We start from the raw sequence: 122124 nt of genomic DNA on the forward strand, positions 1-122124 counted from the left end.
TTTCAATGAAAAAAGGATTTTATTTGATTTTCTCAATTATTAGGATTTTTTTTTTTTTTTAATTTTAGGGTTTTTGAAATAATTATACTCATTCCTACCATATTTGGGGAGAAGTTTTTCCAAAAGTATAACAAGTTTTCTCCTTCACAATTTTACTACAACAAAAATTTTCAATCATGTTTTTTTTTTTTGTTTTTTTTTTAATTTCTGTTTTCCATAATGCAATATCATAATTATTCTTTTTGGCAATTGACCCATATATAATAAATGCACCAATATATTATGTGTTTGCTTTAAGAAATGAAAGGAATTGTTTGGGAACACATTTTATATTAAGAAAATGATATGAGAGAAGCCATCACTTATTTATTATATATCACCCAAAGAACATACAAAAATATATCTTATAAGGCTTAAACACTTATTATTTTCGTTTTTCTACTTTAAGTTTTATATTTTTTTATCTATTTATATTTTATATTTTTAACTTTTTTTTTTAAATTAACCCTTATTCACAATAATATTAAAAGTCTATCAAAATTATAAACGCGTAACTAATAATGTAACCATTTATTTTTTTTAATGTATGTATATAACTACCATAGAGATAAAAGATGAGATATATGTATAAATATATTTTATTTAAATTACATATTAAATATTATAATTTTTTATTTCTTCTTCTCTCTCTTCTCTCCCTTTTCTCTCTCTCTCTCTCTCTCTCTCTCTCTCTATATATATATATATATATATATATCTATTTATCTATCTTTCCCATCACAACAAACATGAATATGAAGGAAGAAAATATTAACGGGTTAGTCTATTTTTTAACATACCCTATTAAGTTAAATTTCATTTCCTACGTAACAAAAATCAATATTTCTCATCATATCACCTAACTTAATCTATTGTTAACAATTTATTTTGAAGTTGATGCTACTAATACGCATAAAATCATTTACATCTATTCTCGTTTACATGCGAATAATCGGAATTTACCACCCACAACTACATGGCTCGCCATAAGCTAGCTTCTATGTTTCATAGGTTAGTGTCTTTTTTGTTTGTAAGTTAGTCTCCAATTCAACAATTTAACTAACTTTGTTAACAAATTGATTTTCAATTCACCCATTTGCAGTTTGCTTTCTTGAGAGAGTGAAAAATTAAAGACAAATAATGGCTATCATCTACAACAAGAACATGCCATGTAAGGAATATATAAGAAATAAGATAGAGACAAGAAGCCCATAAAATGAACTAGAAAACCCTATTGATATGTGAATGAAGTTGCAAGAAGCAAAAAAAAAAAAAAAATTATTAGGGATTAAGAAAATGTAGATACAAAAGATACAAAATATAAATTGAAAAATACAAAGAAATTTTAATCAAATGATGAAGTATTCGAAAGAGTAGTGTCAATAAAAAACAATAACAAAGATTCAGATCATACTAAAAAGGAGTAAATAAAACTAATGTTGAAAAATAATGACCTAGAGTAAGGTTAATATCAGAGATATAAAAAAATTATGCAATTTAAAATTTTCCACGATTAGTATAGAAAAATTTAAAAAAAATATTTTTATTAAAATATTCATATCAAATAATTGCATAATGTTGAAAAACTATTAAAAATTTGTAATTTTTGTATATTTTTTGTTATAACTGATGTGAATTCAACATACTAATCATTCTTATTATATGATCAATTAATTTTTATTTTGAATCAAATTTTAATAAATCAATAATTTAAAATTAAATTACCAGCTATTTGATTATATTAGTTGTATATTAGATTCATATATAAAATTATTATCATATATAATAAAAAAATTTAATTTAATGATTTAAAACATAAATGTCTAAAAAAGTTAAAGAAAGTAGTATTTTTGTTTAAGTAAAATGTAAAAAATAAATACAAGTACATACAGAAAGAGCTAAAACTTAAATTGAAAATTACTAATTAAATTTCACATAATCATTAGTGTATATAATGTAACGGCCCCGAAAATTTAAATGAAATGTATGTATTAAAAATCTCAAATGCGGAAGCGTAATAAAAATTTTGATTAACATCCCTTACACAATAACCAAAACGTACTCAAAACATGAAAAAACAAACTAACTAAAAGAGATACTCGAAATAAGAACTATAGATATAACTATGAAGTCTTTAGGCGTCCCCTTCCCCGTCTTCCTGCGGAACGGGCTCGGGAACAACGTATTCTTGATATGAAATGGTTAAATAAGGAATGAACTACACCAACCCAGTAAAGACATCACACTATCTCACCGCCATGAAAATAAAAGTGGGTAGAAAACAAAAATGACCAATGGAGCATAATTTATAATAAACTGGTTTATTAACATAAAAACCTTTACTGTCCACTTACCTCGGTGAGATCCATGAAAACAATATATAAAAGCAATAACATTATCATCATCATGAAATCATATAAACTTTACAACATAACACTTAACACGCCTTTGCATTTCAATCATTAAACAACATATTTTCCTCTTTTACCAGCCTACTAGTATCCATGAGGATCCATAGGGGGTCTCCGCTACCCGTGAACCATTAGCATTGCAACCTGATTCCAGGGCCGTCCCCATACCCCGTCTGGTATGGGCGCCAAAACCATGAACCTCAATACCCCGTCCGGTATGATGGTGAAACGGGCCGTCCCCATATCCCATCCGGTATGGGTGCCAAAACACATAAGGTCTCCATACCCCGTCCGGTATGAGAGACCACGTTCCCGGTAGGGTCCCCTATGGACCCGGTACGTCCACCATCTCCCAGGATATCTAGTCAGGCTGTCCACATTTTCCACTTATCAATTCATATAACTTTTTTGCCTTTTTCCTTAATCTCAATCATCCAATCATACACAATACGTAAATCAGTAATTGACACCAAACAAAACAACACAGTATCGGGTTCACCATAATACAAATCATAATAAAAGAAACCATGATTCATGCATACGAGACCATAACATAATTACATCAAACATCATGCTGCATTTAATACTGAAAATTAGATCAAACAATAACAGACTAACACTGTATCAGACTCAGGCTCCATTGGCAATATTAATCAATTATACATCTATAAAGTCACAAAGTACAGTTTAATTATTTATTTAGCTTTAATACCATGATAGGAAATAGGGTGAGAGATCCTTACTTGTTTCGGGGTCTGAAATCGACTCTACAGTGCGTTTACGGGCTGTCCCTAATTTTCCTGAATTTTTTTCCGAAAAACTGAAATGCACTACTAGTACCTGCACGTGTCCCAAAAAATCCCAAATCAGACCTAGGGCCCCTTTTGGCCAATATCGAAATTCCGGCACGGCGGCTCTGCCGTGCTCCGGCGATGGCGGCGCCGCCGCAGGCGGCGGCGATCTGCCTCGGGTTGGCCGTTTTCGGCCGAATTCGGCCAAACTTGCATCGGTCCCTGCGATAAAACAACCCTAGGGCCCTCGGTGGGCTAAAAAATTACGAAAAACTGAGACTTACTGGCGGTGGTGCTCTCGGGTGCGACGGCTCCTCCGGCGTGAGTCGCGTTTTGATGTTTGGCTCCGATTAACCTGTAGAGAAAAGAACGGTGATCACAATGGTATAAAATTTGCATCGAACGGAGGACAGAAAGGGCCTCATCGGAGGCAAAAACAGAGGGGAGTCGCGGCGGCGCCGTCAGACTTCGGCTAGGTTTTCCGGCCGTTTGGCAGGTGGTTTGGCTCCGGTTTGGCCATAGGCGGACTCAGCATCGAAAAATGAGCTAGAGAGAGAAAATTTACCTCGATCGGCAGTCGAAAACTTCTTCAGTGCGGCGGCGGGTGGCGGCGGCCGGCTCCTCCAGCATCTGGTTCTTCTTCTCCGACGAGGCACTGGCAGCTAGGGTTTTGTGGTTAGGTGTGGGTGGGGTTATTTATACCCTTTGCCTTTTAATCTCAACTGTCCATCAAGACTAAATTTGGACTGTCCGGTCGCGATTTAATTGGGATTAAATCTGGGCCGTCCATCGCGATGCAATCTGGGCCGTCCAATCGCGTGCACGCGGATCGCCCATGTGGCCCGTCCCGTGTCAGTGTTTCCTTGCCACGCGGCGTGTCCTGGTTGGCCGGGGCTGCTGACTGGGCTACTGACGTGGCTGTTGACGTGGTACAACTTTTTTAAATTACGTTTTGACCCCCAGTTTTTGATTTTCTTTTCAAAAACACCCCCAGAATTCAAATTTTCATCCATTTTTTCCAAAATCAATAAAAATTAAATCCAAATAATATTTCTACCCAATTTTATCATTATTATTATTTTTATTTTCATTAAATTAAATTAAACTAAATTAAATTAAATAAAAATCTAAAAAATTCAAATACAAAAAAAAGAAAAATAAATAAAAAAATAATAATAAGAATAAAATAATAAAAAAAATACTTGGGCGTTACAGCTCTCCCCCCTTAAAGAAATTTGGTCCCCCAAATTTGCCTCTTACTCTTGGTCGAACAAATGGGGGTACTGGGCTTTAAATTCTGATTCTAGCTCCCAAGTAGCCTCCCTGGGCGTGTGGTTCTGCCACACGACCTTTACAAATAATATTTCCCGGTTGCGGAGTATTCTGCTCTTTCGGTCCGTGATACCGACTGGTACTTCTTCATAAGAAAAGTCCTCTTGGAGTGGAAGCGGTTCATGAGCCAAGACATGAGAAGGGTCTGGGTTGTACTTACGTAGCATGGATACGTGGAACACGTTGTGGACTCTGGAGAGCTCTGAAGGCAGTGCTAGTCTGTAGGCAGCAGTACCAATCCTGTCTAAGATTTCAAATGGTCCAATATATCGGGGGTTTAATTTTTCCCTCCTGCCGAACCTACTAATTCCCTTGAAAGGAGTGACCTTAAGAAACACCCGGTCGCCTTTCTCAAACGCTAGGTCTCTCCTTCGAGTATCTGCATAACTCTTCTGCCTACTCTGAGCTGTCTGAATGTTCTTTCTGATTTTAACTATTTTGGACGTGGTCTCCTCTACCAACTCCGGGCCGAACAATCTTCTATCGCCCCTTCCTCCCAACAAATCGGTGATCTGCACGGGTGCCCATATAACGCCTCATATGGAGCCATGCCGATGCTTTCTTGGTAGCTGTTGTTATAGGCAAACTCTATCAGGGGTAGATGGTCGTCCCAATAGCCCCCAGAGTCCAGGACACAAGCTCGGAGCATATCCTCAAGCGTACGATTATCCTTTCTAATTGTCCATCAGTCTGGGGATGGAAGGCAGTACTAAGAGACAGCTTTGTTCCCATAGCTTGCTGGAAGCTACTCCAAAATCGAGAAGTAAACCTGGGATCCCTGTCGAATACTACTGTCACTGGAACCCCATGCAATCTGACTATCTCCCGGATATACATCCTTGCCAACTTGTCCAATGAATCGGTCATCCTGATGGCTAAAAAGTGGGAAGACTTGGTAACTCGGTCAAAGATTACCCATATGGCATCATGTCTTGTACGTGCCTTGGGTAACCCCGATACGAAGTCTATGGTGATATGTTCCCACTTCCACTCCGGGATCGGTAAAGGCTGGAGTAACCCACCTGGGCGCTGATGCTCTGTCTTGACCTGCTGACATACCAAGCATTTAGATACAAAGTCAGCTATGTCTCTCTTCATCCCATTCCACCAAAACTGGGGTCGCATGCTTTGGTACATTTTGGTGCGTCCTGGATGCATGACAAACTTTGAGCTATGGGACTCCGTCATGATATCTCTTTTTAACTCACTGTCATCTGGGACACACACTCTGTCTTAGAAACGAAGTAATCCATCGGCAGAGATTCAGAATTTTGAGCTCCCTCCCTGTTTTGCATCCTTTTTGTGGGCTATCAGGGCAGGGTCAACTGTTTGGGCTTCCTTTATTCTCTGGATTAACTCGGGCTGGACTGTCAGGCGGCCCAAACATATGACTCTCTTCAAATCCTGAAGTAGAACCTGTTACTTGGCCCCAATTGGTCTGTATTCTGAAACCATCAAATGGGCTAAGACACCTGCACTTTTCCTGCTCAGAGCATCTGCTATCACGTTGCCTTTACCTGGATGATATAAGATATCACAATCATAGTCCTTAAGGAGTTCCATCCACCTTCTCTGATGCATGTTAAGATCCTTCTGAATGAATATGTGTTTCAAACTCTTATGATCGGTATAGATATGAAAGATCTCTCCGTACAAATAATGGCGCCAGGTTTTGAAGGCGTGTATGATTGCGGCAAGCTCTAAGTCATGGGTGGGATAGTTCTTCTTATGATTCTTTAACTGTCTGGACCCATATACTATAACCTTTCCATGCTGCATCAGGACACAACCCAGGCTTAGATAGGAGGCATCACTATAAATTATATATCCTCCCGATCGACTCGGTAAAGCCAGCATAGGTGCAGTGGTCAGCCGCTTCTTTAATTATGAAAAACTTCTTTTGTAGTCCTCATTCCACTCAAACTTGGCATTCTTCTTTGTGAGTCGGGTTAGAGGAGTTTCTAGACTAGAGAATCCTTCAACGAACTTGCGGTAATAACCTATCATTCCCAGGAAGCTACGGATTTCCTTAACTGATGTCAGCTTCTCCCAGCCAAGTACCACTTCAACCTTTTCGAGATTCACTGATACCCCTTCCTTTAATATGATGTGTCCTAGGAAGGCAGTTTGCTCAAGCCAGAATCCATACTTACTCAACTTCGCATATAACCTCTTGTTTTTAAGGACCTACAAAACTTGGGCAAGATGGTGAGCATGTTCTTCTCTGCTTTTTGAGTAGACTAAGATATCATCGATGAACACGATAACAATTTGATCCAAGAACTCTTTGAAGACCCTGTTCATCAGATCTATAAAGATTGTCGGGGCATTGGTTAGCCCGAATGGCATGACCAAGAACTCATAGTGTCCGTACCTGGTTCGGAAGATCGTCTTGGGGATGTCTTCTGTTCTTATCTTCACTGATGGTAACCTGATCGCAGGTCTATTTTAAAGAAGACCTGTGCACCCTGTAGCTGATCGAAGAGGTCATCAATCTGGGGAAGGGGATACTTGTTCTTGATCGTGACCTTATTCAATCCTCTGAAATCAATACACAGTCTCAACATTCCATCTCCCTTCCTTACAAAAGTGACTCCAGCACCCTAAGGGGATACACTGTGTCTAATAAAACTACTGTCTTGCAATTCAATGATCTGTTTCCTCAGCTCTTCCATCTCAATGCAGCTCATGCGGTAAGGAGCAACCGAAATGGGCTGGGTACCTGGCTGTAGGTCTATAGTGAACTCGACTTCTGTGTCCATTGGCAGACCGAGCAGTTCGTCTGGAAATACATCTGGGAAGTCTCGAACTACCGGAATCTCTAGAATACAAATTTCCTTCTTGGGCATGCCTAGTCAGAGAAAACAGCAAGATTAAGGCACTAGAAGTTAAGAAAACTTGCCATCAAGGAATAAATACTAAACGATTTTATTAATTTGTAAATGGCTCCTCGTTAGGAGGATTAAATATAACTTTCTTCTTAAAATAATCTATGGTGGCGTGATACACCGCTAGCCAATCCATTCCTAAGATTACATCAAAATCCCTCGTGTCTAACCCTATCAGGTCTACACTCAGTTTCCTATTTGCTATCTCCACGACACAAGCCCTATAGATAACTTCCCATAGTAGTGTTTCACCCCCGGCAGTAGACACAAACAATAATGAATCAAGTTTATCAGGTGATACATTAATTTTGGAAGCAAAAGCATGTAAAACAAAAGAGTGCGATGCACCAGTGTCAAATAAAACATGAACAATATGGTCACAGATAGTATACATACCCTGTACCACATCCGGATCGGCGTCAGCATCCTGCTGGGTAAGGTTGTAAGCTCTGCCCTAGATAAGAGACCTTCCTTGATTCTGGTTCTTCGGGCATTCTCTTGCATAATGCTGGGCACTGCCACAAATGCGACAAGTGTTGTTGAGGCGGTAGCAGGGTCGGTCCCCGTGATCTCTGCTGCATTGCTGACAGATCTTCCCACGTGCTGCCCCTAGAGCCTGAGGAGGGGCCTGGATGGCTGGTCTGGGCCTCTTATTTGGTTGGGCAGGCGCAATAAGTGCTGGCCTGCGGAACGGGGCTGAGGGTCGGGAACTCCCTCCTGGCTGAGGATGGGTGTTGAAGCTTCTTTCCACGATCTCTACCTTTGCTAGGACTGTTGAATATGTCTTGAGCTCCAATACTAACAAGTGTTGCCTGATCTCCGGGCGGAGACCCCACTAGAATCTCCTGGCCTTTCGGCCCTCATCCATCAATGTCTCCAGGGAGTATCGGCCCAACTTTAGGAACTTACGAGCATATTATGATACTGTCATGTTTCTCTGAACCAGTTGAACAAACTTCGTTTCCTTTAGGTGTCGGATGTGCTCAGGGAGATACTCCGCATGAAAGGCCGCTAAGAACTGCTCCCAAGTAACTGGTGTAGGTAGGGTGGTCTGCTTGAGCTCCCATCAACGTCCTGCTTCCCCTACCATCATATAGGAAGCAAGGGCAACTCTTTGCTCAGGAACTACTCCCAAGGTCCCGAAAGCTCTCTCAGTCTCTGCCAGCCAGTACTGGGCCTCTTCAAAAGAGGATCCCCCTGCAAAGGTGGAGGGGTTCAGTCTCCTGTACCTCTCTATGTAGCCCGGGTCAATCAAGGAAGGAGCGGGGTCCCGTGGAAGAGGGACTGGACCTGGCTAGGGATAGACTGGGGGGTCCTGTGGTGGCACCTGCTGATATGATGGGGGCACTGGGTTGTGCTGTGGCGGTGCCAGGTAGTACCGTGGCTGGGGCACCGAGTTGTACTACGGCAGTGGTGCCGGGTGGTACTGTGGAGGAGCAGACTCGTGCCGGGGTGGCTTGGGATCAGCCTGCTGTAGCGAAGGCTCAACCTGCGGTAGTGGAGGAGGGTCGGGTAACTCCCTTCTCTCCTCTCACCCTTGTTGGGCAGCTATGAATCCTTCCATCATCTTAAATAACCTGTCTATATCCTCCCGAAGCGAATTATCTCGGGTCGCTCGGTTTAGTGGGGGTCTTCCTCTCCTCATCTCTATGCACCTACATTTCATAAGGAATGGTTGATTAACGATTTATCGGTGAGTATTTCTCTAAGCATTATTCTGTAAGGGATAGGTCCAAAGAACGCGGCTCTGATACCAACTGTAATGACCCCAAAAATTTAAATGAAATGTATGTATTAAAAATCTCAAATGCGGAAGCATAATAAAAATTTTGATTAACATCCCTTACACAATAACCAAAACGTACTCAAAACATGAAAAAACTAACTAACTAAAAGAAATACTCGAAATAAGAACTATAGATATAACTATGAAGTCTTTAGGCGTCCCCTTCGCCATCTTCCTGCGGAACGGGCTCGGGAACAACGTCTTCTTGATATGAAATGGTTAAATAAGGAATGAATTACACCAACCCAGTAAAGACATCACATTATCTCACCGCCATAGAAATAAAAGTGGGTAGAAAACAAAAATGACCAATGGAGCATAATTTATAATAAACTCGTTTATTAACATAAAAACTTTTACTGTCCACTTACCTCGGTGAGATCCATGAAAACAATATATAAAAGCAATAACATTATCATCATCATGAAATCATATAAACTTTACAACATAACACTTAACACGCCTTTGCATTTCAATCATTAAACAACATATTTTCCTCTTTTACCAGCCTACTAGTATCCATGGGGATCCATAGGGGGTTCCCGCTACCCGTGAACCATTAGCATTACAACCTGATTCCAGGGCCGTCCCCATACCCTGTCCGGTATGGGCGCCAAAACCATGAACCTCAATACCCCGTCCTGTATGAGGGTGAAACGGGCCGTCCCCATACCCCATCCGGTATGGGCGCCAAAACACATAAGATTTTCATACCTCGTCCGGTATGAGAGACCACGTTTCCGGTAGGGTCCCCTATGGACCCGGTACGTCCACCATCTCCCAGGATATCTAGTCAGGCTGTCCACATTTTTCACTTATCAATTCACATAACTTTTTTGCCTTTTTCCTTAATCTCAATCATCCAATCATACATAACACGTAAACCAGTAATTGACACCAAACAAGACAACACAGTATCGGGTTCACCATAATACAAACCATAATAAAAGAAACCATGATTCATGCATACGAGACCATAACATAATTACATCAAACATCATGCTGCATTTAATACTGAAAATTAGATCAAACAATAACAGACCAACAATGTATCAGACTCGGGCTCCATTGACAACCTTAATCAATTATACATCTATAAAGTCACAAAGTACAGTTTAATTATTTATTTAGCTTTAATACCGTGATAGGAAATAGAGTGAGAGATCCTTACTTGTTTCGGGGTCTGAAATCGACCCTACAGTGCGCCTACGGGCTGTACCTAATTTTCCTGAATTTTTTTTCGAAAAACTAAAACGCACTACCAGTACCTGCACGTGTCCCAAAAAATCCCAAATCAGACCTAGGGCCCCTTTCGACCAATATCAGAATTCCGGCACGGCGGCTCCGCCGTTCTCCGGCGGCGATCAGCCTCAGATTGGCCGTTTTCGGCCGAATTCGGCCAAACTTGCATCGGTCCCTGCGATAAAACAACCCTAGGGCCCTCGGTGGGCCAAAAAATTTCGAAAAATCGAGGCTTACTGGCGGCGGTGCTCTCAGGTGCGGCGGCTCCTCCGGCGTGAGTTGCGTTTTGATGTTTAGCTCCGATCAACCTGTAGAGAAAATAACGGTGATCACAGTGGTATAAAATTTGCATCGAACAGAGGCCGGGAAGGGCCTCATCGGAGGCAAAAATAGAGGGGAGTCGCGGCGGCGGCGCCGGACTTCGGCTGGGTTTTTCGGCCGTTTGGCCGGTGGTTTGGCTCTGGTTTGGCCATAGGCGGACTCAGCATCGAAAAACGAGATAGGGGAAGAAAATTTACCTCGATCGGAGGTCGGAAACTTCTCTGATGCTGCGGCGGGTGGCGGCGGCCGGCTCCTCCGGCGTCTGGTTCTTCTTTTCCGACGAGGCACTGGCAGCTAGGGTTTTGCGGTTAGGTGTGAGTGGAGTTATTTATACCCTTTGCCTTTTAATCTCAACCGTCCAACAAGATTAAATTTGAACCATCCGATCGCGATTTAATTGGAATTAAATCTGGACCGTCCATCGCGATGCAATCTGGGCCGTCCGTGCACGCGGGAACAGATATGGGCCGTCTCATCGCGCGCACACGCGGATCGCCTACGTGGCCCATCCCGTGTCAATGTTTTCTTGCCACGCGGCGTGTCCTGGTTGGCCGGGGCTACTGACGTGGCTGCTGACGTGGCACAACTTTTCTAAATTGCGTTTTGACAATCGGTTTTCTATTTTCTTTTCAAAAATACCCCCAGAATCTAAATTTCCACTCATTTTTCTCAAAATCAATTTCAATTAAATCCAAATAATATTTCTACCCAATTTTATCATTATTATTATTTTTATTTTTATTAAATTAAACTAAATTAAATTAAATAAAAATTTAAAAAATTTAAATATAAAAAAAAAATAATAATAAAAATAAAAATAAAATAATAAAAAAATACTTGGACGTTACATATAATATTTTGTATTACTAAATTTAAATCTACGCAAATATATTAATTGTATTTTTTATTATAATTATAATAATTATTATTTTTCTCATGAGTTTTTGTTAATTAAAAAGTAAATATAAAAAACATTTCTTCGTATTAACGGTTTCGAAATCCTCGGTTAGATTCCCTTGTCTTCGGTTTGAAGGCTGACACTGACGCTCTCTCTCTCTCCATCTTCTCTGCCAGTGAATTTTAAGCAGCGACACGTCTCCCTCTCGCCATCTTCCTTTACTATTAATTAATCACATCATTCTCACTCCTTCCTCCTTTCAGAAATGAAGAAAACATGCCAAAGAAAATCAACCAGGTACAGCTTTTTAACATCCTCTCTCAATAGCTAACACTACTATGATCTTTATTCTTTTATTTGTGTGTGTGTATATATATAGGCGTTTCTATTCGTAGGTACCTATATACTGGAAGAAGAATGTGCATCTGATTACTGGAAGAAGAATGTGCGCCTTTTAATTCTACTCTTATGAGAAGAACCAACAATGGTGGATTTGTTATTCTATTGCTGATCTCTGAACGCCGCGATGTTTCCCTCTCTTTTTACGGGTTTTATGATCCTATTTGCTTATCTTGAGAAAACAGCTACGTTTTGAACTTGCATTTCTTTCTGTCTCTTCCTGGACTTCGGTGGAATTTTCATAATCGAGTTTAGAGAACCTGAAACTGAACAACTCTGCTTCTTCGATTGGAACTGGAAGTGTGACGGAAACTTCCACTCTGATTAAGATTTCATGTTTTATTAAGATGTTAATAGTTGGTTGCTGAAGATTACGCGTTTAGTTTCGAAGGAGAAAGTACTTACCGTATGGCAATGCGTGGTCGGCATCTCGAGAAGCGTGCTTCCCCCAGGGACTATTTCAGTGCTCATGATAAAGAGGAGAATGGAGGTATGTTTTTGTTCTACGTAGCTGGATATTTTTAACTTTCTAGCAGCTACTCTAGCTTTTATTCAAGAAAGATCGTCTTATTGTTTCGTTTTGACTCCGTAAGATGACAAATTTCCTCAAAACAGAGTCCCCGAGAAATTATGTTCAATCGATCAAGCGATCTTAATAAACAAATAAAACATAAGCAGTTTATGTTAATATCAAGACGTCCAACAGTTTGACTGATTGTTTCTACAAAGTCCAACATCATCCAAGAATAAGGGTTAGCATATGTCCTGACTTAGATCTTTACTTGGTCATGCTACCTTATACCTTTCTAGTTTTGCTTAGGATCTAATATAGTATCAAAAACACTTGTGTTCCTAACTTGTAGCTTCTTTCCTGCTTGTGCCTAGCCAGTAATGTACATGTTCTGCGTGAGCAGGTTCCAGATATGTTTATTCCATTTCAACCGAGTATGAGGAATTGTAATGGTTTATATATTTGTTGTGCTTTATATATCTTTTGGGCTACTTTACTTACAACCATTTGATTTTGCATTATGTTAACTTTGTTATATGTTGGGCTAGTCTACCTATAGCAATATGATTTTGGATTAGAATCTAACTGTTTGTATGGACCATAGTGCGTTTTCCGAATGGATGGGTAAAAGACATTGGAAATCCTTCATGGAAGCGCTCCTTCCCTCATGTTATTGTGGCAACCATATCTTCGCTCTTATTTGGCTACCATCTTGGGTTTGTTCTATTGACACCCAATCTCTTCTTCTTTCTGTATATTTTCATGTTGGTAAAATGATGAAATAATCCTTTCTTCTGTCTCCTTTATTTGATTCAGAGTGGTTAATGAGACACTAGAAAGCATCTCTTCAGACCTTGGCTTTAAAGGGAATACCATGGCTGAAGGTACTTTGTCTATCCATTTCATGGTGCTTTGGCTTACATTTTAAGAATCATTCTAAGATAGTTGTTTTATGTCCAATGGAGGTCTTGTGGTTAGTATATGTTTAGGGGGAGCCTTCTTTGGATCGCTTTTTAGTGGCTGGATTGCAGATGGGGTCGGCCGACGCAGGGCATTCCAGCTCTGTGCTCTACCAATGATCACTGGGGCTTTAGCAAGGTAATTATGAACTCAACATGTGATCATCTTTCCTCATCTAAAATTCTCCAGAACTTATCGGTCTAGATTAGAATGAAAATGAACATTTGAAAAGCATTTATCTTCTTTATTACATATTTCGTACTCCTTCATCAAATGATCTTTACATCTCCTTTTTGTGAATCAGTCTTTTCTCAGAGCTCTGTCCTGCAGGCAAAAACTTCGTGGCATCAAATTGAATAACTTCTCATCTTAATTGAGCAAAGAAATTTACATGCTCCCTAGTTTAGAGTTAAAATTGTCTGTTTTTGGATATTTTCTTTTGATATTTACAAAGCTCAAGAAAATGCCAAGAAGAAAAACAAATTAAAGAACGTATCTAAGTTTTTATCCCACCAAAGATGTCCCTATATTGCACTCTAGATATCAATGAGCTTCCAAATGTGATCCTGCAGTGCATCAGCTAAAAGTCTGTGGGGTATGCTTATGGGGAGATTCCTTGTTGGAACTGGGATGGGTATTGGTCCACCTGTTACAGCACTTTATGTGTCAGAGGTATGAGAGATGTCGTGCATTCTTTGATGTCATTGGCTTTATCAGTCCAAATGGAATTTTGATTTTTCTACCCTAATCAGGTTTCACCAGCTTATGTTAGGGGCACTAATGGGAGCTGCACTCAGATTGCAACATGTCTTGGACTTTTGGGTTCTCTTTTTATTGGTCTCCCTGCCAAAGAAATTTCGGGTTGGTAAGAGACTGATACATGAGATAATAATGGTTTTAATCACTTTCCATCTGCATACATTTTATTCTCTTTCCGTTTATAGTTTTCACTTATCGTTGAAAGAATAGAGGGCTTAATTTATTATTGAATAAATGAAGAAAACTTTAGTTTGTTAACTTTGTGATATGCACAGGTGGCGTATTTGCTTTTGGGTATCCACCATTCCTGCCGCTATTCTTGCGTTGCTTATAGAGTTCTGTGCAGAGAGTCCTCACTGGCTTTTAAAGGTCATATTCAATCATTATATGCCAAATTTATTAATTTTTCATAACATGTAGAAATGTGTATTATTTCTCTACTAATGGAGTTTCCTAATTTAATAAATGTATTAATCTAATTGATCTTCACCTTAGAGAACTTGCTTCATGTTAAATTTTCTCTTTTTTAGATTTTGTAGTTGAGGGGAAAAAAGGAAAAAAAGAGGTAAACTTGAGATTTAGATACATATTTATATAATATCTATACATAATGCATGAACAAAGTGCACCTAGGAGATATATTGCATGATACCATCTGTAGAGACTTTGGTAATTGAGTCATTAAAGTTTCCACTTCATGGCATGGTTCCTGTATTATGGATGAAGGTAATTTTATCAAACCAGGTCCTTATATTCCTCATAGTTTATGTAGTATTAGCTTTCTGGTTCACTGCAGAGAGGAAGAGGAACTGAAGCTGAAAATGAACTTGAAAAGCTTCAAGGAGGTTTATTTGTCAGATCTGCTATGGGCGAATTATCAAAGTTGGTCGGAGGAGATGAAACACATTCAGTGAAGCTGTCAGAGTTGTTATGTGGTTGCTATTTTAGAGGTGCACTTGTTAGTTGGATCATACCTCAAAGTCAAGTTATTTGCATGGTTCCTTCAAAATGATTGTTTTTTAATTTCTCTATTTGCAGTGGTTTTCACTGGGTCTATCCTTTTTGCTTTACAACAGCTATCTGGCATAAACGCTGTATTCTATTTCTCATCAATTGTATTTAAAAGTGCTGGTGTGCCTTCAGATACGGCAAATATATGCGTAGGAGTTTGCAATTTATCAGGTGGATTATTGGTTAAACATTCACACTACATGGTCCATATGATGTGGCTTTTTGAAATACATCATTTGTGTTTGTCTTCAGGATCAATTATTGCGATGCTTTTGATGGACAAACTGGGAAGAAAGTCACTTCTTATTTGGAGTTTTTCAGGGATGGTAGGCAGAATAACCTTTATTCTTTAGGACCAAGTGATGATTCTTTTCCATAACAGTTCATGTAGTTTTAAGGATCTGTCTAATTATCAATTAAAATTAAAATTCAAGAGGGTTGAACAGATGAGCGCAAGTTCAATTAAAACACCTGTAAATAACAGGATGCCAAGCAGTCAAATATTTGATGAGTGACACATTCAGGGTTAGGAGTTTAAATTGTACCTAAGGTCTTTGACATTCTTCTCATCCTTCTCTTGGTTATGCTGTTTCAGGCATTGGCAATGTCCCTTCAGGCAATGGCCTCCAGTTATTTTTTCTCAGGCTCTGGCACATTATATCTATCTGTGGGAGGCATGCTGCTGTAAGTTGTTTATTGTTGGCAACTCGGATTGCAAGATGATGAAAAAAGCATACAATAACTTATGCAGCATACCGTTAATCACTTGCAAATCTTAGAAAATTTTCCTCCAAATTGATCATGAGATAATGAAATCCTAAAATCTAAATGTGGGAACTAGTCACTTGATAAGAATGAGAATACTAGGATATCCACGAAGGCATATAGAATGATATGTTGCAGATGTGGCTGTATGACTCGATAGTGAATTTCAAAAGTTCCTATTGATGAAAAATGGTACCTTTTTCTAAACCTACGTAATGATGCAGGTTTGTCTTGACATTTGCTACTGGTGCTGGTCCAGTCCCAAGTCTCCTCCTCTCAGAAACATTCCCTGGTCGAATTAGGGCTAGGGCAATGGCTATTTGCATGGCTGTGCATTGGGTAATTGCCTTCTGTAGTAGTTCTTATTATGGAATTAAAGATTGGCAACAATTTATTAGTTTATTAGTCTGCTTAAGCTTTCATCCGATTTGTTATTCAGGATTTCTAAAAAAGTATTCCTATTATATACTCTTACAGAAACAGAGAATATTTTTTGCATGCATATACATGCAGATGTCCTGATCCATTTGAAATATCTGACCTTTGTTCTAATGGAAATGGATGAGCAGGAGTTGAGCTAGCAAGCATAGATTATTTTCATTCTTATCCTGGTTGATTGTTATCTTTTACTTTCATGTACTTTTCTTAGGTCTTCTACTGATAAATTTGGGTAACTTTTACAGGTTATAAATTTCTTTATTGGTCTTTTGTTCCTGCGCTTATTGGAGCAAATAGGGCCATTGGCCCTTAATTCAATCTTTTGTTCCTTTTGTGTGGTAGCAGTAGTTTTTGTAAAGAAGAATGTAGTGGAAACCAAAGGAAAATCACTTCAGGAAATTGAGATTGCACTACTTCCCCCAGAGTAGAGGTATGCAAATTTGTAGTCACCGGCTGAACTACTCAGAACAATTTGAAGTGAAACTATGTCCAGTTAAACCCAAATTTTTTTTTTTGGTATAAAAGCTTATAATTTAGCTTTTTTCTTCTTTTGAAAGAAAATTTCTCTCTTTGTTTATGTAACAACATTTTTTCACAGCATTTTTATATTGATTTCTTGAAACTAACTTGGCTAATCACCATCAGTAGATAAGATTTAGGAATTCTAATTAGATTTGTTATTTTCAATGAGAGAAACAACTCTGTTTCGGCAAGCTTCCTCCAAGTTGTCATTATAATGGTTTCCAGGTCTATACAGGCAAGTAATGTAAAGTGTTGTATGTTGCAGGGAGGTACACAAAAATTATTTGGAGGAGAAATGTTTGTTGGAATTTTAGGTCAAAGAGAAAACATGTAAAGGATTCTATAGACGAAGAAGTGAGGCAAGATGCGTTTTCAGTAGGTTTTATCTTGGCAATCAGGAAGGCCAATGTAAATCCTCAGGAGCAGTGTCCTTATGCTGATTTCTGCTGAGGGAAATAATACAAAACGCACAAAAAGATTTGTGTTGTTAAATACAATGTTAAAATTCAAGGTAATTTATCCACCTTAACGAGTGTATACTAATCCATGCACTGTTTCCTTATGAAGTTTTATTAGGGTTTGAATGCAGATCCAGTCAGAATAAGAGAATTTTATAGCAAGTGTAGATTTTGATAGTTACAGTTCTAAGTGTAATCTTTTTACCTTTTTTTTCTTCTCATGCAATAATTTTGCAGGCTTATGAAATGGGATGGAATGGTTTAATTCAAGAATGTTGTGCATAACCTAACCTAAGTAAGTAGAGAGAGGGAAACATAGAAATCGTCCAATAGAAAACATGAACAATGGACAACTTTCCTCAAAATCCCCCAAAGGCTAGTTTGATTAAATTATTTAATCAATTTTAATTACTCTAATTAATTAACTTTTAAGATTGCTTGTGCATAACATTACTAAAATTACCCAAAGCCTACAAAAAAAAAAAAAAAAAAAAAAAAAAAGAAAATTAAATTAATGTATGACCAACTAGGTTTAACTACTGGATACTTGATCTCATTTTTAACAATATAATTAAGAAATTTTTATTTATTCATCATAGTGAATTCACACATTATTATTGACATCTAGTAATATATCATAGAAGATATCAAAACGATTTGTCAAAAGAAAAGAATTAATAGATTTTGTGTATCTACAATTTCTCATTTATTATACCCCAAAAAGATCTAATGTATGATTAGTATTAAACCTAAATAGCTAAATACTAATATTTAATAGAATCATATATATTTTTTGAATTATCTATGATGTGTAAATTATAAGATACTGTCTCTCTTATATTGAGAGTGATGAATTATTAGCTAACTATTTAAATGACTATAGAGTTTGAATTATATCTACATCAATACTATTATCCACTACACTACTCTTTCTCGTTAAAGATATATTAATAGTGCTCAAATTATATTAATTCTTTTGACTGTATAACTTTATAAACTGCATTTAAATCATTTAAAATCTCTTCATAGTCTTTTTTGTTGTTAACAGTTTACTAGATATTATCATTTAGAGGTTGCAACCAATTTACAAAGTTAATTATTTGCATTTTATCAATGAAGTAATCATTATATTATTTTTGAAAATAATTTATTACAATAATTCCCTGATGTATATGACATAATTGACCAAATTTTTTAGTCAGTGAAATTTCTTTCTCCAACACATTATTGATTTATATATTAAGATTAGGAGAAAAATTCCTATAAGTAATGTGAATTATAAACTTGCAATAAGTGCACATCTAGATTTACAAAAGTTTATATAGTGACTTTATTATCATTCTTATTTGTCCTCAAATATATACTAAAAATTATAATTTTATAAAACAAAATACATACCCAACCTAATATGGAATCCCAGATCGACAATATAATCAGAAACTCCACATATATATCAGCAAACAAAAGCTCAAAACCCTAAGTAAACTATCTCTACTTGACGTGCACTCAATAAGAGAGTAAAAACTAAGACTAGAGGAAAAAAATAAAGAATTAGAATTGAAAAGATAACACGAGATTTATCTTGATAAATGATTTCAATTCCTAATGCAACCAACCGATCGAAGACCCACTCACTCACTCTTAAAAGTTTAGAAGCTTAAAAAGCAAGAATACCCTGAATTTTATTAATACTATGAATTGTGTTTACATAAAAATGCCCATATAATTTGTCTAGAGTTTTAGTTATCCGAAAGTGCCCCATCAATCCTCTACCATGAGCCTCACGTAGCAGTAATTTTCTAAGTGAATAGTTAGACACATATAACTTATCATCCCTAAAGAAAAAACCATCATGCCTATAAAATTTATGGAATACACAATGCTTACATGTATGATAAACAGTGTAAAAATTATTGTTACTAGTATACATCTCCTTAATATGTTCAAATCCTAACAATTTAGAATTGAGTGTAGAAATTAGAGCATACCTGCAAGATAATGCATCAACAACTAAATCATCCTTACCTTGTTTATACCTGGTTACATAGGAAAAAGACTCAACGAACTCGACCCACTTACCGTGACGACGGTTAAGTTTACTTTGACCCTTTAAATGTTTTTGGAATTCATGATCGGTGTGGATCACAAGCTCTTTTAGTGTTAAGTAGTATTATCATACCTCTAATTCTCTGACCAAAGCGTGCAACTCCTTATCGTAGATTAAGTAATTCAACAGTGCATCACTATGTTTCTCACTAAAATAAGTCACAGGATGTCCTTCTTACATCAGAGCTGTTCTTATACCTATATTTGGACTGCTCCTACATCAGAACTGCTCCTATAAACAATGTAAAAAGTATTGTTACTAGCATATATCTCCTTAATATCTTTAAATCCTAACAATTTAGAATTAAGTGTAGAAATCAAAGCATACCTACGAGATAATGCATCAATAACTAAATTATCATTACTTGGTTAATACCTGGTTATATAGAAAAAAAACTCAATGAACTCGACTCACTTATCATGACGACGATTAAGTTTACCTTGGCCCTTTAAATATTTTAGGAATTAGTGGACAGTGTAGATCACGAACTCCTTCAACAATAAGTAGTGTTGTAATATCTCTAATGCTCTCACCAAGGTGTACAACTCCTTATCTAGATTGAGTGATTCAACGGTGTGCCACTAAGTTTCTCACTAAAATAAGTCACGGACTGTCATTCCTACATCAGAATTGCTCCTATACCTATACCTGAAGCATCACATTCAAGCCCAAAAGTTTTGTTAAAGTCAGGTAAAACCAAAATAGGTGCAGAACACAATTTATCTTTTAATAAAGTAAAAATATGCTCTTGTTTTTTACTCCATACAAATTTTATATTTTTCTTTACTAGCTTATTCAATAGTTCTGTAATGGAACTGAAATCATGTGATAGAAGCTTGTTAAACCATAAAAACTCTTTACTTCACTAGCTGATGTCGGGGTAGGCCATTCTCTGATTGTTTTCACTTTATTCTCATCTACCTCAATGCCTTGTGCACTAATTACAAACCCTAAAAATATCAATCTCTCATTGCAGAAAGTACACTTCTTGGAATTTTTATATAACTATTCCTTCCTAAAGACCTCAAGAATAGACCTGATATGCTGAAGGTGATCCTCTAAAGACTTGTTGTAAATTAGGATATCATTAAAGTAAACTACCATAAATTTACCTAAAAAAAGTCGTAGAACATGGTTCATAAGCCTCATAAAGGTACTAGGGGCATTTCATAACTCAAATGACATTACTAACCACTTATACAACCCATACTTGATTTTATAGGCAATTTTTCACTCATCTCTAGGTTCTATCCTAATATTGTGGTATCGATTCTTAAGATCTATCTTAATAAAAATAGTAGACCAACTCAACTCATCCAACATATCATCAATCCTAGGGATAAGGTTTTTATACCTTACCATAGTCTTATTAACGACTCGCAACCCACACAGATCCTTCAAGAACCATCATCTTAGGTACAAATAACACTGGAACAGCACAAGGGCTAAAACTCTCTCTCACATGTCCCTTACCTAACAACTCATTCACTTATTGTTGAAGTTGTCTCATCGGGATTACTTCGATAAGATGGCCGATTGGGAATCGAAGTTTCAAGGATAAAGTCAATCTGATCTTCGATCCCTTATAGTGGTGGTAGACCATATGAAATTTTCTCCAGTAACACATCTTCATGTTCCTACAAAAGAAAGAAAACAGAATTAGATAAAGAAGTATTAAGGTCAGAAAAATTTAGAAAGGCTTCCTTGTACCGAAGTATAATTAAACTTCTCTTCTCACATATCGGTCTTCTCACTTCTCTTTCCCTTTTATATAAACTTCTCTTTTTTATTTTTTTGGGCCTCTTTTGCACTCAATTAGCTTTCTTTATTATTTTTCCAGCTTTTTTTTTTCTTAGATGGGCTATTCTTTTTCTTTTCAGCCTTTTTTTAATATTTTTTTTCTTGAATATTCTTCAAAAGATTTCTTAATTTTGATCTGACCAACATTTAGGGATAGAGATGTTAAAATGTGCTTGAAACCATCTAGACATAAAGAGTATTAATTTTTAAACCCGCTGTGATATACTTGTCTATCATACTATCATGGTCATCCAAGTAGGATATGACTGGTGTGCATGGAAACGATATGACATCATACCCTATCTTTATATTTGCCTATGGACAAGGGAATCTTGACTTACTTGTTTACCCTGACTTTTCAACATTAATTGAGCCAATATAGTCTATAAGAATTAGGGTATTTAGTACATAACAATCCTAACTTGTTAATAAACAAAGCACTGGCAACATTGGCACAACTCCCCCCATCTATAATCAAACTACATATTTTTCCATTCACATGACATTTGGTATAGAAGATATTCTCTATTTGATGGTTATCTATTTTCTTAGATTGCATATTCAATGCTCTCCTAACAACTAGGATATCACCTGCACTGGGGCTGCTAAACTATCTTCAGAGTCACCTAGTGATATTTTACTATCATAATCACTATTGTATTCACTGACACTCTCTATCCCACCATCATCTTACAATAATATGATCTTTTTGTTAGGGCATTGCGAAGTGATGTGTCCAACTCTAAGGCACCTAAAACACTTAATAAATCTTTATTTTTGAGTAGTAGTAGGTGGTTTAGGGTTAACTTTAGATTCAGTAGATTTGGACTTGTCCCTCCATTCTTCAAACCTTTTCATCTCCTATTTTTTGGGTCATCTGGAACTATATTGAAGAGTAGACTAGTAATTTTCTCTAGAGAAAATCATGTTCTTCAATTGCCTCTCAATCCTCATAGTCATGTGCGCCATCTCTTCTAGATCTATATAGTGATGTAGCTCCACAGTATTGTCAATCTCTCTATTTAGGCCATTAAAAAATCTAACCATTATGGCTTTTGCTCTCTCATAAACCCTAGCCTTAACTCTAACCATTGTCATCTCCATCCCCTTGTGGTAGTCTTCTAAAGGCATGGATCCTTGGGTCAATCTTTGGAGCTTCTGGTGCAATTCTTTGGCATAATAAGATAGAATAAAATTCTTTCTCATGATGGACTTTATCTTTTTTTTAGGTGGATACAAATTGATCTTTATCTCTTTTCCTGAGGGCGGTCACTTGATCTCATCAAACAAGTGCATAATCTGTGAACTAGACTGCTGTTAGCTTTACTTTCTTATCTTCACTGTAGTTGTAGCAGTCAAAGATCAACTCCACCTTCCGTTCCCACTCGAGGTAGATTTCTGCATCATTCATGCCTTTGAACGAGGGGGTATCTGTATCTTAATGGATCTAATATCATCATCTTTCCTTCGGACTTCTCTTCTATTGACCTCACTATTTTCGCCATAGGACTCATCACCATGCTCACAGTGTTAGCATCTAGGATAGCTACATTTCCTTCCTCCATCTCTCTCATTAATTCTTGTTGCTATGCCTTTAATGGTTAAGCTCAATCTGATGTACATGTCATCCATCCTAACCTCCATGCATTCTTTTAAGGTCTTAGGTCAATTGTCTTTACTAGATTGTGACATACCTACAAAAAATGTTAATGGAAAAAGAAAAGAAATCACTCCCTCACAATCACTCGTGTTTATCTCTTTTTGTCTTCTTTCATCAAGTTGAGTGTCAGAATTAAATCTCTTGAATCAAGACAAACAAAGTTGTCTTTGAGACTCTGCAAAAAATCCTAAAATGGATCTCAATCTCCACTGCACTCAATAAGGGAGTGAAAACCAAGATTGCAGGAAAAGAACAAAGAACTAAAATTGAAAAGATGTTATGAGACTTACCTCGATAAGTGATTCTAATTCTTAGCTCAACAAACTGGTCAAAAATTCACTCACTCACTCTTAATAGCTTGGAAGTTTAAAAAGCAATAATACCCTGAATTTTATTAATACTCTGAATTGTGTTTACTTAGGGGTGGTGGCCTCTATTTATAGAGTTGACCTTCCTTATTCGACTCAAACTAGGAAATAAGAATCCTAAACATAATTCTTAATTTTAATCCGAATAAAAAATTAAGTTATCAAGACTCAAATACTTGATAATTTTTTTTTTAATAAGGTATTTTCTCCCTAGGTGGCTAAGACTCCTAACTAAACTCTTTATTTTTATTTTGTAATAGCCGTCTAGACAGATTACCCTTCCAGAATTGCGAATCATTTAAGAGTTTGGAAATTGTGTAGGACTTTTCTCCAAACTTAGCTTATCCCACTCTCATATGTTGTACGATATTGTTATTCTTCTCTTTTTGCACTTTCCTTCTTCTATTCAGCTTTGGTCAACCATGTAAAATCCTCTTTCTGTGTGGTCTCCTTCTACTACTCTTCTTCTATCTTATTGTGTAGCCATGTAGAATTCTCTTTCTATTTTATTTGTTTGCCTCTACTTGCAAGTAGTTAGAGTCCATTAAAAGTTCATTAGCACACCCCCCACCCCATCCCCCCTGCCCCCCCCCCCCCACCAAAGAGAAACAAAGTTTGGGTTGGCTAGGTGAGTGTTGTTCCCACGTGGTTGAGGGGGATGGTGCCTCCTCTTTCTTAGCCATGCTTTTCCTAAACCAGGACCAGATATGATCGAAAGCTTTCTTGTTTTCTTGAACCTGTTTTTGCTGCTTCTTGGGATTCAAATTTGATTTCCTAGGTGATCCAAGTTTCGACGAGCAAATCAAAGGCTTTTGGAGGCCTTTGGCGCGAGCTCGGATAATAGGTCCCTCCGGAACTTGAATCTTGTTTACAGCTTCTCCCCAATTATCTTCTTGATGCTTCTTGGTCTTCCGGGTTCACATCACAACCTCTTGGCCCTTTCACCATCATCTCAATTGTTGGAAGTAATACATGCTTGATATTTCCATTCATGTAAATGTCAATGAAGTGTCCTATGTTGGAAATGTTGATACTTTGTCAAGGCACTTTTGAGCCAATTCAAGTATTCTTAGAGAGAAGTAGTTACCTAAAAGTCCATTATTATAACCTTAAGAAGCATTTAAAAAGATATGCTTGAGGAATCATTTACTAATACTTCTGACGGCATTACTTATCATCTACTTAAATTACTTTGATATTTAGATTGTGATACTTCTTGGATGTTGGAAAATTAATTTGTGATGCTAATCCAGATTTCTTGGAGTTAGATCTTCAATCTATTTTTTATGAGGAAAAATAGTTTACAATCAATGTAGTAAAAGGAATATTTTTTTTATTTAAAACATTTATATTAAAAATAGATAAATATAAGTTTCCTTTATAATTTTATTTCACTTGACTAACTTTTGCTATTTAGTAGATATTTTAAATAAACTTTGTAACTCATATTTTAAATGTGCTTTTTATGTCTAAAAGTTATGAAAGAACTAAGTAATAAAATAAATTGAAATTCAAATTAGAAACGTTTGCACAATTTGTTACTGATCTCAATAAAATTACTCGGAATTAGTTTGTAAGAGATTGACAATTAAGAAAGTTATTCAAATCATGGTGGAAGAGATACCCAATTAAATTTAATTATCCAATAAATTATTATATAAACAATAAACGTGGTTTGTTTTCTCTAATTTTCTCTGTCTTTCAAAATATATTTTAATTTTTATTTATCAAGGTATAAGATATTGTAGAAACTAAATTAAAAGAGCATTACAAATTAAATTAAATTAAATTATATTATATTCATAGATGTCATTTTTTAAAATTTTTATTTTTGAATACTCTAATTCGAGTCATCCAAATGTGAAATAATTCAAATTATGTTATTTAATTAATATTAAAATCATAAATACGGAACATGTTAAAAATATAATAATTACATTGAATTTGAAAAATGGCAAAGGATGTTGGTGTATGATTTACATGTTACTTTTATTTCTCTGGTGGACATTTTGATTGCTTTCAAAGTTTTTGTAATACGTCCTTTGGAGGAATCAAATTGTATCTATTTCTTTCTACTTATAAAACTTGCAATATTATATATGTATATGTATATTTATCATGACAATGGCATGATTATTACTGCCATGACTTGGACTTGGACTTGGTCATGAGAAAGTACAATTTGCGGTTTAGAAATCACTCAAACATTATTGAAGACTTTTTTAAAATAATTTCATGTCATCATCATTTCTAATATCCAAATGCATGTCTTGTTCGAATCATCTACACCCACTTGAAGAATTTTGTTTACTCAAATTTGCAGTTATATATAAAACATATAAATACTATTTTGTCTTGTTAAATATATTAATGTCAAATCTTCAAAAATAAATTTTAATGGTTCAATTGGTTTAAGATTTATGTTGATCCAATCCAACAATTATAAAATATAAAAGAATAGTTTAACACATAATTTTTAATGAGTTTTGTCATTCAATTGATTTAATATGTTATGGGTAAGATTTACTTTTGATCAAATCTAATAATTATAAAATGTGAAATATATTTATTTAGAAGAAAGTTTATAATTTTTTTCAATTATAAAAAGAGTAATCTCAATGTGATTGAAACAAAGCAAGAACTATTACATAAAAAGAAATGACACGAGTTCCAGCTCCACAAGTAGGAGACATTCCACAACCAGGTGTACCTGTGGCTCAATTTACTCCACCGAGTAGCGTAGTTGGGATTCAGTCTACCGGAACCCCTTGGACCACGAGCTTGTTTGATTGTCATCAAAACCAAACAAATGGTATTTTTTTTTTTTTTTTGAGTTTTTTCTTTAGTTCAATACATGAATTAGTAATAAAGATAGTTGTCAAGAATATCGAGTTTTGATGATATTACGTTTTTATTGTATAAATAACTAATTATTCGAGTTTGAGTTAAGATTTTTGTTATTATGAATTTTTAATTTTAAGTCATTTTTCATCTTGTTTATTGTTTAGATGATCCCACGCGATTTCGATCAATTTAAGTGGATAAATGGCGATGATCCCCACGAAATCATGACTTCCTAAACTAAACTAGTTCTATTTATCTAGATAACTTAATTTAATTAATAGTATATTTTGTTAAATTCAACTTGTATTTATTCAAATCTAATTTATCTCTAGTCAACTATAGTTATTTGATAGATAATTAAATCAAAATTTATTTATATTTTCAATCATAACTATTCTGCATTCTCACATGTTAAGAAATTAATGATAAAAACATATAAAATTTGAATAAGACATGAAATTTACTTAGAATTACACTACCATGCTCATTCATGTTTGTATTTACTTCTCATTCTAAATTTTAAAAAAAAATTAAAATAATAAAATTTCATGTCAATAAATTAAGAAGTAAGTTATACATTTAAAAAAAAATATATATATATATTTGTTGCAATAGACATCCTAAAAAGTGTTTAATTTTGTTGAACAGCCATTATGACAGCAATTTTTCCCTGCGTGACATATGGGCAAATAGCAGAAGTGCTGGATCAAGGACAAACAAGTAAATATTTTTTTACACTATTTTGTTTATCCTCAATTTTTACTTTTTACCAAATGGTGAATTTTTTACTTGAGAATTTGTAGGTTGTGCTATGGCTTCTCTGATTTATGGAATGATGATGCCTGTTTTATTTGCTGAATGGATTTTGGGCTCAAATAATCGAACCAAGCTAAGAAGGAGTTTTAATTTGGTGGAAGCTCCATACACCGATGCAATCTCTCATATATTCTGTCCTTATTGTTCTCTTTGCCAAGAGTTTCGAGAACTCGACAATCGCGGACTTAATCCCGCTTTAGGTAAAAAAAAAAAAAAATTATTATTCTTTTTAAAATAATTATTACCTGAGTCGATAGATTTTATAAATATAAATGATTCATTTATTAAAACCTTATAGAAATAAAATTTTTATTATTTTATTATAGTACTTTATTTATGTTTTTTTTTTTTTTCCAAATTATCATTCTTATAACTTGGTACATCATACATTTACTATGATAGTATATAACTTACCGGTTAAATCTTATCCCATATTTTTTAAGTTCGTATAAAATCCGTATAGGTAAAATTAAATCATTACATTCAAATCATTTATGGTAAAAAAATATGTAAAATTAAATATATAAAATATGTTTTAACTCTTCGTGCTAATAAAGAATGAAATAAAATATTGTAAGAATGGGTCAAATTATTATTGGAGAAAAAAATTATTTGTTAAAATCTATTTAACTCGTGGGTCAATATGTAGCTCATGCCTTTTTAGTGGTGAAATTAAATTTTGCTGTATTTAAATGTTTAAATGACTTTGCAAGTTTTTGTAAAAATTGTTTTGTAGGATGGAATGGAATTCTTGCTCAAAGACAGTTTCATGATCCACCAATTAACATTCCCCCTCCAGATCAGTACATGTCACAATAAATTGTGATCTATATTGGAAACTTGTGTAGGAAGCGTTCAATTATTTCGTCAATACATACATACATATATATATATATATATGTAACTTTTCAGGGTTTGTATTATCATGGTGAATCTATCTATAAATGATACAATTGAATTAAATTTAAAATTAAAGGTTAGAACTTAGTTAATTTCTTCTCTGATGATACGTGATAAATTAAAAAATTTTAAAATTTAATTTACGTTTGATAAAATTGATAAATATAATAAAGTATATATAACATTCTGAATTAAAATAAATGAAATTTGCATTAAAATACAAGAATGAAAATTTATTCAAGCTTTGGGGCATGTTTGATAATTAAGAAAACCAAAAAGATATGGATATTAAAAGAAAAACCATAAACATAACTACAATTATTAATTTAGAACCTATATGAAAACAAAATTCAAATCAGGGGCGATTCGGTAAATAAAGTTGGACCTAAATGAAAGGATTTTGGGCGCCTAGGTGTCAGACTGAAAACGTTTAAAATGCAATGCCACATCAGCAAGCTGACTTGGCCAAGAGCCAGTCGAAAGAAGACGCGTGCTAGACACGCCAGCAGGCTGCAGGCGTGGTCAGCCACACGTGGAATACTTATGTAGATCGGACGGCTATGATTTCTAATGCCGATCGAACGGCGAAAACGAAAGATGCCGATCAAACATCAACGATCCCACTTGGCCAAGAAATCAACGGCCAATGTTTTAAAACAGAATTGATCCAACGGCGAGAAAATTAATTGTCCTGATCTTGCGGTGGAATGATCTGACGGCTCAGATTTTGCCCAATACTGAAATACCAAAAATACTCTTAATGGAGGGTAATCGGACGGTCCTCCTTTTGCCACAGAGGAAACCATTGGAACAGCCAGGAAATTTTCAGGGACGGACATAAATACCCTCCCCTCCCCTCCCCTCTGTCGAGCCAGAGTATCGCCGGAGAAGAGAGAGAGAGAGAGAGAGAGAGAGAGAGAGAGAGAGAGGGATTTTGTATTCTTTGTTTTAATCTCACGAATTTCAGTTATGCATGCAGTGTTTTAATTTTGTAATTAAACCTTTGTATGTCAATTTTGGTGATGGTTGAACACTGAGAAACCGTGAGGTGTGGGTGAAAGAGAGAGTTAAAAAGATAACGTGTATATATATATATATATATAAGCATATGCAGAATGAAATGAGATACATGTACTTATGATATATGTATAAATATGTGTGATATGTATATGTACTCAATGTGTGTGTTAATATGTGTATAAGTATATATATGTGTATGCATAACTTGTAAGGCATATAAATACTTATACGGTATAAGTAAAATATACCTATGTCTTATATATGTATAAAAATGTATGTAATATGTACAAATATATGTTGTGTGTGTTGGGTATAGAATGTAAAGAAACAAGTAACAAATTTACAGAATATTATTATCAGCAAGAGAACCACCACCACTGCAACATTGTCTTGTTGTATAACCTGTATCTGTAGCACTGCAGCACTACCTTGCTGTACCAATTGATTCCAAGCAGCACTACCTTGTTGTACTAATTGATTCCAAACACTTGTAAACATTTTATTGATTGTAAGATGCTGCAAATAAAAGGTTCCTCATCTCAGCAAAATCAGGCTGAGATCTGTGCAGCATTCTTTCTCTAATTTTATCTTGGTATCATGGCTGGTGTTGATATTGAACGCTCAGCAGCTGTTATAAACAAAAGCAGTGACAGAAACACCTCAAGAAACAAAGACAATAAAGGCAACAACTTAGTAGTGAAAGCCCTGAATATGTCAGGGAGCCTAATAGGATCTTACTCCATGGTTAAGCTGAACCATGCTAATTTTCTCCTACGGAAGAACATGGTGTTGCTAGTGATAAGAGGCAACAAGTTAGAAGGCTACATAACTGGTGCAAAAATCTGTGCACCAGAGTTCACTGAAGAAACAAAACAAAGAATTGAGTATGTTCAGGTCACAACAAACCTTGAATTTGAAGATTGGTTTGCTCAAGATCAAATGCTTTTGGGATGGATTTACAATACCATCGAACCTGTTGTTGCCTCAGAGTTGATGGGGTATGAGACATCACAGCAGCTATGGACTGCTATAAACAATTTATTTGGTGTTAAACAAGATCCAATGTTGTGTTTTACAAAAGGGAGTTTGTGAAGATGCAGAAAGGGTCTCTAAAAATGGAAGATTATCTGAAAAACATGAAGAATCTTGCAGATGACTTAGCACTGGCGGGTCATCCTGTCTCTTGACGATCTAGTCACCCATATACTTACTGAATTAGACTCGTAAGAATACAATCCTCTGGTGCGTCAAATCACAGAAAAAAAATGTATTAGCTGGGTAGAACTGCAAACTAAGCTGTTAAGCTATGAAAGGAGACTTGAACAACTCAATGCTGGAGTTGCCGCCATTAACCTTGGTCAACCAACTTCCAACCATGCAAGAACTACTAACCAGGCAAATAGATGTCAAAGTTTCATAGGAGGCAGACCTGGAGGTAACAACAGGGGAGGAAAAGCATACAGAGGAAAATGAAGCGAATCTGGAGGAAGTAACAGACCCGTATGTCTAAGTGTGTAGAAGAATAGGACACACTGCAGCTGTTTGTTATTATAGATTTGACAAGAGCTACATGGGAGCCCTCTGACTCAAACAACAAAAGCTAACATCATCACACTGTGTTTTTGGCATCAACAGACAACATAGCAGACCAAGCATGGTACATTGATAGTGGTGCAAGTAACCATGTCACCAATGATACAAGCAATATGCAACACAAACGAGAATACCATGGTAAAGAAACAATGACAGATAGAAATGGTGAGAAATTAAATATTTGTCATATTGGATTAGTAAAACTGCTTGTAAATAGTGAAAAATACTTGCTACTTAAAGATACACTACATGTGCCAAAAATTGAGAAGAATTTAGTTAGTGTATAAAAATTTGTTACTACAAACAACGTTGATGTTGCATTTAACTTATTTGGTTGTTTTGTGAAGGACAAAGCCTCGGACAAAGCTCTGTTGCAAGGGAAACATAAGGAAGACCTATATCAGATTGATCTAAATCATCAACAAAGAGCCAACGTCAAACAACACCCTCACCAAGTTCTTACTTGCAGTTTTTCAAATGAACCTGAAAAGGTCAAGTCAATGAAAATATGGCACAACCATTTAGGACATCATTCTTTTAAGGTATTAGCTAAAGTTCTTAATTCTTGTAATCAAACGTTGGCTGTGAATGAAAATGATATTTTCTGTGATGCTTGTCAACTTAGTAAATCACATCTGCTCCCTTTTGCTCATTCTTCTTCTCATACTACTCAATCCTTGGAGTTAGTTCACACTGACATATGGGGACCTTCACCTATTCTTTCAACATCCGGTTTCAAGTATTATGCTCTCTTTCTAGATGATTATAGCAAGTTCATCTAGTTATTTCCACTAAAACTAAAGTCTGAAGTAGTTCAAACCTTCATGAATTTTAAAACTCTAGTTGAAAACTTATTTGACAGGAAAATTAAATGTATCCGATCAGAAATAGGGGGAAAATATTTAGGATTGGCTAGTTTTTTACAAAAACATGGGATCAAAACACAGTACTTTTGCCCACATACTTCTTGTTCAAAATGGAAGAGCTGAGAGAAAACATAGGCATATAGTGGAAACCAGACACACATACTTACTCAATCCAAGGTTCCACAAAAATGTTGGCCTGAACCTTTTCTAACAACAGTATTCTTAATCAACAGATTACCTACTCCAATTTTAGGTGGTCAATGTCCCTTAGAGAAACTTTTTCACAAGAAACCAAATTACCAGTCATTAAGGATATTCGGTTGTGCATATTTCCATTGTCTAAGATCTTATCAAACTCACAAATTTCAATTTCACTCTACCAAGTGTGTATTTCTTGGCTATAGTAACTCCCACAAAGGTTACAAATGCCTTAGCTCTACTGCGAAGATCTACATCTCAAGACATGTCATTTTCAATGAAAGAAGTTTCCTTTTCACAACAATTCCCTGAATACAAAAACACCAGAAATTCAAACTTTGATCACTGCACCAATTTGGCTTACCACCACCACACAAACCACAAATACAACTTCAAATAAAAATACAGATCAAACTGATGTAAGCTCTTATGGTGCCTCCACTGCAGTAGAACAAACTCATAGTGTTAAGTCTGGAACTCTACAATTAGAGAGTCATGAAAGGAGGTTGTCTATTGAAGGGGGATTTAATCCCTTGCACTCTGACTTTGGTGAAGTTTCAGGTTATCTTGATGATCAAATACCAGTAGCTGAAACTTATGATCCTGAACTAAATCAGAAAAGCTCAGAATTACAACAATAGATCAATGAACATCCTGTGCTGGAAGAAGGAAGTAATTTACACCAAATGACAACAAGATCAAAAGCTGGAATTTTCAAGCCAAAACAGTGCTCTACAGACTATAAATTATTTCTCGCAAGCTGTTCACCTTCTATCCCAATAGAACCAGCTACATTTGATGAAGCATTTAAGTCAAAACACTGGAGGTTGGCCATGGAAGAAGAGTTGAAAGCCTTAAAGAAAAATAACACATGGACCCTGGTGTCTTTCTCACCCTCAATGAACATTGTAGGCAGCAAATGGGTGTTTTGAGTCAAGAAAAATGCAGATGACAGATTTCAGAGATGCAAAACAAGATTGGTAGCAAAGGGATTTCATCAAAATGCTGGAATAGATTATGGTGAGACATTCAGTCATGTTGTTAAAGCCTCAATTATTAGAATAATCCTTACTATAGCTGTCACAGAAAATTGGATGATGAGACAACTAGATATAAACAATGCATCCTTAAATGGGGATTTGCAAGAATAAATCTGTATGCAGCAACAAGAAGGTTTTGAAGAAAGAAATCAGTCCAGCTATGTCTGCAATCTCAACAAAGCATTATATGGCTTAAAACAGGCACATTGTGTAACGACCCTAGAAATACCCAAAGCAAATATATAATAACTTAAGTGCGGAAGCGAAATAAAAGGTTAAACTTTACATTCCTTACACAATAACTCAAAAGTATTAAACAGTATTACAAAATTTATTCTTTGAAAGAAACATAAGAAATAAGGAAATCAACGGAAAATAGAAAATATCTAGCATCTACTCGCAATTTTCTTATGGATCGAGCTCTGAAACTTAATTCTCTTGATCTGAAATGGTTAAATAAAATATGAGTTACACTAATCCAGTAAGGATATCACACTATATCACGGACACAAAAGTAAAGATTGGTATAAAATCGAAAACTACTAATGGAGTATTAAATTTAGCAAATTCATTTATCAATCATAAAATCATTTCTCGTTTACTTACCATCGTATAATTTATGAAAACAACCTGTAAGAACAATAATATCATACAGACCAATATCTCATACATAATCAGCCATCAGAGTACATATTATAAATCCATATCCATTATCAATAAACCAAATAATAACTGTCACTCTTTTTACTAACCTGCTGGTATCCATGGGGGTTCATAGCGATGCCCCCGCTACACGTGAACCCTTTCATTTATCATTCTCAATCATGGGCCGTTCTCATATCCCGTCCGGTATGAGTGCCAATTTACCAAACCTCGATACCGCGTCCATTATGAGGGTGAAGTGGGCCGTCCCTATACTCTGTCCGATATGAGTGCCTAATTATCAAGTCTCCATACCCCGTCCGGTATGAGACAACGTTCACAGTAAGGTTCTCTATGTACCCGGTCCATTCACCATCTCTCAGAATATTCAGTAAGGTTGTCATTTCATCTAATCATTTAATCTCATAATTTTATTACCGTTTAAACCTCATTTTTTCCGATTCAGTAGTAAACATGTAAAATAAACCATACATGCTTTCAAATCCATAAAATAAATAAATAAGATACCATCATGTAGGTAAACTGTAAAAACAATCAACAACAGCAGTAGATAATTTCCGATTTCGACTCCATTAGCAACCCATAATTGATTATGCATGTTTACTAAAATCGCACAAAATACCACATTATTATTTATTTAAACTTCAGTTCTATGATAGAGAATAGGGTGAGGGATCCTTACTTGATTTGACGCCCGAAAAGCTAAACTGTTTACTGCGTTTGCGGGCGGTCCCTACATTTCCTGAATTTTTTTTCGAAAACTGAAACGCGCTAATAGTATCTACATATATTTTAAATATATGTAGAATCAGTCCCAGGGCCCACTCGGCCAATTTCGAAAATTCGGCACGGCGGCTCCTCCGTACTTTGACGACGGCGTCGCTGTTCGCGGTGGCAGTCCACCTCAGGTTGACTGTTTTCGATCGTTTTTTGCTGAATTCAGCCAATTTTGCATCAATCTCTGTGAGAAAACACACTTAAGGGTCTCGGTTGGCCAAAAAAATATAGAAAACTGAAACTTATCGGCGGCGGGGCGCTCCAGTGCAGCGACTCCTCTGACTCATGTTGCGGTTGGGTGTTTTGCTCTGGTCAACCTATACAGAAAAGAATGGTGATCACAACGGTGGAAAAATTATGCCGAATGGGAATCGGGAAGGGCCTCATCGGAGAAGTTTTGTGAAATTTTCTGCGGCGGCGCCGCTAGGTTTCCCGGTGTTTTATGGCCAATTAGTCGGTTTTTTCACTCTAATTTGGTCATGAGTGAACTTAAAATTGAATTTCGTGTAAAATGAGAAGTTTTTACCTTTTTTGGCGGTCGGAAAGGGTTCCGGTGCGGCGGCAGGTGGCGGCGGTCGGTTTCCCGGCGGTTAGGTCGCCTTCTCCAGCGAGGGGTTCTGATGGCTAGGGTTAGGATTTGGTGTGGATGAGGGTTATTTATATCCATCCGCTTTTGATCTGACCTGTCCATCGCGTTTCATCTGGACCGTCCGATCGCGATTAAATAGGGAGTGAATCTGGACCGTTCGTCGCGATCCAATTTGGACCGTCCATCGCGATTCACTCTGTACCGTCCGATCACGTTTGAATTTGGCCATTCGATTGCGTTTAGGAGGGAGCGCATCCAGGTTGTCCGTGCGCGCGGGAACGGATCTCAGCCATTCGATCGCGAGCACGCAGATCGCCCACATGACCCTCTCGCGTCAGCGTCTTTGCCACTTGTTGTGTCCTGGTTGGTCAGGTCTATTGACCTGGCGTCTGACGTGGCAAAACTTTCCAAAATTGTGTTTTGACTCCTGTTTTCTAATTTTTCTTTAAAAAATACCTCAAGAATCTAAATTTTCACTCATTTTCCCCAAAAAAAATTTCAATTAAATCCTCCATCAATTTTATTTCATTTTTTTACTCTAAATTAAATAAAACAAAATACAAAAAAATAAAATAAAATAATAAAATTTATATTTGTTAATTATTTAATCACCACAAAACTTTGTGGGTGTTACACCTTGAGCTTGGTTTGAGAAACTGAGAAAGACTTTACTAAGCTGGGGGTTCGAGAACTCAAAGTGTGATTCCTCTCTTTTCATTATGAAAACTGAGGAGGAGATTATGTATGTGCTCATTTATGTGGATGACTTGATTGTGACATGAACTAATTCTATTTCACTTAAAAGGTTTGTGTAGGAGCTGGACAAGTTGTATGCCTTAAAGGATCTTGGTGCATTGCATCTTTTCTTTGGAATTAAAGTAACCAGAGATGATACAGGGATTTACTTAACTCAAACAAAGTATGTGAATGAATTACTCAGGAAGACTGACATGGAAAACTCAAATTCATGCTCAACACCAGCAACTCTTAATGAGTGTTGATTACACAAGAAGGTGAATTACTCAAGAATCCTATTCGGTATAGAAAAGTCATTAGGTGCTCTGCAATATATAACTCACACCAGACCTGATCTTGCTTTTATCATAAATAAGTTGAGCCAGTCCTTGCAGCAACCCGCAACCAAACCCATGACTGTAGTGAAGAGAGTATTAAGGTATCTAAAGGGAACAAAAGATTTTGGTCTTTACATTCAACCCTGTGATAGTTATACACTCATTGGTTACTTTGATGTTGACTGGGCTTGCAACAGAGATGACAGGAAATCAACAGTTGGTTATTGTGTTTATTTTGGTTCTAGTTTGGTCTATTGGAGCTCAAAGAAGCAACAAGTAGTTGCAAGATCAAGTGCTGAATCTGAATACAGGGCACTTGCTCATGTCTCTTGGAAAATAACATGGTTGGAATCATTACTCAAAGAGTTGTTTATCTCCTTGCCAGAAATTCCTGTAACTTGGTGCGATGACTTGAGTGCTAGTCAATTGTCAAGTAATCCAGTGTTTTATGTTAGAATCAAGCATATAGAGGTTGATATTCATTTCATCAGAGATTAAGTTACTGATAAAAGGATTGAAGTGAGGTATGTTCCATCTCAAGACCAACTTGCGGACTGCTTAACGAGAGCCCAAGCTAGTGCACAATTCTATCATTCCAGAAGCAAACTTGGTGTGGTCCAAAGATCTCTCCCACTCCCAAGTTTGAAGAGAGATGTTAAAAAACAAGTAACAAATTTACAGAACATTATTATCAGCAAGAGAGCCACCATCATTGGTCATGATGATTAGCAATACCCAGCTATATATTCTCTAAATTAATTGTAACAAATTTTATTTGTACTGCAACACTACCTTGTTGTACAATCTGGTATCTGCGGCACTGCAGCAATATCTTGCTGCACAACATTTGTCTGTAGCACTACAGTACCGTCTAGCTGGTACCAATTGATTTCAAGCAGCACTGCCTTGTTGTACCAATTGATTCCAAACATTTGTAATTATTTTATTGATTGTAAGATGCTATAAATAAATGGTTCCTCACCTCAGCAAAATTAAGCTAAGATTTGTCCAGCACTCTTTCTCTAATTTTATCTTAGAATGTGTATAAAAATATATATGTACAGTTCTAAATGTGTGTATATATTCTTTGTATGTATAAATAAATGTATGTGTAATATGATACATTATATATTTAGATGTCGAAAATACAAGCAATATACGCAAAGTAGATTAATTTATATATATGGGAAAGAATGAATGAATTAATTAAACACCAATAGTTTAATTGAAAATTGAGTTGTGATTTGGAATAGATAATGGGTAAAGTAATTTAAACTAATAAGAAGAAAGAATTTCGAAAATCAATTTTGATTTGTAATAAATCATAAATCAAAATACTTATACTTGAGTGTGGTATTAGAATAGAATAGTTAATTTAACCAAAGTAATGAATTAAGACCATGATTAAGGGAAGCCTTAAGAAAATAACAATTGCTTAATTAACTTATAAAAAGAATCGTAAGTAGAGGAAAGAGTAAAATAATAGAGTAATATTTGAGTGATGGGTAAAACAATATTTGATAATGATATATGAATAAAATAATCAACTAGATAAGTTAAAATAATAAATTGAAATGATAAATTAAGATTTAGAAAAGTCCATATAATTGAGAATTAAATCAATAAATAACAATAAAGTTTATGAATAACAATAATGATAATTAAGGAGATAAGGTAATAAATTAAACAAACCATTACAAGGCAGATTAAAGATAAAAAAAAAAAATGAGAATAACAGCCAATGAAAATAAAAGAACTTCTAAAAAACAAGAAACTTTGTTTGGTACATAGCATAGAGGGGTGTATATAGCCTTAGTCAAACTTAATTGAGAAGTCCCATATTAGATGTGGTTGGAAATTATTTATTGGTATCCATTACCATATATGGAATGTGGATTTGATTGATAACTGTTAAAGATGATTGATTTGTATTTAAATATCTAAAAAATATAAAAGATTCTTATTGTGTCAGTGGTACCGGTAAGAATGATATCGCGCAATTAGAGTCACGTGTAATAGCATTTTGACATTAGATTTAATTTTTGTGCAATGAATTAAGCATCTTATGCTGCCTCTTTGCCTCTGGGAAAAAACTGTCATGAGCTTGCAAAAGTGAGCCTCTGGTATCATAGTAGTGAATTTGATCTATAATGAAGCATCTCACGGCTACCTCTTTGCCTCGAAGAGAACTGTCACGTGTACCCAAAAGTGAGCCCGTGGTATTCTAGTAGTAAACGTGAAGTGCAAGACAGGCATTTCAAATCATTCTATTCGAACTCAAACATGTATTTCTATTAAAGCAAGTTGCAAGTTCTAAATCATAGTTTTTGAATTAGTTGGGCCATTTTAAGAGCTAACATGGTTGGAAAACTATTCAACTAAAGAGATTCTATTGACATTTTACTAAACGTTCTCAAATTCTTGTTTCTTCGTGATATATATTGCAGCATCACGTTCTTGTACATCGATGGAGGTTGTTAATGCTGCTTGTAAGCAAGGATCTGCTGCTTGTGATAGTATTATAATTAGGGTTGATCAGCAGAGTTACACTTAAAGTCAACTCATATCATTTGCATGGAAGATATCTAGACTTTTGTTCGACGAACTGAAAACTGTATGCTTAAATTCTATTATCCTAATTTGCAAAAGAAAAAAAATCTTGATGCTTTTTAAGTTTTTACCCCTTCATTTTAACTGTTATCACTTTCTGAAGGTATAAACATAAGAATAACCGTAGAAATTGGATAAACATTACTATTTGGTGTGATAGCTTTTATGAGTGGATGGGCACATATCATTATAGTCATAATATATAAATTCTCTCTCTCTCTCTCTCTCTCTCTCTCACGCACATAAACTGAGTAAAGTAAGACAAAATTAGTGATAATTGCCCCATGTAAGAATTTGGAAACATTTTAACATTAGGGTTTCTTACATATTATACTAGTGACTTTTAAGGTACTATATTTAAGAATTTGATTGCATCATACAATAGAATATTGAGAAAACTTTCAAAGTAGTTTATTAAATAATTGAACTCTATCTAAAAAGTGAGATTACAAAGATTTTATAATTTTTCTAAAATGACGTTCTTTAAGTAGGATTAGAGTAAGAAATACGAAACATCAAAAAGTATAAAATTATAAAGTTACTAAAATTATAATAAGAAATCCACAAATAATACAATAGTTTAACATTAAAAAAGTATAATTTCATGTCAGTTTACACAGTCTAAACTTAAGCCTTAATGAATCATTCTCCTCTGTTTGGAAAAAACTCATACATGAGTCTTGAAATAATGGAGGACGTAAAACATTGATATTTAAGGTTTTATAATTTCAAGAATAGAAGTGATGCAGAACCCAGTATCAAACAGTGTGATCAAAAGGTCCATATATAATATTAGCATGTAGAAACTTAATCCCTCAACAAACCCTCTCTATTTAATTCACATTTAATCTGTGAATGCAAATTAAGGTAACTGGGATAAATTGAATTGATTAAAATGCTGTAAGAATTATTTTGATAAGTTAAAATCAACTTAGAAAAATAGATTGATAAAACACCACAAGAGGTTAACTTGATAAGTAGAATTAATTCTTCACTCAATAAGATGGTTGAAAATAACCTCTCAAAGAGCACTCACAATAATCAAGGATAAAGCAAACTTGAACTGAATACAACTTAAGATGTGTTCTTTATATAGACTTTCACCATACTTATTCTACTAGAAAATGGAAATTGAAATCCTAATTAAACTTTTAAATATATCTTATATATAATTATATTAAAATACTAATTAATTAAGAAAACTTTAATTAAAATAGTGACTTCTCTCTCTTGGGTGGCATGATGAATCCCAACAAGGTTTATTAGAAAGAAAAGAATGAAAAAGTACAAACGTGGATAATAAGGAGTCCTCTAACCTCTCTAAAAAGAAAGGAGGATAATATCATTTGTGCATGAAAATAGAATAAACACAAACACAGTCATGTTAGAGGTCATTGATGTCTACCTTAGATAAAAAAGGGTCATATGCACGAGTTGACCATGTGTAGGCTCAAAGAGATGCTTGAAAGAGCATATGATCCTACAAATCATGAGGAGAAGAACACCTATTCTCAAAGATTGTTCAATTTCTTTCCGATCAAATTGTCCAAAATCCTACAAGAATTCCACCTCTCTAGAGTGGTTTCGTCTTTTTTTTTTTATTCATACCTCCTGAATATGATAGTAAACAAAGAATTCACCCAAAGGGGTTCAATTCAATAGATTCCAAAAAGGCCAAACAACGTTGACCTCAAACTCTATGCCATATCACAATGCCGAAAAAGGTGACCATGTGTCTCTCACTCTGTCAACACATAAAGCAAATGTTCGGAGAGATAGCTCGATTTGGTTAATTCTTTTGCAGTAAGTCATGGGTATTAAACCTACTAAGAGTTGCTACTTGTATAAGCACATTAATCTTAGAGGGAACCTTACTGTTATAGAATAAATTAACATAACGAATTTGGGGGCTAGTAGGGTGATTAGTTAGAAGTTGAACGATGGATTTACAAGTATAGAGACTATAAGGTTCAGAAGATCATCATCTATGGTTAGATATTTGTGAAGAGGTTGTCTGTAAAAAGTGAAAGCTCTAAACAACATCATTGTGGGTCACAAAAAATGAGATAATGGGTTCATGATGTCTAGTGGAGAGGTTGTATAGACGTGGAAATTGAGCATCGAAGGGGTTAGTGCCAATGCTATGGTCTTCCCAAAGAAATACTCAGTTGCCATTGCCAATGTTGTGTAAGTGTGATATAGCTTTCCAAAGGTTGTTAGATGATATAGATCTCCTTGTAAGAAATCCTGCCAATCATTAGAAGTGTCATCAATACTCTTAATCATGTAGGCTACAATTAATTAGGTTCCTGAGAAAAACTTGGATATAAGAGTTTCTCCAGGAAAATTTAATAAAATTGTGGTTGGTTATTCTCTTAGGTACCGAGAATAACAAAAAATACAATTATTTACAAGTGGAAAATCCTAGCCATAGGATGAAATCAATATATTTTCTGATTTGTGCTTCAACTTCATTCCTGAGTGGAATATCATTAGGCTCCATTATTGGCTTATGTACTTGCTTGCACTGAGTTTTCGTAGAACTTTCTTTAGGTAATGATATATCTTGAATTAACCTCAAAACTTTTTTTAAATGTAGAATGGTTTGTTCTAAATGTCTAAAGATATTAGAAAAATTACAATTCTATTAAATGTTAAATCATTATATTATTAGGAGTCTATTTTTATAGTTTTAATAACTTCAATATTTTATTGTCATTAGTATTTGGTTTTTCTATTTGCATTAGTAGTATTTCTTATTTTTATTGAGAGTAATATCTCTAATCTTACTAATTTTATATTTCTTAGTTTAATCCTATATAGTAAAGGTTACTTGAAAACATTATTAAGATACTTGTATATTCACTTATGGTGACAAATTTTAACTATTCAATAAAATACTTTAAGGGATTCTCAATTTTTTGATTTTATGATTCAATTAAACTCTTAAGTATGATGCTTAAGACTTCTTAGATGTGATATCTAAGAAATTCTATGTGTGATATTTAGGTTTTTATCCCCCAGAATCTTAAATGGATAAATCAACCCTATGTATTATAGAATAAAAAAATCTGTGACAATTCGTCTTGTTCCTCGATGTCAATGAACTTCTTCTCTTTATCCCTTTTATTGACTGTATATAGTTTTGAAAGTTTATTTACTCATTCTTATGTGGTCATAGGTTCTAAGAATACATTCTCTACGCTATCCATAAAATGCTAAGTATTGATAGTCTTGTCATGCTCAATATGTCAATCACAAAGTCAAGGTCTATTTAGAAGAATATATGCGAATATTTTAGGAACACAATGGATATGATTGAATCACTATAGGTGCCATGACGAGTGGAAAAGAAAGTTGATTGAGTTATCAAAAGACTCGTATTATTTGTTTAAGAAAGTTTGTATAGTTTTGGATGTGGTTACATTTAAAAAGATGGGGGCTTTTAACTGCAGATATTGAAATAAGGTTATAGCAAGAATCCTCATGAATGAGAAACTTCTTTTATTTTCGTAATGCATTGGGGTTGGTGAAGATTTTGGAGAAAAAATGATAATTTTATTTTCACCTATTAAATTGTTACACTTTGTGTATTTATAGTATTTCTATCCTACTGATAGAATTTTTTTTATTATAATAGATTTATAATTATATGAGATTATTATTTTTATAGAATTCTAATTACATAATATCAACTAATTAAATAATAAATTAAAATAATAAAATATGCTATTCAATACCCCTCCTCAAGTTGGTGTAGAGATATCACACATATCTAATTTGCAGACTAAGTTGTAAACTGGAACCAAATCTTTCAGGTAACAGCTCGGCTCGGTTTGACTCAAAAAAGGGCTTGGGTTCATTTCAAAATTGGCTTGGATTCGGCTCATAAAATAGCTCAAAGTTAGCTAAAAAACAATTAAAGCTCGATTCAAAACAGCTCAAACTAAGCTAAAAAATGACTCGTACTCTACTAGAGTGCCACACGAGCTCTCATTGCCTCCACACTCCACCGAACGCTTGTCACTGGACCACCACGTGCCCGCCAAAAACTGCCACACCTAACTTGCAGACCCAGTTTTAAACTGGAACCAGATCTTTCAGGTAGCAACTCGACTCAGTTTGGCTAAAAAAAAGGCTCAAAATCGATTAAAAACGGCTCAAACTCGGCTCAAAACACCTCAAACTCGGCTATAAAATGGCTTGAACTCCACTGGAGGATCACACAAGCTGTCTTGCACCTCCACGCTCTGCCGGATGCCTGTCACCGGACAACCATGCGCCGCCCACGCGCCTGTTGGAAACTGCCACATGCCGCCTCCAGAAACACCGTGCGTCTATAAGAATTAGCTAGGAATCAGCAGAGAAGCTTACGTTTGCTAAGATTTGGTATGGATCTAATGAAAATTGGCCTAAAATTGGTCGAAAACGTTGCGTATTTAGCTTCCTGCAATCCAGCTGACGGTCGTGTTGGTTCGTCTTCTCCTGTCAGATCCATTCAGATCCATGCTGTGCTTGTTCCAAACACCACTGGTCCTTTCTCGCACAACCGTGCTTCTCTTGGCATTGATATGGTGAATGGATTTTCTGGTGTCAGATTCAGCTCCTCTCCAGTCACGTAGATCACCCCGAACTGATCGTCTCTGGCCACACGCATTTGTCTTATCCGTGCGCCGATCAGATTTTCTGGTTCAAGATCTAGGAACGACCTGTCAACAGTCGTCGCCGCCCCTAGTTTCTCCTTTAGGTATCGACATGACCAATTTGATGTGGTTTTTCTCTTCCCTTTAACTTTCACTTAATAAGATTCGGCTCTCTAGAGTAGTGCTAATGATAGATTTGTATAAATGGGTACTAATCCCAATTTATTGTGCTATTTTAGGGTTTGAAGAAAATCCTAAAATTAAAACATTAAAATATCTTTATTTAGTTCTGATACCATGAAATTTTGGAGAAAAAATAATAATTTTATTTCTCACCCTTTAACTTATTATATTTAGGGTATTTATAATATTTCTATCTTAATGATATGAAAATTCTTATTTTAGGTAATTTCTGATTATATGAGATTATTATTATTATAAAATTCTAATTATATAATATCAACTAATTAAATAATAAATACTAACTAATTAAATAATAAATTAAAATAATTAAATAATAAAATATGCTACTCAAGAGTTTGAAACATTGGAGAATGCTTCCAACTTTCCTTTATTTTAACTGCTTGGCTGTACTTACCGACAACCAAGAAAGATTTCAATTCTATCATCTGTAAGGAATGACTCCTTTTCTTCCTTAATATTCCATATATTTATAAATTTCCTATAATATTATATTCTTATCCAGTATTTATAACATTTGATAATGCCATGTGAATTATTAGAACATGTGAAATATATGGATAACCCAATAACAAAAGTTTCATAGGGGGGTTGGTAGCCTTCAATTTTCTTCTTGACTATAAAACTAAAAAAAAAAGAAAACTTTTTGGGAACCATTTTGAACTATTAAAAACTGGTCTGAACGAGACTGAATTGGTTTCGGTGAACTGGTTTGGTCAAAATTGGTTTAAAAAAATAAAACTTAGAATGATTTTACAATGCCCACTTACGGGGTACAAATGCATGAACACGCCAGCTTTCGGTCATTGGATGACATCGAACTTCTATTTGTCATGTTGATTGGAGGTAGGGGTTGTAAAGCTGAGGTCAGTGTGCGATGCGACTGCAAAAGAACAAAATCAGGGAGGCAGTGATTAGGAGAACTTGCGGCAACGAGTAACAGTATCACTTATTGGGCTAGAGATTCGGGGAGTTAAGTGGTGAGACTTCATGGAGTTGCTTATTGGGATCTTTTACGACTGGAGATAAGGGTGGTGGTCAACTGGCTGACAGTTTTTAAGGTTTTATGTGTGCACTACTTTTCTGTCATTTTTTTTGCCTAGACAGATCTGTGACTGTTTGGGGCGTAGTACTTTGTGAATTTAGTATAGAGCTTTTAGTTTTATACCAACTAATATATGACAAGTTAAGGATAATTTGCCTACTTGAAGATTTGGTGATACAAACTTAGACTTTGCATATAAGAAGTCTTAAACAAGATTTGATTACATCACACAAGAAAATTAAGATCTCTCATTTTAGTTTATTGAATAGTTGAACTTTATTTAAAAATGAGATTACATAGATATTTATAATGCTTCGTATGGAACTTTTTATAAATAGGGTTAAAGTAAGAAATACTGATACTAATAAGATTTAAGTAAATAAAATAGTGATACTAAATGCTGAAAATATTAAAATTCTAAAATCACTTAAGTTATAATATATATAATTTTTTGAAATAAACTAAAATTATAATAATAGACTTATAAAGAATATAATAGTTTTACATTTAACAAAATAATAATTTCTAATATCTTTACGCAGTCTTAACTTAAGCCAATATATATTATTAATGCTCTACTAGTTTGAATAAATAATCAATACCTTTTTATGCTTACTTTTCGTATTTCAGAGTTTCGAAAGTAGCAAGCATGGTCATCCATCTGTGGCAGTTGATGGTGCCACAAAATATGGGCATCTTGGTGGAGCTCAAATAGGAATTGTGGCTAAAGCTTCAGCTGAATTTGTTGCTGGAATACTAGGGACTTGGTTTAGTGGGGGTGTTGCAGTTCCACTTGCACTCAGCTATGCAGAGGCTGAACTTTTGCATGTGATAAATGATTCTGTATGAACTGAAGAGCCTCTATTTTGCTTGTTTTTTATTATTTACTGATGTTGAAGTGCAGTTGGTAGCCAGTAATATGCTCATCTTAAATTTATGAATGGCAATGACACATCTGAAAGTATTATTTATAATAAGTAACCTTGTAAAACTTGTTATATAATCTCTAAATCCTGGGCAACCTGCTTATACTTGTATAAACCTGAATCCAGATCCCTACAAGTTTCAAACTTGCAGTCACTCTTGACGTAGTCACCTTTTGGATACCAGGATATTTGGTGGTCAGAAGATTGACAACTTGTTGTAGAAGTTGATCAAAGAAAGTGCAGTGTTTTTATTAGAAAGTGTGAGGCAAGGGAGACAATCTATATACTGGTGATTGGCTTCATCTCATGCTGTCCTGCTGAATTGTTAGAATGGAAACTTCTCTAGCTTCATCTTGGATTAATTAGAAATCCCATTTTTATTTGAGTTTAGGATGTGTCTTTGCTATTGAGTACTGAAGATTACAAGGAGACTATGCAAAGTGTTGCTGCTAAAAGTGGTGCCAAGTTTTCTCTCATTCCACATGTTCCTAGCACTTTATCACAGATGAATGTAGATGATCAGTCACAAACTTGATTTCTAAATGCATATGGGAACTTTTTGGGAAAATTTGAGAACTTAAGTAAGACTATTAGTTTATGTTACATGCATTTGCTTACATTCTGGTGAATTCATGTAAGTTTTGGTCAGTTTTTCCACTTTTAATTTTCGTCATATTAGTTTCCTATGGTTCTCATTTGTACAGATGATCTAGCATTGATTGTCTACACCAGTGGTACAACTGGTAAACCAAAAGGAGTTGTCCATACACACAAAAGCATTAGTTCTCAGGTGTGTGCTAAAACTCCTTGCACCTCATGAATGTTGGCATCCTCTCAAGAATACTCTCTCTTTTAGTATTAGTGCCTCTACCTTTGATTTAGTAGGAAAATTCTAGAATCGACGTATTTCATTATTATGAGATAATTGTATAATTATGATATTATTAATGGTATTTGCTTATTTTGGGACTACTTAAATATATGTACTATTAGTTTAGGTTTTGTGTTTCTTATTTAGTTAAAATTCTTAATTTTATTGTTTTTTTATTGAATTATTCTAGTATATTAGGTTTTGTGAGCAAAGATGCCTCTTAGAAGCTCTTAGAAAATCACATCCTTTAGGAAACAGCTTTGTGGGTCACACTTGGTCTTGTGACTCTTTGGACCAAGAAGAAGGGTAAGAGTCACAAGAGTTGTTAAATGAGTTGAGGGGGAATAGGAAAAATAGGAGTGTTGTTAAATGAGTTGAGGGGGAATAGGAAAAATAGTCTTTGGTGCTTGGTTGAGGAAAATATTCAGGTTGAGGCATCTCAACAGGTTTTGAAGAATGTTACTAGGTTTACTTGACTGTTGGAGTCTAGTTTTGAAGGGTTTAAGGAATCAGTTGTTAATTTGTTTCAGGCTCTAAAAGGTAGTAAAGGAGGAAAGGGCATCTAAAACTCCAAAAGCCCAATAAAATTGTGTCTAAAGTGTGACCCTCCTCAACCAAGCACCCAAGAGTCACTTGGTCTTGAGTTATTTTCTCCTCTTTTTAGTTGTTTGTTTCTTGAATGAACTCTTCTTCTTTTGGCTAGAAATCTCCCATAGAAAGTAGGAGTTCTTCTTTTTTTTGGACTTGTAATGGATGTAGGAAAGGGGTCTCCTCATTGGCATAGAATTCCTCCTCATTTCTTCCTTCTCCTCCGCGGTTTCTTGGGCTTTCCTCTCCAAGATCTTTCTTGACTGTGGGCTTTTCAAGTTGGGCGGCCTTCTTCTCTTTTCCGTTGGCCTTGGATGGTGCTTCTTCCTCCTCTAAGTCGGTTTCAACAAGAACAAGCCTCCTTATGCAACTGGACCTCCTTCTTTTTAGACTCTCTCGACTATCGTCACTTGGACTCAAGACCGAGCTTGGCTGAACCTTGGGTTTCTACTTGAGCGGTAGCCACACTTCTTTTTGGTCTTCCAAGACTAAAATCGGTCTCATGCACTTTAGATCCTCTCTGCTTGGGCTTGATAAGGCATTCTTGGGTCGATTCTTGGGAGCAAGGCCTTTGGGCCTTCGAGTCTTGGGCTCTAACCTCTTGGACTGGCTGTAGGATGGGCCTGGAGCACCTGCTGGGATTTAAGAAAATCTAGCCCATCCCAAAACTGGCATAATAGTATGCAGGAATCCTCCCAGGGGTAGGAACCCCTTTCCGTGCGGGAAAAGGACTCGTGGATGTATGCCATTGTGTGCGCAGCATGTGTGCGTGTGCGCTGGTAATGTGTGTACTTTCTTTTATCTAATTTTATGTCTAATTTTTTTTTTCTATGACTCTTTATCTCCTTTCTATATAGTTTTTGTCTTATTTATTTTCTCTGTGTTTATTCCACAGGATTGGAGAAAAGTTCTAGGAGATCCCAAATGGAAGGAAACTATAATTGAAGAAATGAAAGATTTGATAAAAAATAAAATATGAGAACTTGTTTATCCTCCACAAGGAAAGAAGATGGTTGGTTGCAAATGAGTGTTTACTATGAAACATAAAATAGACAGGTCAATTGAAAAGTGACGTGGGGAGCTCCAGGATAAAAAACACCTTGATCATGAACCCACTATACCTAGTATGCAGAAACTCAATTATCTAAATTAAACCCTGCCTACTTGGAGTACACCTAATAAAGTGAATGCTATTAAGTTAGCTGTTAAAATAAAAAGAAATTAAAAAGATATCACGACTTATCCGATAAGTTAATATAATATTTTCTGACTCAACAAGATAGTTGAAGAAACCTCCCCTTAAAGAACACTAAAAAATTAGCAAAAGCTAATTGAATAGCAAAAGCTGAAATTTTATTTATCATCATGAAATTGATTGTTTACAGCCTAATGGTGAGACATTTATATAGGCTTTCATTTACAAGATATTTTATAACTATAAATGTTACTTTTAGGGATCTGAGTCTTCTTTCAGTTCAAACCCAACACATTTTCAAGGGGAGAGTGAGAAGGAAGAGGTAATGCACAACTTGTTAACTATTGACGGTCATATTTAAGGGGAGAGTTTTATTTTGGAAGATGTTATTCAAGGAGGGAATGTCGAACACCTGAATAGACCGGACTTGAAGAGGTATTTAAAGAGAGATAAGACAAAAAAGCCATCATGCAGTCTGTCTCAAGTCAAGAATATTCTTTAGTTCCAGAAGATATTGGTAAGTTATCATTTTCTTATGATTTATCTAATAAACCCATTGCTCTTATAAAAGGAATCAGGACTTGCAATAAACACCCTATGTCTAATTTTGTTTCCTATGACTCTCTATCTCTCTCCTATAAAGCATTTGTTTTGTTTGTTTTCTTTGTGTCTATTCCACAGGATTAGAGAGAAACTATAGGAGATCCCAAATGGAAGGAAGACATAAAAGATTTGATAAAAAATAAAACATAGGAACTTGTTTCACCTCCACAGAAAAAGAAGATAGTTGGTTGCAAATGGATGCTTACTGTGAAACATAAAACAAATTAGTCAATTGAAAGGTACAAAGGTAGACTGGTGGCCAAATGATTTACTCAAACCTATGAAGTTGACTATTAAGAGACATTTGTATCTGTCGCAAAGATGAACACAATCAGAATATTATTATTTTGTGCAGATAATCTTCATTAGGACTTCTAAAAGTTTAATGTAAAAAATGTCTTCTTCCATGGAGACTTAGAGGAAGAGGTATATCTAAAAATTATCTCAGGATTTGAAGATGAAAGAATGCAAGTGATAGTTTGTAAATAAAAAAAAGCCTTATACGGGTTGAAATAGTCTCCAAAAACATCGTTTGAAGAGTTTAGAAGAGTTATGATCTCTTTTAGATATCAATAAAATAATGTTGATCATATCGTATTCATTAAATATCATGAGGATAGGGTCACTCTTCTAATTATTTATGTAGATGATATTGTGATGGCTGGAGATGATATAAATAAGATGATTCGATTAAAAGAACATCTTACTCAATAGTTTGAAATAAAGAATTTAGAAAAACTGCAGTATTTCTTAGGAATTGAAGTTGTCAGATCTAATAAAGGGATCTTCATTTTTCAAAGAAAATATATTCTAAACTTGTTAGAAGAGACTGGTATGATGGGTTGCAAGCCGATATAATCTCCCATTGAAAGTAATCACAAATTACAAGCGTGTAGTGGTACATCAGTTGACTTGAAAAGATTTAAGATATTGGTTGGAAGACTCATTTATCTCTCTCATACCAGACCTGATATAGCATATGAAGTTAGTCTGGTGAGTCAGTACATTCATGATCCTCGTGAGTCTCATTTACATGCTGTTTTTTGCATACTACAATACCTAAAATTTGTACTAGGAAAAATGTTTGCTCTTCTCCAAAATGACTACCTTAAGATAGAAGCATTTACAGAAATCAATTGGGCTGGATATCTGAATGATAGAAGGTCAACTACCAGTTGATGTACATTCATTGGAGACAACTTGGTTACATAAAAAAGTAAGAAGTAGAGTGTAGTTGCTTGCTCTAGTGCGGAAGTAGAATATAGAGCAATGGTCCAACGAGTATGTGAATTATTGCAGTTGCAAAAGTTAATGAAAGAACTAAAACTGTTTAAAAGAGAGTCTAGCCTTGTTTTATAACAAGAAAATAGCTATTAGCATTGCTCATAATTCAATTCAATATGATCAAACAAAACACATTGAGATTGATCGACATTTCATAAAAGATCAAGTGGTTGACGACTCCTTATGTCTAGACCATGTGCCTTCTAGTGAACAAGTGGCAGATGTCTTCACTGAAGGATTTTACAACAAATTTCTTTGTAAAAATTAGAGAAATGAATACTGAATATTTATTTATGTTTTTTTGAAATAAAAGTAGAGATATATATACATGTAGACGGATTCATATGTGGTAACCAACATATATTACCCTAATAATTTTCTTTCTAATTACGCTTACATATTTGAAGAAATAATCATATCATTATATATAGAAAATATTCTATAATATTTTAACACTCTCCCTCAAGCTGAAGTATAGATATTAATCATGCCCAACTTGATTTAAAAATACTCAATCTGTACTCTATTTAGAGGATTTGTGATTATATCACCAAGTTATTTTTCTGTCGTCACATAAGTAGTAGATATAAAGTTTTCCTGAATCTTCTGTCGGATGAAGTGACAATCAATCTCGATATGTTTGCTTCCCTCCTGATACACAGGATTTGAGGCAATATGAAGGAAAATCTTATTATCATACCAAAGTTTTATAGGAGAGATGGGATTAAACTCACTTCATCTAAAAGGTAATGTATCCATAAGACTTCACATGTGGCGTAGGTCATAACTCCATATTCAGATTTTGCACTTGAGCAAGATACAACTGTTTGCTTCTTATTTTTTCATGATACGAGATTCGCACTAAGAAAAATACAATAATTCGTAGTAGACCTCCTATCAATATTAAATTCAGCCCAATCAGCATCTGTAAAATATTTAATGTGAGTATGTCCGTGATTTCTAAACATTATATCGAGTCTCGGGGCACCTTCTAAGTAGCACAAAATCTGTTCCAGAACTTTCCTATGCTTAACTGTAGGTGCAGACATAAATTGACTTATAATATTGATAGGATATGCAATATCTAGATGAATCACAGTGAGGTAATTCAATTTCCCAATTAGTTACCTGTATTTTTCTAGATCATCAAGGGGATCACCATCATCTTTTGTAAGATGTACATTTAGTACTATAAGCGTATTACATGACTTAACTTCCACCTTTCTTGTTTTTGCAAGTAGATCAAGTACATACTTCCTTTGAGATGACAAAATTCCTTCCTTACTTCTTGTTACCTCAAGCCTCAAGAAATAGTTTAGTTGTCTAAGTTTTTGGTATTGAACTTGGTATGCAAGAATGACTTGAGAGAAGATATTCTTACATGATCATCTCCTGTAATCACAATATCATCAACATAAATAATAAGAAGTAAAATATCAGCTGTTGATTGTCTATAAAAGACTGAATGATCACATTTGTTCTTTTTTAATTCGAATTCATAGACCATCTCACTAAAGTTGCCAAACTACGTTCACGTACTCTGTTTCAGACCATATAAAGATTTCTTCCAATGAAAAAATTTCCTGTACTTTTCTTGAGCAACAGACCCAAGTGGTTGCTTTATATATACTTCTTCTAAGAGTCACCATGAAAAAAATGCATTTTTAATGTTCAGCTGGTGCAAGGGCTAGTATCTAGAGGCTGCAATAGATATGAATAAACGGAAAGAGGTAAGTTTGACCACTGAAGAGAATGAATCATAATAATCCATCCTATAAGTATGAGCATAATTTTTTGCTACCAATTAAGTTTTAAGTCTCGTCATAGAGTCATTTGGATTCACTTTGACTGTAAATACCTATTTGCACCATACAACCCTTTTTCCTTTGGGCAAATCTATCAGATCCCAGATATGATTATCATCAAAAATATTTATCTCTTCAAACATGATATTGCGCCAATTAGGGTGATTCAGAGCGTCCTTAACTGTCTTGGGTATGGAAATGAAATCTATAGAAGCAATTAAAAAGCTAGACGAATAAGAGAAATGATCATATGAAATGAAATTAGCAATAAGATAGGTAGAATGAGGAAGGGTGCATTGACGTATACTTTTATGAAGATTGATTGGAAGATCAACATCATGGGTGGAAGGATTAAATGATGAAGAAGCTGGTGCAGGACATGTATTATTAGTTTATTGTCTTCTAGAATAAACATGAATAATGGGTGGTTATTCTTGAGTTGGAGGTACACCATTATCAGTTTGCTCAAAAGGTACATCGGATGAAATACCATTATCTGATTGCTCTGTAGAGGTATTGTTATGAAATCTATAAATGAGCAACTCATCGTCCTTCTCTTGATTTGTAGAACTGGACTATGAGGAGAAAAATGATATATTCTCTAAAAAGATTACATCGGTTGATATTAGATATTTATTAAGATTTGAAGAGTAATACCAATATCCTTTTTGCAAGCGAGAATATTCTAAAAAGACACATTTCAAGGCTTTGAGATCCAACTTAATAATAGTAGGTCATACATCTTGAATATAACAAATACTACCAAATACCCACGGCTGTACCGGAAACAACGACTTGTTTGGAAAAAGAATATAGTAAGGAATATCACATTCAATTACTGCAGATGGTAGACGATTAATTAGAAAATAGACAATGGATACAATATTAGTTCAGAATTGTTTAGGAACTTGTGTCTGAAACAAGAGGGCTTGAGCAGTTTTAACTAAATGTCTGTTTTTTCTCTTAACAACCCTGTTTTGAGATAGTGTATCAATACAAGAAGACTGATAAAGAATCCTATGTTGAGTCATATGATTCTGAAATGAGTCAGACATATATTCTTTAGTATTATCACTTCTTAGCACATGCACGAAAACATTAAATTGAGTTTTGATTTCCGCATAAAAAATATAAATATGAGCAAACACTTCAGAACAATTTTTCATAAAGTATATTCCAGTCATTTGAGAAAAACCATCAATAAAAGTAACAAAATACTTAAACTCTATTTTAGACATAACAGGACATAAACTCGAAATATTAGAATAAACTAATTCAAAAATAGACTTAACTCATTTATTAATTCTTGGACTTGACGAGTTATAATGATATTTTATAAACTGATATGACTCACAATCTAATGAAGATACATCATGAAACTGAAGACACAACATTTTCAATATAGTGAGAGGTGGATGCTCCAACTGACAATGTGCTTCAAATTGAGAGACAATATTAGAGCAAACAACTGATTGAGACACCTAACTATCAAGAATGTAGAAATATTCTAATACATGTTCTTTGCTAATAATCTACTTCGTCATAAGATCTTGAAAAATGATCAGGAAAGAATTAAATATAATAATTAAGATCTTTGGTAAGTTTACTTATAGAAATCAAATTGAAAGTAAGTTTGGGTAGAATTAAAACAAAGGTTAGGGTAATCGCAGAAGTTGGTTTTATAGTCCCAGAACCCTAAATATTATAGGTTGACCCATTAATAATAGTTATAGGAGAGGGTGCTCTGTGTGATTGAAAGTTAGAGAAGATATTAGAGTTACCTGTCATGTGATCTGTAGCAGCAGAATCAATCATTAATTTGTTTGATGAGGAGACAAAACATATTTTACCTGATTCAACAGAAGTAGTTGCTAGTGTGTATTCTTTTAAAGATTCTTGAAATTGAGAGAACCTTGCATACTCGTCGGTTGAAACCATAATATTTTTTTCTCATAAGAGAAATTAATAGTAGCAGCAGTAGTAATATTTGCAATTTATGTTCTCTAATTCCGATTCTATAATTTCTTGCATTGCCACTTCGTATGTCCTTACTCATGAGAGTAATAATATATGATATTACTTGAATTATTATACCGATTATTCATTGTTCTGTTTCTTCCCCTGTTGTTATTTCTTTCTTCTTTGCTAGTAACAAGAACATTAGGAGACTGATTAGGCGTAGTAGTCTCTGTGCGTAATACTTTACTAAAAATTTTCTGAAAAGATACGATCTTAGAACTAGATATAATTTGACATTTAGCAGTATCAAATTCAGATGGAAGACCAGTCAAAAAACTCATTATGGTCATATGCTCTCTCTGTGTTTGTTGTACCTTGATGTTAGTACTGAACGACAAAAGTACATTAAGCTCCTCTTATATTTTTTTAAATTTCATGAAGTAGGCTGTGAGAGATTTGGCCTCCTTATTAGCATGATAGAAAATCTTATAAACATCATACATGCGGGACACATTTCCTTTGCCTAAATACAAAAAATTTAAATAGTCTGTCAGTTCTTTAACAAACTCACAACGATTAATTAAGCCAATTACCTTACGATCAATTGAATTTTTAATATAGAGAAACAACCGTGCATCATCTCTTAGCCAGATTTGTCTTGTTCCATAAGTGAAAGGGTCTTGAGTTAAGTGATCATCTTTGTCAACACTGCATAGATAAATCTTAATAGTTTTATTCAGCTCTATATAATTTATTCCATTTAATTTATGTTAAGCGATCTTTGACATGATTGGGACTATTTCACTCACTGAAAACTTGTTACCACTCATTCTTAACTCAAGAATATCCATAAATTATCACCCAAAAATGCTCAAACACGACAATTAGAGTCACACCAAAAACACTGCAAATATATAAAAAATTTTGAAAAAAAATAGATTATCTCTTCACATATGGGTATCAACAACCCTACAAGAACCTCACTGTCAACCATCGGAGGATCTGCGCTGCTGCATGCACTGTCGCCGAAGAGCTACATGCCACTGTTGGAGTTTCACGCGCCACCTCCTGAAGCCACCAAACAACCTTCTTTCAGCCGAAAATAAATGTAGAACTCCAATGCAAGCCCTAATCTAGAATGACACTCATAAAAATGCCCCAAATCGCGCTGGAGAGCGGAGAATTGCTTGCTATCGTGCGATCTGCTCAGTCATGCCTTTTCCCTATTCGGTCTTCTGGTTTTGTGCACAGAACCGGCCGACCGAGCTTCTTTATTTCTTCTATCCTCGAATGAGAACCCAACATGCACGGGATTGCTCTTCTCTACAATCTCGTTGCATGCAGCCTTAAAACGCCGCATAAACCGCTTCCTTGGCTTCTCTCGCATACACCACCATGCTAGCCGCACTCTAAACTAGTCAAAGATCAGTGGTTGTCTTTCTTTTTGTTTGATGTAATTTGATCCTTAAAGCCTTAACCCTAACGCCAACTCTGATACCATATAAAAATTAGAGAAATGAATATTGAATATTTACTTATGTTTTATTGAAATAAAAGTAGAGATAGATATACATGTAGACGGATTTATATATGGTAACCAACGTAAATTACTCTAATAATTTTCTTCCTAATTATGCTTATATATTTAGAAAGATAATCATACTATTATGTACAAGAAATATTCTTGAATGTTTTAACACTCTTTATAACTTGGTTTGTAAGTTGGGCATATATCAATTTGAGGGAGAGTGTTGAATAAAATATTATGTTGCTTAATTAGTTGAGATATTTTTTCTTATATAAACCTTTTCATAATCTCTCCCATAATTATGTAATTAGTTAGACTTAAGTAGAATCTCTACTATAAAGTCAATTTCCTTATCTGTAGGTAGAAATTATGTCTATATACTCCAGTTGTAATTGTTGACATGAATATTCGGTTTCTTGAATAATTGTGATAATTTCCTATATAATTAATTTCCTTATTAATGTTATAATTATTTAGAATCTCTACTAGGTAATTTTCCTATTTATATTTAGGAAATTTGTATATATATATGGGTCGTCTGTAACACAAGAAGTAAAAAAATAAAGAAAATATTTTACCTAATTTTTTACATGGTATCAGAGCGAAATAAGGGTATTTTAGGATTTTTTTTAATCATTTTTAAGGTTTCATTCAAACCCTTGAATATTTTCAGACACCCACCCAAATGGAATCTTAGACTCACTGCTGGCCGACCGGTCTTCTTCAGTGAGCATCTCCGTCCTACCTGATCGTCTTGCTCCAACCGCCCTTCTTATGTGAACATCTTCGCTTATTCGATCACACATAGTAGCTGCTTCACAGTTCTCTTTCGCACGCGCCTGACTCGACTCAATTTGTATCTTTCTTTCACGAATGGCTCTCTCTGGTCGTGCACGACTCTCTCGGTCGCGCATGGCTGCTCGTCCGGTTCTTTATGCAGCAGCTGCTTTGCATTTCTTCATATCGCACACCCGACCCGACTCGATTCTCTCATTCATGCCTGGCTCTCTTTGTTGGACCATCTCTTTTCGATTGTAGCTTTGGTCTCGACCGACCTAGCAGCTTTGCCTCAGGTCGCATAAGACAACCAAATTTGCATGGTGTTTGCTGATTTCACGGCGGGCTCCTTTTTTCTTTTCTGTTCAGTTGCACAAAACTTCCTTTTTTTGCGAATTCATGCGTGGTCGCGATCTGTTCAGTTTCACAACTGCTGATTTGCGGAATTGCTTCTCTTCCTCTTCGATTCGTGGTGTTGTTTTCTTGATTTGTGGCTTCTGTGCTACTTTAAAAGCTTGTCCTATCCCTGTGAAGTTCATTTCTTTCTATTGTTATTTTCTTGTCTAGTATTCAGACATGACAGATGTAAAGAAACTACTGGTCCCTAATTTTGACAACCCGTCACTGCAAATAAATCTCATAAAGTTTGATACAATTAATTATCTACCTTGGTCGTGATCCTGTTTATTGTTTATCAAAGTTAGAAGATTGTAAGGTTATATTACTGACGATGAAAAGAAACCAGATGTAGTGGTTTGGAATATCAAAAATGAGACTTTGAAAGCTCATTACTAATGTCCTGACTCATTAATTCCATGCAATCTCATATTGCCTGAACTTATCTGCTGCTTAATACTGCCGCAAAAATATGGAATGTAGTGTCTCTTACATACTCATACGTTGGTAATGATGTTCGAATTTATGAACTCTAAAATAAAATTTACAGCACAAAACAAGGAGAGTTGACTATCTCTTAGTATTTTTCTGAACTTAGTAGATTATGACAGGAGCTCGATTACTATCAAAAATTTTAGGCAGATTTTTCAAGAGATGCTGTCAAATTTCAAAAAATGATAGAAAATGAGTGAATTTATGATGTTTTGCTGGCCTGAATGTCGAATATGATTAGATGGATCTAAATACTTGGTAAAGATCCCCTTCCCTTATTAGAACAAACTTATTCTTATGTTCATTAAGAAAAAAGTAGAAGAATTATCATGCTTCACATAGTACTAGTTGAGAAAAGTGGGTTAATTGCTCAGTCTTATCATTCCAAAGATCTACGGAATTGTGACTATTGTGGCAAGATGAGACACACTAAAGAGACTTGTTTAAAATTGCATGAACAACACACTAGAGGTCGTGGGGAAAAGAGAGGTGGATATATGAGAGCTCAAGTACACTTGGCTAAAGGAAATGAAGCACCTAATACATAAATAATTGGAACTTTTTCAATCGAAGAATTTCACCGTTTGATGTGCATTCTGTCTCAAGTTAATTCTTCAACAACTATTGGTATATCAAATATAATCAAATCAGGTACTTTTTCTCTCCCTCTTTATTCTACTCATGATATTTGGATTATAAATTTTGGAACTAACAGACATATGACAGATTCTTGCACTGAATTTCTAACCTATTTTTCTTGTCTTAAAGGAGAAAATGCTCATATAGTAGATGAGTCATACACTCTTGTGTCTGGAACATATTTCATTAATTGTACCTCGACTATTACACTGTTTTCAGTTTTATATATACCTAGTTCTCCTAACAGGTATTTATCTATTAGTGTCATTACTAGAGATCTAAACTGTAAAATTGAATTTCTCCTTAATTATTGTACATTTCAGGATCTTCGAATAGAAAATAGAATTAACACTGATAGATTTAAGAATGACTTATAAGTCTTGAACAGAAGTTACAAGTTTTTGGGAATCAAGCCACTATTGAAAATACAGAAGTCAATATAAAAATACTATAATGGCACTGGCGGTTGATACACCATTCCTTTTTTATTTTAGAAAAGTTATATCCTAATTTGTTTAAGAAAACTTTCATGGATTCTTTATTTTCTGATGCATGTGAACTTGCTAAATATAAATGGAGTTCTTATTATTTGAGTAATAACAGAAGTTTTATTCTATTTATGATTATTTACTTTGATGTGTGGGGACCCGCTAAGACTATCTTTTTATTTGGTCATCGTTGGTTTGTTACTTTTATTGACTGTTGTACTCGAGTAACGTGATTTTCATTGTTGAAGGTGAAAAATCATGTGTTTTCATACTTACAATTATTTCATAAAATAATATGTACACAGTTTGATGTTAAAGTTAAGATTCTAAGAATTGCCAATGGTACTGAGTATATGGATAGTGAGTTTCGTACTTACTTGGAGTCAAATATGATAATTCACTAGACAAGTTGTGCCTACACTAGTGAATAGAATGAGATTGCTGAAAGAAAAAATAGACACATATTGAAGGTAGCTCGGTTACTAATGTTCACTATTAATCTATCTAAAAGTTATTAGGGCGATGCCGTTCTCTCAGCGACCTACCTCATTAATAAAGTGCCTTTGCAGGTTCTTGATTTTTGAAATCCTCTAGAAGTTTTGTAAAATACAAATTGTTATATTGTTCCTCCAAAAGTGTTTGGATGTGTTTGTTTTGTTCATGTTAGGAATGTGAATAAATTGGGACCTAGAGTTTTTAGGTGTGTTTTTGTTGGATATTCTCATACACAGAATATTACTATTATGTGTAGCTAATTTTGATTGGGACTTACACCAGTTTGATATAAAAAATACCTTCATCTAGAGAGACTTAGAGGAAGAGGTATACAGGAAAATTCTACTTGCATTTGAAGATGAAAGAATACAAGAGAAGGTTTGCAAATTGAAAAAGACTTTGTACGAATTAAAGCAGTCTCTAAAAGTATTGTTTGAAAGGTTCAGAAAAGTTATGATTTTTTTCAGATATAAGAAAAGCAATGCTGATCATACCCTATTCATCAAGCATTGTGAGGGTAGGATCACTATTCTCATTATTTTTGTTGATAATATTATGGTCACTAGAGGTGATACAAAGGAGATAACTCGACTAAAAAAATTTCTTGTTCGAGAATTTAAAATTAAAGATATTAAAAAATTGTAGTATTTCTTGGGAATTGAGGTTGTCAGGTCTAATAAAGGAATCTTCATTTATCAAAGGAATTATATATTATATTTGTTAGAAGAAAATGGTATGATGGGTTGCAAGCCAATATAATCCCCTTTTGAAAGTAATCATAAACTACAAACTGGTAGTGGTATATCAGTTGACATGGAAAGATATCAGAGATTGGTTAGAAGACTCATTTACTTTTCACATACCAAATCATATATAGCATATGTAGTTAGCCTAGTGAGTCAGTACATGAATAATTATCATGAGACTCATTTGCATGTATAATTTTCATGAGACTCATTTACATGCAATCTTTCAAATATTATGCTATCTTAAATCTACACCTGAAAAATGTTTACTCTTCTCTAGAAATGACCACCTTAAGATAAAAGAATTTACAGATGCTGATTGGACTGAATCTCCCGATAATAGAAGGTCAACTACCGGTTATTGCACAACCGTTGCCGGTAACTTGGTTACATGGAAAAGTAAGAAACAGAATGTAGGTACCCGTTTTAGTGTTGAAGCAGAATATAGAGTAATGGCTCAAGAGGTATTAAATTATTATGGTTATAAAAACTAATGAAGGAATTAAAACTATTTAAAAGAAGTCTATCATTGTTTTGTGACAATAAAGCAGCCGTTAATATTATCCAAAATCTAGTTTAACATGATCGGACAAAAAACATTGAGATTGACCGTTACTTCATAAAAGAGAAAGTAGTTGATGGTTTCTTATGCTTGCATTATGTGTCTTCTATCAATCAGGTGACAGATATATTCACAAAGGACTTTGCAACAAAACTCTTCAGAACTTGGTATGCAAGTTTGACATGTGTAATATCTTTGCACCAACTTGAGGGGGAGTGTTGACATGAATATTTGGTTTCCTAAATAATTGTGATATTTTCCTATATAGTTAATTTCTCTATTAATGTTGTAATTATTTAGAATCTCTACTTTAAAGGTAATTTTCCTAATTGCACTTAGGAAATTTGTATATATATATGCATCATCTGTAACACAAGGAGTGGAAAAATAAAGAAAATAGTTTTACCCAAATTTCTACAATAACAACATAGATTGTATCAGAAATAAAATAGAATATTTTTTCTCCAACAATCTACCGGTGCTAATTATTATTGTGTGAGTTTTGGATTACATGTTGATATTGGGTTTCGCATCATTATCCTTCCTTCTTCTGTAGATGCTTCCAACCACCTCATGTCACAAAGAATTCTGTTCACGTAGTAAATGGTAAAACCATTTTGCCAGTAGAGATATGTCTTTTGATCTCTGATACCTAATATCAAAACCTTTTCGACTCTTAAATTGACAACAAAACTCCCATCTCACAAGATAGTCTTTTCTTTCCTCTCCTACAGCAGCCCATAAATACCTTCGCATATAGCCCTCTAATCTCACACCTAATCCACAAGGGATTCTGAACAAAGACAATTCTCCATTGAGGTTGGATAACTTTACTAATATATAATCGCTTTATGCAAAAATTGATCATAATCGCTTATCTATAAGAGAGACAACTGTCCCATTGAGGTTGGATAGACTTCATGAAGTGCTTGAACATTTTCACAATTAATTCTTCACAATCAAGATTCAACATTACTAGATATAGCCTAATTCTTTTAACTATTTTAAGAATAAAATCTCTTTAACATGTGATTGTCTTGTCTATTCACGTAATATTTTAAATATAGAAACAGTTAGCTCAAAAATCTTTCGTCTCCATATCATCATAAGTAATACCTAGTGCATTTATTCCAATTAGCTCACATAATAATAAGAAACTTCAAGTTTCATATGGTCATTTGAGTGCTTGAGAAGTTGATCCCCTACCAAGGCTCTTGATAATTGAAAATTTTCATTTCTTATTATCTTAAATGGTTCTTGATATACTTTTTACAAAAAAATACTTATTTTCGGTTCAAAAGATGAATAAGTTCACTATTTGAATTACGAGGTAGACTAAACATATAATTAATGTTCGTAATCCACCATTCAAGTCGTTTACTGCATGATGCCATAACACTACTAGCATTACATTTGTTTTCTCTTACAACAGCCCAATTGGAAATCTTAACATCCTAAATCAAACAACTTTTACAGAATGCATGACTAAACATTAATTCACTTGTTTAAATTATCAAACTTCCAAAATGTGAATTTGACCAAACTAACTTCAAAAAGTGAAATAGCTCACCTAATAACCTTAAGAACCAGTTTGGAAATGTTAGGATGTGGTTTGAAGGTGGTTGAACTGGGCATGTGGAATTGAATTGGGTCAAACCAATTGAATTTGTCAGCAAAAGGCTTCAGAATCCCAAAATCCGTGAACATTGATCGAGATGCATCGATTTTGGGTCCTCAATCTTCAATTTTTTGGTGAGAAATTCAATTGGAAACCTTAGTTTTAGATAGTAATTATAAGAATAATGTACCTAATAACTAAATTACTATGCTCTATTTATACGTGTCAAAATACAATCAAGGTAAAAACTCTTTCTATATAGGAATTTTACTAATAGAAAATAGCAAAGTAATTGAATAGTTTGAAATAAAAAATAAGTAAATAATAGACTCATACTAATAATAAATTTATAGCTAATAATTTTTAAATAAGCCAAATACCTCAATAATATATAAATATTATAATAGTATAAATGTCTCTTATTACTAAAACATACTTACTTTGGTATCTTTTTGTTCTGCATCCGTTTTCTCTTTTTATGCAATTCGTAATGTTCGATATTTTTGTTAATATTTCCTAGGACTTTGGCTCAGATGCAGGTAAAAATGTTGGCAGAAGCATGGGAATATACATTAAACGATCAATTTCTGCACTGCCTACCCTTACATCATATCCATCAAACTCTATCACCTAGATTGTTATAGTAATTGTTCATCATGCTATTATAGATTGTACTCATTTATTATAAATGTTATTTCTATGAATATACTTGACTTGGAAAGTTTATGACTTACTTGTCCTTAATTTACATATAAATGTTCATGGGCTTTTCAATGCTTTGTTTGCTCCTATTTATGTTGGTTTAATAGTAAGTACTCTAATTAGGTTTCTCTTGGAGTTCGATTTTCTTTCTTTCTTTTATTTCTGATATGATATTTTAGTCGGCAAGACTTTTATTGGAAACATGTAATGGAATTGCTCTTGAAAATTTAGGCGTAACAGTTGCTGTCATATTTTGAAGGTCGAGTTTATGCCAAAATTCAGTGAGAGGGGAATCTGGCAGAGATGGCGTGAATCATATCCAGTAAATGGGAGGAAGACTAATGATGCTATAACTGTGTTTGCAGGAATAAGTATAGTTTTAGCATGAAGCTCATGAAACTTTACTAAATAGTTGACTAATAAACTGAAAGTTTGTAACTAAATTTTCTATTTATTAAATTTTTATTTATGGCACTAATTTACAACATCTGAATATTATAAGATAAAATTATAGAAAACTTTAGTAGAAAACTAAATATAAATCAGTTCCATAAAAGTAAAAAATTTTCTAATTATGAAAGTTCACTATGATTGTACTTTATAAAGAGATATCCTTAAATATACCAATCTTTTTAGGAATTGGATTTTATGGGATAAGATTCCTGCACTTCACCTCAAGTTGATTTGAAAAGATTGAGCAAACCAATCTTAGAATTCAATTCTTCAAAAATCTTTCTAGGTAATGCCTAGATGAAAATATTAACGATTTGATGACAAGATTGAATATGTCATAAGGATAGTGCTCTTGGCTCTATTTTCTCTTTAACAAAATATCTATCAATCTTCATATGCTTAATTCAATTGATGAGCTGGGTTCTTTCTATGTTTATTGTGAATTAATTGTAACATAACACTTTTATAGACTTTGAAGAGAGAATTCTCAATTCACCCAGTATCTTTTATAACACATTACTTTACAGATACCATGTGCTAAAGCTCTAAAATTAGTCTCATCATAACTCTTTGATACTACTGACTGTTTTTTACTTCTCCAAGTAATTAGATTTTTCAAGACACATGTATAGTCTCCAGAGGTGGATTTTTTATCATATATTTTTTAATTTATTGACTTCTGTTTTTCTTGAAAAATATTTCTTGTGTAGTTGTCTTTTTTAGGTAATTGAGAAAATATTGGTTCCATAAATTCTTCAGTTGGGTTATTGACGACAAATATTTGGTCTAATATGTGAGAGATAAATCAATTTATCCACTAGATGTTGATGCCTTTTTTTGTCAACTAAAACACTATCAATTTTACTTTACAGTTTAATATTGGGATCTATGGGTGTGTTTGTAGGCTTGTATCCAAGCATTTCAGTCTCTTTTAGAATATCCAATACATATTCTCGTTAAGAAACTGAGATTTCTTTCCTTGACTTAGCAATTTCCATTGTAAAGAAATATGTGAAATTTCTTAGGTTCTTAATAAAAAATTCTTTAGGTAAGATCTTTTTAGTGTAAATGTTTCCTTTGTGTTATCTCTTATAATTATTATTTCATCTACATATACAATGAGAATTGTCATTTTTCCTAAAAGATCATGCTTGACAAATATAGTATGATATGTTTGGTATTGATTATATCCAAATCTCTTGATTAGTGAATTTATTGAACCATACTCTTGGAGATTGTTTGGGTTCATATAGGAACTTTTTGAGTCCGCAAACTTTTCTGGTAGTCACTTGACTTTCATAATCTGGTAGTATCTCTTGCTAGAGTTCTTTCTCTTGTTCTTTTTAAGAAAAATACTTTTCACATTTAGTTAGAATAGTGACCAATCCACATTGGCAGTTAGGAACATTAGTATCCGAATATGTTAAGCTTTGTTAGTGGTGAAAATATCTCCTAATAACCAATTCAATAAAATTGAGTAAAACATTCGGCTATTAATTGATCTTTAAACCTATTGATATTGTCATTAGCATTATGCTTGATTGTGAACACCTATTTATAGCTGATTGGGTGTTTTTCAGGTGGTAATTATGTTATTTACCAAGTTTCATTCTTTTTTAAGGATTAAATTTCCTCCATGATTGCAATTTTTCATTTGTTAACTTTTAATACTTCATATATTATCATTGGTATCTATATTTTATCAATATTGCTAAAAAATACTTAGTGAGTTAATGATAGTCCTTTGTATGAAACAAAATTGTGAATTGGACAATCAGTGCATTTCTTTTTTGTTCTCTTAAAGTAATAAGTCTATCATCTTACACATTATCAAGGGAGATATTTGAACATGTATTACCTGAAGTATTAAGTGATGTCGGGTGTAGATTTGGATTGGATTCATGACTCTAATCAAGTGGTTTTTGTTCCTTGTGGTGTAAACTCGAAGTTCAGGTTTTTCAGTATGATGAGTAAGTTTAGGTCCAAGTGTCCCATCTCGATATATGTATTTTGAAAACTAAAAAAATTTAGTTAGAGGAGGATTAGAATATTCAGTGCTAGAATCCCATTATTGGAGTTCTTGTTTATTTTTCGCCCCCTAAATACCAATTTTATAATGTGGTTGGTTTTCATAAAATGTAACATTCATAGAGTTGTAGAACTTCTGCGTGACTAGTGAATAACACTTATACCCTTTTGGTTTGATGAATACCCAATAAAAATGCATTTTATTGATTTTAGGTCTAGTTTGCTTCTATGATGGTTGTGTGCGTGAATAAAAGCTGAACAATCAAAGATTTTGAGAGGTAAAATATATAGAACTCAAGTGGTAGGAAAATATTGGAGTGCAACTTAATAGGGTGTTTGAAATTCGAGGACCGAGATTGCATTCTGTTGACAAGGTAGGTTGCAGTTAGAATTTATTTAGAGTTAGATTTTCATCCATAATTGAACTAATAATGAATTTTATGAAAGAGTTTATTTGTTCCAAACACAATCATCATATTTTACACCTTTAAAATTTTTCTTTTCATCTTATTTTCACAAATAATATAGGAAGATGTTTTTTCATCTTACCTCTGATTTTTTAATTTTTTTCTTAGGGGCCATCAATTCTGGTGGCTTGTAGAGTCCTTATGTAATCTTTAGATATATAAGGATAAATCATATTTTAATTTTGAATTCTCTTGAACTTTAGTTTTTCCTTGTTATTTGGGTTTATTTAATCCAAATTACAATAATGTTATGCCCTTGTAAGACAATTTTCACCATAGATGTTCACAGCTGGCCTAATGCTTCCGTAATATGTAGGTTCCTCCTATGTATACCCGACTTTTAGAAGGTTATGAATCAATGGATATGGAGCTGCAGTTTGCTTCTGCCTTTGCTGTAAAACAGTTGCACCTTATGGTCAGTGTATTATAGGACCTCAAGTGCACGCCTTTTTCCACCAAACTGGGAATCTTAATTATGTGTAGAACTGTGTTGTTTGTCCTGTAAATGTTGTTCTTAATTTCCTTATTTCAATGTCAAATCTAATTCCTAAAAGAAAGGGAAAGACTTTATCTTTTTTCCTAGATGTGTGGCTCATTTGCAGTTCCTTAGCCTGTTATGCAATAGTGGGAAACTATCACAGGACATAGGCTTTTGGAATGGTATGGCATGACAGAGGTATGAGCTCTTGATTTTAAGTTCCTTCCTAAGCTTTCTATTTGCTCAACAAAGAAGTGCATTCAGATTTTGCTGTTATCTACTTTTTAAAATTTCGTATAGTAATGGTATTAAATTCATGTCCTTAGTTCATCAATGCAATATCAAATCGCATAAGAGGTGCACGAAAGGCAGACATTGTTGGCAAACCATTCCCCGGAGTGGACATTAGTAACATATGCCAAATTGTAGATCCAACATTAACTAGCATTAAATGTAATGTTATGAAGGTCATAAGAAAGTCTATGCCTATGCAGACTGATAATAGTTCATCTTCATCTTTCCTTGTTAAAACATACTATTTATGATAATCTATGGAAAGTTTTTTGTTTAGATTTATTATATTATTGATCTTACCAGCTTTATAATATTCTAACTTTTTTTAACGTCCTAATGATCCCCATTCTTTGCAGAATTTTCTTTTGATAACGCTTCTACATTTCCCTTTTGTAGGTCAAGATTGTAGAAGATGAGAGAGAAGCTGATAAAAGTGGGGTGGGTGAGCTCTATGTTAGAAGCCCATCACTATTTAGGGAATACTAGAGACTTCCTGAAGTAACTAAGGAATCATTTACTCGTGATGGGTTCTTCAAGACTGGAGATGCTGGTCGAGTGGATGAAGATGGATACTACATCATTTTGGGATGTAAGGAGATCTAAGTCTCAATATGCATAGTATTGTCATGATTTATCATTTCTTTATAACAGGGCAACCGTATCATATATAATTTGTGTAGTATGATTGTAAGCTTAGAATTTTGGTGATGGAGGACAAATTAGGATTAATTTGCTTCTTTAGAGATTTGAGGATGAAAATGTAGATATTATTCCTACTATCTATTCTAGATATCACATCTAAAATGTGTTAAGGATCACACTTCATGGTTTAATAGCATTACAGAAGTGAAAAATTGAGAAATTGAAAAGTATTTTATTAAATAGCATAAGTATGTCTGAAAAGTGAGATTAGGGAGATTTTCATAATATTTCTTAAGTAGTACTTCTTCAATAAGATTACATTAAGAAATACTAATATTAATAAGATTAAAAAATAATATTACTATAACAAATAGGAAAACTAATTACTAAAAAGATTAAAAATTTAAAGTTACGAAATTATAATTATAAGCTCCTAAATAATGCAATAGTTTTATATTTAAGATGACATAATTTTTAATCTACTTAGCAATCTAGATTTGACCTATTCCGCATCATTTTCTCTTCATTGAAAAAAGCTCAGTCTTAAGTTTTAAACTAATGAATGATGTAAAACTCAGATATTTGAATTATCCTATAAATTTAGCATAGTTTTGCTATTTCATTCTTTTTAATATGAAAAATAATTGAAATACAATTGTTTAGGAGTATATAATTTTGTTGGTAGAATGAAATGAACATATTGACCAAGTGATATTTTAAGTTTCTCCTTGCATAGAGCTTCCATAGAGATGTCTTTTAGGAAAGATCTTTGATAGGAACATATGATGTTCTTTTTCCTTCTCCACTTTATGGTCTGCAAGTATACACCTTACTACAGACAGAGAACAAAAGAGCGTATTTACTTGTTCACTAACAACTAAATCATCATCCTCGTAGGATTCATAACTATCATTTCTTTCCTGTCTCTATCTCTTCTATTGCATTCCAAAATGCAAGTTATTCTTCTGGTATTCTTAGCCTATATGTCCACTTGTATGTTGACCATGACTTCTATGTTTAATGTTTTCATGAAAAGAATTTAATGTCGTTAAGGTGTTTGGCTACAAAATCTGATGTTCATGAGGTTTGATTATAGATTTTTATGTAGATTAGGAACTATATTTCTTTCAAATTTAAATGTTCATTTATATTTTATATTTTTACTAACTTTTTATATTTCTTATAATTGTGCAAGTTGGAATTTATTATTAGTTACATTGTGTTTGCTTCAATTACATTTAATTTTTGTTAGTTTTATGCATAATAAGAATAAAATGTGAATGCATATAGGAAAAAGAAAATGTTTTCTTCTTTATTTTCTATTATTATTAGTTGGTACAAAATGTTCAATTTATAGAGTTTTACATTCCTATTTCTCTTCTTAATTTTAGGAGTAAATGACTACACAATCAATAGCAATAACTCCTTAAAAATTACAACAATAAATATTAGGAATATGCAGTAATAACTCCTAAAAATATGCAGTAATAAATTTAGAAATATACAGTCAACTTCTGATTCTTTCCATATATTTCTACATCCCCCTCTTAAGTTGGTGCATAGATATTGATTATGTCCAACTTGTCAATGAAAGATTCAAACTTTGATATGAAATGCCTCTTGGTAAAAACATCAGCTGTTTGTTGCTCAGAAGTCACAAATGGCATACAAATAACTCCATTCTCCACATTTTCTTTAATAAAATGTCTATCAATTTCAAGGTATTTCATACGATCATGTTGAACTGGGTTGTGCACAATGCATATAACTGATTTGTTATCACAAAATAGTCTCATAGGTGCTTATGCATCTAATCTTAGTTCTTCAAGTACTTTTTTAATCCATAATACCTTACAAACTCCATTTGCGATAGCTCTATACTCAGCTTCTATAATACTTTTAGCAACCACACTTTGCTTCTTACTTTGTCAGGTAACTAGATTTTTTGATAAGAACGTACAATACCCAGAGGTTGATCGTCTAGCTGAAACTGAGCCTGCACAGTCTGCATATGTGAAGACTTTTATACTCCTTTAATTACTTTTCTTGAACAAAAACTCCCTTCTTGGTGTACTTTTTAAATACTTGAGAATCTTGTATATAGCTTCCAGATTTTCCTCATAAGGTGAGTGCATATACTGACTCATGACACTAACTGCAAAGACGATATCAGGTCTTATATGAGACAAATAAATGAGTTTTCCTACAAGACGTTAATATTTATCTTTATCAATTGAAACTCCTTTAGGAGCATCTCTCAACTTTCGATTAGGATCCATGAGTGTATCACTTGGTTTGCAACTGCTCATGCCCATCACCTCTAATAAGTCAAGAACATACTTTCTTTATGACACAGAAATTCTCATCTTTGACCTTAGGAAGTAATATAAAGGCCCTAAATCCTTAATTTCAAATTTTGAGACAAGATGTTTTGTCAACCTACAGATCTCATCATTATCATTCCTAGTAAATATTATATCATCCACGTATACAATCAAGACAACCATCCTTACATCACCAGTGTGTTTAATAAATATTGTATGGTCATATTGTCCTTAACTATACCCTTCTTTTTTAACAAATTTGGTAAATCTCTCAAACCAAGCTCGAATAGACTGCTTTAGTGCATATAATGAGTTTTTCAGTTTACAGACTTTCCCTTTAAACTTCTCTTTAAAGGCAGACAATGCATCCATATAAACTTCCTGTTCTACCTCTCCATGGAGGAATGTATTTTTAATATCCAATTGAAACAATGACCACTCTAAATTTACAAGTACAGAGAATAACACTCGAATTGTATTCAATTTCATAACAAGAGAAAACGTCTCCTGATAGTCAACTCCATATGTTTGCATAAATCTTTTTACTACCAACCTTACTTTATAATGTTCCAAGGATCCATCTGAGTTGAACTTTACAGTAAAAATCCACTTGCACCCAACAATCAATTTTCCTTTAGAAAAACCAGTCATCTCCTACATACCATTCTTCTCTAGAGCCTCCATTTCTTCAAGGACAGTTTTCTTCAATTCAGGAAACTTTAGTGCTTCCTGTATAAATTTAGATATATCCACACTTGACAATTGTGAGACAAAAGTATAGTAAGAAGATGATATATTCTTATAAGATAAAAAATTTGATAAAGGGTGTGAGTACATGATTGGGTTCCTTTCTTAAGAGTAATAGGGAGATCTAGAGGGTCAAAATGCACTTGTTGAATGGAAAAAACTCAAATTCTACAGATTTAGAGATTGTACCTGATTATTCAAATCTTGATTCTTGGCTTTGAGGAGAAGTAGCTACATCTTTCTTACCTTGAATCGGGTTTCTCTTAGTGTAAGATTTTTCGAATAACCTCTCATCATTGAAGCATGCATAATCTATTTTCATAGTCTTTTTTTTGTGTTCAGGTACTAATGTTGACCTCTTGTTTTCCTTATCTAGAATACCAAGATTAAAGATTGCAATTTCATTATTTGTGGAACTATCAGAAGTTTTTTCAATATTTTTTTTTCAAATATCGAGTCTTTATTTCCTTCTTCCCTTTGAAGAGGAGGACTAAAAAAGTTTTGGGATTTAGTAACATCTATTGTGATAAAATATTTTTTTCTTGTAGGACCAAAACATTTATACTCTTTTTGTGTGGGAGAATATCCTACAAAAATATATTTTATTACTTATGGATCTAACTTTTCTCTATTATGATTATGTAAATGAACGAATGCAACACATCCAAAGACCCTTAACGATAAATCTGAGGTTAGTCAAGACATTGGAAATGATTTTTTGAAAACTGTTAGAGGTGTCTAAAACTTCAAAACTCTAGATGGCATCCTGTTGATCAGATATGTAGCAGTAAGAATTACTTCCCCCCCATAAGTATTTTAGTACATTAGTGGTAAACATGAAAGACCTGCCTACTTCTAGAAGGTGCTTATTTTTTCTTTCTTCTATCATATTTTGTTGAAGAGTGTCATTGCAAGAGCTGTGATGGATAGTTCTTTTTTCTAGTAAAAATGACCCTAATATTTTATTAAAATATTCATTTCCATTTTCATTCCGAAACACTTGAATTTTTATTTACAATTAAGTGGGTATCAACCATATTATAAAAATTTTTGAAAATATGTTTTGCTTCAAATTTTTCTTTAACTAGATAGACCCAATTTAGATGATCAATAAATGTTATAAATCATTTTTATAAATGTTATAAAGGTCCCCACACATAATTAGGAATAAGAGAAAAAGGCATAGAAGGTTTATATGGTTGAAGAGGAAAGGAGGTACGATGGTGTTTAGCTAATTGACAAATGTCATATTGAAATGATGATAAATCTTTATTATGGAACAAGTTTGGGAACAAATATTTTAAATATTGAAAACTATGGTGATTTAACTTATGATGTCATACCATTATTTCATCAATAGTAGAATTAAAGTATGCTTCAAGACTTGAGGATTTTTGTTACTAACACAAAGAGTTTCCATCATCAAAGTAATAAAGATCTCCATGTTCCCTAGTAGTGTCAATCATCATCCTTGTATCCAGATCCTGAAATTCATAACAGTTTGAAAAAAATTTAGCACAACACTTTAAGTCCCTAGTTATTTTAGTAACAGATAAAAGATTTCAAAAAAAATTGAAACGTGAAGGACATCATGAGGAACAAGAGTATTAGAGATGATAATTGATCCTTTCCCAGCAATTGTTGAGAGTGAGTCATCAGCGATCTTAATTTTTTGATTGCCTTCACATGAACCATAAGAAGAAAATAATTTAGAATAACTTGTCATATGATATGTGGCACTTGAAGCTATTATCCATGGACAAATTGAAATAGTTGACACATTAAAGATAACAGATTGAAGATAATTACCTTTCTGGGCTAAGGAACAAGATTAGAGAATTGTGTGGACTGAAAAAATCTACATAGTTATTCTAACTATTCCTTACTGAATGAAGGTGTTGCACCAGCAGTTTCTGTGTTTCCATTCTACTCACTAGTGGAGTGGAAGGCCTTTTTGGAACTGGTGTTGTCTATCCTCATTGTTTCAGGCAGGGCAGATTGCGCCATCATAAAGAAAAATAATTGAACATAAAAGAGAAGGAAAAAAATGCATTTAGGCCAGGCTAGCTAAGCAATGGTTTTGATACCATGAATGCAAATGGGAAAAAGAAGATTTTTTCTTCTTTCTTTTATGTTATTATAAGTTGGTACAAAAAGCTGAATTTATAGAGTTTTACATTCATATTTCTCTTCCTAATTTTAGGAATAAATGACTGCACAATCAATAACAATAAGTCCTTAAAAGTTACAGTAATAAATTATAAAGATATGCAGTAATAACTCCTATAAATATGCAGTAATAAATTTAGAAATATGTAGTCAACTTCAGATTCTTTCCATATATTTCTACAAAATATATTGTATTTAAGTTATTACTCACTCACTTTGAGATTTGATAATGGGAATTTAATTTATACATTTCAAGGAAAAGATTAAATTCCCGCCATAGCAGAAGTTAGAAGTAGGTTGTCAGTAACTCAAACACTACATTGCATGTTCTAATTAGGCATATTAACACTATGTTTGAATAGGGAGAACTAAGGGGATAGAGAAGGAAAGGAGCAGAAATGCCCGCCTCCTTTCCATTATTTTTTTTTAAAAAGTTGGAAAAACAAATCGAGGGATAGTGAGTATCCATCTTTCCTTTTAAAAGTCAATGTTTTAATTTGTCAAGTTGGAGGAAAAAACTTAAAAACTATTGATAGTCAACGTTTTTAATTTTTTAACTTGTTATTTTAGTAATGAAGGTTACTATTGAAAATTTTCTTATCATTAATCTTTTTCTTTTCTTTATAAACTCAAACCAGACAAATATTATGATAGTCATTTCTTTTTTTTTTAGTTTTAATTTTTGGTTTACCCAAACTAAGTAAATGTTTCCTTTCATTTTTGGTAAAATTACCTCTCTTTTTTTTCTTTTTTTTATCTTTACTTTCCTTTTGCAGTCATTTACTATTTTTTTAAAAATAAAAAAGTCATTTACTAATTCGTATCCAACATAGTGTAAGACTAGTATGAGAATTAGAATTAGTAATTGAATTAGACTTCAAACTCGAACTAAATGCAACCTAATAGTATTAGGATTATAAATCGTTTTTATGAGTTTTGTTTAGGTTTAGGTCTTATGAATTAGAGTAACATTAGTGTTTGAAGGGCAGGAACTCAATAACAGTGGCTGCTCAACTATGGTACTGATCATTCTCTAATACATGTCCTAGAGAAATATTTCTGATGCAGAATAAGAAGAGCTTAATTTAGAATAAATTTTCTATTAAAGAAACTTTTGTAATTATTATTTATATTTTAAAGTTATTTAAGGATTAATATCTTCTTGACTTCTTCTTTGTAATTTTTTTATTAGTTGAGGTATTATAATATTTTAGCTTCCTCTTTTATAATTTTCCTTATTAGATTGCTTATATAAAAGGTAGTAGCAATCGACAAAAAGAAGAGAGATGATGATTAATTTAGAATTTCTTTGTTAGAGTTTTATTCCCTGTTATCTTTTTCTATGTTCTTTCTTCTGATTATTGTTCAGTCTAACATGTTTTGTTTAATCTATTTCTCTCTATATTTCTTCACCTAAATCTCTAATTTCTTCTGTACTATCTTTATTTTTCTGTTTCTCACCTAAATTTTCTTTATTTCTAAATTGTATGTTGAACAAGTAAGTTTAATCGCTACTTCTCCTGCATCAGTTAATATTAGAGCATAACTTCTATGGCTACCTTCTGCAATTTTTACATTGTAAAAAAAAAAAGCTCCATTTTCCCACCACATAGGTAGGTTAGCTTTATATATTACAATCACTTTTAGAGTAGATCATCTTTAGCTCGAGATGGTATCCAATGAATTTTTTAATACAATTCATCAGTATAATTTACTTGATTACATATTATGTGTTATATCGAAGTTTTTATCCCTTGGATGCAGAGAGAGTACTAAGTGTAAAGAGTTAAGTATGAATTTTATTGAATATCAAGGCCTTATATATACAAGTGTTGATTTTAGAGAAAAACTATTAAACTTCCTTATATATACAAGTGTTGATTTTGGAGAAAAACTATTAAACTTTATTTTCTCATTTCCTTTATATTGTTACACCTAGAGTATTTATAGAATTTTTAACCAACTGATAAGGAAATTCTTATTCTAATAGAATTCTAATCATATGAAATTACTATTCTAATATAATTTTGATTATATCTTTTTAATTAATTAAATAATAAAATATCACAGACAACATCCTCCCTCAAGTTGGTATAAAGATGTCACATATGCCCAACTTGCAGACCAAACTCTAAAAAGATTTGTTGTTTTTGTCATGGTTTAAAGTAAGAGAGAAATGACAACACCTAATAGCTAATCTCACAGGGATAAAACAAACTTTCTTACCAGCACTTACGGAATTATAAATAGCAAGATTAAGCCAGAAAGGGAAATAAGCTACGAGCCCATAGATAGTGACCAAAAAGAGATCAGTCTAGCAAAAAAGCAGTGGGAAAGGCAGCAACGCTCGGAAAAAGGACCATAAAAGGTCGTTTACAAAACTTGAGGCAAATGCGCAAGAAGGAGCCTTAAAAAGGGAGTAAAGAAGTCTGGTCGGAATGGCTCGTGCACAGAGGAGCTGTATTGGTATCGGTATCATGAAACCAGAGGTGGAAGCACACAAAGGAGCCAGAAAAGGGACCAGAGAAGGCTGGTCGTAGCAGCTTACATGCGAAGAAGACTCGTTTGTGTGTAGTGCAGCTGGAGAGCCAGAGAAGAAGAAGATCCTTGGTGGCCATGCTGCGAGAAACCCAAATCTGAGCGTTTCTGACTCGATTTTTATTAGATTTATTTTAGGTCTGAACTTGCCGATAGTTTCTGTGGTGATTCACAGTGAAAACGCGACGAAACGTGACGGCCGGTGGCGGCGTGTACGGTAGAATGTGATGGCTGGCAACAGCGCATGTGGCTCATGCACTATGGAGACAGATACAACTCCTTGTAGTGCGGCAGTGAGATTAGATCTTGATAGGTGAGTACAAAATCAACTTATTTTATTATTTTAAAATTCTAAAATAATTTTATTTTAGTTCTGATACCATGTTGATTTTGGAGAAAAAATATTAAACTTTATTTTTTCATTTCCTTGATGTTGTTATACCTGAGATATTATATAATTCTTAACCTACTGATAAATAAATTCTTATTCTAGTAAAATTATAATTATATAAAATTACTATTGTAGTAGGATTCTGATTATATTATCTTAATTAATTAAATAATAATATATTCTAGTCAACAATAGGTTTTATAAACAATAAAAGGAAACACTATTAATTACATAAAATTTGTTTGTTACTAATGTCCCTCAACCCTACTTATTATATACATACATTTCCCAACATTCCCCTTCAAGATGGTGAAAAGATATTATCTATTCCCATTTTACCAATAATAGTTTGAATCTTAGGATTACTCAATATCTTGTCAATACAACCATAATTTACAAAGTAGTGGACATGTACAACATGCATATAAATCCGCCATCTAGCTTTTAATTGTTAAAGTATCAATAATCTTTAATATATTTTGTCCTGTTATATTGTACAGAATTGTGAGCAATATTAATTACTGGCTGGCTTACTATTATAGTCGTATACGTCCATTTCACTAAATTTTCAAGTCTTCTGAAATCATCTCAACAATAGAAGCTTACCCATCCTTTGGATCATTGCGTTAAATTTTTACTTGGCACTGAATTGGGATGCTACATTCTACTTCTTACTTTTTCAAAAAATTAGGTTTCTTATAAGAAAGGTGCAATATCTAAACGCCCACCTTCTATTGACTAATGACCTGCATAGTTAACATCAATATATGCTTCAATGAACAACCTCTTGTTTCTCTTGAGCATAATTTTCTTTCTTGGAGTATTCTTCAAGTAACAGAGTATCTTGTAGGTAGTTTTGTAAATGCGCTTCTTGAGGCTTGTGTATGAAGTGACTCACCACATATGCAATATTTAGCCTTGTTTGTGACAAATATATCAACTCCCCTACTAGTCTCTAATATTTTTCCTTCCCCATATCGGGGTCTTTCTTTGCTAGTCCTAGTTTATAATTGAAATCAGTTGGTGTATCTACTAGTTTGCATGCCAGCTTGTTGGTTTCCTTCAAGAGATCTAGGATCTATTTTTGCTGAGATAAAAATGTTCTGGATTTAGAGTAGACTACTATTATTCCGAGGAAATATTTTAATCTTTCAAACTCTTTAATCTTAAATTCCTTAGCTAGACATTACTTGAGGACCATCTTCTCACCTACATTATTACTTGTAACAATTATATCATATAAATACACTAATAGGTCTGTAACTCCTTTTGACTTTGAGTGTTTGATGAATAGAGTGTTATCTTCTTGGCTCTGTTTGTAGCCCATGGATAGCATCATTTTGGAAAATCTTTCAAACTATACCTGGGGAGATTGTTTAAGTACTTATAATGCCTATTTTAGTTTGCATACCTTATTCTCTTCTTCTTCTTGGCAAACCTGAGAAAAATCTGCATATGAATTGTCATTTCTAATTCCCATGCAAAAAGCCATTCTTCACATTAAACAACTATAATTGTAAGTTGATGTAGCATTTAGGAATAGTAGAATGCTTTATATTGTATTCATTTTTGTAATAGCTGCAAAGGTCTCTTGATAGTGAATCCTGTAGGTTTAGATATATCATTTGATTACTAATCTTACCTTGTATCTCTTAATAATTTCATTAGGCTTATATTTGATGTTGAACACTCATCTACAACTTACTAGTCGATCCACCACTTCCCAAGTCTGGTGTGTTTCAAATGCCTCTATTTTAACACTCGTAGCATTTTTTTATTCCTCACTAGTTAAAGTCTTAGATAATTTTTTGGGATGAATATTATATTCAAGCTTACATAAAACTTTTTACAAGTTGGAGAATAGTTGTTTTTTTTTAAAAAAAAGACATAAATTTGAAAATTAGATAGAGTGGATAATTAGTGAATTCTCTAGTTTTTTTTTCTAAGTGTAATAGGTAAATCAGCATCAGAAGGATAGTGATTCTCAAAATTTACCTCATTTCTAATGCTCGGCTAAGATTCTTGGACTTGCTCTAGACCAAAGTCGGATTTTTTCCTTCTTGAATCCACTTACATAAAACGTCGCTCCTATATAGGTATAGGGCTCAAGTTCATCTTATGAGGTTTGAGGTTTAGTTGCATTTTGTGAATTCTAATCTTCTGGTGATATAATAGGTTCAGATAGTATAGGCAAAGTGTTTACAGGTAGGGAGGAATGAAAAAAAAATGAGTTTCTTGAGTCTCCCTTATCTTCTATTGTAGTTTTCTCATGAAAGTAAGATTTATCAAAGAAAGATTTGGTCTCAATCAAGATCACATCGACAAATACTTAATTTCTTTATAGATTGGTGGTAACACTTGTATCCTGTTTGAATAGATGAATATCCAATAAAGACACACTTGATGATCTTGGGATCCAGTTTTCCTCTTTACTGCGGATGTATATGAATATAGGTAATACACCAAAAGATAGGAGGGATAATGTTACTGGTGACTTGTACCTCTGGAAAGAATGTAGTTTGAACCTCCATCGAACTTTGGAAGTCTAGTACTCTAGATGATAATGGATTGATAACATATGTGGCAGTTAACACCACTTTCCTTTAGTAGTGTTTAGGTACATGGTTTTAAAACAAGCAGGTACTTATGATATTCAACAAGTGTTTTTTTTTATTTTTTTCCAGCTCTATTTGTTGTGGAGTATAGACACAGAAAGACTCATGAACAATTTCTTCCTTTTAAAAGGAAGACGTTAAGGTTCGGATAAGGTAATTTTTAACATTATCTATTTTAAAACATTTAATTATTACCTCAAATTGTGTTTTAATCATGGTACGGAATTGGGGAACAATATGATTAAGTTCAGTTTTAAATTCCAATAGGAAAAACTAAGTAACCTGAGTACAATCATTAATGAAACAAGCAAATATATGCCTTGATATGTTAGGAACATTAAAAGGATCCCTTACATCACTATGAATCAATTGAAAAAGAAAATCACTTCTTTTATTACTAAAAGAAAAAGTTACATTCGGTGTTTTGCCAGTTCACATACATTATACAATTAGAAAATAAAGAGGGAAACATGACCTTGAGAATAGAGAAAGAGAGTCTAGTCTCTTATGCTACAACTATAGCTCACATAATGTATTGGTAGAGAGAACGGTACTGGGTATGTTAGGTATATCTAGGAAGAATAACATGTCCTAAGACTTAGCACGTCCAATCATCCTCCAAAAGTTTTGGTCCTTAAGTTCACAAAGAGAAGGAAAAAAATCATTATGCAATTAAGATCATAAGATAATTGGTTACTGATATAAAATGGGTGCTCAGTGTAGGTATGTGGAGAACATCCGTAAGAGTGAGGTAGGAATTAATGTTAATGGTTCCAATTCCTGCTATTATAGTTAGTGAACCATTAACACTAACAATTTTTGTATTGTTGGGATATGAAGCATCAGTGTTAAACAACTTAGAAGAGTTGGTCATGTAGTCGTTAGCTCTTGAGTCCATGATTCATGACAATGAAAATGATTTATTTCAGGTGTTAAAACCATGGAAAATAGAAACTGTGCTTGGATGTGTTAGGAGACCTATACCTTTAGTTTTTTCAAGTTGTTCGAGACGTGCCTGAAGGTGTTCAATATTTGTATTGAAATCATAGGTCTCCGTAGGCTTATCCTCCTTGGCTACATGTGCATGCCCCTGTTTCTTCGTGTATCTCCAATCCTTGTTGGAGGTGTAAAAGTTTCCAACACTTTTCTCTAATGGCACTCTTGGTTTCTTACAAAAGGTGTATCATAGATTTGCCCTGTTCTCCCTATTGGTAATTGAGGTCTCACAATGATTTGGTTCCTTCCCCAGTTAACGTGGTTTAGTAATTACCATTGCAGATTCCTCAAAGGTGCGGGATTCAAGCATAACCCCTCTTATATTTTCCTCTACCTAACTTAGAATATTACCTCGTTCAGGGATGATATTTCTTCCTTTTGAGATTCTGAACTCTCACCTGATTTTATTTTTCATTATGTCCTACCGTAAACTAGTATGTTTTATCTTTCTCAACCAGTCTCCTTAAGGCTGCTGCATCTTTGCTGCTTTCTATAGTAACATTAGGGTATTAGTCAAGTTCTTGCTATCAACCTTTTAGAAGGTTGGCATATTCTCTTACTGTCTTGTTACCCTATTTGGTTGTTCCGGTTTTGATGGTTAGGTTATATATCCGAGCTGCATCTTTTCTCTTGGAATAGGTTTCTCGAGTTGAATCCCAAATCTCCTTTGTTGTAGGCAAGCACATAACTGCTTCACTAATATATGGTGTCATAGAATTCTAGAATCATGTCATAATCATCGAATCTTCCTCATCCTAAGTATCAAAAGTGCGATCTCTCAGATTTGGTTCAATACCTAAGGTATAACTTAGCTTTCCTCTGCCTTTTCTGGCCATCCAGATCAGTTGTGAGCAACTCAGATAATCTTCGCCATTGAGGCGGTATTCGCCTGAATTAGTTAAAATTTCATTGTTGCTTTATACTGAGTTTCTCATTGAGAAGTCTACATTGATAGATTGAGGCATATCATCTGACATCTTTCTGCTTATGGTAATTTAGGCTAAATAAGATATAATAGGAATGATATTAGTAACTGGAATTTCCAAAGGTTGAGCACAAAGAGTTGTGCAGTTTGGTGGTTGATTAAGCAAGGCGATTCGGTTGTGTTGGGAGTAACCGCGGTGGATTAGGGGGCAGGAAGGAACAGATGTGCAAGAAGTGGGATATAACTATACTATGCAGGTCGCTAGGCGCACAGTTGAGGCTCACCTAGCTCAACAGAAGGTGTATAGATGTAAATTGCTCTGGCCGGCCATTTTGGTGGCTGCTTTCGGTGTAGGTGCACAGTTCTTGTGGCTCGCGGTTGAACAGCTGCTTTAGTTGCTTCTGGCTGTGCAGTTTGGGAGCTAGGGTCGCTATGAAGGTCAGCTTTTGGTGGTGGTGGCTGGTCTTTGGTGGTCTGACTATAAAGGCTGACCCCCTTTAGAGTTTTCTTATTTTCGAAATGAAAACCAACTAGAATTTGTTAAAAAAGTCTAGAAGTTTTTAACATAAAACTCTGATAATATGTCAATTTATTGAATAATAGAGTCCTACATATACAGCTTTTATGAATCATAACAGGAAGCACTATTATTTATATGAAAGGAGTATATGACTAGATACACTTTATCCTAGTTACTATACAAATACACTTACAAAAATTAAGATATATCCACAATTAATTCGTATACAATATCAATATATTGAAGATGTTGTCAAAATTATAAAATCTCTTTCAACAATCATTACAATAAGTATTGTTAGTTAAATATTAGTATGAAATAGACTTATACTTAAAACCAGGAAAGCAGGAGATCTTTTATACAATTAAAGCCTAAGTTTAAGAGTAAAACTAATATTTCTTATATGTTAGAAGATGAAAGCTTGAAGTTCATTCCCAACGAGCAGTAGCCGCATAAGAGTTATTGGCTTTTGTTAAAGTTGTTTCTATTTGTCATCAAGATGTTGAGCAACTTCTGCTTTTTAACAATCTTAATCTACCTCTTGTCGTGGAAGTGGTTCCAATTTATAGTGACTGCATTAAAGAGATTTTTTAAGATAATTTCATTTTGGCTCGTGGGTTTCATGATTCTAAGAAATCTATAGTTTGGTTAGTCTTCAATTTTTGTTTAAAAATTATTAAAAGTCTCAACCTTTTAAAATTCTGAAAAACTTATTCATGTTTTTCCTATCTTGATGTTCTAACACTTTAAAACTCAAGGTTGAGTTTTCACCAAATTGGGTAGAAAGATACAGAATAGCAAGAATCTTAGTTTGGAATAAATTTTCGATTAGAAAATCTTTTCCTGTTATTTTTATTATTTTAAATTCATAAGTTATTTAATTTATTTAAGATTGTTAAGGTATCGTTAAAATATTATAAAATATTATATATATATAATAATATATGTAAATATTCAGTATATGTAAAAGATATGTAAATATTGAGTATTTTTTCTTACAGGTATTATAATAAATTAATTTTTTTTGAGGTAAATTTTTAATATTATAAAAATTATAATTTTTTAAATTTCTTCTTTTACAATTTTCTTATAAGTGGAGATTATAATATTTTAATTTACTTTCAATCACAATTTAAAGCATTAAAGGAATTAGAATATTTTTACAATTCTTTTTTTGTATTTTTTCTTTTTAATTTTAACTAATACCTATATAAAGGTTAGTAGTCACCAACTTAAAGGAAAACAAGAATGATGAATTAAAAATTTATTTGTTAAGGTTTTATTGTCTGTTATCTTTCCCTAAGCTCCTTCTCAAATTATTGTTATGTTTAATCTATCTTATTCAATGTATTTCTCATGATATTTCTTTACAGTGATCTCTAATTTTCTTTGATCTATCCTTATTCTTCTGTTTGTCATCTAAATTTTCTCCACTTCTATATTATCTTAGACAAATTAATTTAACCACTACGTGTCATGCATCAGTTTCTCTACATTTTATTGGAATAAGGCTACATATTTTTGTAGGAAAGTACTCGACCTACCTGTCATATTTCTGACTTTCTCTCCTATTAATTTTCTATAATTACATAAAGATATTAATATACATAAATGCATTGACCTACCATACATATACATATTGTATATATTTGATGAAAGCTACTTCTGGTGAACATGATCCTGCCCGAACATGGGAACTAAGAAATCAGGAGGCTCATAAGAAAACAAAACAGCATCAAGTACATGCAAACTTCCCTTGCTAAAATATAAGTTATTTGATTGTAGTTTTTAAAAACCTAAAAATATAAAAAGGATAAAAATAGTTATATTAAAGATAAGACACCTTCTGAAACATGCTAAAGTCTGAAAATACATGTGAACTTGAATATTTCTTGAGAGTCACCCTCTACAACTATATGTTGAATCCCCCTCGTAAGCACCAACTCCAGTCCATAAACCAACGCCAATATTTCTGCAATTTCCACTGTGGTTATAGATGGGATTTTACATATGCTTGCAAATACTATGTAACTGTTCCAATCTCAGCAAACCATACCCAATCTCGTCCTTTCGTCGTGGCAAATTGATGCATCAGAATTGAGTTTAAATGTTTCTTGTGAAGATGGTAGCCATGATGTTTGTTCTGCTTTGTTATTGCGGTTTTATGTGTTACTCCTTGTTCCGAATCCCTTGACCCTGTATACTCTCCATTTCATAGAAGGATGCCTCTAGTTTCAAAACCAGAGTACGTGGGTCTACCAATTTTGATTTGTGGATCCATTGATTTCAGCTACACCAGGTGCTCTACAGTGTAAGCATAAACCAGGATCTCCTAGAGACCTGGGTAGAAGAGAGACCTTTATGCAACCAATCACATATTCTTGTTGGTAACCTTTTGTGATAATATGGTATCTGTGTGTATTGTTATATATCTGTCTCATAGTTCTAATAGTTTTAGGCATCTACCGCTGCTACCTAACGTGCTTGTTTTAGCCTCTTAAAATTCTCAAAAGAACCATGCTGTCTTGCTTTTAGAAATGAAGAGCCTATACGTATTTATATATTGTGCTGTACTTTTCAATTGGAATGCAGCTTGTATCTCTTTGATATGATATGATGTCATCACTCCAAAATGCTTTATTAACAATCCGTTCGATCCATCTGTTATTCTACTTTTTCTTGCTATAATTTTGAATATTCCATCTGTTATTTTGTTTATCAGTTGCAAGTGGACATTATGAAGGTTGGTGGATACAAATTAGATGCCTTAGAAATTGAATCTGCTCTTCTAGAGGTAATTTTCTGTCATTCTACTTTTGTGCTTTCCTCGTGTTAAAAGATTTTCTCTAGTGAAGTGAAAAGTGAGTGTGTGGAATGAGTATTTCTGTAAACAAGAAATGGTCTGTTGGAACTGAAACAACCCTGTGTGGAATGAGTATTTCTGTAAACAAGAATGGTGTGTTGCAACTGAAACAACCCTGTTAGTAGTACAGCATTCAGTTGTTGAAGAATGTTGTGTGTTGGGCTTACCAGACAACGATTATGGAGAAGCAGTGACTGCAATAATTGTACCAGATGCATCAGCAAAGAAAAAGCGAGAGGAAGAATTAAAGTCTGCTATAACCTTGGAAGAACTTTGCATTTGGTCTAAAGACAAACTTGCACCATACAAGGTATTCAATTCATTCTATCTTTTGGCTACGAAGATTTAGTTTTGAACTCCAATTGGGGGAGGTATCTTTTCTCTAAGTTATTGATCCTGTGCATGGTGAAAAGTGTTTTCTTTTGTTCATGTGCAGCAGCTCCTTGGTTCTCTTGTAAATGAAATTCTTCTATAGTGAATCTAGTTTGTTATCATTTAATGTTCTGCATGTCAAAAACTGACCTGTGTTTGGGATCATACTGGAACTCCAAAAGCACTTTAGTGCAGTTGCATTCTTACCAATAAGTTGCTTTGAAACTCTTCTTAGATTTGAAAACAACATTTCTTGGATACTTTAGATTTCTTCAAACAACTAAAGGCTTCATGTTTTACGAATGCAAACTCAATAAAAGAGTCATGATAAACGCAAAACAAATTCTCTTAGAAACTACTTATAAGTGGACAATCCACGTCAACTAAACCAAGTAACCTTTTCTATCCGCATCAGCTGTCATATCATTTGTATTATGACTTGCATTAAATTTTTTTATATTAGCACTTTGCTTTTATGAGATTGATGTTGTAAAATTCTCCAACCCTAACGCTAGCTGTTTTTCCTCTTTCTGCTTGTGTCTACTCGTTGTTGAAGTTCCTGTTAAACAGCATCATACATCTTGCATTTATTTTATCTATTTAAATCATTGAGTCTCTGCTTGTGCTTTCAGCTACCAACCCGTTTGTTGATTTGGGACTCATTGCCTTGCAATGGTAATGGAAAGGTGAATGACCATTTTTTTTCTTCAGAAGCAAGTTCTATTTATAAGGAGGCATTAGTTCATCATCTTTTATTTACTAGCTTAACTACAAAGAAGGGTTTAAATCTGTTCCCTTGTGAATTTATCCATTTCCAGGTGAACAAGAAGGAGGTGAAGAAGTCGTTGACTGCTCAATAATTGACTATTTATTAGATGGGATGCAAAACATTCAACTCTTGTGATCTTGAAGTTCAAAATGAAGGTAGGGAATCTTTGCTGCTTTCATTCTATATTTTCTTGCGCCAATTGTTGGAAACATCAATAGATAAAGAGAGTATTTTGGCAATCTAATCCTACATAATTTATGCCTCATTTGAACAAAAGTAGTCTGCCAATTCTTTGTGATTGGGGTCTGCTCAATTGTATGTGATTGACTTTGAACAGTGATGAGATTCACGAGGCAACTAAGAAACAAAAGTGAAATTTGCTTTAAATTATTGAAGTAGTTAATTACAGTTAAAACTTTAAAATCACTCCAATAGTGAGGAATTTCTCACACAAATCAATATTCGAGAGAGGAAGAGCGGGAGAGATGGAAACGTGATATCGGGTTAAAAGAAAAATGAACAACATGCTTCATTAACGAGATGGGTTGAGTATTTATATAGAAGGCCTAAAATTAGCTACACTAATGAATATTAATTAACCAGCTAATCTAAATTGATTTAACTAATTACAATAGCTTTGATAATTGTACACGCTGACTTTATAATTTGACTTTTTCAATTGCTGACTATATACATGCTGACTCATTTGACTCGTTCTACTTTCTATAAATGCAAAATTTGTGTTTTATTATCGTTTTCACCCCTAGCTCCTCTCAAGCTGGAGTATTCAAGTTTTGTATAACCAGCTTTCTTATCACATTTTGAAATGCTGAAATGGAAAGAGAATTTGTGAAACAATCACCTAATTGATGGATTAAAGGAACATATAATAAATCTATAAGGCCAAAACAATGCTATGTATTTATATGCTGCATGTGTTTGTATGTGTACTAAATTTAGTATTATTAAGAAAATTAGTTTTCTATTTATTCAATAATATATATTTATCTATAAGATACTACATAATCCTAACTCACCCTCATTTTTCATATAACGTACACTTTCCCATGGCATGAAATGAACTTGTATATACTCCCGAGTACTCTCCCATAGAAAAATCCTAAAAAAATACTCTCCTTCTAAAAACCCTTATTGGCATCTTCATCAATGGCAAAAAGAAAATTAGAATCATATACAAAATATATTTAATTAATAACTTGAGCTCCAATTGATAAAAACTTGACTGTTCATTCAATTAATCTTTTCTCAGTCTTATATAAAACAGGTCATCATGTCGACTCAACATTTGATTTAACTCTTAACATAAATCTTATACATATACATAGAACATCCTCCATTCTATACCTTATCTTTGATGTCATTTCCTTAAGCCATATGCTTTCCATATTTAAAGTAGTCAATTTACTTTCTTAAAATTAACCTGTAACACTAATACTAAGTCTATACATATAAGATTTCTCTTTAAATTCAAAATCTCCTCTATCCTTACAAAATACTAAAGTGTCATCTATAAACTAAAATAAGCTTAACCTTTCTTCATTATGGCCCAACCCAATTGCTCTCAACTTCCTTGCCAACATTAGTCTAATACACTAGCATTAGAAACTCCTCCACCACTAGGTTAACAATAAATAGTGATACTGGGTCCCTTTACCTTAATTCCCTTTTCATTTGAGATTGATTTGCGAATATCCAACTACTAAAATCAATACTTCTACTTTTGACACATAGGAATTATAACATGGAGAGTTCGAGGCTTATATATGAACCTAACCCCACTATATCTAACACTATCCAAACCTACCAGAATCGCGAGGTGGGGTTTGATTTTTCTTGCTTTTTTTAGTTGTAGCAGGTTTACAAATTATCCAACTTGTATTTGCCTCAATCATATTTTCATTAAGGTTCTATATTTGCATACATGCAGCTGCTAGTGGTTGTTAGAGCCTAGCCTTCAAGAGTAAAAACAAATACATACACAGTTAACTAAAGATGAAGAAGAGGAGTAAATTTGTAGATGTAGATGTAGATGTTCCATGCATGATCGAGTTGATAACAAATGATGATGGAGTGAAGAAGAAGAGGAAAATGACTTAGAGTCACTGATTGACTGGAGGAATGAAGATGGAGGCTTGTTTTGGTAATAGATTAAAAATTAGTTTTTGGTAATTTCTTTTGGTATGTGTATATATATCATTTATATATGTAAATGGTTAGGGAAGAAAAATACTGAATAATTCTTGTATCTTTATTGAAATAAAAGTCAAGATATATATAAATGTAGGCGGATTCATATATAATAATCAATATAAATTATCCTAATTATTTTCTTCCTAATTAAGCTTACATATTTGAAAAGATAATCATATTATTATGTATAGAGAATATTTTATAATATTCTAACAGTATAAATAAGAAAATTATATAACATATATTTATAAAACAACTGTTAGTTATGGTATAAGCCTCCCCTACAGCAATGACAAACTTTGGTGCACACATGATCAAACCTCGGGCAAGGCTAATGCATAATAGGGGTTATGGGTCTAAGGTACACACAACTAAGCCTTGTGTAAGGCTTACATTCCGTGAAAATAAAAAATCGATCAATGCACAGGTAACTCTTGGGCACAGTTAACATCATGATGGCACGGGAAGAGCTAACTTACACTTGACTAAGCCTCAACAAAGGCTAAGATAAGATGCAACGACATATTTGAAAGAAAAAGACGCATTTTTATAATTAAAGAATAATCCCTTTGCAGATACAAGAGAAAACTGAAAATCAGAGACAAGATGATTCTAGGATGCTAGAAGGAAGCTGAAATCATTAGAAAAGATCCCAATCTCTGAAAAAGGAAACTTTAATCCTTTTAGGGTTTAAAATGAGCTGAAATGAAAGAAGAGGGCATCTTGGCTGCTGCACGACCTACAGCTTTCTGAAAATTTCTTCATTCTTTTTCCAATAATCATAAAAACTTTGTTCTGTACTAAACCACCATGAGTGGCTGATAGTCTTTTCCTGGCTATGGATTTTACAAAATTTTATTATATTATGAGATCTAATTGCCTTAATTATGATTTTATTAAAGTTTAGCATTTGTTCATTTTTCTGTATATATTATTATTATTGTTGTTAACTACTTGAACATAGCTTGTTAGGCATGAGACACAGTGGCATGCTACCAGCCAAAATATTCTAAATTTGTAATTATTTGGATTGCTTTAGCACCAAGTGGTAAATTAGTCTTTGAACTAAGAAGGATAAGCGATCTAGTTGAGCGATTCACACAGTTGAATCTGACAATTAGAACCAAATTTTTTCGATTCTCAAGGCTGTTGATAGATTAAATTGTAGGAACATTTTCAAGACTATCTATTAACAAGAATCAACTAATAAACGTTTCTTGATTGGTTTAGGATTAAGGAATAATCAATTGTTGGAACGTTTTTAACAACTAGAACTGTTTTGCTGTACTTTAGAAAAATTAATTATTGCATCAATGATCAATTTCATAATTGGCATGTAGTTAATTCTTCAACTACGATCATTCTTATGTCCGGTTATTTCTATAATTATTTTTAAGCCCCCTCTACAACACCTCGGCACCTTCGTGCTTAAATGTGGTTGTGTAAAACTCCTATTTATTTAGGTGCTAAGCCCATTAACTATTTAATTTGATGTCTTAATTTTGTATATTTTAAGAATTTACTTAAAATTATTTTATTTATGAGATTTTATAACTAAAATTTAAGTTTTCAGGAAAAATGGAGAAAAAACAGCAGAGAAAACCTTGCAAAAAAAATTTTCCGCTTGGCTGGCGGTCTTTGTATTGAGTTGTCGCGTTGTCGTCGTCTCGTCTATCGTCCATCAGTTGTCGTGTTGCATCGATTAACTTTTTCTCCCTCTCTCCTCATGAATTCATACCACTTGGCAAAAGAATGAAAGGAAAGAAGAAGAACGTAAGAACTCTTCAAACTTTTAGTAAGGAAAATCTTGGTATTTTCTCATACATTCTAAGGAGTATTTCTAAAAAAATTAATTTGAATATTTGCATGATTGATGTGAATTAGTGATTGCATGTTTTAGTTTGAAAAATCAAATTATTAAATGATTTGACTTAATGGAATATTAGTGATGCATGAGATATCATAATTTTTGCATAGAAATTTTGTGAAAATGGACATGTAGGCATAACATCGTAATGTTAATGCATGACATTTACAATGATATAATCCGTTAGGTTATTATTTTTGAGGGGTTTTGTATCTTTGAGGGGTTTTGTTTCTCCTCTATCTGGTCTGAAAAGACGTGAGATGACCGCTCCCTGTAGATGATGGTATATTCTCTAGCGAGAGTGATTACGCGATATAGGGTCATTGTAGCGACATACAATCGTGGCTATAGTTTACATGTAGGACCATTGTGGTCGGCATGGTCATAGTCATTGAGCATGCTATAGTTTGACAAGCCGTAAATGTGTTATGGTTTGGCAAGCCATAAATATGCTGTGGTTTTGCAAACTGTAAATATGTTGTAGTTTAGCAAGCCATAAATGTGCTGAGATGAAAAGAACTTTATCATTCCATAGTGGTAGTCAGAAATTCGTATTACCCTCAGTAGATATAGATTAGAACAGCTTCGTGCGAAGAATAAGTAAAAGATGAAACAAAAGGTCATAGTGTGATTCATGTTTGTTTTATTTTCTCTATTTTATTTATGGTTGATGTAAATGTCTTGATGTTAATGATTTCTAAGTAAAAATAAAAATATTTTCTTTATCATTGAAATGGACTCACATGTAACGATCTTCGACAATAACCGGTTAACGGTATATTTTTTTAAAATTTAAATACCTTTAAAATCTTAGTAATGTTGTTTAAATAATATTTTCTTTACTGAATTTTACGGAACTCACCCATTTTCATACCCCCCCCCCCCCCTAAATGAGGATAGTAGTGATGACCCACTCGCCGATTTTCCAATAGAGGCTTTTGAGGATCCCATGATCCTTGAGATAATATGAGTGCATGTTTTTGTCCCGCACTCTAATGAGTCCAATATGTTGAAGAGGCCTGTATATTATTTTTGCCAAACTTTTGGTCTCAGTGATGTAAAATTTGGAACTTTATTTTGTAAGTGATTTGTAAAATTTATTCCACTACATTTAAATTATTTTAATGCACTCGTAATCTGATTCTGTATCTAGCTCTCTTATGCTACATTTAGTATTTGGGATGTCACACCTTCTGTCTCTTTAGTTAAGGTTTATTTTTAGTAATTACCTCCTTTTATCGTTTTAAACTCCAAAAAAGAAGAAAACCCATCCCCTCTATGTTTACTATTTTGTTCATTGGTCACAAAAGAAAAGTAGTTCTTAATTCTTTGATAATTCAACCCTATTTACCACTATTGTAATTTTATTTTATCGGTTGAATAAGAATTTATTTTTGGTGGATTCGATATCCATCATATATATATATTGTTTGGTTCAAGTTTGAGTATGTTTTGGCATGTTAAACTAGAATCCAATCTGACTCAAACCCTTTACTAGTTAGCAAAATTGTAATAGATCATGTTAGGTGGATTTGAGTCAAAAATGCCATCCTTATTAACACACAATGTATAACCCATTTTCTGCATCTATTACTAAAATTCATTCTTTTTATTACTTCCTCTAAAAACCACTAACCAACTGAGTTATATGTTTTTTTAAAATCCACTTTAAACATAATGTCACTATCACTCTTTACTAAATTCATAACCTCTAAAGTAATCGACACACAATCTAAGAACGATAACAAATTATGACTTTTCCACCATATCATCCACCAAGCCCTCAATCTATTAGTTAACACTTTTGATAGAATTTTGTACACAATCTCAAGAATGGATATTGGCCAAAAGTCTCTGGTTGAAGCTGAGTTTTTAAACATGGAGATTAAAGAAAAAAAGAATGTATTCAATGATTGTATAAATTTACCTATCCTGAAAAGCTCCTATACAAAATATCATCTTTGATGTCTCCAAGTTCTCCCTTATAGATGCATATTTAACCTATTCAAACTAATGCTTTACCTTTTTTTTATTCCATTGTCATATTTCTCACTATCTTGCAAAAAAATTTACATTCTAATGCAAACTTTTGCTCCTCATTCAATTTATCAAAACTATTCCTCCATTTACACCAACTCTTTATCCCTTAACACTTATTGTTGCAAGATATAAAAATAGGGAGAATAGTAATGACCCAAAAAAATATTATAGTTAAGTTTTTATAAGAAGAAAGAAGATAAAATATTAAAGTCTTAATGGAATTATACTAATAAAAGAGTTTAAAATATATTTTATACTCATTTCAAGTTAAATAAAAATTATTCTAATGAAGTTTACTTAGCGGAATCTAGGATCAACACATGCAATCGAAAATTCGGCAAATAACATTAGCAACAGATATCTTAAATCACTAAATAAATGCTCCCTACTTAACCCAACAATTCACCTGTGATTGTTAGCTAAGGTAACTAGGATAATTTGGACTGATTAGAAGGCTACAAGAATTACCTTAATTAGTTAAAATCAACTCAAGAAAGAAAATTGATAAAATACCACAAGGGTTTTCCTTGATGAGTAAAATCAATCATCCACTCAATAAGATGGTTGAAGACAACCTCTCAAAAAGTACTCACAATAACCAAACCTAAAGTAAACTTGAATAATTTTTATTGATCTCAAAACTAAATTACAACTGAAGGGTGGTGGCTTTTATGTAGGCATTCACCTCACATATTTGAATAAAACAAAAACTAGAATCCTAATTAAACTTCTTAATTTAATTTAATATTGGAAACAATAAAATAATAGCAAAATAACTAGATTTTTAATTAAACACAAATCCTTCTTTCTTGAATTAACTGAAGTCTCCCATTCAGATTGAAGTGCTTGTGTTATACTCCGCTTGTCCTTGAATTAAGTAATTGATTTCCTTGGAGAGTCCTTTGTGAAAAATACTCATTTTTAGCGAAGGGAGGGATTGGTAGAATTCGGTTAAGAACCTTAACTCTTGGTCGAATTCCCTATGTGCTTGAATTCTCTCTCTTTGTGAAAGAACTCTTCCTTTTGAATTAGACTCCTTAGCCACATGGATCTCTTTCTTTTTGTTGGAATTTAACTTCAGAAAAAAGTTTTCTTGATCAATCTTTAAGATAGAATTTGGCAGGTGAAAGAAGTCTTCTTGGATTAGAAATCCCGCTTGGGGGGGGATTGAATTCCTTTGCCTTATCTTATTTTAGTAAGTCTCCTTCTTCCTCTAAAAATCCAAATTGTGGCTCTCATGGCTTCTTTTCTTGTCGTGACTCTTCTTCTAAGTAAAATTGAAATTCTTTAAAGTTATAAAGAGAAGAGTCCAAGTGGGGATAAGTTTCTTCCTAGAAAAGAAGTCTCGCGCGGGTAGACTTCTTTTTGTCCCTATCCACGCGACCACATATGTGAATCACACATGGTTGCACGTGTGATGCATGCCAAGGGGGATCAAGGCCAAGTGGGCCAAATCTTGCTTCTTCTTGGACCAAACTGAAACTTTTCTTAAGGTCGCAGGTATCCTAAAGCCTGTGAGTTGTCACAGTAGTCCCTGCGGGAAATAGACTCTCTTTCCCACCGGCAAATTCTCCCTTCCAACAGGCATGGGTGCTTGCTTATTGTCCCTACATGTATTCGCGCACATGAATGTGCTTGCGGGCTGGCCTACACATGCACAACTATCTTGTTACATGCACGTGCGAGTTACCTGGCATCTACGTGGCTATGGATGTGCGAGTAGTAGTCCCGCGGGCTCCCTATTGCTTGTGAGATTCCTGCTTCTTGCAGGAATCTCCTAGCTTGCAAGTTATTTTCCTCCTGCGAGTTGGCATTAACTTGCGAGATGTGGCTTGGGTCTCCGAGAATTTTTTTCGCTTACCCGTGCTCACATCAGTTGCATTTAAGACAATTTTGTTTAGAGGTATTCTTTTTCTAGCCTAAAAGAAAACTGAATTAGTTAAAATGAACTATTGTTTAATTCTATTCTCAACCCAAGTATAAAAGTGGAATAGAACTCAATTTAGTTTTTAATCTAGATGAGACAAGATTGAGAACATATCAAAATTTATTTTTAAACCCCAAATGTTGAGAAAAAAAAACAAAATACTTATATAATACATATTGAATGAAATGATCAATGAATATAAAGATGGATTAAACTGTAATAGTATGAATTATTGAACGACTAGACTGAGATATCATTATGAGTTTTTGATGATAATAAATAATTTTAGAATATTTTTATATTGACCAAAACATATTGATTTAATAAATAATTTGCTAAAGATGTTAGAGAAATAATTGGTTGTCTAATTAAATATATTAATTGTTGAATGGATAAATGTTTATTATTTATGAATCTATTGTTATGTTTAATGCTTATTAATTTATATTCATTTTTGAATTATTATTATTTGTTTAGTTAATTTTATTAATTATAAGTTAGATGAATAATCTATTATTTATAAAATTTATTACTAGTTTTAATTGTATTAATTTTTTAATTAAAACATATTTTCTTGGATCTACTTTGGTTTAGACTGTACTAAACTATTGGAGTCATGTAACACCATATCTATACTTGAATCATTGACTAATAAAATTCTCCTGTTAAATTAATTCTCCTAATTTTTGTCATTATTATTTCAATTTATTTTGCATAATTTTCACAAAATGGAAATCATTTCTATCTAATCGGGCAAATCTTCAATAAATATTTGACGAATAGACCCAAAAAAATTTGAAAATTTAAAATTTAGCCGTAAAATTAACAAATTAAGGGTTTAGGGACCCCAAATGAAATAAATATGGACATCTCGGGGCCTTCTATAGATTAAAATTGATCGTAAGGATCTAGATGAAAGAGAATCACCGATTCAAGGGCTTTCTGTAATTTTACAGAAATGGGACGTGTTAGGGTATGACGTGTCCAGAGAGCCTATCCCTGTGTATCGTGTTGGTGACACACAGACACGCGTCTGTGTGAAAAGATGCCTGGACGACCAAGATATTGCCACGCATGCCGAATATGTCCTCTGAATGGCCAAGATTCAATCGCCAAAAGCATATATGCATAAACAGACAGTCACGATCGTCTGTGAAAGAGATTAGATGACCCAGATTTAGGCGTGGAAAAGTAGAGAGACGGAGAATCAATGACCCATATCGCGTACAGGGAAAATCCAACAGTCGAGATTCAAAACACAAATGAAAAGGCAATTTTGCCCCTTAAATTAAAGGATCCAAAAGCTAGGACGTATTGCATGGCGACGGACGGCCAAAATCCTTTTCCCTCTTTTTACCCTCACTTATATAGGTGTCTTCTTCCTTCGACATGACAAACAGTCAAGTGCGAGAGGGAACCTAGTTCAGAGTGTGAGAGAGAGCTGGAGAAGAGAAACCACGCCAAAAGAGAGAGAAAGAGAGAGTGTGCGTGTGTGAGAGAGAGGGTATATATGTGTTTGACGTTAGTGGCAAGCCGTAGGCAACCAAGGGGAAGCTGGAAAACCATGGAACCTAATGAACCTATCTGGGTCATCGTGAAACCAACATTCGAAAAAATGGTAAGTTCTTCCTTCCCCCTCTACCATTATTTCTGACTCCTAATGGTTATGCATCGAGCAAATACGTGTGTTTACAGGACCTTAACACGTTCACCCAGACTCGGAGCCGATAGGACACCCTTTAACGCACTAGGACCCGAACTTCCTTCGGTAAACGCTCAAACCCGTGACTTCAAGAATCCTTTTGTACCGTTTCTGATTAGCTTAAGTTAGTAAGATACATATTAAGTGCAGCTTAGAGATAGTATAATACGTCAACGATCAAAAAAGTGAAAGAAAATAATCAGTAGAATGAAAGAAAATAATCGTGCATGTAGTTAAACTATATGGAAATATCGGGTTCATTCACTGACCCAAGAAGATAAGGTCCTATGTAGGTCATTTTTGAGTAATTTCTAGGGCATTTAAACAAGGTTGGTGAAGGATTTGCACGACAAAAATTGTAAGCACTTGTGGTACTTTAAACCCGAAGTTAAATAAGGATTTATGGTGAAAAAATTACTAACTTGGTGTTGAGAATGGAAGCATGTCTTGGTGGAAGAAAAAACCGACCGAAAATGGGACCTGAACATTGGTCAAGTAGTACAAACTACCGAAACAGGGTATGGGTTGATAATTTCAAAAACTTCCTTGCTATGTTTACATTCCGTTTGCATAGATATGATTTTTTCTTTCATACTTTAATTTTTCCTTGCATGATAATCAGATTATGCTTGCATTTTGCCTCTTGCATGGTATGAATGAAGTTTGCATGATACAAACATAGTAAGGTAAGTGAAAATAATAAAGGCTTGAAGAAATTTGAAAGAATATGTAAATTGGACTCATGGTTATATACTAATATGGTTTAAAATATAAAATTTCAATCAATTCAAAAATGTGGGTTAATTGGCTAACTAAATTATGGTTTGTGAAAATAATATGGAAAGGAATGGTAAGAAACTTTATAAAGATGATTAGATTAATTGATAATAGGATCAACAAATTTTTAAAACAATGAGTAAAAAGGCATTTGTAGTTTAATGGAAATTAATACTTTAGGATGATTTAATTAATTAAATAGATAGAATTAGATATACTAAATTGGATGAGTGAGTTGAAAAACAAACAATATTAGTAATAATAAATATAGTTTTTGGAGTAAATCTAAAATCAAGACGAAATAAAATAATAAATTTAAATATGAAAGGTTTTGGTAATTAAATACAAATAAAATTAATAAAACTACCAACCTAAATTAAATTTCTTGGTAAAGCTAAGATATATAACTATAAGAGTTATATGTAAATAAATAAGAAAATAAGATAAAATTTTAATTATGACAATTAGGGAAACTAAATGAGATCAATGACAAGTTGAATAGGAATTACGGATTATTAGAATATGATAAAAAGGCAACATAACATAGATGAAAATAGAATCAAACTTAGCAAAATTTTTGGTTCAAAAAGTTGAAGTATTAAAAAGAGTAAGAAACAAAATGGATACGTTAGTAAAATAAATTAAGATATTTTATGAGAAAAGTGGTGAGTGAATAATCAAGAAAACCTAACTTGTGTGGTCATGAATCATGGAGAGGGCATGCGTGTGTGGCTGAAATTTGACGGGTTCCTTGGTGAACCCCACTCATGGATGAATGATATGAACTTACTCCATATAGAGATTTATATGTATGTATTTTGATATTATAAGGGTTCACCTACTAATGCCATTTTTATCTAATACCATTGAGGATATAAAGAATTCCCTCTACTACATGGACTTGTCAAATACATAAAATCAAAATAAAAATATACATACCTATCCATGTCTGGAGTAGATCCAAATCATCCATTCATGAGTAGGGTTTACCATCCACAAAATTTTAGCCATACAAGTCAATTGAATTTTCCTTAACATATTATTCTCACATAAACACATTTATTTCATATTTTTCTATGCATTTTATTTTTATTCTCATTTTTATTAAAGTTTCATATCGTAATGTCATTTATATCACTATCAAGGTGAGGCAAAAAGGATCTCCCTAGTTACATGAACAAGTCGAATACACGCAAATCAAACATATTAAAATGATCGTAGCAATACTTTGCTAGGCGACCTCGATTGAAATGAAAGTATGCATACCTACTTATCCACGTTTGGAGTAAGTCCAAAATCATCCATCCATGAGTTGGGTTTACCATGAACCCATCGAATGTCAGTCACACACACAACTTCCTCTCCCTTATTCACTGACTAAATTAGTTGGGTTTAGTATTTTTTTTTTAACTTTTTCACCTACCACTTTTCTTACAAAATGTTTAATTTACTTTACTTAAGTATTTATTTTTATTATTTACTTCTTCCTAGTATTCAAATCTTTACAACACAAAATCTTATTAAGTTCCAAAAATTTGTTATCTTTATTTAATTTATCGTTAATTCTTATATAATTTTTTCTAATTGTCACGATTATAACCTCATCTTAACTAGTATTTAACATTTTCTTAATTATTTCCAATCATTAGAATTTAGTATTTATTTAAAAATAATTACCATAGCCATGTGTCTTGGTCTTATCAAGCCCATTTTATTTGAGTTAATAACTCTATCAATCTTTTTTCTTTTTTATTTACTAAAACCCTGGTATCTTAAATTTCACAAAACAATTTAGTCTTTACCATTTGTTTCCAACTTGCTCATCCAATTTAAAATATCCAAATTTAACTAAATAACTAAGTCACTTTAAAGTCTTATTTATCTTAAAATCTCGATTACCCATTGCTTTCCTTGTATTTTAATCTATTACCCATTTAAATTTTTTATCTTTTTTCTGTATATATCTATTTTATCATTCTTAACAAGCAATTCCATCCATACATGCAAGATGTAAATTTTATTAGCCTAACTGATTCGTATGAGAACCACAACATATAAATAATCGATTTTTATGAAAAAAACTAAAACATACAAGAAAAATCGTGCACATGCAAATCAAAAAATGAATCAGAACGTATAACAGACTCGAAAATTTAAATGAAATGTATGTATTACAAATCTCAAATGCAGAAGCGTAATAAAAAAATTTGATTAATATCCCTTACACAATAATCAAAACGTACTCAAAATATGAAGGAACAAACTAACTGAAAGAGATACTCGGAATAAGAACTATAAATATAACTATGAAGTCTTTAGGCGTCCCCTTCGCCATCTTCCTGCGGAACGGGCTCGGGAACAACGTTTTCCTGATCTGAAATGGTTAAATAAGGGATGAGCTACACCAGCCCAGTAAAGACATCACACTATCTCACCGCCACGGAAGTAAAGGTGGGTAGAAAATAAAAATGACCAATGGAGTATAATTTATAACAAACTCGTTTATTAACATAAAAATCTTTTCTGTCCACTTACCTCGCTGAGATCCATGAAAACAACATGTGAAAGCAATAACATTATCATCATCATGAAATCATATAGACTTTATAACATAATACTTACCACGCCTTTGCATTTCAATAATTAAACAATATATTTTCCTCATTTACTAGCCTACTAGTATCCATGGGGATCCATAGGGGGTCCCCGCTACCCGTGAACCATTAACATTACAACCTGATTCCAGGGCCGTCCCCATACCCCGTCCAGTATGAGGGTAAAACGGGCCGTCCCCATACCCCGTCCAGTATGGGTGCCAAAACACATAAGGTCTCCATACCCCGTCCCGTATGAGAGACCACGTTCCCGGTAGGGTTCCCTATAGACTCGGTCCGTCCACCATCTCCCAGGATATCTAGTCAGGCTGTCCACATTATCCAACTTGCTTTTTTTCTTGATCTCAATCATCCAATCATACACAACATGTAAACCAGTAATTGACACCAAACGAGACAACACAGTATCGGGTTCACCATAATACAAACCATAATAAAAGAAACCATGATTCATGCATACGAGACCATAACATAATTACATCAAACATCATGCTACATTTAATACAGAAAATTAGATCAAACAATAACAGACCGACACTGTATCAGACTCGGACTCCACTGGCAACCTTAATCAATTATACATCTATAAAGTCATACAGTACAGTTTAATTATTTATTTAGCTTTAATACCGTGATAAGAAATAGGGCGAGGGGTCTTTACTTGTTTCGGGGTCTGAATTTGGCTCTACAGTGCGCCTACAGGCTGTCCCTAATTTCCTCGAATTTTTTTCAGAAAACTGAAACGCACTACTGGTATCTGCACGTGTCCCAAAAAATCTCAAATCAGACCTAGGGCCCCTTTCGGCCAATATCAGAATTCCGGCACGGCGGCTCTGCCGTGCTCCGGCCACAGCACCGCCGTCTACAGCGACGATCTGCCTCGGGTTGGCCGTTTTCGGCCGAATTCAGCCAAACTTGCATCGGTCCCTGCGATAAAATAACCCTAGGACCCTCGATGGGCCAAAAAATCACAAAAAACTGAAACTTACCGGCAGCGGTGCTCTCGGGTGCGGCGGCTCCTCCGGCATGAGTAGTGTTTTGATGTTTGGCTCTGATCAACCTGTATAGAAAAGAACGGTGATCACAATGGTATAAAATTTGCATCGAACAGAGGCCGGGAAGGGCCTCATCGGAGGTAAAAACAGAGGGGGGTCGCGGCGGCACCACTGGACTTCGACTGGGTTTTTCGGCTGTTTGGCCGGTGGTTTGGCTCCGATTTGGCCATAGACGGACTCAGCATCGAAAAACGAGCCAGGGGAAGAAAATTTACCTCGATCGGCGGTCGAAAACTTCCCCGGTGCGGCGGCGGGTGGCGGCGGCCGGCTCCTCCGGCGTATGGTTCTTCTTTTCTGGCGAGGCACTGGCGGCTAGGGTTTTGTGGTCAGGTGTGGGTGGGGTTATTTATACCCTTTACCTTTTAATCTCAACTGTCCATTAAGATTAAATCTGTACCGTCCGATCGCGATTTAACTGGGATTAAATCTGGACCGTCCATCGCGATGCAATCTGGGTCGTCCATGCCTGATTGACTCTGGACCGTCCGTACGTGTGAATCTGGGCCGTCCGTACGCGCGGGAACGGATCTGGGCCGTTCGATCACGCGCACGCGGATCGCCCACGTGGCCCGTCCCGTGTCAGTGTTTTCTTGCCACGCGGCATGTCTTGGTTGGCCGGGGCTACTGGCAGGGCCGCTGACGTGGCTGCTAACGTGGCAAAACTTTTTTAAATTGCGTTTTGACACCCGATTTTTGATTTTCTTTTCAAAAACACCCCCAGAATCCAATTTTCACCCATTTTTCCCAAAATCAATTTCAATTAAATCCAAATAATATTTTTACCCAATTTTATCATTATTTTTATTTTTATTTTCATTAAATTAAATTAAATTAAATAAAAATCTAAAAAATTCAAATAAATAAAAATAAAAATAATAAGATAAAATAAGAAAAAAAAAACACTTGGGTGTTACACAACGAGAAATTTTTGGAAATCTATAGACCGAGACCCTATCCCAACAATTTGCATTACTTGGACAATGTCTAGATCTCGTTATCATTAATTCCTCTATTCACATGCACCAAACTTAGTTCTCAATACCAAAGTTACCAAAAGATCATCGAAGTTTCAAGATTTGTTTTGGGTCAGGGGAACAAAATGTACTTATAAATTTTCTCGCGCGATCCCTCACCAAACAAAGTCCAAAATGCTAAGGAAATGCCTTAAACAACTTGTATTTATGCTAAATCTTCTGGGGTCAGTAAGTGTACCTAAGAGTTTCGTGCAATTTCATTTCAAGCACCATTCATTCTTAACATCGTTCTAATCACTCGGGCATTTTAATATCTTTAAACTATATTTTTTATGCACTAACTAATTTAAATAGTAAGGAAAATAAAAATAAAAATATCTTTGAAGGTTCTATTAGGGAATGTACGAGAGTATATTTAGGTTTCGTGTGTCAGGAGGTTCCTCTTGTTCCCTCTGAGCCTGGATGAGTGTTTTAGTTCCCACAAGCTCAATAATTTCTAGTTGAAATTACCACGACGGATTGAAATGAATAGTAGTGGAGGAAAGAGGAAGAATCATATCAATTTTTGGAGGTGTGTCACAAGACAACCCAACAAGGTCCCTCAGTTTTCACAATGGTCTGGAAGGCTCACGGTTTGCGACTCTTTTTCTTCCCTCTTTTGGTTTTTCTTTTCAGCTACGACGATGGCACTGTACCACCTCCCTCTCTTTTCCCTTCACTCGCGATGACTCACTCACTCTCTCTGTCCCTTAATCACACTTGATTACCTTTTCCTCTTTCCTCTTTGTCCCTTCGTGATGACCACTGATTCTCCCTTCACTCTTGCTCACAGATCAGTCCCTCATTTGGTCTCCTTTTGGTCTCCTTTTATTCTTTTATTGTCACTCACTTCCTTGGTGTTGATCCCACACTTACCCAATCGCAATCTTCCTCCCTCACTCCCAATTGGCCTCCTCTCTCTCTCTCTCTCTCTCTCTCTCTCCTTACTTGACGACAACTACTCTCCAAAATTGGGAAACTTAGGTTTTTCATAAAAGATCTGGACTGTTGTTTGATGGGGGAGTATTTTAGTCTTTTCACTTGAGGAAATAGTTCTTGATCATCAGATCATGACTCCTTAAATCATGGTCATTAGATCTAGTGTTTTTTAAGAATTTTTAGGTTTTTTTACACCTCTTTAAATCATGACCATTAGATCTAGATAAGACAATCTAAGTTGTTAATGAGATCTTTAATCTAGGTCATCCATTTTTTTAGACGGGAGGCAAATCTAATCATTTATTCATAATCCATATGAGAAACAATCTTAGCTATTTGATCAGTTTGGTCAGGAAACCATCATGGTCGTTCGATAAGCTTTTAGATGAGAATTGATCACAACCACATGATCGGTTCGGCCAGGAAACCATCATGGCCGTTTTATCACCCGTGACATGCATGATACTATGGCTTTGTCATTTTCACATGTCTACTACATCGAGCGCGCAGATTGGTGCCCTGGACACGTCAGGCTTGATGTGTCCCATCTTTCTAAAATTATAAAAAAGCCCTAAAAATGAGAATATTATTCACTTAGATCCCTATTTCAAAATTGGAAAAAGGTCCCAATTGCAACGTTTTCTTGCATTTGGTCCCTTGGACCTTCAATTTATTATTTTTTCTTTTATTTACAGTTCTTTCCAATTTGTTTTCGGTTCACTTATTAATTACTTTTCTTATTTGTATCCTGAATAGGTGAAATTAATTTTATTTTGATAAAACTAGGCCAAAAGGAATTTAAACTAAAAAAATTAGGGAAAATTTTATTTATCTCTGAAATTTCAATAATTTATGAGTTCATGTACGAATGAGGTGTTACAGCAGCTCCTCTAACAAGACTCACAAAGAAAGATGTCAAATTTGAATGTGATGACGCTTGTGAAAGAAGATTCACATAATTCAATAATCGGTTGACCACTGCACTTATGGTAACATTACCCAATGGAATTAGAGGATATGTCGTCTATAGTGACACCTCCTATCAAGGTTTGAGTTGTGTGTTAATGCAACATGACAGAGTTATAGCTTATGGATTAAGATAATTGAAGACCCAAGAGCAGAACTACCAAACCCATGACTTAGAACTTGCTGCTATTGTTCTTTTCTTGAAGACTTGTGTCATTACGTATAGGGAAAAATGTTTAAGATCTATATTAACCACAGGAATATAAAGTATATCTTCATGCAAAAAGATCTTAACATGCACCAAAGATGATGGATGGAGCTCCTAAAGGACTACGCTTGTAAAATTGTATACCATATGGGTAAAAGCAATATAGTAGTAGATTCATTTAGTAGAAAGAATGCACGTACACTGACTTATTGATGGTTTATGAATAGAAATTATTAGAAGCTATATAAGGAATTCAGCTTCGAGATTAAAAACATGGTGCGTATTTGGCTATCCTAAGAACTTAGCCCCTAATACTTCAGAGAATTAGGGATGCTCAATTGACAGATCCTACACTGATAGCCATAAGGAGGGACACATAGTAGCAAGGTTTGAATTTTGAATTCAAGATATCTGAAGATAGGTTACTCAGGTTTAAAGGCATATTTTATGTTCTTAACATTTGATGAATTGAAAAAAGACATCTTAGTAAAAACTCACCATCTAAAGTTGGCCATATATCCAGATAGTACTAAAATTTATCAAAACATGAGACCCTGGTTTTGGTGGAACGACATGAAAAATGACATTACTGCGTATGTTTCTAAATGTCTTACTTATCAGCAGGTAAAAACAAAGTATCGACGACCAGGTGGTCTTTTACAACCATTATAGATCCCATAATGAAAATGAAAATACATCACCATGGGCTTTGTGATAGGATTGCCCAAGACCTGTGTAGTACATAGCGGTATCTGCATGATTGTTGATAGGTTAACCAAGTCTTCTCTGGATAAATTGATGGATTCCCTAAATAAATTGGCTAGAATTTACATATGGGAGATAATAAGATTGCATGGAATTTTAGTTTCAGTGGTGTCAAATAAAGATCTCATATTTACCTCCAGGTTTTGAGTAAGCTTCCAACAAGCAAATGGCAACGAATTATCCTTCAGCATTATTTTTCACCCTCAGACGAATAGCCAATCAGAGAGAATTATTTATAAATTGGAGGATATGTTGTGAGCTTGTATTTTGGATTTTGGAGGACATTAGATGATCACCTACCTTTAATGGAGTTTGTTTATAACAATGGTTACCAAGTAAGCATTGATATGATTAAATGGTTGATCTTATAAATTATCGATCTGATGGGAAGAGGTAGGACATAAAAGATTGATTGGTCTAAACTTGGTAGATGAAACTACAATAAAGATTCTAAGGATAAGTGGTACGAAACTCGAGATCAACAGCGTATGCTACGATATTTATCGTATCATCAGGCTTATGACATGCAATGAAGGGTGTCATCTTATTAAATCTACCCACAACAACAAATATGTTATCACTACCTCTCTTGGACGTAGGAAATTCTAATAAAAATCTATAGATATGTCTATCCAAGGTGTTATCGGTATAAGTTTATAATTTATGAGGTAAAACTCTATATTTGGCATGTTTACATGCAGTATACATACTACAAATGCACTCAACATCTTTCCTCATGTTAGGCCAATAAAAATTATCACACAATATGTCTAGAGTTTTACCTCATAAATTATAAACTTGTACCTATAACATGCTTACATGCACTATACATACTACAAATGTGTTCAACATCTTTCCTCATGTTAGGCCAATAAAAATTATCACACAATATGTCTAGAGTTTTAGCTACCCCAAAATGTCTCATCAATCCCACACTATGAGCCTCACGCATTAGTAATTCCCTAAGTGAACAGTTAGTCACACATAACTTACCGTCCATAAGGAGAAAACCATCATGCCTATAAAAGTTCTGGAATGTGGAATGCTCAAATGCATGATAAACTCTGGAAAAATCATTATCATTAGCAGACATCTCCTCAATATGTTCAAATCCTAACAAGTTAGAGTTAAGTATAGAAATCAAAACATACATGCAAGATATCCATGGGTACGCATGTGGGCCATCTTCCTTGGGTGTGGGCTATCCATGGGTACAACATCCTTAGGTCGTGGACCATCTCGGCCATAAGGCCTTGTGGCCTTCTCGAGTGGGGCCTAAATTTTGGACTTTCTTGTGATTCTTCAAGCCCATTAATCTTACTTGGGCCTTAAGTCTTTTAACTTGAACAAACTTGTTCCATCTCTTAGAATAATCCCGATTAGGAAAGTAGTCAGGGATGAAATTACTTTCTTGTCCTGGGCGTTCTCATTTAGGAAACCATAACTTATTTCCCTAGTTGAGTCAGAACCTGTTGGATTCCTCCTCGATGAAGATTGGCATCCTTGACACTAAATTTGGGCTATCTAATATCACATCAGTTAGTCTCCATCTATTCTCTTAATGGAGATCACTTGATCCCACCAAATAAGTACATAATCTGTGAATTTAATTACTGCTAGCTTTACTTTTTTGGCTTTATGTAGAAATTTAGGAAAAAATATTTACTTTATTTCTACGATATTTTTAGTGTTACAAATGATTCATATATATACAAGAATTTCTAAGTACAAATAAAGAAATTTTCTTTATAATAAGGATTCTAAATAATTATAAAAAATTAATGATAAGAGCTATACAGAAAAAATATCATAATTATTTAAGTAACAAAATATTCATGTCAACACTCCCTCTTAAGTTAGTACGAAGATATCACACATACCCAACTTGCATATCAAGTTTTGAAGAGTTTTGTTGCAAAGTCCTTTAGTGAAGATATCTGTCACCTGATTGCTAGAAAATACATGATATAAGTATAAGGAGAAATCAACCACTTTCTCTTTTATGAAGTGATAGTTAATCTCAATGTGTTTCGTCCGGTCATATTGAATTTGATTTTGGTCAATACTAATGGTTGTTTTATAATCATAAAATAATGATAGACTTTCTTTTTTAAATAGTTTTAATTCATTCATTGACTTCTGCAACAATAATAATTCATATTCCTCTTAAGCCATTACTCTATATTTTGTTTCAGTAATGCCCATGGAGGTAGACATTTTTTACATCAAACTAGTGTAAGTCCTAATCAAGATTAGCAACACAGGATAGTAATATTCTGATTGTTTTCATTTTTGTGACAGGTGTAAAGGTTTATTGATAGTCAACTCCATAAGTTTGAGTATACCCTTTAGCTACTAATCTAGCTTTATATCTTTCAATCCACCCATCTGCTTTGTGTTTTACAGTGAACACCCACTTATAACTAACCATATTCTTTTCTTGTGGGTTGAAACAAACTCTCATGTTTCATTTTTTACCAATGCTTTCATTTCTTCAATCATCGGTTCCTTCTATTTGGGATATATTAGAGTTTTTCTCTAATCCTGTGAAATAGACATTGAGAAAACAAACGAGACAAAAACTCTATATGAGAGAGATAGAGAGTCATAAGAGACAAAGTTAGACATAGGATGTTCAGTACAAGTTCTGATTCATTTTCTAAGAGCAATGGGTTTATCAAATAATTCACAAGACGAAAATGACTCACTAGTATCTTCAGGAACTGAAGAAGATTCTTGAACTGGGATAGACTGCATGATGGCTTTTTCTGTCTTATCTCTCCTTGAATACCTCTTGAAGTCTAGTTTATCTAATCGTCTAACATTTTCTCCTTGAATAAGATCTTCTGATATGGAATTCTCCATTTGAATATGACTATCAATAGTGACTGAACTGGGCATCACCTCTTCCATTTCACTCTTATCCTGAAGAGGTGTTAGGATGAAGCTAAACTATGGTTCGAATTCTCTAAAAGTAACATCCATAGTCACAAAATATTTTTTAAATGATGGATGATAAAACTTGTAGCCCTTTTGAGTAGGAGAATATGCAACAAATATACATATGAGAGCTCTAGGTTCAAGTTTACTCACATTTATAGCATAGACAAAACAAACATATCCAAACACTTTAGGGGGAACAATATAGGAATTTGTACATTGCAAAACCTCCAGAGGACTTCTAATATCAAGAACCCACAAAAGCATTCTATTAATAAGGTAGGCAGCTGAGAGAACTGTATCTCAGATTTATGGTGAACATTAGTGATCGAACTACCTTTAATATGTGTCTGTTTTTTTTTCAACAACCTCATTTGGTTCACTAGTGTAAGCACAACTTGTCTGCTAAATTATCCTATTAAACTCTAAGTAGGCACGGAATCTACCATCCATATATTATATACTATTATCTATTTTTAGAATTTTAACTTGAGAATCAGACTGTGTATATACCATTTTATGAACTGACTAAAAGTAGAGAACACATTACTTTTGGCTTTTAACATATAAACCCATGTTAATTTAGTACAGTAGTCAATGAAAGTAATAAACCATCTATGAGTAGATAAAGATGTATTCTGAATAGGTCCCTAAACATCAGAGTGAATGGTTATAAAAAGGGTAGAACTTCTATGGTTACTCATATGATATGAACTCCTTCTATGTTTAGGTAGCTCACATGTATCACAAAATAAGGAATCTATAGAAGTTCTTTTAAACAATATGAGATATAATTTTTCTACAGCAAAGAAAGAATGATATCCTAACCGTTTATGCAATTGTAGGATTTTTCTATTGACATCTTTATCTTCGAAGGTAGCTTGATTCTAATTGACAATTCAACTTCTATTCAAGACATATAAGTCATCCTGCAATCTACCAGGGTCAATCCTCTTTCTTGTTTGAAGATATTGAGATTACTATTTTTAACGTACCGATAGTTGATGAATGGTTACCGGAACTTGTAGCAACTAATTTCTTTACTCCTGTCATTATTTTAAAACATATATGAAGATAAAGAAAGAATAATACCCAGCTACAAATCTTAACGAGATAGAAAAATCTGAAGCATGCCAAAAAAATGCTTCAGCACCAATTGAGACAAAAAATCATTGCAAGACTAGAGGAGATCACTAGAGACAAGTCTGTCCAGTGAGACAGGAGATCACCAGAGACATGTCTGTCCAGTGATAAGTTTGGAGCCGGAGACAGAGGATGGCAGGCATTGTGGCAGACTAAATCGCGATCGAATTTTGGTAAAAAAAATGAGCAGACTCGTTGATAGCTCGGCTAGACGTGGTCACACGACTGGAAAAGAAAAAAATAAAGATTGCTTGCGGTAGTGTGAAAAGGATCTGCTAGTGTGAGGGATTGTGTGACTGAAGCTGAGCGGCATGTCTCGTGCACAAAATACAGTGCACGAAATTAAAAGGCCGTGTTGAGCTTGTAGTGCACGAAATCAGGTAAAAAAAATGTTGGGATTTGTAGCATCAACTGGCGAAACAGAAGATGTTGCGAATTAGATGGTCGTGCGTAAAGGAGCAATGGTAAATCAACCGTCCACGAATAGAGAACTGAGAAGAGCAGGTTGGGTGCGGCCAGAAAAGAAAAACACTGTGAATAGAGGTTGTGCGTGAGGAAATAGCGTGAAGCAAATAAGTCATGCTATGTTTTACTTTTTAAAACCAAGTTTGACCAAACAAGTTCACCCAAACTAATTCAGTCTCTTCCAAATCAGTTTTTATTACTTCAAAATGGTTCCTAAAATTTTTTCCCTTTTTTTTCTACTTTTATAATCAACAAGAAAATTGAAGGCTACCAATCCCCTTATGAAACTTTTGTTATTGGGTTATCCATATACTTCACATGTTCTAGTAATTCATATGGCATTATCAAATGTTATAAATCTTGGATAAAAATCTAATATTATAGGAAAACTATAAATATATGGAATGTTAAAGAAGAAAACGAGTCATTCCTTATAGATGATAGAATTGAAAAAACTTTCTTGGTTGTGGTTAAGTACAACCAAGCTGTTAAAACAAAGAAAGATTTGAAGCATTCTCCAATGTTTCAAACCCTAGTGCATTGTGAAAATAAAAGAAGTTTATCATTCATGAGGATTCTTGCTAGAACCTTATTTCACTATCTATAGTTAAAAGACTCAATCTTCTTAAATGTAACCAAATCCAAAACTATCTAATACCAGTCTTTTGGTAACTCAATAACCTTCTTTTCAATTTGTCATAGAACCTATAGTGATTCAATCTTATGTATTATTGTTCCTAGAATATTCACATATATTCTTCTAAGTAGACCTTGACTTTACGATTGACATATTGAAGTTTTTGGAGAAAATAAACTTTTAATTTTATTTCTTATTTCTTGTATTTATATTGGGAAGATATATATAAAGTAATTATCCTTATTCTAATTGAACTCTAATTATAGGATATAATTATACTATTAGAACTCTAATTAATATAGTATTCTACTTAGCGTGAAATCTTTATCAACACTCCTCCTCAAGTTAGTACAAAGATATCACATATGCCCAACTTGCAAATAAGGTTCTTAAGAGATTTGTTGCATAATCCTTTAGTGAAAATGTCAGCAACCTGGTTGTTAGAAGATACATGATAAGCATAGAGAGTCACCAACTACCTTCTCTTTTATGAAGTGTCGATCAATCTCAATGTGTTTTATTTTTTCATGTTGAACTAGATTATGAGCAATACTAATTGCTGCTTTATTGTCACAAAACAGGGATAGTTTTTCGTCTTTAAGCAGTTTTAACTCCCTCATTAACTTTTGCAACCATAGTAATTCATTACTCCTTGGACCATTGCTCTATATTCTTCTTCAGCACTAAAGTAGGCAACCACACTTTGTTTCTTACTTTTTCATGTGACTAAGTTGCCTCCTACAAGTGTTCAGTAACCTGTAGTTGATCTTCTATCATTTAGGGACCCAGCCCAATCGACATATGTAAATGCTTCTGTTTTAAGGTGACCATTCTTATAAAAGAGTAGTCCTTTTCTTGGTGCAAACTTTAGGTATCGTATTATACGGAAGACAATATGTAAATGAGTCTCACGAGGATCATGCATGTACTGGCTCACAAGACTAACTACATATGCTATAACAAGTCTGGTATGTGAGAGATAAATGAGTCTTCAAACTAGTCTCTAGTATCTTCCCAAGTCAACTGATGTACCACTACCTGCTTGCAATATGTGATTGCTCTTAATAGGTGATTTTGTCCACTTGCTACCCATCATACCAGTCTCTTCTAGTAAGTATAGGACATACCTCCTTTGAGAAATGAAGATCCCTTTATTTGATTTGGCAACTTCAATTCTCAAGAAGTATTGTAATTTTTTTAAATCTTTTATTTCAAACTCTTGAACAAGAAGTTCCTTCATCTGAGCCATCTCCTTTGCGTCATCTCTAGTCACTACAATATCATCCACATAAACAATGAGAAGAGTGACCTTACCCTCACAATGTTTGATAAATAAAGTATGATTCACATTTCTTTGTTGATATCCAAAAGATATCATAACTCTTCTAAACCGTTCAAATGATGCTCTTGGAGATTGTTTCAATCTGTATAAGGCATTTTTTAATTGGTAAACTTTTTCTTGCATCCTCTCATCTTTAATTCTATGTGAAATTTTTATGTACACCTCTTCCTCTAAGTTTCCATGGAGGAATGCACTTTTACATCAAACTGCTATAGATCCCAATCAAGGTTAGCTACACAAGACAAAAGTATCCTAATTGTATTCATCTTTGCAACAGGTGCAAATATCTCCTGATAATCAATCCCATAGGTCTAAGTAAATCCTTTAGCCATTAATATAGCTTTGTACCTTTCGATCGATCCGTATACTTTGTGTTTTATGGTGAACACTTATTTGCAACGAACTATCTTCTTTCCCTGTAGAGGTGAAACAAGTTTCCATGTTTCATTCTTTGTTAATGCTCTCATTTCTTCAATCATGACTTTCTTCCACCTGGGATCTCCTAAAGCTTCTCTCCAATCCTGTGGAATAGACACAGAGGAAACAAACAAGACAAAGGCTCTATAGGAGGGAGATAGAGAGTCATAGGAAACAAAATTAGATATAGGGTGCTTAGTGCAAGTTCTCGTTCCCTTTCTAATAGCAATAGGTTTATCTGACAAATCACAAGAGAAAGATAACTCACTAGTATCTTTTGGAACCAAAGAAGATTCTTGACTTAGGACAGACTGCATATTGAATTTTTTAGACTTCTCTCTCTTTGAATAACTTTTCAAGTCTGATTTATCTAGACGTCCAACATTATCTTATTATCTTCTTTATTAAGACTTTCTGCAATAGAATTTTCCCTCTGGATATGACTCTCAATTGTTACCCACTTCTTCCTTCTCACTCTCCCCCTGAAGAGGTATTGGGTTTGAGTTGAAGTAAGAATCATTCCCACTAAAGGTAATACTTATAGTTACAAATTATTTTCTAGATGGTAGACAATAACACTAGTAGCCTTTTTTGGTAGAAGAATATCCAACAAATACACACTTAAGAGCTCTAGGTTCTATCTTACCCACATTTCTAACATAAATAAAGCACACACATCCAAACACTTTTGGGGGAACAATGTAGGAATTTTTTTCTTGCAAAACCTCCATAGGATTTTTAAAATTCAGGACCCATAAATGCATTCTATTAATAAGATAGATAGCTAAGAGAACTGCATCTCTCTAGTAACTCTTTGGTAAATTCATGATAAATATTAGTGACTGAGCTATCTCCAGTATGTGTCTATTTTTTCTTTTAAAAACCCTATTTTGTTCACTGGTATAGGCACAACTTATCTAATAAATTATCCCATTTAACTCTAAGTATGTACGAAACCAACTATTCATATATTCTGTACCATTGTCAATTCACAGAATCTTAACTTCAACACCAAACTGTATACATATCATTTTATGAAAAGACTGAAAACATGAAAATACATCTCTTTTTTCTTTTAACATATAAATCCAAGTTAATCTAGTATAACAGTCAATAAAAGTAACAAACCATCTATGACAAAAAAAAGGTATTTTGACTAAGTCCCCACACATAAGAGTGAATAGTCATAAAAGGATCAATACTTCTATTATTACTTAAATACTAAGAGTTCCTCTTATATTTAATAAGTTCGCATGCATCACAAAATAAACACTCCATAGAAGTTCTTTTAAATAAGTTAGGATATAATTTTTCTAAAACAAAAAAGGAAGAATGTCCCAATTGTCAGTACCATTGTAATCTCTCCATATTGAATTCTTTATTCCCAATGGTTGCTTGATTTCAAATTAAGTTCAAATATATATCTAAGACATATAAGCTATCTTGTAGTCTACTAGCGTCAATCCTCTTCCCGATTTGAAGATCCTGAAAGATGCAATGATCAAGAAAAAATTCAATTTTACAGTTGAGATATCTAATTATGGCACTAATAGATAAAAGATTATTAAAAATATTAGGCACATGTAAAACTAAATACAGTATAATAGTTGGAGTACAATTAATGTAAAACATTAGGGTTTGGTTTCTTTTGTAGTTGAGAACCAACTTTGGCCTATTTTGTTTATTTTAGAATTTTTTTCAAAACCCTAAAATAGTCTTCCTTTGGCTCTGATACATTGAATTTTTTGGAGAAAATAAATTTCTAATTTTATTTCTTATTCCTTGTGCTTACATTTATAAGATATTTATAAAGTGGTTATCGTTATTCTAGTTGGACTCTAATTATAGGATATAGTTATACTATTAGAACTCTAACTAATATAGTATTCTACTTAGCATGAAATCCTTATCAACAGTTAAAAAAAGAAATTTTTCATCTAACGGGTCATACTCACTCTTAATAAATGTATATTGTCTAACTTGCTTATTTTGTCCGGCCTTGCAATTATAGCTAGCATGGCAAAAAAGCTAGGGGCATTATAATGTTGTTTTCTATTGAATGGTTCTAAAGAATAAAGGAGGTTCAACCTAATGGCTAGGGACTATGTTAAGCTTCCCTGTCAAAGGGATGGGCTAGACAGTAGATCTCTTGTTAAATTAGACAAAGCTTTTCTTGTAAAATAATTATGGCAATACATGAATTATGAGGATAAAATGTCCTAGAAAATGATCTGAACAAAGTTTGGACTTGACGAGTAATGGCTTAGAGGGTTAAGTAGTCTAGAGTTACGCATGTCTTGGGTCTTTGGAAAAAAAATCAACTTCTGTTGAAATGAGTTAAAATATGTCCATGGACATATTTAAGACAAGTTTGTGGTGAAAATCGTCCATGGACATATTTTAGCAGTAATAGTAAACAATTTATCTTAATAAATAATAATAGTAAACAGTACAATTAAATAAATATTTTGTCATCTTTTATATAAAAGAAGAAGATTTACGAGGGAAAAAAATGAAAATAATGCAATATATACTTAGAGAATAAGGAATCCTCCCTAAAAAATCATAAAAACAAAAAGAAGAAAAAAACCTTAACAAAGTGATATCACATTATGAGCTACAAATAATAGCATTCCAACTATAGTAAAGTGCTGAAATACTAGTACAATGATTGTGTCCATGCACTTCAGCCCAAAGGGCAGTCAGAAAGGTAACTTTGTCCCATAACTCATAAAAAGATGTATGATGGTCATTTAGGATCTGCATTTTTTGAAAGAGCCATAAACACCACAACCCAACAAATATATCCCTTTGCCAAAGAGGCTTGGCATTTTCCTTAACTCTTTTCCATTAATAAAAGAGCATAACAGAATTTCCCTATTTGGGGGTTAACCCAGTTCAGCTCGAAAATTATTGACCAAATTATACAACCTTGATGGCTCAAGAATCTAAATTCTATTATCAGGTTAAGGGGAGAGATGGATTAGCTTCAAAAGGTATAATAATGAAAGGATATCCATGTTTTCCTATTAGATGGGTGTCAGGTAAAGTGGAAGTTCTAAGAGAAACTTCCTATAGTATTTAAAGTGAAAGTGGATATATGAGCATTGTGTGTGGTGGAGAGGTTTATATAATCGAGGGAATTGGGTGCTAACGGTTGGTATCCCACCCAAGTATTACCCATAATAATATTCTAGATCCGTTTCCCACTTAAAAATAGGAGAGTGGAGTAAACAAGGTTCGAGCCTAGGAAGATGGATTTCTAAGGACTAAGATGAGTAATGGAACTTGCAACAAAGACGTCTCCTACCTATCTGATGTGAGCACAGATGGCTTGAGCTATTCAAGAAACCAATGACGCCAAAGAGATCATGGCTTGGGATCCTTCAAGCCTTGGAGACAACGGTTTAGGCCTCATAAAGCATGGAAGACATGGTAAGGTCTATACAAAGAAGGAGTCTCATGGTTTAGTCCATCTAAGTAGAAGAAAAGATCCAATTCAAGTTAAACCAAATCCATATGAAAATAAGCATATAATGGATTCACTTCAAGGTGTAATTGGATTATATGAATGGAATATCACTATATCTTATGCCAATAAACTTAAGAGAGACTTTTAAATGTATGTTAAGGGATGGATCCATGAAGAAAAAGGGTGTTGGGCCAAACTTGGAAGGGCTCGGAAGGTGAAAACCGAGCCTATTAAACCAAGAGGAGATTTGGCTAACAACTTGTCTGACACCTTATGAAAAACTTGCATTAAAGTTTTCTATAATCTAAGAGAATCTGGTCATATATTTTCAAAAAAGGCATAGTAAATATATAAAGAGATCTTGGACAGTTTCACATTACGGACAGATTCACAAGATCATGGACGGATTTACATTCCTAAGGAATCACGAGATCTTCTTTAAATTAAGAGATCTACTAGAAATCTTCAAGATATATTCTTTAAATTAAGAGATCTTCAAGATATTTTCTTTAAATCATGAGATTTTACACGGACGGTAACATTTCAACACAATATGACAACAAAATTTCTTTAATTCAAGTTAGGCAACCATATCTCTATTAATTAGCATTATTTTCTTAATTGTGTAATTTATTATTATTTTAGAAAAAAATTATGACTAATTAGGAGATTTTCTTCCCTTTTATTTCTCTTGGCCTACAGCTGTAGGTAGGTTTCAAGAATTGGTTATAAAGTATTCTCAATTCAGGTTTGAAATCAATAAAATACAAACCTTATTAACTTGTCAGCTTGAGAGGTTTTCTTCAATCGTCTTATTGAGTGGAGAATTTGTGTCTACTTATCAAGATAACTTGTGACATTTTTATCAATCTTTTTTCTTGAATTGATTTTAACTTCTCAAGATTTTTCTTGTTGCATTATAATCAATTCATTTATCCCTATTATCTTAGTTTCAATTATCCTTTGATTGTGGGTTAAGTATATAGGATTTATTTAGAAAATAAGTTTTTGGTACTAATTGTTATTATGTGAGTTTTGGATTGCATGTTGATCTTGGGTTCTGCATCACTATCTCTTTTGCTTTGGATGCTCCTAACCACATGTCATAAAGAATTTTGTTCAAGTGGAAAATGGTAAAATCATTTTGCCAGTAGAGATATGTTCTTTGATCTCAAATTCCTAATACTGAAACCTCTTGGAGTCTGAAATTGACAACAAACCTCCCACCTCACTAGATTGTCTTTGTTTTCCTCTCCTACACCAACCCACAAAAACCTTCACATATTGCCCTTTAATCTCTCACCTAACCCACAAAGGAGTCTGAACAGAGACAATTCTCCCGTTGAGGTCGGATCACTCTACTAAGATATAATAATTTTATGCAAAAAGTGATTATAATCGGTTACATATATGAGAGACAATTGTCCCATTGAGGTTGGATAGACTTCATGAAGTGGTTGAACATTTTCACAGTTAATTATTCACAATCAAGATTCAACATTATTAGATATAACCTAATTCTTCTGACTATTTTAAAAATTAAAATCTCTTTAACATGTGATTGCCTAGTATATTCACTTAATATTTTAAATATAGAAACAATTAGCTCAAAAATATTTCTTCTCCATATTGTCATAAGTAATACCTGATGCAATTATTTTAATTATCTCACATAATAATAAGCAACTTCAAGTTTCACATGGTTATTTGAGTGCTTGGGAAGTTGATCACGTACCAAGGCTCTTGATAATTGACAAAGTTCATCTCCTATTTTCTTAAATTGTTCTTGATACACTTTTTACAGAAAATACTTCTACTTGGTTCAAAGATGAAGAAATTCACTATTTGAATTAGAAGGTATATTAAACATATAATTAATGTCCATAAACCACCATTTAAGCGCTTTGCTGCATGATGCCATAGCAACTACTAGCATTACATTTGTTTTCTCTTCCAAGTATCCAATTGGAAAGCTTAACATCCTAAATCAAACAACCTTTGTAGAATACATGATTAAACATTAATTCACTTGTTTAAATTATCAAACTTCCAAAATGTGAATTTGATTGAACTAACTTCAAAAAGTGAAATAGCACACCTAATAACCTTAAGAATCAGTTTGAAAATGTTAGGAAGTGGTTTGAAAGTGGTTGAACTGGGCAAATTGAATTGAATTGGGTCAAACCAATTGAGTCTGTCAACAAAAGGCTTCAGAATCCCAAAGCTCATGAACATTGGTTGATGCATGGGAGTCATATAGCAGCCTTGGGTCCTCAATCTTCAATTTTCTGGTGAGAAATTCAATTGGAAACCGTAGTTTTAGATAATAATTATAAGAATAATCTACCTAATAATTAAAATATTTATAGGTGCCAAAATACAATCAAGGTAAAAGTTTCTCTATATAGGAATTCTACCAATAGAAAATAGCTAATTAATTGAATAGTTTGAAACAGAAAATAAGTAAATAATATCCTAATTAAATTGTAAATAGTAGACTCATACTAATGATAAATTTATAGCTAATAATTTCTAACTAAATTGTAAATAGTACATCAATAATGTACAAATATTATAATTATATAAGTGTCTCTTATTATTAAAATGTACTTACTTTAGTATCTTTATGTTCTGTATCTGTTTTCTCTTTTTATGCTATTCACAATGTTCAATGTTTTGTTAATATTTCCTAGGACTTTGGCTCAAATGCAAGTTCATATGTTGGCATAAGCATGAGAATATACATCTAACAATCCATTTCTGTACTACCTGCCCCTACATCATATCCATCAAACTATATCTCTTAGATATTTACGATTGTTAATCATACTAGTATAGATTGTACTCATGTGTTCTAAATGTTATTTCTCTGGATATATTTGACTTGGAAAGTTTATGACTTACTGGTCCTTAACTTACATATAAATGTTCATGGGCTTTTCAATCTTTGTTTACTCCTATTTATGATGGTTCAACTATAAGAACTCTAATTAGGTTTCTCTTGGACTTCGATTTTCTTTCTTTCTTTCTTTCTTTTATTTCTGATATGATGTTTTAGTATGCAACACTTTTATTGAAAACATGTAATAGAATTTCTCTTGAAAATTTAGGAGTAACAAGTGCTATTATATTTTGAAGGTTGATTTTATGCCAAAATTCAGTGAGAAGGGAATCTGGTAGAGATGGCATGAATCATATCCAGTAAATGGGAGTAAGACTAATGGTGCTATAACTGTGTTTATAGGAGTAAATCTAGTTTTAACATGAAGCTCATGAAACTTTACTAAATAGTTGACTAATCAATTGAAAATTTGTAATTAAATTTTTTGTTTATTAAATTTTTATTCATGGCACTAATTTATAGCATCTGAATATTATAGGATAAGAATATAAAAAGCTTTAGTAGGAAACTAACTAAATACAAATCAGTGCCATAAAAGTAAAAGATCTTATAATTATGGAAGTTCACTATGATTGTACTTTATAAGGATATATCCCTAAATATACCAATATTTATAGGTATTAGACTTCATAGGATAAGATTCCTACAATTTGCCTTAAGTTGGTTGGAAAATATTGAGCAAACCAAGCTCAAAAAATAATTCTTTGAAAATCTTTCCATGTAATGCCTTGGTGAACATATTCACGGTTTGATGACAAGATTGAATGTGTCAAAAGGATAGTGCTCTTGGCTCTATTTTTTCTTTAACAAAATATTTATCAATCTTCACTTGCTTAATTCAATCATGATGAGCTGGGTTCTTTCTATGCTTATTGTGTATTAATTGTCACATAACACTTTTATAGGCTTTGAAGATATAGTTTTCAATTCACCCAATACCCTTTATAGTCACATTTCTTTACAGGTGCCATGTGCTAAACCTGTAAAATCAGTCTCAGCATAACTCCTTGATACTACTGACTATTTTTTTCCCAAGTAATTAAGTTTCCCAAGACACATGTATAGTTTCTAGCGGTGGATTTTTTATTATAGAATCACCTAGTCTGCATCAGTATTTTTTTTAATTTCTTGATTTATGTTTTTCTTGAAAAATACTTCTTGTCTGTTGTCATTTTAGATACTTGAGAATTCAAAATATTGGCTCTATGAGTTCTCAGTTGGGTTACCAACGAAAAATATATGATTTAGAATGTGAGAGAGAAATTAATTTACCCACTAGACATTGATGTCTTTCTTTGTCAACTAAAATACTATCAATTTTACTTCAAAGTTTAATGTTGGGATCCATGGGTGTGTTTGTAGGTTTTTATCTAAGCACTTTAATCTCTTTTAGAATATCCAATACATATTCTTATTAAGAAATTGAGATTTCTTTCCTTAATTTAGCAATTTCCATTCTCAAGAAATATGTAAAATTTCCTAGGTTCTTAATTAAAAAATTCTTTAGGTAAGACCTTTTTAGTCTAAGTATTTTCTTTGTGTCATCTCCTATAATTATTATTTCATCTACATATACAATGAGAATTGTTATTGTTGATAAGGATTTCATGCTAAGTAGAATACTATATTAGTTAGAGTTCTAATAGTATAATTATATCCTATAATTAGAGTTCAACTAGAATAAGGATAACCACTCTATATATATCTTCTAAATGTAAACACAAGAAATAAGAAATAAAATTAGAACTTCATGGTATCAAAAACAAAGGAATACTATTTTAGGATTTTGAAAAAATCTTAAAATAGCAAAATAGGCAAAAGTTGGTACTCAACTACAAAAGAAACCTAACCCAACATCACCCAGACATAGTCACTGCTCAACCACGGCTAGAATAACCACAGTTTTCGCGTGCATCTACCACACGCGCCATCGTCAGCAAAGGTGCGTGAGCTACACATGCTGCCGACTTCATCCCATTCAGCCCGAAAATGGTGGAATACCATCAGAAAAGCCCAATTAAGATAAATCCGGTTCCTTTTCGCATAAAATCCGACTTAATTGTAATTATCCAGCCTTTTTTCAATGCAGCTGGGGCATTCAAAAGATCTATCTCTGCCGCTACAATCCAGCTGATCTACGTCTGAAAACGGGTTAACTGATCCTCCTGCACACCATGCTGCTCCAGTTGTGCGCTGAGTTGCGCTGCATTGACCAAACAGAGCCCCTCCCTTGCACAAATCCGCTTTTTTGCGCACGGGACATCTGGTGTGGCCATTACGCACGCTAGACCACTCCGACCTGGTCCATCCACGCCTGAATAGAGCTATCTGCGTCTGAGCCAGTGCCAAGCTGAGCCGAGCCAGATTTGGTTCTGATTTTTTTGGTTTTTTAGATCCCTTTTTGGCTCCTTGGTGTAGATGGAGGTCTATTTTTTATTACTGGGTATTTTTCTTTCTTATTTTTAGCATTCTAAGATGACAGAAGCAAAAAAGATAAGTGTTACTAGCTTTGATAACCCTTCATTACAAATCAATCCCATAAAACTTAATGGAACTAATTATCTTACTTGGTCGAGATCTTATTTATTGTTCATAAAATCTAGAGGATTGCAGGGTTACATTACTAGTGTGGTAAAAAAACTAGATGCTTGTAATTTAGAATATAATATATAGGATTCTGAGGGCTCATTGGTAATATCAGGGCTCATAAATTCTATATAAACCCATATTGTCAGAACATATATGTTGCTTAACACTGCCGAAAAAATATAGAATGCAACATCTCTTACATATTCATATATGGGTAATGACGTTCAGATTTATGAACTCTGGAATAAAGTTCATAGCACAAAGTAAGGAGAGATAACTATTTCTCAATATTTTTCTGAACTAAATGAATTATGGCAAGAGTTAGATTACTATCAACATTTTCAAGTAGAGTGTCCTGCAGATGCAATCAAATTTTAAAAATTATTATAAAAATAGTGAATCTATTATTTTTTAGCTGGTTTGAACACCAAATATGATCAAATACGGGTCCAAGTCTTGGTAAGGATCTATTTTCTTCGTTAGAACAAACTTATGCTTATATTCAGCAAGAAGATAGTAGAATAAATGTCATGCTTCACATTGCACCAGTTGAGAAGGCTTGATTAGTAGCTCAGTCTGATCAATACAGAGATATATGGAAGTGTGACTATTATACCAAGCCAAGACACATTAGGAAAACTTATTGGAAGTTGCATGGAAGACCAATTAGAGGTCAGGGAGGAACAAGAGGTGGAACCACAAGAGCTCAAATAAATTCTGTTGAAGTTAGGGAAACACTTGGTTCACCATCCGTTGGAGCCTTTTCCACATAAGAAATTCAAAATCTAAAGTGACTTCTAGTCAACTTAACTCTCCATCAACTGTTGGCACATCAAATATGTTAAAATAAGGTATTGCTCATCCTATTTCCACTTATGATAATTGGATTATACATTCTGAAGCTAACAGACATATGACAGGTTCTTCTAAAGAATTCTTAACCTATTCTTCTTGTGCTGAAGGGGATAATGTCCGTATAGCAGATGGGCCATACACCACCGTATCAAAAATAGGTTCTATTAATTGTACTCCTACGATTATACTATTTTCAATTTTAAATGTGCTTAGTTTTTGATAATTTTTTATCTATTAGTGTCATAATTGGAGATTTCAACTATAAAATTAAATTTTGTCCTGATTATTGCATCTTTCAGCATCTTCAAACCAGGCATAGGATTGGCACTAGTAGACTGCAAGATGACTTATATGTCTTATATAGACATCTGAATTTAATTGAAAATCAAGCAACCATTGGGAATAAAGAAGTCAATATAGACATATCATAATGGTGTTGACAATTGAGACATCATTCCTTTTTTATTTTAGAAAAATTATATCCTAAGTTATTTAAAAGAACTTTTCTGGAGTGTTTATTTTGTGATGCATGTGAACTTGCTAAACATAAAGATTAGCTCTTATCATTTAAGTAATTATAGAAGTACTGATCCTTTTACGACTATTCACTCTGATGCGTGGGGACCTACTCAGAATACCTCTCTTTTTGGTCATAGATGGTTTGTTACTTTTATTGACTGTTGTATTAGACTAACATGGATTTATATGTTAAAAGCAAAAAGTGATCTATTTTTAATCTTTTCACAAAATGATATGTACACAGTTTGGTGCTAAAGTTAAGATTCTGCAAATTGAAAATGGTACAGAATATATGGATAGTGGGTTTCGTGCCTACCTGGAGTTAAATGGAATAATTCATCAGACAAGTTGTGCCTGCACCAATGAACCAAATGACGTTTCTAAAAGAAAAAACAGACATATACTAGACGTAGTTTGGTCATTAATATTTATCATGAATCTACCAAAGAGTTACTGGAGATATGCAGTTTTCTCAGCTGTCTATCTTATTAATAGAATGCATTTGTGGGTCCTGAATTTTAAAAGTCCTATGGAGGTTTTGTAAGGAAAAAATTCCTACATTATTTGCCCAAAAGTGTTTGGATGTGTGTGTTTTGTTCATGCTATAAGTGTGGGTAAGCTAGAACTTAGAGCTCTTACGTGTGTATTTGTTAGATATTATTCTACTCAAAAATGCTACAAGTATCATCATCCACTATCTAGAAAATACTTTGTAACTATGGATGTTACCTTTAGGGAGAATGAGTCTTACTTCAACTCAAACCCAACACCTCTTCAGGGTAAGAGTAAGAAGGAAGAATTGATACCTAATTGAGTAACAACTGAGAGTCATATCTAGGGGGAGAATTCTATTGCAAAAAGTCTTAATCAAGAAGATAATGTTGGACATCTAGATAAACCAGACTTGAAAAGTTATTCAAGGAGAGAGAAGTCTAAAAAAGCTATCATGTAGTCTGTCTCAGGTCAAGAATCTTCTCCGGTTCTAAAAGATACTAGTGAGTTATCTTTCTCTTGTGATTTATCAGACAAATCTATTGCTGTTAGAAAGGGAACGAGAACTTGGACTAAGCACCATATATCTAACTTTGTTTTCTATGACTCTCTATCCCCTCCTATAGAGCCTTTGTCTTATCTGTCTTCTTTGTGTCTCTTCCACAGGATTGGAGAGAAGCTCTAGGAGATTTTAAGTGGAAGAAAGCCATGATTGAAGAAATGAGAGTATTGATAAAGAATGAAATATGAGAACTTATTTCACCTCCACAGAGAAAGAAGATAGTTGGTTGCAAATGGGTGTTCACCATAAAACACAAAGCAGATGGATCGATCAAAAGGTATAAAGCTAGATTGGTGGCTAAAAGATTTAATCAGACCTATGGGATTGACTATCTAGAGACATTTGCACTTCTTGTGAAGGTGAATACAATTAGGATACTTTTATTTTGCGCAGCTAACCTTGATTGGGATCTACAGCAGTTTGATGTAAAAAATGCATTCCTACATGGAGACTTAAAGGAAGAGATGATGAAAATTTCACCTAAATTTGAAGATGAGAGGACGCAAGGAAAAGTTTGCTAATTAAAAAAGGCCTTATAAGGATTGAAGCAATCTCTAAGAGCATAGTTTGAACAGTTTAAAAGAGTTATGATCTTTTTTGAATATCAACAAAGTAATGCGGATCATACCTTATTTATCAAACATCGTGAGGGTAAGGTCACTCTTCTTATTATTTATGTGGATGATATTGTGGTGAATAGAGATGACACAAAGGAGATGACTCGGTTTAAGGAACTTCTTGCTCAAGAGTTTGAAATAAAATATTTAAGAAAATTACGATACTTCTTGGGGATTGATGTTTCCAGATCCAATAAAGGGATCTTTATTTCTCAAAGAAAGTATATCCTAGACTTACTAGAAGATACTAGTATGATGGGTTACAAACAGATAGAATCACCTATTGAGAGCAACCGCAAATTATAAACAGGTAGTGGTACATCAGACTTAGAAAGATACTAGAGACTAACTGGAAGACTCATTTATCTCTTACATACCAGACCTGATATAACATATACAGTTAGTCTTGTGAGCCAGTACATGCATGATCCTTGTGAGACTCATTTACATATTGTCTTTTGCATATTACGATACCTGAAGTCTGCACCAGGAAAAGGTATGCTCTTTTATAAAAATGGTAACCTTAAAATAGAAGCATTTATAGATGTCTATCAGACTAGGTCTCTAGATGATAGAAGATCAACTACATGTTACTGTACACTTGTAGGAGACAACTTAGTCACATGGAAAAATAAAAAATAAAGTGTGGTTGCTTGCTCCAGTGCTAAGGCAGAATATAGAACAATGGCCCAAGGAGTATGTGAATTACTATGGTTGTAAAAGCTAATGAGGGAGTTAAAACTGCTTAAAGATGAGAAAGTATCCTATTTTGTGACAATAAAGTAACAATTAACATTACTCATAATCCAGTTCAACATGTCATAACCAAACACATTAAGATTGATCAACACATTATAAAAGAGAAGGTGGTTGGTGGCTCTCTATGCTTATATCATGTATCTTTTAATAATTAGGTAGCTGACATTTTCACTAAAGGATTATGCAACAAATCTCGTCATAATCTGATTTGTAAGTTTGGCATGTGTGATATCTTTGTGCCAACTTGAGGGGGAATGTTGATAAGGATTTCATACTAAGTAGAATACTATATTAATAAGAGTTCTAACAGTATAATTATATCCTATAATTAGAGTTCAACTAGAATAAGAATAATTACTTTATATATATCTTCCAAATGTAAATACAAGAAATAAAAAATAAAATTAGAAGTTTATTTTCTCCAAAAACTTCAATTATTTTTCCTGAAGGGTCATGCTTGTTAAATATAGTATGATATGTTTGGCATTGATTATATCTAAAGCTCTTGATTACCTTAGTGAATTTATCGAACCATGTTCTTGGAGATTGCTTGGGTCCATATAGGGACTTCTTGAGTAGGCAGACTTTTCTGATAGTCACTTAACTTGTAAAGTCTGGTAGTATCTCTGGATAGAGTTCGTCCTCTTGTTTTTCATTAAGAAAAATATTTTTCACATTTAGTTGGAATAGCAACCAATCCAGATTGGCAGTTCGGAAAA

At 33.7% G+C, this 122124-nt stretch overlaps 3 protein-coding genes and 1 long non-coding RNA gene across 5 annotated transcripts; 3 read left to right on the top strand and 1 right to left on the bottom strand.

Annotated features, from left to right (window-relative positions):
* Positions 1 to 11818: 11818 nt before the first annotated feature.
* Positions 11819 to 17698, top strand: SGB1 (Major facilitator superfamily protein). Of its 2 annotated transcripts, none has more exons than XM_088218117.1 (15): positions 11819 to 12005; positions 12088 to 12597; positions 13223 to 13334; positions 13435 to 13502; positions 13584 to 13716; positions 14151 to 14250; positions 14331 to 14443; positions 14613 to 14706; positions 15134 to 15287; positions 15376 to 15519; positions 15601 to 15674; positions 15944 to 16032; positions 16338 to 16452; positions 16797 to 16981; positions 17339 to 17698. In XM_088218117.1, the coding sequence occupies exons 2-14, from the start codon at positions 12516 to 12518 to the stop codon at positions 16977 to 16979; spliced, it is 1461 nt and encodes a 486-aa protein (XP_088074243.1). In that variant the 5' UTR covers positions 11819 to 12005; positions 12088 to 12515; the 3' UTR covers positions 16980 to 16981; positions 17339 to 17698. The 2 variants fall into 2 exon arrangements, with proteins under 2 accessions (XP_088074243.1, XP_088074244.1); XM_088218118.1 differs by having other exon boundaries at positions 12104 to 12597.
* Positions 17699 to 26113: 8415 nt separating this feature from the next.
* On the top strand, positions 26114 to 28067 carry LOC148266446 (PLAC8 family protein). The gene is made up of 4 exons (XM_088219135.1): positions 26114 to 26278; positions 26959 to 27030; positions 27114 to 27326; positions 27863 to 28067. The coding sequence occupies exons 1-4, from the start codon at positions 26125 to 26127 to the stop codon at positions 27943 to 27945; spliced, it is 522 nt and encodes a 173-aa protein (XP_088075261.1). The 5' UTR covers positions 26114 to 26124; the 3' UTR covers positions 27946 to 28067.
* A 9920-nt stretch (positions 28068 to 37987) lies between these two features.
* LOC110824700 (putative CoA ligase CCL8) lies at positions 37988 to 83987 on the top strand. Its single transcript, XM_088218119.1, is given in 16 exon segments — positions 37988 to 38459; positions 44975 to 45187; positions 45662 to 45851; positions 45975 to 46060; positions 61856 to 61925; positions 62072 to 62124; positions 62278 to 62394; positions 65283 to 65381; positions 65550 to 65642; positions 65771 to 65869; positions 66141 to 66327; positions 81265 to 81273; positions 82335 to 82399; positions 82599 to 82778; positions 83473 to 83526; positions 83659 to 83987. Coding segments are annotated over 16 exon segments (1704 nt in total). The 5' UTR covers positions 37988 to 38312; the 3' UTR covers positions 83701 to 83987.
* On the bottom strand, positions 54405 to 56448 carry LOC110824710 (uncharacterized). The gene is made up of 2 exons (XR_015818527.1): positions 55785 to 56448; positions 54405 to 55066 (listed from the first exon to the last, which is right to left on the bottom strand). It is a non-coding gene; the product is annotated as an uncharacterized LOC110824710 (long non-coding RNA).
* Positions 83988 to 122124: the final 38137 nt, after the last annotated feature.

Source organism: Carica papaya, chromosome 4, assembly GCF_054855325.1.
Source record: "Carica papaya isolate Zhongbai chromosome 4, ASM5485532v1, whole genome shotgun sequence".
NCBI lineage: Eukaryota > Viridiplantae > Streptophyta > Magnoliopsida > Brassicales > Caricaceae > Carica > Carica papaya.

What these genes read in the sequence shown, in the direction of transcription:
- LOC148266446 (XM_088219135.1), top strand. Translation starts at nt 26,125, where the DNA reads ATGACACGAGTTCCAGCTCCACAAGTAGGAGACATTCCACAACCAGGT. An exon ending in GCTGGATCAAGGACAAACAA is followed by an intron (nt 27,031 to 27,113) that starts GTAAATATTTTT and finishes GAGAATTTGTAG; the next exon opens with GTTGTGCTATGGCTTCTCTG. An exon ending in CGGACTTAATCCCGCTTTAG is followed by an intron (nt 27,327 to 27,862) that starts GTAAAAAAAAAA and finishes ATTGTTTTGTAG; the next exon opens with GATGGAATGGAATTCTTGCT.
- SGB1 (XM_088218117.1), top strand. Translation starts at nt 12,516, where the DNA reads ATGGCAATGCGTGGTCGGCATCTCGAGAAGCGTGCTTCCCCCAGGGAC. An exon ending in CAGCACTTTATGTGTCAGAG is followed by an intron (nt 14,251 to 14,330) that starts GTATGAGAGATG and finishes TACCCTAATCAG; the next exon opens with GTTTCACCAGCTTATGTTAG. An exon ending in GTCCTCACTGGCTTTTAAAG is followed by an intron (nt 14,707 to 15,133) that starts GTCATATTCAAT and finishes GGTTCACTGCAG; the next exon opens with AGAGGAAGAGGAACTGAAGC.